The sequence below is a fragment of the Sciurus vulgaris genome (genome assembly GCF_902686455.1).
Source record: "Sciurus vulgaris genome assembly, chromosome: 4".
Taxonomy (NCBI): Eukaryota; Metazoa; Chordata; class Mammalia; order Rodentia; family Sciuridae; genus Sciurus; species Sciurus vulgaris.
The window spans coordinates 181886118-182030296 of record NC_136464.1 but is presented as its reverse complement, the minus strand read 5'-3'; the positions used below and the strand labels follow the sequence as shown (position 1 = coordinate 182030296).

At 43.4% G+C, this 144179-nt stretch overlaps 2 protein-coding genes across 3 annotated transcripts; both read left to right on the top strand.

Moving 5' to 3' along the window:
- Window positions 1-29961: 29961 nt before the first annotated feature.
- Window positions 29962-54139, top strand: ARGLU1 (arginine and glutamate rich 1). Of its 2 annotated transcripts, none has more exons than XR_013763485.1 (4): window positions 29962-30535; window positions 37749-37974; window positions 39772-40339; window positions 53267-53333. XR_013763485.1 is itself a non-coding variant. In XM_079137890.1 (4 exons), the coding sequence occupies exons 1-4, from the start codon at window positions 30189-30191 to the stop codon at window positions 53429-53431; spliced, it is 822 nt and encodes a 273-aa protein (XP_078994016.1). In that variant the 5' UTR covers window positions 29966-30188; the 3' UTR covers window positions 53432-54139. The 2 variants fall into 2 exon arrangements, 1 of the variants encoding a protein (XP_078994016.1); XM_079137890.1 differs by having other exon boundaries at window positions 29966-30535; window positions 40256-40339; window positions 53267-54139.
- Window positions 54140-60707: 6568 nt separating this feature from the next.
- Window positions 60708-104096, top strand: EFNB2 (ephrin B2). The gene is made up of 5 exons (XM_079137889.1): window positions 60708-61530; window positions 82827-83110; window positions 98648-98740; window positions 99454-99567; window positions 101014-104096. Exons 1-5 carry the CDS (start codon window positions 61409-61411, stop codon window positions 101397-101399), a joined length of 999 nt encoding a protein of 332 aa, XP_078994015.1. The 5' UTR covers window positions 60708-61408; the 3' UTR covers window positions 101400-104096.
- Window positions 104097-144179: the final 40083 nt, after the last annotated feature.

Sequence of the window (144179 nt, the reverse complement as noted above, 5' to 3'; positions counted from 1 at the left end):
TTGTTTATCAAAAAATTAATTCATCAAGAAAGTAACTATTTGAGGGAGTGGGGTTGTGACTCCGTGGTAGAGCACTCGCCTAGCCCCTGTGAGGCCCTGGGTTTGGTTCTCAGCACCACGTAAAAATAAAATAAAGGTGTTGTGTCCAATTACAACTAAAAAAATATTTTTAAGAAAGAAAGTAACTATTTGAGACATAAAGTCACTGAAGCTCTTTACAATAAATACATGTGACATCTTTATAAAGAACTGCCATCATTTCATAAGAAAATGCAAGCAACCAAAAAGATGTAAGCTGGAATTTACAAAGGAAGCCCAATGATCAATAAACATATTGATAAAGATATTTAGTCTTATTAGCAGCATAGAAAATGCTAATTTGAACCCCAGTGAACTAGCATTTCCTACACAACAGTTGAAAGATTCAAACATCTGATAATATTAAAGTTGTCAAGTGTATGGAGAATGGAAAATGTGCATAGAATACTTTCAGACAGTACAAATTTGCATCTGCTTTCTAGCAAAAATTGGCAGTATCTATTTAGGTCAAAAATGTACAATCTAATTCCTGCAGGCTCTCTTGCACAAAAAACATGTACAATATTCACAGAAGCATTATTTATATTAAGTAAAAAAATCTAGAAACAACCTGAATATCCTTCATCCATAAAAAGGCATAAATAATCCAGATACATTCAAATACTGCCTTCCTATACGTTGAACATAATTCAGCCACATGATTCAGCCCAGGAAAATTTCAGTCATATACTACTGAGCAAAAGCAAAACTAGTCTTAGAATTAATACAATAGCATGTTTTTATTATGGTGTAGTTTGGGGAGATGGACAAATATGAATCAAGCATTTTAAAAAGTATGGAGATGATTGTGCTAATTTAGGAAAACATCCCTATCTGTGATTTAGAAGTGCTTCATTGAGGACTTTCAAGTTACTAAGAACATTCTTTGTGTGTGTGTGTGTGTGTGTGTGTGTGTGTGTGTGTGTGTGGTTGCTGGGGATTGAACCCAGGGCCTTGTGCTTGCAAGAACATTCTATTTTTGACATTGATTTCTAAATACATCTCTATACATACAGTAATATATGGAACCACATAATATTACACGTTTTATACACTCTTTAAAGGCACGTATTTCACAATGTATCTCACATTTTTAAAAATGAAAATTAAATCGTTTATAAGAGATAGGAACATATGTTGATAACACTCTCCAGACATTGACAGTAACAGAGTGGAGAGATGGCGGTTTGTCTAGAGGGGAGCACAGGTTCCCATTCAAGTCGGACAGCACTGCCTGTGTCAGAGCCCATGGGAATGAGCCACGAAGGAAATTGACAAAGTAAACCAGAGAAACGGACATCCTCAGAAAGCAAGCCCTGGAACTGGTGAGCAGGAAGGTTGGGGCAACTCATAAGGAAAGGAACTGCCTTTCAAAAGATCAGCCTCACCTCCCTCCATACTGAGATGGTGAAGATTGGCATGGAGATTTGGTCAAAAGATGAGGGCTTTTCCCATCTGGTTGTCTGCAAGTCAAGATCAGCCACTCAGAGAGGGAGGTAGAGGAGAAGCATTGTAAGAATTTTGGGAAGAATTGAAAAGTAACAAATGTCTCAGGAAATACTGCAGAACCATGAGGGAGGGCCACCTGGAGGGAGAATCCTTAGAGGATTATGTGTCTGCCAGCCTCAGGGAGGCCAAAGAGGCTCTTCAGAAGAGGTGGGCCTCCGGGACAACAGGTGGATCCACAGGGGAGGTGTTTGAGAATCAGGGGGAGTCAGGACTAAACAGCAGCCCTACAGGGGTGGCCTAAAGGAGTGCCCAGCACTGGGACTGGCAAGAGGAGGTGGAGCCAAAGGCACAGGAGCTCAGTGAACCAGGAATGAAGTACACCTCAAGGACAAGAAATCCAGAACCTTCTTCGTTAAAGCGATCCAATGCCTCTCACTACAGCATTGGCCTGCATGTGGGGCACAGGGTCAGTGTGAGAGCTCATTCCCACGAAGCAGCCCGTACTGATTTCAGAATCCTGACATGGAGCAGTCAGGTTCACCGACAACAGATGATAGAGCTTCCACTCACACCTGTGCACAAGGGAAGCATCCAGTGAGAGGCTCTGTGAAAGGGCACTGAGAACTTGCCACAGAGAGTGAACAAGTCTGCAAAGACCCTGAAACCCCTCTGGAACAGGAGAGTGCTCCCGACAAGTCAGCGATCCAGCACTCAGAAAAAGATTGTACTTCCTTTTGAAGCCTTCAAATAACATAAAACAATTTGCATTGGTAATTTTGAAATCTAAAAGCAATTGAAGGATTGCAGCTGTCTTATATTTCTTAATTCTTTGTCACATCCAGGCAGAGATTTTAGGAGCACAAATCAGCTTCTGTTAAGCAGGGGTCAGGAGCTCTCCAAAGTGCTGGTACATGGGGGCGTAATTGAGCAGCTGTCTCTTCTCCTACAGGGTCAGTACAGGGTTCTGAGAATTAAGTTCAATGTGGGGTCAATGGCACCGGACTTGCGGGCTTCTGTTGATCTTCATTGTGGGCAATGCTTAGATGCCTCCCTGTTACTAGATCACCCAGACTTTTGAAAATTAAAATATGGACTTTTTCATTATAAAAAGAATTCTTGCTTGTTAGAAAAAAAGAGAGAGAGAGAGAGAGAGAGAGAGAGAGAGAGAGAGAGAGAGAGAGGAGAGAGAGAGAGAGAGAATAGAGAAGAAGCTTGAAAATTAAAAAGTTATTTTCTAGAAGGCCATCTTAAAAAATAATCATCGTTAATAGCCTGAAGAACATTTTTCCAGATATCTTTTCCTGTTTAGGTATATACATATATTTTAGCTAAGATGAAATTTCTCTCTGTTATGGTTTGAATGTGAAGTGTCCCCCCCAAAAAAACCTCCTGTCACTACAGGAATATTCAGAGGCAAAATGATTGTCCTGTGAGAGCTGTAACTGGACTGGGTAATGACTAAAGGCAGGTGGGGTATGGCTGGCAGAGGGGGTCCCTGGGGGCATGTCCTGGAGGGTGCATCTCCCCATCTTCTCTATGACCCTTCTGCCCTCTCTCTCTGCTTCCTGACACAGACATGAGCTGACCAGCTTTCCTCTGCTGGACCCCTCCCCCATGATGTGCTGGCTTCCCTTGGACCCAGAACAACAGAGTCAGCCGTCTGTACTGAGAACTCTGAACACATGAGCCCCAAATAAGCTTTTCTTCCTCTAAGTTGTTCTTGGTCAAAGCAATGGAAAAGCTTTAGTTTATTTAAAACACTCTCTGAATAGTATATATTTGTTGTATAATATATATTGTTTTGTCCCCTTCCTTTGTCTCTAACAATACATGTGAGTGTCATACGTGTTGGTAAATATGCACCTCTGTGACCTTCTTAATGACTGCCAAGAAATCACAAATGTAAGGTAAATATATTAAACAAAGCCCTTCTTTAGGGCATTTGATATTTAATTTTTTTTTTTTTTTTTTTTTTTTTTTACTATTTACAAAAATGAAGTGAAGCTAAAGTTTAAATATGTATTTGTCAGCTTATTTCCTTGGGGTGAATTTCTGGAAGTGAGGTTGCTGAGTTAAAGGGAAGGGTTGTTCAAAAGCTTCTAGTGACTTAGCCAGAAGGCCCAACAGCTCTGTATAAAAATGTGCATTTCTTTCGACTTTGAATGGCATAGGGTATTATACTTTTACTATTTTCCAACTTTTTTCTTCTTCTGTTGATCTATATGTTTTTGCTTGCTAGTGAGAATGAATGCATTATTAATGTTTGGTGACTTAAAATCATACATTAAGTCTATAATTTCTAACCCTTGATGAGTGACAGGATGCTGCATGTGGAGAAGCACAGGGTGACTCAGCTTACTGATGGCCATGAGTGGTGACACACCCTTCCATCATGACAGCAACCTCACCTAGGCCCAGAGCAGTGGCACCAGCCAGCCCCTCATGGACCGAATCTCTGAAGCTGTGAGCCCAAAAGAAGTTGTTCCTCCTCTAAGTTGTTCTTGTCAGGTATTTCGGTCAAAGTGACAAAAACTTGACTAATACACCATATGACCTATTTGACCTTGTCTCTTTAAAGGCCGCATCTTGGAACACAGTCACATTCATGGTCACTGGAGACTCCAACATATGAATCTGTGGGAGATACGATTCAGTCCCTTAACAGACACTACGGGTTCCCAGGAGAACTCTCAAAACAGGAGGCTTTCTGAATGCCTCGGGGGGTCAGCTGGAGAGCGTCACTGTACCTCTTTCAGTTGGAGTGGCACTGCAGCGATCAGAGCCCTGGGCAGGAAAGGAGGGCACAAATAAGAGACAAGAGAGTCGGGCGTGGTGGTCCACACCTGTAATCCCAGCAGCTGGGAAAGGCCGAGGCAGGGGGATGGCAAGTTCAAAGCCAGCCTCAGCAACATAGCGAGGCCCAAGCAACTTAGGCAAGAGCCTATCTCAAAATAAAAAATTAAAAATGGGCTGAGGATGTGGCTCAGTGGTCGAACGCCCCTGGGTTCAAGCCCTAGAGCCAAAACACAAGTGAGTGGGGGCCAGCAGCAAGAGCGTCCCGCAGGGAACACGCTGAGGTGAGGTCAGAAACCAGAGTGAGGCGATGGAGAGGCAGGAGCAAAGCCACTGCTGCCCCAGGTGGAAGGGGAGGGAAGAGGGTGTGGACAGGAGCCAGCGATGCTGTGTCTGTGGGCGAGGTGCCGGACACCAGCTGGGGCGTTGGGGAGGGGCGTGGGCAGGCACACCAGGGCTCTCCTCCCTCGGACCTCCCCTTGGCTGAGCCCAGCAGGCGCCTAGCGCACAGACAGCCCTACGATGTGCCCACACTGGTCAGCCTCTGTAGTCAGCAGGACAGGCAGCAGAGAATCCCAGGAGAGGCACAGTGACTGACGCTGGACTCCGGTGGCCAGCTGCCGGGCTGCCTCAGCGCTAGGGAGGAGAATTCCAGCAGGGTTGGGCCACCCGGGGCTCAGTCGACCAGGAGGAGCATCGCTGGAGGCTGGAGGCTGGAGGCTGGAGGCGGGTCAGCACGGAACCAAAGTACATCCTCCCCAGAGAAGTGCCTGGAGGGGCGTTTGGATCTCAACAAAGAATGTACGTGGGAGTGGATCCTAGGAAAGACGGGTGCTGGGCTGATGAGAAAGTTAAGGACTTCCCACAGGATCCTGCGTGAGTCTCCCACAGCTGCTGCAGCAAAGTGACACAAACCTGGTGGCTTCAAATGACAGTAATGTGTTCTTTCAACACTGTGGAGGCCGGGAGTCTGAAATGAAGGCACTGTAAGGGCTCACTGCCTCCACCGGCTCTAGGGGAGGACCCCTCCTGGCCTCTTTCCGCTTCCGGCTTTCCTTGGCTCCTGGCTGCACCCCACCTGTCTCACAATCCTCCCTGAGTCTGACTCTCCCCTGCCTCTATCATCAGCATCACTGTGGGCACAGTGTAGGCAGCCAACATTCAGTCCACTGCAGAGACCCCCAAGACCCTCGAAGGCACACAGGAGAGAAAAGACCTAAGTATAGGCAAAGCCCGGCCAGCGCGAGGCTGCGATTCTAGAGGCAGTGAGAAACGTCAGCACCTGCCCCACCTCCCCGCTCAGCCTGGGCTTCTCAGAGCCTTGGCCAAGCAGGCAAAGGACAGGTGAAGCAGAATTCAGGAAAGGGGCTTTCCAGGGTCAACGCCATGGGCTACAAGGAAAGGTGGGGAAAGTTTCACAGAAGGAAGTGGAAGACGTGTGGGATCCTGGAGGAGGAAAAGGTATTGGTTGAAAACCCAGAGAAACCCAAATAAAGGGTTTGTGTGTTGTAGTTGATAGTGGGGCACCAATGCTAAGCTATTAGCTGCTTGTGCAGGATGTTCAATTTAGGGGCAGGGCTGCCTGAGCCCCACATTCTATCCTGCAGCTGTCCATAAATCTAAAATTATTTCAAAATAAAACCATCAGGGACCCTGTTTGTTGAGAAAAAAAAAAAAAAAAGACCTCTGACTTAACAAAGCTAAATGTTAGATCACACCTATTCAGGAGTAAAGTTTGAGTCCATAAAAAGTGGAGTGAGTATAAAGCTGCAATACCATGACGTGGGGTCAGCCAGCCCTCCTGGAAACCGCTGCTGCATCCGCCCTGGTCCCAGCCCAGATGGTGTAGTTGGAATTGACAAGCCCCGCCCTCTCATACTGAACCAAAGTGAAATAAACAGAACCCAAGAGGATACAAGTCCCACCATGCTCTAGGCCAGAGAAGCCCACGCTCCCAGCCCAGGAGACAGAGTGAGAAGGTGAAAGAGGACCCTTCGCCATGAGGAAAGGAGAAGAAAGAGGGAAGTGCATGTCAATCAAGACACAGGAAGAAATGAAACTGCGGATGGTGGATTTACACACAACTTCTAGCCAGTCGAAAGGAGAGGAGCATTCCTACAGAAGAGCCGTGAGACAGGAAGCGTGGAGGCTACCTAGTAGCTGAGCACAGCACACGCAACACACAAGGCACGAGTAACATATACGGTACACCCACACAACACACACATAACAAGACACAATGCACACACTTGCACCGAACATACAATACACTCGATATGCACACACATCACACACCATATGCAACATATGCACCATACACACATTACACAACACCTTATACACAGCGCAACACACACACAGCACACAGCACAAACATCACACATCACATGCATAAAATGAGAGGAAATAGCCAATGTCTTGATCCAAAGAAAAATCATGTATGGAAAAGATATTTTTGGTTGTAATATGACTTTAGTCATTTTTAATCTCAAAAGTCATCCCATCTTTCATGTTTCTGCCCCACCTCCTCCCACTGTGCTTGGAACCCTGGATCCCAGATTCTCTCCATTGAGAGTAGGGTCTGTCCCCAGTGGGACAGGCCCAGTGGAGGAGGACGTCCCACTGAGGGGCGTCCAGAGGAGGCGGCGATGGGCTGCTCTGGACATGGACTCCCAGCACGTCCTCCTCTGCTCACACCAGGCCCTTTCCCTGCCTCTCCATGTCCTGAGGCTTCAGTCAGCTCACTTCCTGCTTCTCCTTCTAGAAATATTCAGATTCCAGATTCAACTCACCCTCCCAATTCAACTAGTTTCCATTTCGCTTCCAGCTTCCAGCTTCTAAGACTGCTCCAAACTCCTCCAGCATTGTACCTTCTGTTCTTTTGGGTTTTGTGTTTACTGTTTACACCTTTTTGTTAAAATTACTTTTCCATCCTCCTACGAGGTTTGGGGAGGGCATGGAAATTGTTAATTATATGTTCAAATCCTCTGTGTTTAAACGAAAGTCCCTATAATAAGTTTTAATTGTGGAAAAGTGGGAAAGGGCTCTGGATGACATAATGACTAAATCTTATTCCCTCTCATCTTAGAAAAAGCTGTGCTTCCCACCCAGGCCCTCAAAATGGATTCATACAGAGCATGCAGAACCACATGCAAATCCACATCCACACCCCCACATGCACACCACCGAAACTCAGAGACCAACGCAGGAACACAGTATAAAGAAATGGCCCTCAGGTTTGGGGCAGTAGGAGTGTCCAGCCTGACATAAGGCCTCTTTAGGAAAAATAATACTAACTTTCCCCACAGATACAAAGTGACTCTCGAATGCACGACTTCGCATCTCCTTCCGGTCACCACATGTGAGACCACCTTTTATGCAACAAACCTAAGCAATGGAAAAGTCAGTTGTTTAAAGCCAGCTGGCTCTACTCATCTAAACAAAGGGGAAACTCATAGACCTACATTTCCTATGGCGTCAGGCTGTGCTCTAGCTTCAGCTATCACACAGGTACATATTTAAAAGCCACATTCCCTGCCCCGGCCTGGCTCTCAACAGACAAGAGCGTGGTTGGCTCCGAGGCTGCTGGGGCGTGCTCTGTGCATGGAGGCTCTGGCCTTTGCCCCTGACCACCAGTTCCCCAACTTCTCTCCCACTGCAGCGCCGCCACATCCTGCAGTAACAGGAAGGGGGACGAGTCCCTGCCTGCAGTTGGTGGTGTGGTGCTGCATAGAACTACCTTTGGCATGAGGACAATCTTGATTATATGATGACTGAAACAGAATCACATTGTTTTAATGTATCAGTGTTAAATTAGAAGCTGAATTTTTGTTCATATTTGTCTTGAGTTTTTAGTGAAATACCTTCTTAGTGAAATACCTTTTGCTTACTTGGGTATTCACTCTTTAATTGAGTGTAAGTTCTCTTTATTCAAAATCTGATAAGGAAAAAAGGCTCCAAGAAGAAAGGCCACGAAAGGGAAACACAGGAACCCAAGGAAGAAATGGCTAGACATAGCAAAATCATACAAAAATAAAGATAAACTGCAAGGTAAATAAGGGTTAAGCAATGCCACTGAGAAGGAAATGAAAGCAATAAAAGAAATGAGAAGAGCAAATGCTTAAATGGAAAACAAAGGCGTCAGAGGATTAGAGAAGATGTAAAGGAAGCAATGTACCCACAGTCAGACCCCTGCCACCATAACAAAAGTGGAGCAGCACACACAATTGTGCACATAGCACCACTAATTAAAATAACTTTCCTGGAAGCTATGGTCTGACTATCCCTGAAGTTCATGTGCTGGAAACTTAATCCCCAAAGCAACAGTGTTGAGAGGTAGGACCTGCAAGAGGCAATGAGGGCATGGGGGCAAAGGCCTCCAGAATGGACTGCTGCCTTCTCTGAGGAATGTTTGGTTGTTGAAGAAGCAGGTTTCTGATAAAAAAGGGAAGGATTTGATCTCTTTCGGTCTCTCTTTCTCTCTCTCTCTCTCTCTTCCCCTCTCTATCTTGAATTCTTCCAGTCTCCAGAACTGTAAGAAATACTTCTCTACTACTTAATTATCCAGTCTCAGGTATTCTGCACAAACCAGACTAAGACAGTGTTATAGTTTGGATCTGAAACTGCCCCCAAATCTCAGTGCAGCAAGATTCAGAGGTGGGGCTTTTGGGAAAAATTGGACTGTGAGAGCTATAACCTCATCAGTGGATCAGTCCACTGATGGATTAATAATTGAATGAATTTATGAGTGTTAACTATAGGCAGGTGGGTGTGGATGACTGTAGCAGCCACTGTGGACCTAAGTCACTGGGATCTTGTTGTCGGGAACTATATTTTATACCTGTTCTTTCTCTCTCTTTCCATCCCCTACCTTCTCTCTCCCTCTCTTTCTGCTTCCTGGTTTCCATGAGCTGAGCAGCTTTCCTCTGCCACATCTTCCACCCAGATATTCTGCCTCATCTCATTGCTCATCCAGAGCAATGGAGTTGGCCATCAATGGACTGAGACCTCTGAAACTGTGAGCCAAAACAAATCCTTCCTCCTCTAAGCTGTTCTTAGCAGGTATTTTAGTCACAGTGATGAAAACTGACTAACACAGATACTGACATGAACCTAATACCTGATTTAAATGTGGTGGGGAAGCATCCACTAACTGATTGAAATCATCATTACCGACACACATCGTAGTAAAGTTGTTTGACCATGAAGTAAAGAAAGACTCCTCTGAGCAGCAGGTAGGTAAAAAAAATCCATCTGGCTTTTGTTTTCTTCATAGCCATGTTGGAAACATGAAGACAATTGGGGGAGCTCCAAGACTAAAACAAACACAAACAAACAACAACAACAAAAAAAAAACAGCAACAACAAAGTCCCAAGACCCAAGGATTTTATAGCCAACCAAGCTGTCAACACAAAGTTCTGAGTGTGATGTTAAGGAGCTCAGTAACCAGACTTCCAGGACGTGTGCCTGAGGACTCTCAGAGCATGAGGCCCACTCAGTCCTGGATCCAAGGCCAGTGCAGTGACTGGGGTCGGATCTAGTGTTGGACATGCTGAGGTCCAGGGGACACAACTGACTAACCTGGGATGGAGGACGGCAGGGGCGGGCAGAGCTGACCACCACTGTGGGAGGGGGATCATGTGCCCTAGGCAGGCACTCGATGAATCAGGGCATCTGATGGCCCTGCTCAGTTGCAAATGCTGAGAAATAACGCATTATTGATTAGAGTAGGTCAGAGAAGAAAGAGGGAGAGGGAAGATTCTAATGTCATCATTGCCATCTAAAAAGTAATAATGGAGTGAAGCATACAATATTAAATTTACAGAACTGGGGCTGGGCTCAGTGGCAGAGTGCTTGCCTAGCATGTGTGAGGCACTGGGTTCTATCCTTAGCACCACATGCAAAAATAAGCAAATAAAATGAAGGCATGCTGTCCCTCTATAACAATAACAGCATATTTTTTTTAATTTACAAGGGTAGCCAACAAAACAAAAATAAACGCTGTGAATATGATGGCTCTACATGAGAAGCAAAGAAAACAGACCTTACAATGACCTTAAAAAAAAAAAAACCTAACAACTAAAATAAAACGTAAAATAATATGATAGCTTGTATTTTAATCATTAAATAAAAATAGAATTAAGTCATCTAATTGTAAAGGAAAAGCCAAGTCCAGAGTGTGCGCAAGAGACACTCCCCAAAAGAGGGATTCGGAACTAAAAGACAAAGTCCAGAGAAGAAAGAGCAAATGAAAGGAAGCTGTGGTCCTGATGTTAAAATGGGACCGAGTCGGATCTGGCCCCAAACATTAGATGTGGTGAAGGATGCTCTAGGGCAACAAGTCCCAGCAACAATGCTCAGAGACACCAGAGACTCAAGAAGACAGACACAGGAGGAAGAGATCGGGGTTCGCCTGTGAGCACGGAACGAATCCACTGGCAAGCCGGTGAACAGCCAGAACAAGATGCGGTGGCAAACCGGGAAATATGTCCATACACAGCCGTAACAAAGGCTGATCTTGCTGTGAAGGGCTCCCCGGCAGATGAAGGAAACAACCTCAAAGAGAAAACTAAGGATGGAGGTGGTTCAGAGGAACCCAACGGAGGATAACCCTTAAACATGGGGGGGGGGGACAAAGAACAACTCTTCCTTATGCAAATATGAAAACTAGTTACCAACATTGCACAGCCTGCAGGATGTACCACTAACCAGCTGAGCAAGAGCCCTGGTTGGGTGGCGCATGCGCAGGCAGCTGTAGGGAGGTGGCATCCTTCATCCCGAATCTGGTGAAGACCATAGAACGCTCCAAACAGGAGAGACCCAGGGGCACATCCACACGCTCTTCAGGGGTGTCAGTCATTATAATCACCAGGTCTCAGCAGTTCCTAGGCCCAGAGGGACTTGATTTAGCAAATAAAAATACAGGGCACCCAGTTGAATTTCAGATAAACAGCGTAGGTTTTTTTTTTTTTTTTTTTTTTTTTTTTTTTTTTTTTTTTTTATGTAAGTATGTCGCGTGCACTATGCTTATCCTTCAGTTTATCTGGCAACTCTATAAATAAATGTCTAGACTGGCCAAGATGTCGAGAAGCAAAAAGCATTCTCCATAAGCGAAGCCTGATTTTGAGAACCCCACCCTTGAGCAACTGCATTTTTAACAAAAAAAAAGGTCACTGTGCAAAGTACCCAAAGAGTCCAGCAGTTGGCTGAGAACAACTCACAGTGTTTCCTCGAGCTAGTAATGTGTCTATCCACACGCCTGCCTCTTCCCTCAGGAAACACCGTGGCCAGGGTGGTTTCCCGGTCACCGCACCCAGCTCAGTGGAACCTGGAGGAGCACCCGTGTTGCCTTCTGGCCACCCACAGCCACATCACCCAGGGCGTGCAGAGCTGCTGGGCACCATGGACCATGCCTGTGTCAAGAAATGCAATGCTTCCCCCACCGTTTTCACACGCCCGGGCAGAGCACGTTGGGCTTTGTTTTGTTTTGTTTTAAACCCCATGTTGAGGATCTGATAAGTGGTCAGTGGTGGTGGTTTCTAAAAGTTCTCCCCACGTGCCTATTTGGGCATACTGAATGACAAACTCAGCTCTGACTGGCTCGCTCTTGGGAGTTGCGGTGAACAAAAGCTATCTTCTCTGTTCTGTGTTTTCTAAAATATAATACTTTCTTAAGGCAAAAGTTATTTTACCTGTTAAAGCGTGGTAAGGTAGACTTCCTTCAGGACCACTGCAAAGGATGTCAGGACCAAGGCAGTAGGAGATAGAGGTTGGGCCCCACTCACAGTGACGTGGAAATTTATAGCCAAGGATCAGGGTGGAGATCAGTGGGTAGAAAATGACTAAGCAGAGACATGAGGGCAGAGGAGGACTGTGGCTAAAACCACACAGCGAGATTCTTCCTGAAGGTAGCCCGGGTGATCAGACATCAGCTGAGCAATGGGTGAGGATAAGGAACCTGATCAGATATCCCCAGGGCAATGAAGGGTGGGATTTGCTGGCTAAACTGGCTTATCAGGATTCTTGCTAAAGTTGGGCAATGCAGAAAAGAACACAAAAGCCCCAAAGCCAAGGATATTTGAGATATGAGCTCAAGGAACCTCGGGAGAGGTTGTGGGAAGAACAACACAGGTGCATGCATGCACGCCCTTACAAAGGCAGGCTCTTTTTGTCCCCTACTCCAGTGAAATGACTTTCTTTCCTTTCCAGAAACTTCTTTAATGTTCATAGGTGTGTCCTGTTTCTACAAAGACCTCTAATTTCTCCAACACTTACCTGGACATGCGTCTAATTTCCCGTGAAGTTTTGAAGTCTTTAAAATATGGCACAACTTTCAAGAAAGGCTTGGAAATTCTCCTGATACCTGTCCCTACTCCTCTGACATGCCTGGTGCCTCCCTCTGGATCAGCTATAACAGACCTTCTGCCCCAATTCCCGATGCCCACCATCTTAGAACACCATTCGCTCAGTACGGGTGGCCATTGCTCTGGGGACACCGATGGATATTTACAGAAGAACTTGAAGGTGCACCTCTGCAAAACTGGGGGCACACCAAAAGTTACCTGTCCCAGAGAGGGAGGGAGTCTGCCTCTCTAGTATGTTCTGTGGCTTGCGACGATGTTGCATGTTCTTTGGGCCACGCTTCCTCCTTGGGACAGGAGCACTGCCCTTGGCAAACGCAGGAGGAATTATCCAGGCTAACAATATGTAGCATGCCTGCTATTATAAAGCTCCTTCCATGTGTTTCTCCACGACACTTTTCCTCAAAAAGAACCCTGCCCTTTAGCACAGCACTAGACGTCACGAAAACATGTTAATTCTTATCAGATGTGCCATCCAGAAATTTTCTTTTCTTTTCAGTTAAGTGACATTTTGCAAATAGAGTCATTGAGGAGAGTGGCTTGGAAACTGAGAGAAAACCTGAATAAACCCTGAGCCCAGCTGAGTTTTGTTGTTGCTCATGGCTAAATTTAAAAATCAGGACTGCTGGCGAGCACACGGCGGCATAGTACGTTTTCAGAATCCTGCCATCTATGGTGTAGACAACAACTCTGACGTGGGGTCATGATGACAACTGTTCCCTAGGTTGCTCTTTAGGGATTTGAAGGACACTTGTTTAAACCATGGACTCTTCACCTGGTCCTGCATCAGTGTCCTGAGACTGAAAACCTCACCTTCAGACGTGCTAATGCTATTTTCTGACTTGTGACCCACAAGGAGTCATGAAGATTGTCTCTGCATGTGCAAACACTGGTTGTTCACCCTCATTCACCTTCTCTTGTGCCTTAACTCAGCTTCTTCATTCCATAAACACCCCTAAACCCTGTCCTCAGGGAGGCAGATTTGAGACTGCCTTGTGAATAGACGCCTTCTCTATTACAAAACTCTTTTCAGAGATTGTCATACCACACAGTGGGCAAAACAGCCTCAGGAAACAGTTTCAGGAAGAATGATCCCCACATGCCCATTGCTCAGAGGCCGTTATTGCTAACCTTTCACAATAGATGCTGCTCATATTTTTGTCATTTTGCCTATAATTATAGACACCATGAAATTTTACTCTGAGCATTTCAAAAGCCACCACAATAATCTTAAAACATTGTTTTATACGGTCATAATTATCATGGACACAGAAAATCAGCAAACATTCTCAACTTCATTCAACACCCAGTCTATATTCAAGTGTCCCTGTGGTCCTGTGAATGTCCTCTACAGTTGGTTGGTTCACCCTTTGAGTCAACAGAATCGCACCTTGCATTCACCTGGTACGTAGAGGAAAGCCAACTTCTCCATGCACATTTCACTTCTGCTGTCCTTCACATTGATAGTTGAACAGGGCGAGCGCAGAAGATTTTGGCTATAAGTAACCAGAGGACCAAACACAAATAGGTCACATGATACACACATGTGTGGGAATTTGTCATTCTACATAATGAAAGGTCAGGAAATGGGGCGACTCCACAATTAAACATGAAGTAGCGATGTCAGTGTTATTTTTCTGGAGTGAAGCAAACTTTCCTACAAGCCTCCCTCAGAACTTCCCTCACATCTCATTGCCACAACTGTGTCACAGCCTCGCCCCAAGCCAATCACCAGCAAAGAGAGTAAAGCAAAACTATTGTCTTCAATCCATCAAAGTCCACCCCACTGGGACTAAGGTGAGCCAAAAACAGCATGACCTCATGAAACCTGGATGACACAGGTAGCCTGTGGCTGGCAGTGTGGGGGGAGGCTGTTGAAGAGGTCTTGTCCTAACAGACTTCATCCATTCTCAGTCCCACCTAATAGCTCTGGCTTCGGTTTCTCCTGGATTTTTCACCCATGCTGGAGATTCGAGTTCGCGATGAAAAGCTAAAATGGAGTGTGGAATGCCTGTGTTTCAGTGGCGACCATGACCAGGCGTTGCTCACCCATGTGCTAATTGTAAGGTGTGTCTATGTTGAGGCTTGTCCAACTCAGGCCTCTGCGGTGTAGAAGTACATCTGAACTCAGTGACAAAGTGGTCCCAGACTAGATGCCATTGGATAATGTACATATATACAGCAAAATAAATTCCTAAGAGACAAGTCAACTGAAAATTGTTTGGGAGTCATTAGTAGAGGAACAGCGCAGGAAAAAGAGAACATAATGGTAAGTTGTCAAGTCACCACCTCTGTGTCTGGCCATGCCCTCATATTGTAGGGGACACTTAAACAGTAGAACCCCATCTGAGGAGCGAGGAGTTGGGGTGAAGGGAAGTGAGTAAGTTAACCAAGGGCACGGTCTGGGTATGTTTTGTAGAATAGGGCTGTTTGTCCTGAGCAGAGGCTGATGGTGCATGTTAAGGAACACTGGAGAGTTGTTCTGGGCAGGCTGGGTGTATGGTTTAAATATGAGGCATCCTTCATGTGAGAACAATGTTAGAAGGTTTGGGAATGATTGGATTGTGAGAGCTGTGATCTAATCAGTGGATTGGTCCATTTGATGAATTAATAATTTGAATGGCATAATGGTGGCTATTGTAGGCAGGTACAGCATGACTGGAGGAAGTAAGTCACTGAGGACATGGTTTCAGGGTCTATATGCTGTCCCTGCTGGGTGAATTTTTTTCTCTGCTTCCTTTCTCTCCTTAACTGAGCAGTATTTCTCTGCCTTGCCCTTTCACCTTAATGTTCTGCCTCACCTCAGGCCCAGAGCAGTGGAGTTGGCCAACCATGGACTGAACCTCTGAAATAAACTTTCTCCTCTAGGTCATTCTTGTTAGGTTTTTTCTCACAGCAACAAAAAAAATGACTAACAAAAATTGGTATTGAGAAGTGAGATCTTTGCTCACTAACCTGATCATGTGATTTGGAAGCATTTGTTACTGGTTAGTGAAAGGAGTTTTTGTAAGCAGAACTTAGTGGACAATTCTGGTGGGAACTTAGAAGACAGCTAAGACTGGGATCATGAGGTCTCAGAGGGAAACTCTTGAAAACTGGATTGGCAGTCATTCATGTTACATTCTGTCAAAGAGTTGTCTACACTTTGCTATGCCCATGTTCTGTGAGGCTGAATTTAAAGGCGATGTGATGGACTTATTAACCTGGCTAAAGAAATTTCAAGACAACCCAGCATTCATGCAGTGGCACAGATATTGCTGATGGCTTTTAATCAAGTTTACTGTGATAATCAGGAGGAGAAAGATTTGAGACTCTTGCAATTCCACCAGAAAAGTGCCTGTATACTAGAGCCAAGGAAGTTCTGGTTGTTGAAGAGATTACAGTTACTAAAGAGATGCTAAGTACTTTACACAGAGACAATGGGAAAGATGGTTTGAGATCATCTCAGGAAGTGGCAAGATCACCTCCATTACAGGTTCAAGGGTGTAAAAGTGAAACTTCCTTTAAGAAGAGAATATGGGGGCACCTTGCTTGCACAAGGATTCCTAGAAAATTGATTTGCCATGCTCAGCCATGTTCACTGCAACTGGCAAGGACATAGGGGTCAGGTTATATAAGCCCTTTGCAAAGAACATTATGATGCCATGTGTCCCTCAGGCTAGATGCAGGACTTCTTTGCCCAGCTGTACATTGGTCTTGCTTTGGTGCCATCCCTCCTTTCTATGCCTCCATTTCTCCCTTTTGGAATAGAAATGCTTACTCTCTTCCATTATATATTGGATATGTGTAACTTGCTTTTGATTTTTACAGGAGCTTACAGCCAAGACTTTGCCTTGAGTCACAGATGAGAGTTTAGACTTGGATTTTGGGCAATGCTGGAACTGTTAAAGACTACAAGAACTCTTGAATATGAGTTAAATGCAATTTTGCATTGTGAAATGAACATGAGCTTTTGGGGGCCAGTAGCAGAATGTTATGATTTCAATGTAAGGTGTCCTCTGAAAGCTCATGTGTGAGACAATGTGGGAATGTTCAAAGGTGAAATGATTATATTATGAGAATTATAACCTAATCAGTGGATTAATCCATTTGATGGACTAATAATTCAAATGTATTAATGGATGGTAACTGTAGGCCTACATAGGACATGACTGGAGGAGGTAGGTCACTGAGGGTTTGACTTTGGGGTTTATATTTTGTCCCTGATGAGTAAAGTTCTCTCTTTCTGCTTCCTGGCTGCCACAAACTGAGCAACTTTCCTCTGCCACACGCTTCCACCATGATGTTCTGTTTCATTTCAGGACCAGAGCAATGGCTGACCTTGAACTGAACCTCTGATACTGTGAGCCAAAACAATCATTTTATGCTCTAAGTTGTTTTTTGATCACAGCAATGAAAACCTTACTAAGAAAATGTGGACAGTCCAAGGATATGGAGAGTGAGAACTCCTCAGAGTCAGGTGGGGAAACTTGAATTCAAAGTGATGGATGGTTGGCTGCAACTGAGGGTTTCAGAAGTGAAGAAGAATACCAAGCTTTGCTGTATATTTTAGTCAGCTTTTTTGCTGCTATGACCAAAAGACCTGCCAAGAACAATTAGAAGAGAACAAATTTATTTTGGAGCTCATAGTTTCAGAGGTCTCAGTCCATGGATGACCAACTCCATTCCTTGGGGCCTTGAGATAAGGCAGGACATCATGGCAGAGCAAAAGAGCTGGGAACATAGTGCCAGGAAGCAGAGAGAGAACTCTGCTCAACAAGGACAAAATATAAACCCAAAAAGTATGCCCACAGGGACCCACCTCCTCCAGATACACCTGACCTACAGTTACTACCAAGTTAATCCCTATCGGGATTAGCACACTGATTAGGTTAAGGCTCTCCTAAACCAGTCATTTTACTTCTACACTTTCTTGAATTTCTCACACATGAGCTTTTGGGGACTCCACATATCTAAACAATAACAGAGACCAAGGGCATGAAGAGAAAAGTCAATGAGAAGGAACAGTTTGCAGAAAGAATGATGAAGACCAGGGCCACATATAGGGAGAAGTGAGCAGAAAGTCCTAGGAATCCTGGTGCTCACAAATGTTGGGCTTGGCTGAGAGTCCGCTGTTCCTCTCTTGAAGTCTTTAACTTTGAATGTGTCTTGTAAGAGCAGTTTGATGAGATGGGGCAAGTGCTACAGCCCTAGAGGCTTGGAGCCTCAGCTCAGATGTAGTCCCACTTTCACCATTTCCCTTGTCCCTCCTGAGCTGGCGGTGCTCCATCTAAGGGTGGACATAGAATGAGCCCCCTACAGGGACCTGGCTCCACCCACTGTACAGACCATGCATTGGCCATGAGCCTGGTTGTGCCCAGTCCTGGACTGACGGTGGGGGACTGTAGATGCCTCTGTGGGTCTGCACTTGCTTATGAGAATCCTCCTGAAGCATGAAGCAGGACATTTAAAAGGAAATAAATTACCACTGCAGGTCGAGAAAGAAACCTCTGAAGAAATAAAAGTTTTATATTTTAGTGTCTTTAAGAATACTTTTTACCGTGATTGTTTGTACAAGAGACCCACATTTTCATTTTGCACTGGACTCTGCGTGTCATGTGTCTAGTCCTGGACAAAAATGCCATGCAATGGAAAAGAAAAGTAATAAGCCAAGATTGTGCTAAGGTTTCTGGGGTGAACGACGGGTGGGAACATCTGACAAAACCCAACATGTCTGTGGAGAAAAGACGGCCATGGGCTCAGAGGTCAGATGGCCTGAGCTTGAGAATATTTCCACGTAACTTAGCAATTGACCTATTCAGACAAGCCGCCAAAATCCGCCAGCTACATTTTCTTCTTCTGTACAATGGAGGTGAACTAATAGATTGGTGAGGACCCATGGAAAATGGGGAGCTTTGCATTTGCCAGATGGCAAATTGGTATTGTTACTGGTCATTTTAAATGTACCATTTCAACTGGTGATAGGTGCCTCTGCATTCTCGTCATTCTTGTCAGACTTTTCTGGCACTATCCCTCACAGAAGATTCCCAGTTGGCTAGGTCATCTCTGTCCCCTACACCTCACCACTTTCTGTTGAGTAATGACACCAACTTTGCTTCTGATACCAAATAACCTTATATCCAAAGCTATTCTAAAGGATTCTGAGATGAAGGCCATCCCAATGAAGGTGAACTTGAGCAGACCCCTTAAAACACATCTAAAAGCAATACCAGAGCTCGCATTGAGGGTGGAGAGTGAATGAGGCCATGGAATGGCATCCTACGTAGCAGTGAATGGTACCTACGTCTAATATTAAGGACAGTAGGGTGGACTGGAAGTATTGAGATGTATGTGTTTGTATTCCATTCTTTCCTGGACAGGTACATGTGGCACAAAAACTTCCTTTCAAATCAAGTGTGGTCGTAAAATACAGTCTAGAATCTCCAATGTTTCAATTGGTACAATTTCAGGGAGAAACAGAATCACAGCTCTGCAAAGGACCTGTGGAGCCCGCCCAGTCAACCCTTCATCTCGCAGTTGAGGAAATTAAGGGCTACGGTATTGTGACATCTTACTCAAGACCAAACAGAAGCTCATCAGTATCTTCCAACTAAAAGTCAGTGCCATTTTCATCGAGTGCTATGTGAAACATGTTTTTGTGACTGTCCAGATGCCCCTGTGTTAAAAGCATGGTTCCCATTCTGTGGTTCTCTTTGGAGGTGGAACCTTTTGGTGGTGGGGCGTAGAGGGAGAAAGTTAAGTAGTCGGAGATAGAGCATGGAAAGGGATGTTGGGAACCTGGTCCCTTTTCTTCCTCTCTTTTGTATCCCAACGATGAGGTGAGCAGCTTCCTCCGTAGTGTTCATGCCACGATGTGCTGTCTCATCAGAGGCTCAAAAACAATGGGCCAGTCAACCATGGCCTGAGATCTCTAAAACTCTGAGACAAAAAAAACCTTTCCCCCATTTAATAGTTGACTACTATCTCAGGTATGCTGTACAGTGATGGACAGCTGACTTTCCATGTCATGACGATTTTTACATCATCACATCTTTTGAATTCCTTCCATTGTGAGGTGTAGTTTAAGTCACCTCACCTTAAATCTGGGCCACTTTAGCAATAGAATGTAGCGTGGCTTCTGAAGCTGTGAGGAGGACTTTCTGGCTTCCATCTCATTCTCTCTGGTCACTCACTGGAACACTGTGCTGCTGCAAGGCCACCATGTGGTACAGAAGCTGAAGCCTCATGAAGAGGCCACTTGTAGGTGATACCTCTGACAGCTGAGGGTCAGGTGGCAACCAGCATCAACTGCCAGACATGTGAGAAGAGTCCCTGGCTCACAGCATTTCCAAGCATCATAAAGTGGTTGTTTGCTGCCACTAAGTTTTAGGGCAATTTGTTATGCAGCAGTAGGAATAGAAACAGCACTTTTTCCCTTCCAATACAGACTTCTGGATGGAAAGCTAGGAAGAAATACTCATCCCTAGTCTATTTTATCTTCACTTAAGGCCAACTAAAGCCAAAATACTATATTTGATTTGAAAAGAGAAGTGAAATAAAACTTGGTTCTGAATTTTAAATCTCAGCAGCACAGATTCTTTGAGGAGCAAATATAGGGCAATTTTTTAGTAAATGTTGTAAGATTTTCTGAAGATGATAAACACTTATTTAGCAGTGCCTTGCCCAGGCAAATATATAGGTAATTAATCATACATACACAGCATTCTTTTCTGTGGAGAATTTTTTTGGGTGAAAAAATGCAAATATGAAAAATATTTTACATACACAAAAGACAAATACGTTAAGAAGTATGTGAAAATGAAAGTAAACACAGTGATTCACTGCTCTAAAGTACAGTGCAGCTGACTTGCTTTCATAGCATAAATGCTATAGCTTGCATCTTGAGTGTCCCCAGTAGGCCCATGTGTTAAAGGCTTAGTTTCCACTTAGTGCTAGTGGGAGGTAGTGGAATCACTAAGAGGTGGGACCTCATGGGAGGACTTTAGATCATTGGGGCATGCTGTGAATGCGATGGAAGAACCCAATGCCTTCCTTTCCCTTTCCTTGCTTCCTGGCCATGTGGTTAGAAGTTTTTGTTCTGTCATGTGCTCCCCACCATAATGTGTTGTCTCATTCAAAGCAACAGGGCCCACTGACCATGGACTGTAACCTCTAAAACTACAAGTCAAAATATACCTTTTGTCTTTAAGTTGATTATCTCAGGTATTTTGATATAGTAGCAGAAAGCTGACTAACATAGTATGCATTATTATTTTCTGTCAAATCGCTCATAAACCAAATAGATCCCAGCAAAGTGGGATGAAGACTTGTGTTGGTTTGAAACATTCTCAGCTGCCACTGAACTTGCCTGATAACAATGTGGCAGGGACTACGGACACACTCAGAAACAGGAAAACCAGAGCAATGAGTTAAGTGGTTTTATTCACTTCCTAGTGTTTCTGTCACATTTTACCTCAAACATGGAGACTGAAAACAACAGAAATTTATTGTCTCATTAGTGGAGGCTATTAATCCTAAACTGAAGTGTTGGCAGGGTCATGCTGCCTCTGCAGGCTCCAGGAGGCTCCTTCCCTGCCTTTCCCAGCTCCTGGTGGCTCCAGCCAGCTTTGGCACCTTTGGGCTTGCAGCCTCATCGCTTCAGTTTCTGCCTTACTGTCCTCTGTGTGCGCGTCTGTCTCCTTTTCCCTGCTGGTAAGAACGCCTGTCGGGTTGGGAGAGTCCCCCTACTTAGGTACGAACTCATCCTAACTTGGTTACATGTGGAGACACCCTATTTCTGTAGAAGGTCACATTCATGTTTCCATTTAAGTTCAACGTATCTGTTTGACAGACAAAATCCAAACCACAGCAATGTCCTATGAAAGGATCTAAATTAAAGCTTGTGGCTGTGAGGAGGAGACCATAATTATTTGCAGGGCATTCCTTCTGCTACCTCTTGTGTAGTCAGAAAAAAACTTGGGTTTAAATACTGCCTAGTTGTGATACTGTGAAGAAGTCACTTTACTTCTCCAGTCTGAGAGAAGGGAGGACTGAGCCAGACAAGAGGCCCTCAGCAAGCAGCATGAGCATTGCCCGGTGGAAAACACTGAAACCAGACCCTGGATGGACCCATGAGCCAGAATTTGCATTTTACCAGCTCTCTAGATAATTTGGTACACATTAAAGCTTGAGCAGCACTTAGCATGATCCTAAGGGCATAATAATTTTCCAATAAATGCTAATCCCCTCTACTCATAAACACTATGAAAGCACTTGGATAAAATAGCTTAGTTCACATTTAATTTAATAACTAGGGACTAAAACGAACAAGGAGGAAAATAGGCCATTCTTAAACTAACTTCCTCCTCCAAAAAGAAATTGGTTAACAAACAACAGCTGGGGGAAAGAATCAAACTTTCAGTACTCTTTGGGAAATCTCAGGCTTCGTTTTTATTTAAGGAAAAGTCACTCAGATCTAATAGAGAAAATAAATCCAAAGATGAGGGATAGCTTGGATACATTTTTTTTTTAAAGATTTTGTTATCTAAAAATAGCAGGTGAGTTCAGTGTTTACCAGTGTATCATTCTTGTGGAAATGTATATATGCATATACATTTTTTTAATGTGAAAAAGCAAAATAACCTTAGAAATTGTCTCTCCGTCTCTTGAAATTACAACAAAAACAGCTGAACAAACAAAATAACTGACTTGTCCTATGTGGATTTATTCACAGGATTAAGGTCACTGAATAAAATATCACCCTAAAAACTGAAGAGACAGGTGAGTGCAGTAGCCCCTCCATATGCACAAAGGATACATTCCAAGGTCCACATGGGAGACCTGGAACCACAGGAGCAAGGAACCCTATACATATTTTGCTTTTTCATATTCATGCATAGAGTTTAAATTTATAAATTAGGCACAGAAATAGATTAACAGTAGTAAATAATGATGAAATATAGAACAGTTACAGCAATATATTGCAAAAAATTGACAAGTATCACTACCTTTGGGGGGGCATTATTAAGTAAAATTTGGATTACTTGGTCACAGGCATGGCAATACTGTGATATTAGTATATAGTATAGTCAATCTGGGACCCAAATGACTGCTATCACCTAAGAAGCAGATAGCTTATTCATTATGGATATGCTGGACAAGGGGATGATTCACTTCCCAGGTCAGATGGAGCTCAATTGCTGTATGCAATTTAAAACTGAAGAATTTTTATTTTTGGAATTTTCCAATTCATATTTTTTGGATTATGGTTGACTATGTGTAATGGTAACTGCAGAATGTGAAACTAACCGGTAAAAGGGATCCACGGTATTGAGAGTACACAGATCAGCTTACCTGAGGCAGAAGCTGCTGGAGCAAGTAATAGGTAAGAACACCTAAATGGTACTTTTGGTGAATTGCTGGGGGCTGAAGGTAGATTAATTTGAGAGTTAAAACTGCTGGAGGCCCATGGTTTCTCATGGAGTTTTCATGTTTTTACTTCCAGGACCACCCATGATTCTCATGACGAAGATAACAGAAAAATATTCTCATGTTTGGCCAGGGGAAATGAAAAAGTAACCATCTTGAAATATATCTAGAGCCTTTTTTCATTCCTTTACCCAGTAAGACAAAAGACTACCAGCACATTATCCAATTTAAGAAGGAGTTCCTACGGAAACCCACAGTCAACCAGGGAGACAAAACCAAGGATGAAGAAAGCTGAAACTCTGACACCTGTAGCTACAGCAGATAATAAGTACAGCCTAACTTCAATATGAAAGTGCACATCAGAGGCCTTTCTACCTCAGATCCTGTTGCCCACTACATCAAACTCAAAACTGCAAGGCATGTCGTAAGCTAAAAAAAAAAAAAAAAATCAGAAAAGGCAAAGCAAGAATAAGAACCAGAGGTTTTAGAAACACCATATTAGGAACTGTAAATAACTATGAAATAAGTTAATTTCCTAATTATAAATATATAAGTATATAATGAAAAGCTGCATGGAAATGGAGATTCTAAAGAAAATAAAAAATAAAATACAAAGACAAGCCTAGAATTAAAAAAAAAAAAAAAAAAAAACAAAAAAAAACAAAAAAAAAAAACTTCTGTAACAGAAATGAAGAAGATCTTTCATGGGCTCATCCACAGACTGAAGATAGGTCAATAGAAACTTCCCAAACTGAAATGAAAAGAGGAAAAGAATTTAAAAAGCAAGAGAGAATATTCACTGAAGGAATAAGCACTGAAGGACAATTATAAAAATAATAACATATGCTAATGGAGTTTCAGAAGAGGAAAAAGAGAAAGGGCCCCAAAATATTTAAAATAATAATTGCTGAGCATTTTCTAAAATTGTTAATAAAAATCAAACCACAGATTAGACACTAGGGAACACTAAACCAGAAAAATAGCAAAAATACTGCCAAGAAGCAAAGATAAAGAGAAAATCTTGAAGAAGCTGTAAAAGAACAAGGAAAGCATCATATAAAATTTTGAGTAAGTAACCAGCAAGCAGGAGGAGTGGAGGGAAAGTTTTGAAAGGAAATACCCACAAATCTAGAATTTTGTGTCCAGCAAAATTATCCTTCATAAATGGTGAAGAAATAAAGACTTTCTCAAATAAACCAAGACTGAGGTGGTTTGTTGCCAGTAGTACTGGCTTGCAAGAAATGTTGAAAGATGTTCTTCAGAGGGAAGGAAGAGATTGTAGGTCAGATGCTCAGATCTACACAAAGAGAAGAAAAAGCCAGACCAGGAATAAATGAAGACTCTTAGGCTGTCCTCAGAAGCCCTTGCTGTTGACAGAGTGGAATTCTACCTGAGCCAGGTGTCCCTGAAAAACAGAGGTTAAGAAATCTACAATCTCTTCCTCCTATGACTTAAACAAGGTTCACTGGAGCCCCTTTGTTACCTGTGACACAGACCCTCCAAATTCATATTCTCTACTCATAAATTAGCTGACCTAGTTTGTCCCCACAGACTAATGAGAACAACATTTTTGTTTATCAATATTTGGTGAAGTGTCTCTCCCCTTCCCTTCCCCCCAGAATCTGGCCCGCCCTGGGCCCCAGCAAGTATGGCCTTAGGCCCCTCTGCCCACAGACTTCCTCAAGCTTCCCCACACCAGTGCTTCCTAGATTTGTTCACTCCTCTTTGAAAACCCAAGCCCCATTGCCTTAGTCTCCAAACACCTGCGGGTTTGGCAGTCAGAGCTTCTACAGCACTAGTCTCTCTCCTCATGCCTGCCCCAAATAACCCTGTAATGATCCTTTGGAAAGAAGTCCTTTGCTAAGTCCTGCTTTGTTTTTACTTGATACTGTAAATTGGCCTCCTGTTTCTTGGCTCCCTGTCAGAGCTTGCCCGGGTCGCACTTGCATCTGCTGGAGATCAGCCCTGCTCACATCCTGTCCTGTCCGGTCTGAGCACATTTCTGGGAAGGACACCCTTTTGCCTTTCAATACTCAGCACCAAGAGTTTTGCAGCCTTGCTCTTGGGACATTGGAACAGAAGTAACAGATCTCTGCACTCATTGCTGCTGTGACTATCTCTGCGTGCCTCTCCCAGTCGATGTGTTTTCTGCCTCTCTAGTAAAGGGTTCCCTTTTCATTTCTTAGACAAGCATTAGATTTTTCCATAGATTTTTCCATATAGAGGCATACACTTAAAATTAACCTTACATAGTATTGGGCCTCCTGTCATCTGTTTCAGATGGAGAATTAGAAGATCATTTGTCCTCGGGAAAAAGACTGAATGCTTTGTTCAGAGATGAAGATTATGAATTGAATCAAAAGATAGATTTTGGAACCTGGAATTCTCCAGATTTTATTGCCAGGAGCTGTGATCAAAGTGTTTACTCTTGTTGAAATTATGTAATATTCTGTAATTTCGATATCTCTGTAAAGCTGTTTTAAAAAAATCTGTGTTGTGAGGGAAGTCAGAAAACATATTCCATATTTGTTTTCTCACTCAAAATGTTTTGTTGAATACTTGCCCTGTGCCATGGGCCAGGCCTGACATGTGGCCATAGCAGTGAACAGATCAGGAGCTCTCTGTCCCTCCTTCGTGGAACTCAGTTTTTAGCGAGAGAGAGGGTTTTAAAATAAGTAATTAACATTTCTAAATTACAAAAATGAAAACTGCTGCCAAGCACACCACCTGCCAGGGGACTGGAGTCAGGTAAGGCTGGAAGAAATGGGAACAAGTAGGGTCTCCGAGAGCTCAGGAGCAGTTTGGGAGGGGATAAGAAGAGTGATGGGTTAGTAAGTGAGCTGTGCAGAGATGGGGTCCCTTGAGCCCAAGGACCCGGTCCACTCTCTAAGTGGAGATGGAAGTCTGAGAGGCTAGCAGTATTTTCCACAAACAAATCACTTACTATTTATGAATTGAAGAATGCTGCTTCCTGGACATGTTACAGGATATAACTTAAATTCTGAAAAGTGGTCAAAGGGGGCTGAGGATTAATAGTCTAAGAGTTGGTGGGAAAGATACATTCAGGCGGCCCCTTGACGGTTTTCACATTTGAACACTGTTCTTCAGAATGATCTGTTATTTATAGCTGGTTACTGAAACTGTTCAAAGATGAATGGAGGAAACTTTTACTGGGAGAAGGGAGTGGGAGAGAGGGACCAAAAAGAAAACTAAAAGAGAGTTTGTTTTAGTCAGCTTTTTTGCTGCTGTGGCTGAATGATCTGACCAGCACAATCATAGAGGAGGAAGGTTTATTTGAGGGTTCATGGTGTCAGAGGTCTTAGTTCATAGAAGCCCGACTCCATTTCTCAGGGGTCCAGGTGAGGCCGAACATCATGGTGGAAGAGTGTGGCAGAGGGAAGCAGCTCACATCATCAGGAAGCAGAGAGAAAAGAGAGAGAGAGAGAGAGAGAGAGAGAGAGAGAGAGAGAGAGAGAGAGAGAGAGAGAGAGAGAGAGAGAGAGAGACTTCACTCTCCAGATAAAAAACATACCCCAAAGCCGGGCCCCAATTCCCACCTCCCCCAGCCATCTCTTACCACTTCAGGTAACCCCATCAGGGATTCATTCACTGATTGGGTTGACTCTTACAACCCAATCATTTCTCCTCTGAACTTTCCTGCATTGTCTTACATGTGAACTTTGAGGGGACACCTCACATTCAAACCATAACAGAGTCTAAACACAAAATAAAATAAAGCAAAAAACAAATAAATCAAAGCTTGCGTTAGGCATCTTTTTGTTGCTATAACCAAAATACCTGAAAGAAACAACCTTGAAGGAGGGAAAGTTGATTTTGGCTCATGGTTCCAGGACCTACTATACTGGCGCCCTTGCTTTGGCCTGAGGTGAGGCAGAACATCTTGGTGGAAGGTGGAAGCAAGCAGCTCGCTTCAGGATAGTTGGGAAGAAGAAAGAGAGGAAGGGGCCAGGGACAAGAAACGCCCTCCCAGGGCATGCCCCAGTGACCTCTTTCTCCCAACTAGACCCCACCTCCTGCAGTTTCCACTACCTCCCAATAATGCCATCAGCTACAGATCTATCAATGGATGGATCTATTTGTAAGGTCAGAGCCCTCGTGATCCAATCACCATCCAAGAGCCCCGTCTCTGAGCATTGTTGTACCAGGGACCACGCCTTCGACACCTAAGACTCAGGAGATGCTGAACCACAACAAATTATGAATTCATGACAAATTCATGATTCCTCATTGTATTCCCTCAAGGTAAATCCAGTGTACATTCACTGAGGTTAGCGTGCTAACTCATGGGTTTACAGTGAACACAAACCAGTCAAGATGCCTGGAATTCAGATCTGCTGGCAAGAGATATTTAATAAACAAGTAAATAAATAATGAAACAAGGTTCAGTTCAGGGAGTGTGAAATGCCAGAACTTTGACAATTCTACTATAAAATGTAGATCTGAAACATGTGTGCCACTCAGTCCTTTAATGAATTCTCTAGGAATTCTACTAGATGATTCCTAGTAGTTTGGTGTTGGGGGGGAGGCTTTGATGTATATTTTTTCTCAGATTTTCCCCACTGGGCAGCAAAAGACACAGCCTGAGTGGAGTAAATATCATCCTCCTTTAAAAGCTCCATAAATTCTCATAAAGTCAACCCCAGGGTACGTGCAGCCTAAATGAAATGGATAATCTGCTCACAGCAACTTGAGTAGGCTTCCCAGCCTCTGTCTCACTGGTGGAGGCTTCTTGATTGATTTTCATGGTAGACTGGGTAAACAGGCTCCTTTGGGCGCTTTTATTAGGATACCACTGTGGATTTGAATATACATGTTCCTTCACAATTCACCTGTTGAAACCCAATACTCAATACCATGAGCAGTGGAAGCTTTTGAGAAGTGGTTCAGCTACGAGTGCTCTGCCCTTACCAACCAAACAGGTGCTCTCATAAAAGGCATTGAAAGGAGCAGGCTAGTCCTTCCGCTGTGTCTTCTGCTTAGGTTGCATCAACAAGCCACCACCCTGGAAGCAGACAGAGGGCTCTTAACACAGGAGTATCTGCTGCTGACTTGCATTTCCCAGACCCTGGGACTGTGAGAAATAAATTCGTGTTGCTTATAAGTTACTTGGTTTTCTCCTCCATTGTTATAGCAGTCTGTTAGTCAGCTTTGCATTACTGTGACTAAAATATCTGGCAGAAATAACTTAAAACGAGCAAAGGTTTACTTTGGCTCACAGTTTCAAGGGTTTCCGTCCATGGGCACTTACCTCGGTTGTTTCTGGACCTGTGGGTGAGGTAGAACATAACCGAGGGGAGCCAATGGAATAGAAAGCTGCTCACCTCATGGTGGCTGGAGAGCAAAGGGAGAGTGAAAGGAAGGGGTCAGGGACAAACACACCCTGCCAGGGCATAGCCCCAGTGACCGCCTTCCTCCAATGACGCCCTCCTAGTTTCCATCACCTCCCAAGAGTCAATTAAGTTATGACTCGGTAAGTGGGTTAACTCACTGGTGAGTTCACAGCTCTCCTGACTGACTCCTGACCCCAAGCCCCCACCTCTGAACACAGGGGCATTGGAGGTCTAAGCCTTCTGCACATGAGCTTCTGGGGGACACGTAAGTTCAAAACCATAACAGTGGGAATCAACTAAGACATTACTCTTCTTTTTCATGTTTTCTTGAAAATTCTGTTATGTAATCCTTCATACAAAACTTAAAATTATTTAGTTAGTTCTAACATGTGTATTCCCAAGAGAATTTGGGACTCTCACGAAAACTGCAGCAATTTTCTAATTTGACTTAGGAAGAATTGGCAAGTTTTTGATACTGAGTACTCACTTGAGAAAACAGCTTGCGTTTTCCATTTGTTCAGCCTTATTCTGTCTTTTCAGCCAAGGTTCATCCCAAAGATTTTATAACTTGGTAAAGCTTATTCCTAATTATTTTATAGATTTTGTTTCCATTGTGTAGAAAATCTTATTATTTCATTTCTAATAGGCTATGGGTTGCTCAAAGTAGAGTTTTGATTTTTGTTCTGCTTACCCATGTTGAGTGAAGTCTTTTATTGAACTAAGTTGTAACATTAACTCAAAGATGTACAAATAATGATGTTATCTCTTTTGGTGGAGATAAGGGTGGGGTGGCTTGACAGTGACAGTGTGTTATGCCACATAATAACATGGCTTTCCTTGACTAGGGCCCAGTGGGGTTGTTATGTGCAAAGAGTTTGCACCACTTACCTAGGTACACGTCACTGTTCTGCCATCTACTAACTGTGTGACCTTAGGAATTTTTTAATCTTTCTGAACCTCAGGGTCCCCATCTACAAAATAGGGATAACAGCAGTACTTAATTCAGAAATATAACTATTAAGCACTAGTTTAAAAAAGCATTTAGAATGCACATTCTTCTATCACGCATCAGCATACACTAATCAAAACCTAATGCACGATTTATCCCCTGTAAGCTTCAGCACCACGTCAGAAAGTGGGGCAATGTGCATTTTGCAAATAAGCAAACTAAGCTCCAAGAATAGAGTGATGTGCCAAAGGTCACTCGGTGCAATTTAGGGGTGTCTGACAAATCCAGCTCCTAGAAAATAATTCAATCCATCAATTCCTGCCAAGGCATAGCTTGAATCGTATCATAACGTGATTGATTCATTCTACCTTGCGTGGCATTTTACTAGAAAACGAAAGCATACTGACGCAAAGGCGGCAGGCTCCGGCCTCGAGTTCGCAGGCTTCCGCCAGGAGTGACGAAAAGGGCCGAGCGCGCTCGGAAGCGCCCGACCGCCCTCGGCCGCAATCGTCAAGCGGCGGGGCTCACGCTTCGGCACGTTCCGCGCAGGGCATTGTGGGAAGGGCGGCCGGTGCAGCCGCAGCTGCCATCTTAGAGACTCCTTGCGTTGCGGCCTTCTGGTCGGAGGCGGCCTTCGTGGCGGCTGCAGACCTCGAGGAGAGGCAGAAAGTCAGCGGGCGACAGCCGTCGTTCCTCCGGCCTCCACAGGACGGCCAGCCCGCGTCCGAAGGCGGAGGCGAGGGGAGCCGGGCGCGTGCGGGGCCCGAGGCCAGCGGTTAGTCAGAGCGGCGCCCGGAAGGATGGGCCGGTCCCGGAGCCGGAGCTCGTCCCGCTCCAAGCACACCAAGAGCAGCAAGCACAACAAGAAGCGCAGCCGGTCCCGGTCGCGGTCGCGGGACAAGGAGCGCGTGCGCAAGCGTTCCAAGTCCCGGGAAAGTAAACGCAACCGGCGGCGGGAGTCGCGGTCCCGCTCGCGCTCCACCAACACGGCCGTGTCCCGGCGCGAGCGGGACCGGGAGCGCGCCTCGTCCCCGCCCGACCGCATCGACATCTTCGGGCGCACGGTGAGCAAGCGCAGCAGCCTGGACGAGAAGCAGAAGCGGGAGGAGGAGGAGAAGAAAGCGGAGTTCGAGCGGCAGCGAAAGATGTGAGTGCCGCGGGGGGAGGGGCGGGGAGACGGGGAGGGTGGGGGTGCGGGTGGGTGGACGGGGGGAGGGGTGCGGGTGGGTGGACGGGGAGGGTGAGGGATGCGGGGTGGGTAGACGGGGACAGTGGAGGATGAGGGCTGGATAGGCGCGGGAGAATGGGGGTGCAGGGTGGGTACATGGGGAGAGTGGGGGTGCTGTTTGGACAGACAGGGAGAGTGGGGATGCGGGATGGGTAGATGGGGAGAGTGGGGATGCGGGATGGGTAGATGGGGAGAGTGGGGATGCGGGATGGGTAGATGGGGAGAGTGGGGATGCGGGATGGGTAGATGGGGAGAGTGGGGATGCGGGATGCGTGCTGGCAGGTGGGGGCGCGGGGCTAGGAGAAATGCGGGCAGGACACAAGCCCCGCCGGAGGGCAGTGGCGCGGTGGGCACTCGCGGCGTTTGAAAGCCTGAAGTGGGAAGGCCCACGCGGTGGCTGCAGCAGGAAGGGCTTAGAGGGGAGAAGGCGATTTTGGCGCGCGAGGCGGAGAGTCCCGGAAGTAGGGGTGGAGTTCGGAAAGAGGTCTGCGGGCTGCCTCGGCGGTGAGGCGGGGGCTGGGTTCGCCTGAAGGTGTGAATGGCGAGCCTGTGCAGTCCGCTTTCGAAGGGCAGAGAAAGGAATTAACCCGCAGGATATAAATTGCAGTTCGCCAAAAGCATTTTTTTAAATTGAAGCTTAAGTTGAGGACAGGACTTAAAGACACGTTAGGTGGTCCACCAAAATAGACCACATTTTTGACTTAGTGTGTTTAAAGGTGTGGCGGTTGCTTTATATCCCTCTCTGCTGCTGCTACCTTTTTTTTTTTTTTTTTTTTTTTTTTTTGCGGTGCTGGGGATTGAACCCAGGGCCTTGTTTTTTTTTTAAACAAGTAAAAAACAAATCACATACTTTAAGTGTACTGTTTGACGACTTTGACACTTGATTTCACCTGTGTAACCATCATTCTATGTACGATCTATTCCTTTTTTTTACTTTTTCATTATAATACTCTAGTAAGTATATGTAGTTCTGTTTTTCCAAGGTAGTATACTTGTTTAGGAAAAGCTTTAATATTTGTTTTTATTTATGCCTTGCTCAGGTACAGAATTTTTATGTAAGGAAAATCAGTTACACTAAGGGTTCTTATTTGAAATTCTGTTTGGGTAGAATCCTGTGAATCTGAAAAAGAGTCACCTCAGGTATTTTTGGATTATGTGTAGATGTGGATAACCCACACTAAATGAATGTCTGATTTTAAAATGTAGTGTTGTGTAGGACTACTATGTATGCCTGTAATCCCAGCTTCTAGGGAGCCTGGGGCACGAGAATCTCTGGTTACAAGCAACATAGGAAGACCTCTGTTTTCAAACAAAAATATACAGTATCATTGTTTTTTACTTTTAAGATTGTGGTACTTTGATGCTCTGAATTCCCAAAAGCCACAGTAGGGAAGTAGAGTTAAACAGAGGTGCTAACTCCCTATTTAATCAGTACTCATGAGGCAGGAATATTAGTAAATTATGGTCTTCCTGAAAGGATTTTATGTGTACTTTATTGTCTGGGGGTTTTACAGTTTTCTGCAGTCAGGTATGTATTATGTAGACTTTCTAGCATACCTCATTTCTAAATGCAAAGTTATTAATAGGTATGGAGCTCTAGCATAAATATTAGAGAGGAAATTTAGCTATTTTGCTGTCAGCATTCCTTTAAAGCATATGCAGCTCTTTTTCTAATTTTGGAAATGTCAGTGATACATATGAAAACCAAGTTCAGTTAGAATTGTTTCACAGTAAACCTTGATTATATAGAATTGAGGTTTGGGGTCTGAAAAAAAGACCCTTAGCTATAAAGATAAAGCTCTCAAATAACTCAGTAGGACATAGGAGAAATTACCTAAGACATCACTGATAATTTTTCCATGTGAAAATGAAGGAAGCCTCCAAACAGTAACTACTTGCCCTTTACTAGGACTAGGAAGCTAAGACTTATAAGAAAAGTGAAAGGAAATTTGATCCATGTGAAAATGAAGGAGGCCTCCAAACAGTAACTACTTGCCCTTTACTAGGACTAGGAAGCTAAGACTTATAAGAAAAGTGAAAGGAAATTTGATATGCATAGAATAATTAGAAGCATTTAGAAAGCTATATGTGGATAGCAGAAAAGAGATCTAGGGATGACATGATAGGAAATAGAGCAGGTATATGGTTCTAGGTTGCGAGAGAGAAACTGCCATTCATGATTAGGAGGGGAAGGGACGTGGCCAGTAGCCACTTGAACACTAAATTCCTGTGTGCTGTATGAACCTTACTTAATATGGTCTAATGCATTGGAAATAATGCAAAGAAAACACTTAAGTGTTAGAGCTCTGGAAACGGGAGCAAGTGGTTGTATACAAATCCTTGTTTGTTAGTTCATTCAGCTAGTATTTACTGAGCCTTTAATAAATACCAGTCACTGTGCTAGGTAATATTAATGTAAAGGGAATTGGTCTCTTCTAAGATCTTGATCTGACTCAAGGACAGGTAATAAATAGTAATACAGTGGTAATGATACCACTGTATAAGGGACGTATCCTGGGTGGATAAATACCTTAGTTTTCTCAAAGAATGAATGGAGGGTATAGGAATAAAAACTCTGATGCTAAGTATAGAATATATGTGGATTGAAGGAGAAAGCAGCCTTCCCCATCTCTGCCATAAGGAGCATGAAAGGCAATAGTCTGAGGGTAGAGTGACCAGATATTCTTGGCTACCATATGAAATTCTGTAAGTACTGTAGTGATATAGTGACTGAAAAGGTAAACAAGACTGGAAATTAGGGAAGAGTTCGTGTATGCCATATTAAAAATTTTGGTTTCATCCTAAAAACAGGAAAGGTTTTGAGGTAAATGGCATGTCCACCCCCCAAAAAAGAAAACAGATTGTGAATTGTTGTATAGGGTGAAAACAAGTTATGAGGGAGGAGCATACAGTAAACTGAGGCAAGAATAGTAAGGACAGTTACTAGAATGGAAGGACCAATTTAAGAAACATTTAGGGCATATAAAATTGGATCTAGGACCTAAGGGAAAGAAAAGTAATTGTTGGTTTTTGTTTGTAGCGTGTCTGTTGCAGTTCATCTACCAAATGCTGCATGTCTGCTAATGGTTAAAATGTCAGAAACTTGCTGAACAGTGGCTAAGGAAGAGGGAAGATTAGGGAGTTTTGACTTGGCACTCCACTTTGGGCCATAGTTTTAGGTATTCTGAACTTACTTAAATCCATAATGAGGGACTGAAGCCTAAGGAAAGGGGACTTAATTTGTATCAGTGAAGTCATGAGAGTTTATGAAATTACCAAGGCAGAGTATAAGGAGAGAAAAGTAGTTGGTCAAGGAACTGAATGAAAGGCCCAGGTAGGAAGCAGAGCAGATACTAAAAGATGCATAGTGTCTAGTATTTTCATAAGTCTCAGATTAGATGGAAACAATAAAGATCCATTTGTTGAGTTTAACCAATTAGGAACTCTGTGGTGCCAATGGAGATGAGATTGCTGTGCCTCTTAAAATTTTAAGGCCTTAAGTAAATAACCTCTGAGCTTGTTTGTCTGTGAAATGGAGATACCTGTCTTAAGAAGATTGTAAGTGTATTTAAACTACCTAGATAGTGCTTGGCTTGTAATGAATGGGTCTTAGTGTTATTTAATACAGCTTCCATACTGTCAGAACCTGCTGAGTTTAAGAAGTGATCTTGTGAGTTATAATCTCAGTGCAGTGAAAGGTAGACCTTTAAGTTATTTTTTTACTTTGAATAGCTAGTTTACATGATCAAAATTAAATTCAGAAGGTTATCATGTCTGTGTCTCCCAGTCATTCACTGAATGGCTCCTAGTCCTCTAGTAGACCAGTATTACCATTTTCTTCCTCTTTTTTTTTTTTTTTTTTTTTTTTTTTGCAATGCTGTACATGTGTTGCATTAACTGCTAAAATAAATAGTTGAAAATGACTTCTGACAAAATCAGGAAAAGTTAATGGTCTAATGTGCTGCCTAGGCTTGAATATTCTAAGGTTGAACTAGGATCTTTAGAAGAGTACTTGAAGAGCTCATTGTGAAAGCAAAGTAGAGCTTCTATTAGCAAATTTAATATGCGAAACTGAGTATTCTTAGAGGGTGGTGCTTTGAGACAACAGGAGAGCAAAAAGACATAGCTGGTGTTTGTGTTTGGGGTTAGCCCTTTTGGTAGTTACCTCATGCATATCTTTGCTTTTCACATTTGTCCTAGAGAGACATTGTAGGATAGTAAAGTGCTTAAGTTCCTTAGCTTTGATGTCTACTAAAGTTCATATTCACAGCTCAGCAACACACATTAAGCTTGAGTTCAGAAACATAAGCTTCAGCTAATACAAATATCGTAGGAACATATGTGAGATTTAAGTGATGACATGCTATATTGAACTTTTAGAACAGTGATTTGGACTTACTAAGTACTGAATACTTAAATGCTGTTGGCTAGTAATTTTTAATCAGTTCCTAGAAATAAGCGCCTGGGATTGAGTGCACACAATTTAAAGACCAATGAAAGTAATAGTGTCCTATGCTCCATTCCAAGTTGTACTCTCATTTGACAAATCTGAACTGTTGTACCCTTGCTGTTTTGTTTTAGTAATTACCATTTTAAAGTTGATTATGACTAGTGTATTTAAAATACCAGAGAGCTTGGAAAAAGTAGGGTACTGGTAATAATACCATTTCCACTGAAAAACTTGAAGATTTTGATTTAACCTTTCATTAGCATAGATTTTTGGCAAGGAAATGGATTGAGCAGAGAATGAGGAATAGATCAGAGAAAATAATATGAGGGTGACAACTCATATAGCACATGTTTTATGGACTGGATATTAGATATAGTTTAAAGACACCATGACTACTGTTTTGAACTTCAAGAAAGTTCCAGTGCCTCAGGGAGTTAGCTCAGCAGTGGTTTTATCATTGTTTATAATGATAAATTTGCCATCAGTGAAGATGAATTTATACCTAATTCAGTTGTGTGTGTGCCTGTTAAGTTTCCTGGATTAAGTGTGTACGGGAAGGGGATGAAGTGATACTGAACTTTAACTTTTTCAATACTGGTTCAAAAAATTAAATTTTTTTTCTGAATTCCAAAATAGTGTATTTAATCTTACCAAGAATACCAACTAAAGTTGTATTCTTGTAATAAATACTTCAAGGGGAACAGTTCTGCTGTGGTGCCCAGACCTTACTGGTCTTCACTTAGAGACACATTGGCAAGGCTTACTGCATTCATGGTGGGGTGCCCAGCAGTTCCTTCAGGAACAAAGGGAGATAAGCAGCCTTGTGAGAAACTTCAGGAGGATGTTTCACACCCTCCACTGTTTCATTTGAGCTTGGGACTTCCCATTTGCCCTCCCTTTGGGCTGTAAAACCATTGAGCAGTAGTTAGACTTGACTTAGTAATAGAGCAACTCACCTTCTGTACTGCCTGTCCTGTGGCCTCTCTGGTTTGGTGTGATCAAGTGGCAATACAGACACAGGGAGCTGACCTTTGCTGATTTAATTTTTACTGTGAGTAATAACCTGAATATTTTTTGACTCATTTTGTTCTTAATAACCAAATGTATGGAAATGTGGCCTGGTTAGCCATTGTGCTAGTCCTTAGGGAGTGCTAGTCCTCAGGGATGGCTTCAATGCCTGAGAAAAACCCTGACCATGTATCAGGTCTTTTCTAATTTTACCATATTCCTAAATTGTGGACTTTTCTACTGTTGAGCTAATTTAAAGCCTTATACTATTTTCCTGCCTTTCTACTTCATATGGAAAGTTTAAATGAAATTGTTTTACCATATCCTTTTGAGTAGTCAGTACTGAGTTCTATTTAATATTGATAATTAAGAGTTGCATTGTATTGAAATTTTAAATACCAAGTTTCTTTTTTAGCTTCTACATGCAATAATTACATAAGAATCAATTAGCAAGTGTGTATGTGTGTACATTTATAAAACTAATATGAAAAGTTTGCATATGCAAAAGTAGAATATTGTTATCCTTATATACCTGTTACCCAGATTCTGCAGTTGTTAGCCTTACTTTTTCATCGTTATTTCTTTCCTTCCCTTTGGATGAAATAGAGTCAGCATTAACTTCCATTGAATTGAAATCACTAATTCTTTTAGATATTCTTGGCAATTCCTTGGTAGCACTGCAGAGAGTATATGCTGCTGTAGATAAAAGAATTATTGTAATTATTCCAATCCTGTATTTTCTTGGAAGTTAAGAAGGAAAAGGAGAGGAACATAGTAAGTCCTAGGCTTTCATATCCTTTTTTTTTTTTTTTTTTTTTTTTTTTTTAATTTAGAAGATATTTACGAGTAAGTAAATAATAGAGTCCACAGTATGGGTGCTGCAAGAATCAAAGAAACTTTCTGTAGTACCTCCTGTCTTTTTGGTGGAGAAGAAAAATGTGTAAACTGAAGTGAAGCAGAATGTTGACGACACTTTGATATTAGTGTGGTGTCACTAAATAAGTGACAGGAGTAGAGAATAAAAACCCCTTGGGTGGGAATTGAATTATTCCCAAGAATAGAATTGAGTTGAAGTGGATTGAGGTGTTTAAAGGTCAGGTTGAAACTAGAATCTTTACTAAACTTATGAATTGAATGACTGACTGTTTTATACATGGGTATGTCAAATGAATCATCAAAAGATAAAAGTTGCACATTTTATTTAATTTGGGTGGATTGTGGGAAATTCGAAGCATTAATAAATTGTCTTCTTAGTATGTAGATACACTCGTAAGAGCCTCTGAATTCATTATAATTCAGCACAAATATTACTTCATTGTGCTACTCAGTAAGATGTGAGCAAAATAGGCAATTTATAATGTTCCAGTAGCCACATTAAAAAGCTAGAATTAATTGTAATATATTCTCAGTCTGTCAAATTTTTATGAACTTTTATGTTTTTCTTAATATTAATCTTCAGTTTATACTAGATACATGTGACAAGTGACAAGAGGGAAATCAAAAATTTTATATTTGAATTTATTTTACTTAACACCTTAGTATCTATTGTTTCCTCATGTGACTTGAAATGAATTGTAAAATTATTATGTAAAATAAAGCTGATTTAATAAGACTCGAAATTAGTGTTGTTTTAAAAATATCATCAAAGTAATTGTTTTCCATTTTGTTTGCTAGTCGGCAGCAGGAAATAGAAGAAAAACTCATCGAGGAAGAAACAGCACGAAGAGTGGAAGAACTGGTGGCAAAAAGGGTAGAGGAAGAATTGGAGAAAAGGAAGGATGAAATTGAGCGAGAAGTACTCCGAAGGGTGGAGGAAGCCAAGCGCATCATGGAAAAGCAGTTGCTCGAAGAACTCGAGCGACAGAGACAAGCTGAGCTTGCAGCACAAAAAGCTAGAGAGGTAACGCTCGGTCGTTTGGAAAGTAGAGACAGTCCATGGCAAAACTTTCAGTGTCCGGTTGTGCCTCCTGCTCAGTTCAGAAAGAGATGGAATACAGACTATCTAATTCCTTTCTCATCTAAACTTACATTGCTGCGAAAGTTAATTTTTTAGCCTATTCAGAAGTGCTGACTGATACTTAAAAGTTACTTTCATAAAACTTATTCAAGGATACTTTTTGATTTAATGGAACTGGCTTATATATTTGAGAAGTGTTTGAAACTTTTGCCATGGCTGCAGGACTTACATTCTTTTTTGGGTGGGTGGGGGGAGACAGGAAGTGGTAAAGGGAAAAGGTTAAAAAGCCACCTGTGGTTGTATATTCTTTTCTGTTTATCACTCTTATTACCTAGACTGTGAGAGGCTTTTTGCCTTCAGTCAGATTAAAAAGAGCAGGGCCTAACATTGAGTGACAGCACCTGCTTTTGATAAATAGGTTTTCTCACTCTTCTTTTTCCCTTCTTTTATCCCTCCCCCTCCCCCAAATCCTGCTTCAGCACAATGGACTAATTCTAGCATTCTGATCATAAGGCCCTCCATTTTCCTAATGTGTTTCAAGGAATCTTTTTAGGAAAAATGTCCAGAATATTCATCCACTTTTTTAGTATCTACTAACAACTCCTTTTTTTCTCTAGAGAGTTATGAAGGAACAGGTTGTCCTTGTCTGGAGTCAAGCTAAACACATGATTTGTTTTATCAGCAGCTGGAGCAGAAGTTGAAAATGTCTTTCTGTGAGACAGTAATTTGCTACTGAAGCTTTATGGCTTGTTTGCACTGATTACTCCAGGATCCTAAAACTTGGTGAAAGTCACTGGGACACTCAGGGCAAATTAGTTCACAGCATTGAGTGTCACCCATCAAATAGTTTGTGTAATAAACATGAAACCCATTGGTGTGACATAGGAAATCTTGTAGTTGTATTTTCTTGAACTGAAATATTTGACTTGAAATATATGGTTCATTGTCATTTCTCATCTTGGACAAGTTGATGTAGTATTAAATCTCTTTGCTTTCCAGTAAGCTTAGCTTATAACATGGATTTTCTCTTGTCCTGTCTTTAGATATATGTGTCTATATTTATAGTGGATTTCACAGATTATAAAATCGAATGTGTGAAATTTGCATTTTTACCAGTGCTTTTAATAATGAAGTATTTTTGGAGTAATTGTGCTATCTTGTAGCGAGTTATTAATCATAGTAAAGATTTTTTTCTCTTCATTTGCTTTTTGTTTCATATTAACAATTTTTTTTTACACGGACACAACCCTCTGACAGTCTTTCCAAATATTAAAATCATTTGACTATGTATGCTGTGATCTGAACACTGCCCAAACCATCAAGCAGTCTTCATATAGTTTGCATTATAAAATTTCATTAAATTCTCCAAGCAAAAATAAATTGCAGAATTTTATTTCCTAACCATGCATCCCCTGGATTCCTGAATTTCAGTTCAGACTGTAGATGACAATATAAGCTGCCTTTAGAAATTGTCAACATCTGAATGTTAAGTCCATTTTCCCCATGGAAGAAGCCCTTAGTTCCATGAAGTATGGATTACCATTTGTATTTTTCACTAACAGTAAATGTATTTTTCTTATTAATTGTTTGCCTTAGGAATGATGAATTACATTTTTTTGTTCCTTCTTACCATAAACATCTGCATTCCTCAGCTCAGCCTTCCTTGTATGTTGTTTCTTTATAAATGGTTGAGCTGCTGATGCAGGTATTGCCAAGCTAACAGTACAAATCATTTTAAAGAGGAAGCTGGCGCGTATGGCAGCCGAGGAGCACACTCTGCAGGACACTGGACAAGACAGTAAATATTCAACTTTTAATGCTGATTAAAGGAGTATAGGTAAAGAATACGTAGGTATACATAATTGGTGAGACAAATATTCACTTTATTTATATTTTATATATTATTTTTTAATTTGGTAAATACTATCCAGTTTTGTAGTTGTCCTTGTTGATTTGTGTGATATTAAAATATTAGTAATAATTGCCAGGAAACTATCATTAGGGAGGGTTTAGTCGGTTGCTGTTTGGACTGGGAGGGATGATTTAAATTTAGAGCTAGAAACCAATTTTAGTGGCTGCACAGTTTATCATTTGTCAGACAGAAGGTAGCTATAAAGCTACCCTATAAGTCAGATCAAAAAAGTTCAGAGAAAGTTTAGTAAATATTTATCAATAAAAATAAACATTTTATTTTTCTAATATCTTAACATGTCCTCCCCTTTAGGAGGAAGAACGTGCAAAACGTGAGGAGCTAGAGCGAATACTAGAAGAGAATAACCGAAAAATTGCAGAAGCACAAGCCAAACTGGTAAGTATAAAGCATACCTGAGAAGTATTTTCATTTGCCTTTTCTTTTAATAAGTTTTGTGGGATGATTTTGTGCTTTTTAATTTGACTTATTTGGGGGGGATTCTCAGAGCTACTCTAATGATTTGAATTTAAGGCAGGTGTGTGTGAATAGTTGATTAAATTTTTAGTCTGGAAAGAATTCCAAATTTTTAAGTGGTTTATAACAGTTTTCCTGGGGAAGTTCTACTTTTACCTCTCCTCAGTTTTTTCCTACCCTAAGCTCATTTACATTTCTTCTCTGCCTCAAAAAACTAACAATAAAATCTTGGGAGTTATTTGGGGTTGAGGTTGTAGCTCAGTGGCAGAGCTGTTTGCCTAGCATATGTGAGGAACTGAGTTCAATCCTCTCAGCACCACATAAAAATAAATAAAACAAAGGTATTATGTCCATCTACAACTAAAAAAATATTTTAAAAAAATCTTGGAGTTTTCTAAAGCAACTGATACTTAGCATTTTGCTTTGGGCTACTTACCTGGTTATCAGTCACCAGGAAGAATATATATTTAAGCAAGTATACCAGGGTAATAAAATTCTTTTTCCTATTCCTAGTTTATAATGTGCTAACCACAAATATAGAGATTTAAGTAATTATGATAATGAGAGATATAAAGGTGGTAAACTACAATTTTAAAATTTTAATAAGTAAACCAATATAAAAACTCAGAGCAATTATTTTAAAAGAAACTATATCACTTCTGTTTTCCTTTAAGAGTGAATATTTTTTGAAATAGCCTCAGTCTGAGGAAGAAGAAAGCTAGAATTCAAGGATTATGGATATGAGTATTCCAAAACACAAAGGGAGATAGGTACTATGAGGAAAGACTTTTATCCCGTGAAGGTGGTGTGTATATTCAAAGAATATAAATAAGAGACGAAAGGAAATTTACCTAAGTTGGTGGTGGGAGGTGATTAGTGGTACTTAATGCTCAGGAGTAAAGACACAATCCAGGAGGAACTCTTGGTTGTGGGGAGAAATATAGAAGTTTGTCTAGTTAGAAATGTGTTGAGAATAATATGGCCAAAGAAAGATGTTTATTGCTGAGTAATACTGTTGACTGGAGGTGGAAAGGCATGGCTAGTCTGTGAAGTCTGTTCCTTCTTTTTGTGTGTGTGCATTATGAGCCCAGGGCCACTCAACCACTGATTTACATCTCCAGACTTTTTTTTATTTGACTTTTAATTATGAGATAGGTCTTGCTAAGTTGCCCAGGTTGGCCTCAAACTTGCTTTTCTCGCGAGTAGCTGGAATTAACAGGCATGCACCACTGCTACCTGCTTATGTTTATTTAAAAAAAAAAAAAAAAAAAAAATCTGTGACTGTGTTGACAAGTGCACAGTAAAAGATCTCAAGAGAGTCTAACAATGGAGCCTATTTAGAGTACAGTGAAGGAGGACTTTAATGCATTATCCTATAATTCACAAGAGTCCGAAAAGTTAACATGGTACAGTTGATTCTAAAGCATGACTTATAAAGTGTATCCTGGATAAAGACAATACTGGAAATAAGCTAGGTGACATAGCTTGTTACAGAAGATCTTGACAGTTATCACTGTCTTGTTTATTTTGAAGACCAAAATGAAATCTGTATTGAAAGGCCTTAATCCTGCTTTCTCAGTAAAATACCTTAAAATCTGCTTAGGTAAAAGAAAAAGATACAAATGTGCGATGTATGAATCATTATAAAATTTATCCTTACAAATAAATATGTGATAATGCTTTTTTAAAATCTGTACATAAGAGGAAGTCAGAGGGAGTGTGAGTTTTGTTTTGGTTTGGTTTGGTTTTGGTACCAGGAATTGAACTCAGGACCACTTAAGACACATCCTATCCCTTTTTATTTCTTCAAATTTTGAGTTTCTTAAGGCCTTCCTAAGTTGCTGAGGCTGGTTTTGAAATCACAGTCATCCTGCTTTGGCCTCCCAAGTAACTCGGATTACAAGCGGGCAGAGTGGAGCCTAGGAGAGCTTGAGTTTTAAACAGTCAACTTTAAAGGGTAACTACGGTCTGCTTAGGGAGGTGTGGACATTCCCGAAGAGAATAAAAATATGATTGATCTTTAGAAAATTAAAGCACAGTTACCAAGCAATTGAAACTAGAATTCCTCATAGGTTATGCTGAAGAGATGGGATAGCTGTGGTAGGTTTGGTTTGTGGACAGCGTGGAAATTCCTTACCTAGGGTATGACTTGCCAAGGTTTTGGTCCCTCCTGATCATGGGTGTCTTTTGTCCCTTTAGCAGCTTTCCTTGTTTACTCACATGAACCAAAAAAATACCACCTTTTGTGTATTATTACTAGGAACAGATTGGAACTGTACTTTTCAAGTGGTAAGTACTTTCAAGAGGAGTACTTTTCAAGTGATAATAATAGATAATAGTTTTGTGTTTTCAATTCCATTTTGTCTAAGACATCTACTTTTGAAAAATACAGCGAGATGAATTATTAGAAAGATGAGATCAAATTGGCCTCTAATACACTTAGTCTTGGTTTCTACTTGTGGATTGATTGGTTTTCAGACTGTTGTTGGACTGTGGACCACTTAATGCTAATAAGGTTCTAGGGTGCATAAATTTAGGTTTGAGCTGGTTAACTGTAGGGAGCAATATTGTTCTGATGACATTTTGTCAGTAAAATGCTGTGAAAAGATACCATAGGGGAAAGAGATTTGAATTTTAGACAAGTTGGTAAGAATTTAGACATACTTAACACATTTGCTTGTTGTGGCAAGTTAGAAGCATAGGAAACTTGATGTTGCCACAGTTTTTTATTTGATTCTATTGGTAGTCATGTTGGCAGGGAAAGTAGAATGTCCTTTGTATAAAATTATTGCCGTGTAGATGATGGCATGCAACACATTGAGGCTTCTTTCATTTTTATTAGACTTTTCTCTCCCTGAGGAAAACTGAGTTTTTAGCACTGTGCTTTAATCTTTATATATGATTTTTAGGAAATATAGTGTAAAATACATAGAGGATTCCATTGAAATAACCTGGTATTTGTGAAAGGAAGGAGATGTAATAGCATGTTGCAGATTAGAACTTTCCTGGGTATATCAGCAGTGGCAGTTTATCTGATCAAACTAAAATTTGTGCTTGCTTCATGAGTATACAAAAAGTGTGGGCTGTTCATTGTTCTATGCACTGTGTAAAGCAAGAAGATAGGAAGCATCCTGGCTTCTAGAAAATGCAGGGAGAGAGGAATTGTAGACTCAGGAACTGTTCACTAAAATATGTTTTGAGAAGCATTTTGGTTAAAAAGTAGGCAAGGCATTAGTTTCTTTTAAGTAATATATTTAATGTGGAAACAAGACCAACTCCAAGAAAAGTTAACTAAATAATATGGAAATGTTTGGGAAGTGGTGTCAGTGATGTGAGATAATTGATCTGTTGTCATGGTGGGAAGCCTGAGAAACCTTTCTAGAAGAGGTACCCCTTTGCTGGGTTTGGGTGGATTAAATCTGAAGCAGGAGGCAGTGAGAGGAAATGAAGCAGGGCAAAGGCCTTTTGAGCAGAAATAATAGAACAACAATAAGAGCTGGTGAAATGGAATCTTGGGATGTGGGAAAAGGAGTAACAGTGATGTAAGTAGAAGTAAATCATACTGAGGTATGTATGTTAAGCAGTGTTAAGTAAGATTTTGAAAGCAGATTAAAGATAGATAAGAAAATACTCTTGGAGGGAAGGAGATTTTTTAAAACATGAGTGAAAGCATAATAGCAGTGATAGAAATGGGTAAAGGAGACCAACTTCCTAATTAAAGTCACAATAATTGACAAATAAAGATTATATAAATACAATAAAAAGTAGTTACAAAAATTTCTGAAAATAGGGAAGCCAAGGAATGCCCCTCTCTTTTTGTTTTTCTTTAATAGCAAATCTCAAATTGGAAAAGCTTTTGGAAAAGCTGTGGCAGTATCCTGTGTTGGTAAGGATGTAGTGTAAGGAGTGCCCTCTATATGATTATCCTGGGAATTTAAAGGGAAATAACAATTTCCAAAACTACATAACTGTAAATCAGTAAATATCAAATACCTTAATTCTTCTAAGAATGTGAAAATGGATCATAAAAATAAATTGACACATAAAATAAATTATAATTTATAAAATAAATAATGTTACACAAAAATAAATTTCTTCCCAGATTATTTAAAATAGTAAAACATGGTCCAGGTTATTAGAGAAATATAATCAGTGAATTATTCTGATAATACAGGGGAAATAGGAAATAAACAAATAGAAAACTTACATCTATAATGCCCTATTATTTCAAAAAAAAGTATTTTGTATATTTTAAGACAAATATATATGCTAGAGTGCTAAGAATAGTTATCTTTAATGAGTAGTTCTCATTTTAGCTTTATCAGTTTCTTCATGTTTTACAAGTAATCTATCTCTTCTATGAGCACACAAAATTAGAAAGGTTAACTTGAGCCACACTTTTGACCAGCTTTTCAGTAGATCCTTATGACAAAAAGTTAAGTCCAGTGATGACAGTAATGTGTGAAGATTAGCCACTCATGTATGAAAGTCAGTATTAAGTGCTCTAGTCATGGGTAGTTTTTACTCACTTCACTTCCAAATTCTCTCTCAAAATACTTTGTCTTTCCATAAAACAAAAATGTTTTAACTGACACACATACTTGATTTGTAAAATCAAATAATTCATCTAAATGTGACTTGATTTGACTTTGGCAACACACAGATGTCTTCAAATATTGGAAGAGTTATTGTTAATACAAGAAGGAGATTTTTTTAAGTAGCACTAAAATTTAAAATTTTTTGAAATCTCTGCAGTTTTCATTATTATTGTATGCCTGGAAAAAAACCCAGATATTCAGAAATGTGTATCAAACTTTCTTACTTCGAAAGAGAAGCAGCAGACTTTTTAAAAGGTGTTACATGTTGCTGTGGAACAGTGTTCTTGGGGGAGACAGTGTTGGTAGGAAAAACAACCCTCAGCCTGTTCCCCTGGTGGAGGTGGTGGTAAAATAGGAATGAGCGGGACCCGGTTAATTAATCTACATGTACACACCTAAATTAAGTCTCAGACTGGCAGGTTTAGTAAAATTATAAATAACATGCTGATTAGAGGAAGGACAGGTTAATTTTGACTAGATGGGCATTCTTTGCAGTTTTAAAATATGTGAAAATTAAAAGTTCTTGATTTATAGGTGTCTTTAATGTTTAGTTTTCGGCTCACTGCTTCCTTGTTACATCACTTTGAACACCTATTTGAGAGGTGTTTGAAAGTAAACCAGAGTTCACTTTACAATTGAGAGAACTCTGTAGAGAGTTCTTAGAAAAAAATGTGAGTTAAAAACTTTTATTGTGTTTGTGTAGTAGGCTGAAAAAGGCCCTCTTCAAAGAAGACACTGTTTCTAATTCCTGAAATCTGAAATGTTACCTTGTTTGGCCAAGAAAAGTGTATAAAGGAAACTTTGCAGATGTGATAGAGTATCCTATCCTGAATTGTTTGGTGAACCTGAAATGCCATCACATGTGTCCTTTTTAAAAGAGAAGGGGTGTTTTTACCATACAAAACAGCAGAAGCTGAAGTAAAAACAAAGCAGAGAGAGATTTGAAGATTGATGTGATGTGGTTAGAAACCAAGGAGTCCTGGGAGTCACCAGAAGCTGGAAGAGCCGTCAAGGGGCTTGAGCCTACAAAGTGGTTGTGGCCCTGCTGTCTCTTTGATTTCAAACTAGTGATACAAGTTCCATACTTTGTCCTCTAGCATATGTTTCTCTTGTTTGGAGCTAAAAATGTGCATGTGGTTTTGGAATTGAGTAGAAGCTGAACGGATTTTGAGGCATGTGATGGAAAGTGGATACATTGCTTTAAAATGACTGTTGGCTTTAGAACCATGGACTTTAAAGGTGCTCTGGCTAAAAGCTGGTCAGGAACATGTTATTGGAAACTGAAGGAAAAGAGTCCTTTTTGTGATAGAAAACCTAGCTGATTATATCTTGCAGTTTTACAGAAGGCAGAATGTATAAGGAGAATTCTAAGTAAGTGTTTAAAGTGTAGCCTGGCTTCTTCTTGTTCATAGTAAAATAGCAAGAGGAGATAAAAAGAATGAACTAAGTTTGAAAGAATTCAACACTTGACGTTTGGGGAAAATCTCAATCTGTTAGATTATAAAAGATGTTTACTGGTAGAATTTGCTCTGGAAAGAAAGCCATAGGTTTGACTAGACAAATTTTTGCTGTTGCTAAAGAGACCATGCATGTGACTTATTTGGTTCCTCTGCCATCTCAGTAAAAGTTAGGAATGGATGAGATTACCAGGAAAGACCTGTGTAGGTTCCTCACGTCCATGTATGATCTTTGTTGAAGACTGCTGTGGTTTGAACATCTCCAAAATGCATTTTGAGATTTAATTGCCATTATATTGGGAGATGGGAACTTCAAGAGATGTTAATGTCACGAGGACTCCTGGAATGGATTAATGCTGATTTTATAAGACTTAATTGAAGGTTTGATCTCTTGCTCTTTCCCCTCTTTTGGGAATGCTCCCTCATCACATGATAGCCTTTACTGTGTTGTGACGAAGCAAGAAGGCCTTCATCAGATGCTGGATATTGGCTTCCCTGGCTTCTAGAACTGCAAGATATCAATTCCATTTCTTTATAATGTACCCAGTCTGTGGTATTGTGTTATAGTAGCCACAAATGAACTAAGAACCCACAAGGTTTCTGAAAATGTTATTATAGAAACACCACCAACTCTGAACTGAGAAGGTCAGAAAAGATATAATAAAAGAAGGCTGTTGACTCCCAAGAGTCTGCACACATAGGGAAGGTTGATGGGAAGATGAACAAAGAGATTTGAGGATACTGATCTTGAAGATTAGAGTGATGTGTCCTGGTCTTCAGAAGCTGGAAGGGGCAGGGGCAGAGTCTCCACTAGAGCCTTTGGAGGAAAAGTGTCTCTGCCAGCAGGTTGATTTTTGCTTTGGGGATACTGATTCTGGACCTACCCTCTCCACAGTACATTTCTGTTGCAAACCATCCAGTTTGTGATGATTTTTTTTTTTTTTTTTTTAATATAGCAGCCACATGAGATTAACACCGTTTGAAGGAGAACAGGGCATTTTATGGTAGAATGAACATGTGTAAATTGAAATGGCACAGTATGGAGGAGAGCATATATACACATTTTAAAAGATGGAAAAACATGGCACCAAATGTGTCAAATATTTTAATTTAGTTTGAAATGAAGGATTTCAGTCAGGGTAATAGGCTTGTTCCTTGATTATTAAAATTTAAAAATGCTGGTTTAAGATCTTAATGTAGCTGGACGCAGTGGCCCATGCTTGTAATCCCAGCATTTGGGAGGCTGAGGCAGCCTTAGCAGTTTGTTGAGGACTTAAGCAACTTAGTGAGACCCTGTCTCAAAATAAAATATAAAAAAGGACTCAGGGATATGGCTCAGTGGTTAAGCATCACTGTGTTCAATCCCTAGTACCCCCCCCACAAAAAAGGAAATAAATAAATAAGTAATCTTAATGTATCTGGGGACAGCAGTTTAAAATATAATTAGATATTGTGTAGGATGGCTTGAAAGACAAGACTAGAAACAAGAAGCCATTGTAAGCTAGTGAGAAAGCGGAGTCTTGTGTGTCCATAAAGTAGCAGTTCTTAGGAACTGTAAAGAGAGAATTGATAAGCTAGGCAAGCGCTGGGGTGTATGTACACAGAGTAAGAGGGATAAGAAAGTGCCAGTACCATGGAAGACTTTCCTGATACAATCATTCCTAAGAACTAATTCCAGGGATTAGCAGGCATTTAAGGAAAACTTAAGCATGTAAAATAGAACAAATGACCAAGACAAAAATCTAACTCCAAAGAGAAGAGGTACACACGATTCAAAGAGCCATGTCTAGAAAGTATAGCTTTTGTTTGAAACTTTGGAACATGAAGGATAAAAGACATTCTGATAAGACATACAGTGTTTCTGTTGATGGTATCATAGAGCATTGTCTTCGGAGGTCTAAGCAGTGATTTTTTTGTCCCTGGTATTTCATACCTAGCTCAATTATCAGTCTTTTACCTTTCAAAAAGTTGTCTTCACTTTAGTTAATATGGCATCTCAGGAAATATCCAATGTTGATGTTCTAAAAGTGGTTTAAGGTTAGAAAGGTAACAAGAATTAAAATAGATTGAGAAGGGAGGATGTGGTGGTATGAATTCTCTTTGTGTGGGAGCTAATGATATCATGTAAGGATAGATTGGGAATATTGTATACTGTAAGGAGATATCTAGCAGCATTACTAAATTGCTATAAGAATGGAGGGGATATTGTATCACCCTTCTATGATTTTTTTTAACCTTGTAAGTGAATAAGTTTTCAAGAATTTTATTAATGTAGTTTCATGAGGGTCAGAACTAATCACATCTAATTTCTTTTTAAATCTTTTTTTTTAATTCATTGGTTATTTAAAGTGAAATATACATTAATTTATAGAGGAGATGACAAGTCAAGTAATTGAATTTACAAATGGCAGAGTGTATCAGGATTTGTGTTCTGGAAGGTTTAAAATGCCAGAAGTTCGTATTTGTTAGTAGTGGCATGGTTCCCAATTGTACTGGTTTTCATTTTTTTTTTTTTTTTTCTTTTTTCTTTTTGCATCATTTCTGTAATTACTCCTGATAACAAATATCTCTATCTTTGGGTTTTTTTACATTTTATAAGATTTCATGTGTATGCATATATCAAGTAGTGAGTGGTTTTTAATATCCTTACTTAATAAAGGGACTGTTGCTTCGGCAACACCTTGAGTAAATTTACAGGCAGCATAAGTGAAGGCTGAAAGTAATTTTTTATGATACCATTATACTTTCTGAGTAAAGATAGCCTTATCCTTATCCCAGGATACTGGGAGGGTAAGTAGGCCCTCACCTGTAATGGTACCTTTTGCTTCTGTATTCTCCTTCTCACCCATTGCTCTTGGGGTGGGTCACAGAGTCCTGGGTGTAATGGCCAGGAAGACTTGTCCTGATGTAATGGCTCTGGTGTTGTAAGCCTTAATTTTATCCTTGACCTCCAAGATGTCCACCACTGTATCCTTGTGAGTAAGCTTTGTATTGTTCCTACCCCCATGTAGACTAACCCCATGCAGACACTCCTTTCTTCTGTATAAATGTGAAACAAAAGAAGAAGATAGAAGAACAATGAATATTTTCTGCTAGGTAGAGTCAATCAGGATGGAAGAAGTTAATTAGGGGGTGGCTAGGGTTTAGAAAAATACCTTGCAAGTAAGATGCAGGGGTACTAGACTTAGCAATGGGTGGACAGAAAAAAACACTTTTTTGGGGGATTCTGGGGAATCAAATTCAGGGGCACTTAACCACTTAAACCATATCCCTGGCCCTTTTTTATTTTGTTATTTTGAGATGCGGTCTCACTAAGTTGCTGAGGCTGACTTTGAACTTGAGATCCTCCTGAGCCACTGGGATTACAGGCATGCCACCAGCCAGAAAAAAATTCTTATATATTGGAGAACCACTGTATTAGTGTAAGAGATGTCTTTTGCTTTGTGTTTGAAGACTCTGTTGAAGAGTGGAAAGCTGTAATAGAACGAAATACAAAGATTTTTGCCTGCTTGATTTATTTTTTAATTATCGTGTTCCTAAGTACTTCTAATTGGTGCTGTATTCGGTGCACTGGGAATTCTTCTATTGAGACATAGGGTCCCAGATAAATTATAGCTCTTCTTTATATACAATCCTACTTATATCTTATGTTTGTAGACCTAAATGAAAATGAGGCTTGATTCTTTGTGGTATAAGGTAATTTAAGTACAGTATAATTTGTCTAGAAATTGCTTTACTTTATAATTTTTGTTTTAATTTTTGCGTTTTATCACGTGGTTCACATGCCCCCCCCCATTTTTTTTTTTTTTTTTTTGAAAAATATAAAGTCCCTGTACCTTTCTCCTTTCCCTGTCTCCATATTCAATTATGGTTTTATTTTTCTAGAATTCTTAAAATGCATGTTCAGGCAGAGATAAATATATGATATTTTTATTCTCTATTATTTTAGAGATAAATATATAATTTCTATATTCTTTATTTTTATAATATTTTTATTTTATTCTATTTTTATTTTATTTTTATTCTTTTATTCCCTTATTGCATGAAAGTAGTGTATATTGTATGCATGCTATTGGGCATTTTGCTTTTATCCTATATATAATAGCATATTTTAGAAACTTCTGTTTTAGAACATGAAGACCTTTTTTAAGTTTATATTTTTTAAGTACATGTTCTGTTTTGTTGTTGTATAATTTATTTAGTCAGTGCTTAATTGGTCATCTTTTGGATTTTTTGCCACTCTTTTCCTTTTATGAACTATGTTGCAGTATGTAACCTTACCAAACTATTAGTTTTGCATGTGTACAAGCATACTTATAAATTCCAGAAGATTAAATCATTGGGTAAAAGTATTACAAAACGTACTATTTTGATAGGGATCAAAGTGCACTTTATTAAGGTAGCACATGCTTTTGTGCTTTTGAATTTCTCATTGTATAGGGTAAAAGATGGTATCTCTATAGTTCTAATTCTGTTTCTCTCAGGGGTTGAGGTTGTGATGTTCTTTCCACCTTTTTGTCTTTTTACCCTCTCCCTCCCCAGGGTTCTAATATGCTTTTCTAGGGCAGTGTTAAATCTTTAGGAAAAAATGAGCTTGGGTGTTTATATTGGCAGTAGTTTCCTAAACACCTGCAGCAAACTTTTATTCAGTGGTACACATTTAAGCTTTTACCCTAACTTTGTGATGATTTATTAAGACTGAATAAAGGAATTGCCATATGAATTGGCTAAAGAACAGAAACATATTTTTTTGTTGTAATTATGGAAAATCTAAGGAAGATTAGTGATTTGAAATGGATTCTAATGTACAGGTAGAATTTTAATGTAAGTTTAAAGCCTTATAGAAATATGGTGATTTAGAAACAAGCTATATTCTGTAGATGGTGGGAAATAATTGGAAATTTGAGGGCAAGTGAGAAATCATAAAGAAAGACAAGCATTATCTGTAGGATAGATTAAAGGACACACCGAAAATGGCATATCATTTTAGGTGTGCAAGAAATGTGTGACCCTGAACTGGTTTGGTGGCAACAGATATGAGAATGAATTCTAGACCAGAGAGAATATAGAAGAAACATTAGTAGACTTAATGATCAGTTGTTGTCAGAGAAGGAGGCGGCAAAATCAATCTGCAGAATTAGGGCAGCGTTTAGGATAGAAGAGTTTAAATCTTTGAGCATGTTGAATTTTTAAGGAACCATTGGATCTCCCAGGTAGATGTCCATCAGCCCTCTGTAATTGTAGCTTAGCAAAACAATCAGAAAACAGTATGTCAGAGCTGTCTTGGATTTTCCACCTGGCCCAGTTACCAGGGCTCTGCTCATTTCAACCTGATCTTTGCTTCTCTCTGACCTAACCTAACTATAGTAGATTTGCACCACCGTCTGTCTTCTGCCTTTCAGTCTTCCCTGCATTGTCTTATACCTTTTTGTCTTACATATTTAGGTGTTTCTTTTCCTTTTGTGTTGCTACCTACAAGATAAAATTTTAGCATTTTTGCATACCAGAGCTATTATTTTTCCATCTTCTCTGCCAGCAGTCCTTCAGTCTAGTCACATTGTGTTTTACTTAAAAAAAAAAAAAAAAAAAAAAAAAACAGTGAGTGGAGAAAAAAGGAGGGATCTGGTGGAGAACCTGATGTTTTGTATTAGAGAATATATAGGAGGGAATATTTTCAAAATACTTAACTGAAGAATTTATTCAAAATAAAGAAGAAGGTCACTGGATATATTGTTATTGACCATCTTAAAAATAGTTTCAATAGAATAATGGAAGTAGAAGCAAAGACTTAAAATGGCTGAAGTGAAAATTGGAGGGAGTGTAAAGGATGCAGTGAATGTTTTAAAAAGATCAAGATCAGTGAAAAAAGGACAATGTGTTGATAACAGATTGAAAATTCAGGAGTTAGAAACGGGCTGTCACGGTGGCACTGTTAACACTTGGTGTTGAGAAATTCTTTGTGGGGGACCTTTCCTCTGCATTACAGAATATCTAGCATTGTTCATGATCTACCCTCCACATGCCAGTAGCCTTCCCCATTTGTGACATCTACAATATCCTAATCATTGCCTAATGTCTTAGGGGAAGAGGAATAACATTATGCTTGGTTGAGAATTGAGGAATTGGGTGTGGAAGACAGGAAGAAAAGACTTAATAATAAAGTTCATGACAGTGGCCTGAATTTTCTTGGTAAAGAGAGGAAACCTGTAGAAGAATGCAGGAAGTTGCTTGCTTGAGATTGAAGGAGTTGAAGGTGCTATAAAAGTTACTTTAATCAGTGTCCATTTGAAATTAGATAGCATTTTTAGTCCACATGGTCAAAATGTTTCCTGATTTTTCTTTTTTTTTTTTTTTTCTCCAGGAAATTGTGTCTGTAGTATTTCTTGGTTGCATATTAACAATACCATGCAGCCCCAATGGGAATTTTTCATATCATTTATTGTATACCTTTCTAATTATGAATATAGTAATCAGTAGGTAACATTTTAAAAAATAAATCTGCCTTGGTTTATAATTGATAGAAAATAGGTAAAAAAAATCTGTACTAAAGATGATTTATAGAAATTGCATTTTCAGAATGTGTTCTTTCCTAGTTTGTTGTTCATAAAAAGTGAAATACAGAAAATGAAGGAATAATAAAAGAGTTCTATTTCTTCACTTTTTCATTACTTATTGTGTGACATTAGGTATGCTTTGAGAAACATGCTCTTGGATGTTGAAGTTGTCACCTGATGGGCAGGATATTAATAAAAAGCATGGAAATCATAGTTCTGATTTTTCCTTTTAATTTACAGGCTGAAGAACAGTTGAGAATTGTTGAAGAACAAAGAAAGATTCATGAGGAAAGGATGAAACTAGAACAAGAACGACAACGTCAACAAAAAGAAGAACAAAAAATTATCCTGGGCAAGGGAAAGTCCAGGCCAAAACTGTCCTTCTCATTAAAAACCCAGGATTAAATTGCAAACTCTGAACTTTTTACAAAGAAAAATGGAAAAACTTTGTATGGTAGCTTCATGTTGAAGTGGTTTTGTTTTTTGTTTTTTGTTTTTTTTGGTTTTTTTTTTTTTTGTTTTTGTTTTTTTAATTTGGAAAATCTGGAAAGTTAGCTTGTTCTAATAGGGGCTATGCTCTGCAATCCCTTTTATTTTTATTTTTCTCCCTTAACTTCCATTAAGTCAAATCCTTATCAGATCATTGCTGTCTTCTAAAAAGTGATATTTTTTTCACGTGTTTGGATTCTGTATTGTGGTCTGAAGAAGAGCAGATCACTTTGTAACTAGATGGTCTGATAAGGTTTTTACTGACCCACTGACTTCAGGGTTATACTCTGTTTATTACATCATAATGCTGGTTTTGCTGACTTTTTGTTTTTTTATGTCTTTATAAAAAAAGAAAAAGTTGGTAATTGCATTGGAAAATCCCCAGGGTATTACTGGACCTGTGTGGTATATTGTTAAACCAGTATCCTTGTGATACTGTTGCTCTTGATGTTCCTGATACAGGTAAGGAAATAGTTGGTCAACTCTGATACAAAAAAAATATATATATATACAGTTCAGTATTGTCTCTGTTCAATTTGTTTTTATTTCATTGACAAAATCAAACCAGCATTCCCCATTGTGTAAATAAATGATTTTGCTGAATAAAGTAAAGTCTTAAATTCATATGTTTAAGCAATTTTTTTTAAAGTTCTGTTATGTCTTAAAAAGAGGGTGGTTTACTTTTTGATGGTCAATAATATAAAAGTCTTAGAACTATGCTATACTTCCCCTCATTTATATTTTTAGCATAGGGTTTATATGTCCATTAAATATACTTGTGAAATAGTTTAATGGCTATTTTTACAAATACCTACTTTATGCTAATAGAGCATTTATGACATCAGATATTACCTTTAAGAAGACTTAACAACACCTAGGAGATTTAACTCCTTAAACCTGTGCCTCTGTTTTAGGAAACAAGTATTACACCACAAATTGTACTTAACTACTGACTAGAAAAAATGCATCTAAAAATTTTATGGAATATTTAGATCATTTTCAAAAAGGGGCCATCAGAAAGGACTTAGCTTTGAACATTCAAAAAAGGCTAAGGTAGTCAAATCATCCTTGCATGTTTATTTTTTAGACGATCACCTTTAAACTTTTTATAAGGTTTGTGTTTGGTGGGGTTTTTGTGTTTTTTGGTTTTTTTTTTTCCTTTTTTGGCTTTTGGCTTTGTTTTTGCATGTGAAATCTTATGGATGACTTCCATTTTATACACTAGAATCTGCCTCATCCTTATATATGTTTAAGTCTACTGGTGTTAAAATGTTTATTCAGGAAAAGGATATGGATATAAAAATGCTACTTGAGATGCATAAACATGTCACAGTAGAGAAAGTGTTCCCTAATATTTTCAAGACAGCTTGATCATTCTTTAAAATTCGAAAACAAGTTAATGAGATGACTGAATGGTAGATTATTTTATAGTGTGTGCATGCTAAGAAAAATGCTATTGCTTTCATTTTGAGCTCTTCATTGAGTCTAATTGTGGTAAGGAATAATAAAATCAGCTTAAATATCTCTAAAGATAGAATTTTAAGTAGGCATGAACTGTAGTGAGAACTTCTAGTAAACATGATACCTGTTACTCTAAAATCAAACATTCACTTTATTTCCCTAATGAATAGGTTACCTAAAAATCTTTCTTATCTCTAAATATAGGTTAGCTGTAATTATTTCATGATTCTTAAACTTTTTCTTATTGTAACTTTTTTTTGATGCAGATTCATTGTTCCTAAGTTGTGTATTCAAGTTTTTGGAAATGTTTATTTAAAAAATTGTTTTTGCTATCCTAGTGTTTTAAACATTGTATCTGAAGAGAGTAGCCTGAACTTAAAATATTTGAAATCAGCTTATGCGTGCCTTTTAATCCTTTTTTAAGTTTCTGTTTGCCACGTGGTGTGAAATCACAATAAGTCGCTTAATGACATTGCAGTATCTGTTTGCTGTTGGAGACTCATGTGAGATATGAAATTGTCCCTGTGCTGGGTAACTTGACTTCTGTTCTTTGCCAGGCTACAGGAAAGAGGTTGTAATTGTTAATAACACACACCCAATCTTTTCTGTGCTGCAATAATGTAGTAATTTGTTTTCTTCATTTGTTTCCACTGCCTTTGTGTACATACTATAAAAGTTAAATTTTTCTCCCAATCCATTAGTTCAGATATTCCCTAATTTATTAAATATGCCTTTATTCACAATTTGTTTTCTTAGGTTATTAATTCTTAATGCATTACAGAATTAACCAATGATTTTGTTTATTTTTATTACAGTATTTAAAAATGTAGTTATTGCCATTTATATTGTGGAGTTTGCAGAATTATAAATTGTATAAACTAAACCTTTAAATTAGCATGGTGTGAGTACTCTTTAATGCTTCAAATAGGGAACGGGGATTGTAATTTGACTTAAGACCTCAGGTTCTCTAAAAGCAAATTACACTGATTCTGTCCTCTCATTAATTTGTGTTAGTATGTCCATAGCTTGCTTGTTTTTTTTTTTTTTTTTTTTAATTATTTTTTATTACCAAGTTCCTACATTACAGCCTTGCTTTAAGAATTTTGAGTGGTTTTATATTTCTTTGTAACTTTCTGAAAAAAAAATAAACAATCCTGGCTAATTTTGCTTATCATTTTTAATAACCTCATTTCATAGTAAGGATTCTCTTTGTCATTTAACTAAATTTTCTTAAACTATACTATTAACTGTTAGCTTGAATTTGTGTTTCAGGGGTCTCCATTTTCTGCTCCTTTACACCCACTACCATCTGTCTGTTTTGCATTTCTGGCCATGAGAAATGCTGGAGACAGACCATCTAATTTTTGGAAATTCCCATCCTCTCCAAGAGAGCCTTGTCACCTCTCTAAATACTACAACTGTTACTGATTATTGAAAGGGCCTAGGACTACTGAAGGTAGAAGGATCTCAGATTAGAAGTCTAGAGTCAGTTACGACCCAGGCAGTAGGCCTTTATCTTCTAATGCTCGTTGATTGAACTGCCCTCGAACAATGGTCTTGAATTCACTTTTTTTTTTTTTTTAAGGGCTCATTTAGAATTCAGTTGTCCATAATGATGGAGAATCCAGTGGTGCAGTAATATAGATTTGTATTTCTTACAGACTACACTGTACAATTTGCAGTCAGTTTCCATTATTTATGGGATTAGATTCATGGCCTTATTCTCTTCTATTTATAATTATTAGAGTAAATGATTTGGGGAACAACAGAAAGGGAGGGTAATTTCAGAGAACTCTATAGGGTGTGTGTCAACCATCCTGCCACCCTACAAAGTATTTCTTTGGAATTTTTCTGTGATACTATAAACTAATGGAATTCAGAATGTTTGCTTTTACATCTAGTAGCATGCACCACAAATTAGTGATATGTCCTTTCATATCTAAGTGATGGTTGAATTTATAAATTAAGCATTTTATTGGGAGTCATAATTCATTTGCTCTTTTCCTGACCTCCAGTGGTTGATCAGAGGATGTAGGAACACAGCTAAGGGTGAAAAAAGTGTGTGTGTGTGTGTTCATTCACTCTTGGAGCCAGTAAAAGTAATATCGGCAATGTTCCAACAATCTCACTATCACACATCCAAAATTGTGTATCCAAAAATAGTAATAGTTTATTTTCTAAGATTATAAAAACTTGGTTACTGAACTTGAGTTATTAGGTTTTAAATAAAATGAGCTCAATCCCTATACATTTGAATGGTTCTTTCCCTCATTTTCTAGGTTTCACTGAGGACTGATAAATAGGTGTAATAAGGAATATGAATTTCAGTTGGTTCTAAAGCTGAACGAACTGCTTTGTAAAGGGGGATGGGGTTCTTGGACCCAAAATAGAAGATCCATTATCACCTTATCACTATCCTCAGTAATTTCCCTTGTATATAATAGTAGCATTTAAGTAACCAATACAATTGAAACCCTGCATAGCTAGCTGTTACTCCTCCCTCGTCTCCACCACACTGCCTAATGCAATGAGTGGTGAGTGGAACTTGGCTGGTCCTCCAAACCTCTCATTTTGTAAGTGAGAAAATGAGGTTTTATGCTTGGTGCCCAAGCTAGTTGGAGCCATTTCTGTATTCTTCCAAGTATACTGTTTTTCAAGTAAAAATGCTGTAAAAGATAGCTTGTGCTAGATGACCACTTATGGCAAGAGGGTGTTTTGCTTCCATAGGAGAAGCAAAGAGAGACCTCGCTAAACTTCCTAGAGGGAATAACTATTTTCTTGATGAAAATTAATGCAGTGTTTCCTGCCAGATGCAAAGAAGTAGGCTATAATTTTAAGACGCTCTAGTAATCTGAATTTCAGAAGCAGATAAATGGGATAGGGATGTGTGGCAAAGTTGATTTTTAAGAAAGGATGTATATTTTTACTCTTGTTGAGAGTAAAATTGGGCAAAATTTGATTTGCCAGAGTTCTGAAAACTTAAGGGATTTGTATGAAATAAACAAGATACAATGCCAGGAAATGGTGCAATTTCAGGAGAGGTTTACATAAATAGAAAATTCACACTCAAGCCACCACACCTTACATCTCAAATTCAGTGATTTTTCTGCAATATAACTTTTGTTTTTATAAAAGTTATGAGTTCAGAAGTGTGTCACAGAAATGGTGGGATATTGTACAAGGAATATGTAAGAAACCATGTTCTAAAAGGGTTAAATTCCAGGGGTGGGAACATGATTTTTTAGTAAGGAGCATTAACTAGAATTACCAACCTTTATATTTGCTGCTTCATTATACACATTCAAATTTACATTAGCTTAAAATTGAGCATGTCTTTGAAATTCCCAAGTCTTTGTTTGACTTTTGAAACTTCGTAACTCCAGGAAACACAATGACTTATCTGTGAAAATGAAATTTCATTTTTTAACATGGGGTTAAGAACAGTCTAGTAGAATTATGAATTTTCAAAAACAGCCAAGAATCTAATTGTAAAAGGAGGTCAAAACGTGAAGAGATTAAACTGATGTGATTGATTTCTTGGTTTAACATACTTTAGAATTTGTCCTTGGTCTTTCATGCATGGCAAGATGAAATTTTGCCTGGCACAATATATGTAAGAAGTGATTTGAGGTTATGTTTTTAGTTACTGAAGTTACTATGTGATCATAGTGGACTTTTTACATCTCAAAGTTGTTTGCAGTTGCTGATGCTTTACATTTGTTCCCTAAAATCTGTATTTACTGAAAGTTAAAAGTAAGATTTTTTAAAGTTCACATACTTTACAATATGAATCTTTGTATAGGGTTGTTTACTATGCACTGATTTTTTTTAAAGGAAGCAATAATTATATTTTACATTTTTCCTAAGTAAAATTGGATGTGAGAATAGCTGATTTACTCAAGATGGTATTTTTGGAAACTTGGTTATTTTTAGACAATGCAAATTTCCTTTATTTCCTCTAGTTTACTTGGGGAAAGAATATGCAGGAGCTAGGAGGTCACAGCTTAAATTCCACAGTGTAAGTTTGCTATATGAGAAAAGTACTGATTTTTTAAAAAAGATCATTCAGCTAATTACACTAGATTTAAATGAATTCTTTAAATGATTTCTTAAAGCATATTAAAAAACGAGTCCTTTTTTACTTTCATGAAGTTGGAATAATTGTGCCAGCCCTTTCCTGCCTTTTTAGTCTGGTAATGGGCCAGTAAATTCAAATTGTACTATTTTTGAGACATTTAAAAAATGTACTTTTTAAAATGCATTTAAAAAATGCACCCTGAAAGTCCCCAGAGATTGTTATATGGAGTGAATTTTAAAACTAGCAAGCAATTAAATAAGGTGTCCTAACATACATATCTTCTCTTCCTTAATCGTAGCTTAGTGAAATTATGGTTAAACAATTTAAGTGAATACTGTCTGGTTTCTTGTCTGAAAAAATCCTGGCAGGAAGAGCATTTAAAAACAATGTGGGCATACGACGTATTTAATTATTACTTAATATTTTTCAGACTATGAACTGTACATTTGATCTGTGCCTTGTTTTTGGATTGGTCTCCCTGCTGCTGGTCCTTTTAAAAGATTCTATTTTGGGCTTTCTTACTTGATGAGCTACTGGTTGTGGGTAGGTCGAGGTGTGCTCTCGAGTTGGGGAAGTAAAACTGGGCGCTAGTGGGCGCTGTGGATCCGTGGAAGTCATTGATGTGGAGCTTGGCGAAGCCGGTCTGTGGGCTAGCAGTTAACCGATCATCAAAGTAACGTAGCATTCCTTTCACTTTTCCATTTGGCTGTTTCAGTTGCTGAATAAGAGATACTGGCGATGACTTTTACATCACACGCGGAAGTCTGCCCGCGTCACCTGCTGACTTCCTGGCAACCTTGGGCAGCAGCAGGAGCTTCTCCCTGAGGCTAGTTAAGGAGAAAGTCCTGTAGTAGTGACGTTTGCAGGCAGAGCCTAGGAGGTGCTGTTTTCCCGGGAAGTGAGGAGCGGAAGGGAGACGCCCGCGAGGAAAGTGCAGGGGAGAGGGAGTGGGAGGCGCAGACTTCTCGCCCTAATTATCCTCTGCGAATTCCGGCGCCGAATCCCCCGGAATCGTTTTGCATTTCTCGGCCCCTGTTGACTTAGTCGGGCCCGAGTTGATTGTTTAGTACTAAAATCGGCTGAGAAGCAACGAGGGAGCCAGTGACTGGATGCGCGCGTGTGCGGTGGGTTAGCCCTGCACGGAGGGAAACGTTTCGTTTTAAGTAAAACCCAAAAGGAAAGCCAGCGCCTTCAGCCCCGCCTGAGTGAAAGCTTCGCCCTCTGTAGAAGTTAGGACACTTGCCAGGCCGTGAAGGCGAGCGTCTGGGCGCGACGACAAAGGCCAGCGGGGAGCCGGGCGCGGGCACAGGTGACCCGTCACGGTCCCAACCCCCTCGACCGTGCCCATTTCGACCGGTCCACCACGCCTCGGAGGCCTGCCCGCCGCTCGGGGGGCGCCCTGTGCACACACCCGGCCACTTCTCCACGGCCGAGGTCCGCCCCGCCGCGCTCCGCTCGGGGCTGGGGGCGGGGCTCACCTGTCAGCTGGCGCTCCGCCTCGCGGCGCCCAATGTCGGGCGGGGGTGGTGAACAGACGGGAGGACTACCCAATCATCGCACGGCTGGTACATGGCGGGCCAATGCGCTGCGCGCTGCGGGGCGGAGCCCGGTGTTTATAGTGCTCTGACAGCGCGCGGGCCGCGCTGACTCTCCTCGGCGGGGACGGCGGCGCCGGCCGGAGCGAGGATCTGTGCGCGGAGTCGGTCCCGGCGCCCTCCCCGTACACAAAGGCCCGCGCGCGTCCGGCGCCCGCGGCTGAGACCGAGACCACTCCTACTTGCTCCGCGGGCCGGGAGCTGCGAGGACTGAGGAGGTTTCTGCGCGCCGGGAGGCGCCCTTCTCCGCTCCGCGCTCCGGGACATGGAACCGCGCCGACGCGGCGCCCGCGCGCTCGGGCTGCTGCCCGCTCCCCTGGATCTATAGTCAGAGGCGGCCCCGCTCGGGACGCTGCGTCCGCCAGCCCGCACCGGCTGTCTCTCCGCTTCGGGCCTTTGTCCCGGCCCTGCGCCCTCCTTGCCTCCCTCCCTCCACCCGCCTGCCCGCCCGCCGCGGCTGGCCTGGCACCCTGGAGCCGCACGGGAGCCGGCCGTCGGAGCTGCGTCCGGCGCGGCGCCCCGGAGCCCCGAGCCCGCCGCGCCGCCGCGCCCCGGGCGTGCGATCCCACCCTGCGCCCTGAGGGCCTTGGAGGGCAAGCGCACCTGGCTTCGGCGACTGTTGGAGCTGCTCGGTGTGCTCCGGAGCTGCCTCCGGGCGCTTGTGGTCTTCCCTCCTCGTCTGACTCGGAGGATTGGGGATCCCGCCCCGAGTCCAGTCTCTTCGCGTCGGGAGTGCGCGGAGCTGGGAGCGGCTTGGCCATGGCCGTGAGGAGGGACTCCGTGTGGAAGTACTGCTGGGGAGTTTTGATGGTTTTATGCAGAACTGCGATTTCCAGATCGATAGTTTTAGAGCCTATCTATTGGAATTCCTCGAACTCCAAGTAAGTGGCGTCCGCGATCTCCCTCGATTCCCGTCCTGGGGTCCGCTGCGCTGTCCCGGCGGGAGGAGGGCTGGGCCCACGGTGCCTCGGAACCTGTCTCTGGAACCCGGGTCTCCTGTTCCCCACACCCACCCTGCCACATTACACTAGGTGGAGACTGACTAGCTGTGCTTTCCAGTCGAGCGCCGTCTCCAAAAGGCGCATTCGCCTCTTTTCTTCGCCTAAGCGCTTCAGGGTGCTAAAAGCCCCTGGCGGCTCAGGTGGCACGTCCGGGAAGGTGTCGGATGGCGATACCTGATTCCCACTTCTTTTCGAGGACGAAGGAAGTGTCCACAAACAGGGCAGACCAACGCGCAGCGACTGGCGGGCTCCGGAGACCCGCGGAGATGCTACGCTTGCGAGGAGCGCAGGCGGAGCGGGCCCGGGCGCCGCGGGCTGGCGGGCAAAGGGGCCTGTGGGTCCGGGGCAGTGGAGCACAGACTTGGCGAGGGATGCCGGGGTCTTTGAGCTGTCCGCAGCGTCCCGGAGCCCGGGGCTTCGGCACCCCGCTACCAGCGGGAGGATGCGGCGGGGAGTTCTGCTCTGCAGGAGAACTCAGGCAGCGAGCCCTCTTTTTTCCACCTGGGAGAGGGGCCTTAGATTTCTCCCGGAGGGCCCTCTGAACATCATCCTCTCCCTTCGTTTATATTTACCGATGGCCGCGAACTCTGCGAGGTCCCTTAGCCAGCTTAATTTTGCATCTTCTGCAAAAGCTTAGGGCCCTGCCTAGTCGACGCTGCTCCTGAAGCCTTTGCCTGTAGAGGCCCTGGGTAGAAATAGGATTCTTTGAATCAGACTTGCTTTTATCAAACGGCACAGCCTGGAGAAAACCAGGCCTGTGGAGAGTAACTTTCAGTTTGAGCTATCAGGGTATATTCAGAATTTTAAAATGCAGTCCATTCCTTTATATGTATGGCTATTCCCGCAGTCATCTGTGCATTCGGTGCTGCATATTACCTCATTCTCGAGATATATTTCGAATCAAAGCCAAAAAGTGTTTTACAGAATCTTGGAATTTTAGCCCTGGGAAACTTGGAGAAAGTATGGAGACATTGGCTAGTTTCTGGAGGAAATGTTTGAAATCAGAAGCACAATCAATGGCCTAATTGAAGTTAAGCAAGTGGTGCATGCACTTAGAAGTAAAGAGAAAGGGAATTGATTTAGAAATTACATCTTTATTAAATAATTGTATCCTCTCTCTTTAAAAGGGTGAATTTCGAATTGCCAACATGTTAGCCACAAATGCTCCCACGAAAAGGGCAAAACATTACATTTATAAATAGGTTTAAACAAATTTCTTGCATGCTGCTCAATGGCACTTTCATACACTGCTCGTATTTGAAAGTTATTTAATGCAGCCCCCTTTCATGAAGTCTAATCGCGTATAGTTTTGTTTTTAATTTTTTAAGTGTAAGGTATGGCATTTGCTGTACTGGCGGTGGCATCTTTACCAGGAGACCGAGTGGTGAGGCACCAGGTGGTGCCGGAAGGCGCCTGGCTGGGACCTGAGCGCAGTGGCGGCCCCGAGTCCGGGCGCGGCCGGGCCCTGTTCGCTCTGCGCCTACAGAGGTCACTCTTCCATGCCGAATGCTCGCGGGTCGGCCGCGCCCCTCCCCCAGGCCTCCTGCTTCGCTCCACTTTTCACTTTCACTCACGGCTCTCTTTGGGGGCCGATTCTTTTTCTTTCTTTCTTTCTATCCGCATTTAATATGTTTAAATCGAGTTGAAAGAAATTCCCTTTAACCCCTTCGGCGGTCAGCTCTCGGGATCTTAGTGTGTGTGTGTCTGGGAGGAGAGTTAGACATGCCTACCGCGGGGAGAACAACGATTCTTCCCACCCAAGGTTGAAACAGTAATATTTCCTTAATATGCTGGAGGAGGAGGATGACTTATACTCACTCCCCGACCCGAGGGTTAAGTCTCTTTTTCTGAGCTGTGGCCACGGATTGGGAGAGCTGCGAGGGGCCTGCATTTGGAGAGGCCACATCCCTGAGACGCTGCTGCTGCTGCTGCTGCTGCTGCTGCCGCCGCCGCCGCTGCTGCTGTGTGGGTGTGATCGCTCCCCGTCCTCCGAAGTGAGATTTCTTTCTAAATCCCTGGATAATGGCTTGCCTGGAGGACTGTATGAGCTGTCTCTGGAAAAGATCTACTTTCCAAAAGTAGATCTAGAATGCTAGCTCGAAAGATCAGAAAGATATCTTCCTGGGGGACGAGATGAAAGAGCCATTCTTGAGTTTGAGAGTGTGTAAACCTGCCCTGGTGCCAGGGGCTTGCTTCACTTGGGGAAGTTGCATTTTTATTTCCAGGGGAAAGTTTCAGTTAGTAAATATGATGTGGCAGAAGGTAATCAAAGGCATCCAAGTTTCACATCACTGAATGTGAATTGTGAAACAGTTCGTTTGTAATGAAGCAACCATAAGTAACTAGATTAGTTTCATTTGGAGGTCAGTTTTTTAGCAGGTGGTACACCCAGGAAGCATACAACAGCTGTTTGCATACAGGTTCAGAAAAATCCTTTGCAAATTCAGCATCTCCATAACTACTTTAATAACATTGTCTGTGCTTCCATCCTGAGAGTTTCTGAAAAAATCAAAAGAACTTCTGTGTACTGAAACATTAGTGACTGCCTGTTAGATTATTCACATTGCATCAATAGGTTCTGGTAACATCTAGATCATTTCAACTTTTTTTTTTTTTTTAAATGGGGAGAACAGCAAAACCTAGCTTCCATTTCTAATTAATATTTCAGTGGAACTTTTTTTCCAAGCATGATCTTTTTGCTAAAATAAAATAGTTGGTCTTTTTAAAAATCAATTTCACTTTAGGGTGAGCAAATCTATAGTGGTATGGTGTTCTAGAATGAATTGCACTCTTTAAAATTTCAGTCGAGCATTAATTTCTTATGTCTAGAGTTGCTGTTCCCTATGCATCACAAACTAGTTAATAAAGCATTTGCTTTTCTCATTAATTTTTCCCCTACATAATGCTGAATTCCTGATATTGATTGACTTGATACAAAAGAATGGCTGGATAATATCCAGATAACCTATAATACATGGGCCTCACCCCAGCCAGGCTCTGAATAAATACAGAGCTGCCAGATTGATAAAATAAACTACAATGGATTGTGCTGTTTAAACAGCCCATTCAATAACATATATACGCCAGCCTGCCTTCCATTGTGTCTGAAATTCTTATTTTTGTAGGTAAACAAATGCACATTCAGCACTGATTGAATAGCCCCTTGAACTATGCTCCACAGTTTGCGTGTGGGTTAATCTTGTCGGTTTTAATATAGAGAGAAAAAAGCACAGAGCACCAGGGGTGGAACTGTGAGTGCTTTCACATCCACATTCCTCACGTGTTGTCAGGATGATAAACTGTAGGTAATGGACTGTCCTTGTTCCACAGGACAACCGAGCCAGGCGAGCACAAAGACAGAGCTCAAGCGATATCTTACAACATGGTCGGTAGCCTTCTTTTCAGATGAGAATTTATTTGGGAATCATGTGTCTCGGGACTGCACTTCTTAACCTCAACAATTACAGCTTCCAGCCTCAGAAATAGAAGCTGGAGGTTAAGATGATTTGTTAAGCACTTGGTTCTAAATCTTTCACAAAGCATAGCTGTTGACACTTGTCCTACTGATGCAAAGAAATGCAAATGATGCCAACATTCCTTAATGCTCTGACCCCTGAGCTAAATTAGTATGAGGACAGGTGAATTAGCCATCTCCCAGAGACAACCCAACCTAAAACTACATGTTGGAAAGCTGGATTTTCCCGTAGAGTCAGCAGCTGAAGAGCAATTGTAGATTTATATTAATTACCCCAAAACCTCCTGTCTGTGCATTTACTGAGCTAAATCCCCTGGCTGGTGGATCAGCCTTCAGAGGGACGTTGTCAGTGCAGCAACTGAAGCCTTGCCATCTTGTCTTGCACTGAAGTATTTCAGGTCGCTTCCAGAACTTCCATGACACCTAACTGGAGCTCCCGTTCCTTGGTGCGTCCACCTAATGGGGAACAGCATGACTGCAGTAGTGCGTCACAGGAATGGGAGTGGCAGAAGGAAATGCAGGTGGGAGACCCCCCTTAAAACATTTCTGAGGAGAGATTAACACTTTATAGAATTTTTTTCTCTTAAAACATTTAATTGCAAATTAGACAAAAAGAAGTGCTCTTGTATGAAAGATGATTAAAATGGCCCTCATGTCTTGCCTAATCTCTGCCTTCCTTTGCTGCTGACATAAAGAACCTGTTTTTCAGGTCACTTATTATACATCTACATAGATTTGCTTATGAGCTCACCCTTTGTGTGGTAGAGGAGAGCCTTAAAGAGGAGTGTTCAACTGTTTAAAATATTTTGATTAAAATATGCAGGACCCATAGAACTATAAGCTTCTAGTCAGGAATTAGCTCTTTCAGGGAAGAGCTGCCCCCCTTCCCTTGGAGGGGGGAATGAGAATGGAGCTGGGGGAGAAATAAGAACAGCAAAGAAGGACGGATAGCAAATGGGACATGTTCTGAACAGCTTGGAAAAACTCCTGTGGCTTCATTGTCTCTGTAAAGCCAAAGAATACAAAGACATAAGCAATTCAGCCCTTCTCCCATGATGGAAAATGGAAGCCGTTGACATGGCTCCCCTGTTTAACTTGTTTAATTCTCATTTTAAATTCAGCACTATCCCAGCCGTGTGAACTCTGAAGATTTCTTTAGTAATCCATTTTGTAGTTCCGAATCAAAAACAAAGTGAAAGGGTCTGACACAATTTGCTTTTATTTTTAGGCAAATCAACCCTGGTCATAGTTAATAAGGGGATTACAACCCAGACTAGGTCTTTACAGATGTAATGTAAATCAAGGGCAGAGCATAAAGAAACTGATCCCTTTTGATTGAAGTATGGTAAAAAGGCATAGAGAAACTAGCAGCAGTAATCTGATTGTATGGCAATAAAACCACCATTTTCTGTCTTTCAGATAAAAATAATGTGGTAAATCCATGCAGTTCATGAGATGTAAAGGCAGATAAAGGGGAAGCCATGGCAACATATAGATAGATGAGCTTGATGTTAGAAATGACACGTCTCTGAAAGGGTGCAGAGCGTGGGCCTTGCTCGGGGCTGTCGGGTATTATGTGAGAGCCACACAGACTTGGAAACTGGGATTACAAAGTCTGAGAGCTCCGCTTGTGGTCTGGGGTGGCTGGAGCCGCAAAGAAAAGCTGCTCAGTTCTTGCTCATTGGTGGAGGATAATATGGCCAAGGTAGGTTTCATTGACTGCCTTTTTCATAGACTGAGATTGGGGCTGATTAAAACTTCAGATCACTGCGGTCCTTAGGCCTGGAAGCTTTTCCTTCTTAACTCCTGGCCTGGCAGCCCGGCCATTCTGAAGGATTAACCGCACTTGGGGTTGGTTGTCCCCTTCATCTATTGGGGCTTCGGGCAGGACCCTGCTGGGCAGCAACAGAGACCAGAGGCGATAGGTAGAACTGGGGTTATCTGAAAAGAAAACAGAGGCCTTTTGATTGCGGCCATCTCTCAGACAGGCAAATGTAAACAGGGCCCGATGCCCCTCTTCCTCCCAGAAGCACTTCTGTGAGTTTGTCTCTGCACCCTGGTGAAGAAACAGCTGATGCATTTTTTAAAGTGGGGATTTAGTTTTAATTCAAATTAATTCATCTCAGATGTCAAAAACTGTGAGCTCTATCTAGAGAATGGCTATTGTAACCTTTGAGCTGGATGGATATGCTCCTTGGTGTGAATCACAGGATTATCGAAAATGACAGTGTTGCCCAGCTTCTAAGTTAAAAACAAAAGTCTCTGCGCTCTTGACTCTCTTTGCCCTCTGTCCTGAGCAGCCTGGCAAGTGGGCTGGACTTTTTGTCTTTGCCGCCACACTTGCCACTTCAGTCATTAAACAAGACAAACCATGGGTTCCATGGTCGAGTTGCCATGCAGAGTGACATCTGCAAATGGGTCGAGGCAGAAAGGAAACATTTGCCTTATCGCCTCCCATTTGGCATTTCAGAAAAGTGTCAGCATCTCTTCGGGAACTCTAAGACCCTGGAAGTACCTCAGGCTGCCACCCCCAGGGTCTGTCTTGGAGTGGATCTTGGGTATGTTTTTATAAAAGGCTGTTTATTTACAGCAGCGTGAGGCCTTCTAGACTTCTGCTTCTGTGGGTATCTGATGAAGACTGTCTCTAAATCCTAAATGTTCGACTTTAGACCTATCTAGTTAACTTTGTTCCTGATTCTCAGACTGCTGACTTGACTTTTCGTGTGGGGTTATAGATACGTTGCATTTGTCGCCTGTTTCTCTCATCACTATGAGAATTACCGTAGTTATCACTAAGTAGCGTTCACAGACTAAAAACATTTCTGAATGTTGGTGCACAGATCTCCTATACCCAGTACCTACTTTACCTTCCTTTCTAACTTAATTCAGTAATCTATATCAAAAGATCCATCTCATTTGTCTAGATTCATCAAAGAGAAAGGACACCCCCTAATTTACAAGCTGGTCACATCCTAGCACCTTGCATTCTCCATTTGACAATGATTGCTAATGGCCCATTCAACTAAAGTATTTGCTTGTTAGCAGGGAACAGAGCATGATAAATGTCCAGCAAGCTTGCGGCTGCCTTCAGCTTTTCAGATGCAGACTGGTGCATATTTATGGCAGGCAAATGACAAAAGAAGAGGCTGAATTGCCCTGGCCTCCAGCTTTCTATTGCACAGAGGGTTAAAGTGATTAAAGAAATGATGCAGGAAAGCGCTGCCGTTTGTTTACTAACTGCTGTCCACAGTCAGCTCTGCCCGGTGCCTTGTGAACATATTTCTCAAGTATGATGCATGAGGATGCTGGGTCCAGCCCACGGGAGAAAGTGGGAGAGCAGGTGTGCGTGTCTCCCTGCAGGCCGACTGCCAGGGGAGCCCAGATCTGTGGCTCCAGCAGAGTCAGCAGTGGCTCTAAACCATTCAGATATTTTCCTTTCCATATATATATTCAAATATGTAATGTTAGACCAGAGCATTCTGTGGCTGCTGAGTACGTACTTGCTAATTTCTAATGATAATTTTAGGAAATACTAGGAAAAAATCTCTGTTAAAAACAGAAGTCAAGTTGTTTCTGCCTTGAGTAATTCTCTAAACAAAATACCAACAGCGAACTGGCAGCAGCGAAGCGCCGACGGTTTGCACTTTCCCTTCTGTAAGGCCTGTGCACAAGTGTTCAAGCCCTTCCACAGGGACACAAGCAGAATTCTGAAACGAGCCACTGGTGTTCTGCCGCAGCTAGACAGCATCTTTTTCTTTGGGACTATAAATAGATTCTATATAGAACCATTAAACAGTCTAGTTTATTTTTCCTTTTAAATTCAGTTGCATGCAAATTTTAATTATACTATTTGGTTGGCTCTTCCAGTACTGACTGGTGAAGTCCCTGTGGCCACTAAGGCATTAATCTGTGCTTTTCATGCAGACCACTCCAGTATCCCCCCAGAAGAAGTATGCAAAGTACTTAAATTTTTGAGGCCGTAGGGTCAGTTTATTGTATCTGGAGGGAATTGGTGGATCTGAGGCCTCAGCTTGCTCGCCACCTTGCTCCTGTCTGTCCACTGGCTTGCTGTTCCCTGCAGGGCACTCCCGATGAGCATACCATAGGATTTCTGACTTTGAAAGCCAGTGTCTCTCAGATGACCTCTTCCAGCCGCTCTTTGTAGCTGAGGAAGCTGAGCCACAGCGTACTTGTGCATACAAATTTTTAAATTCAGTCTTTGCCCATGTTTGCCACTTCAGCTGGTTCACCATGTCCTGAAAACATCAGCCCGGATCAGAATTGCCTGATGAGTGAATGCAGCTGGGCAGGCCCTCTTGTCCAGTTCGAAGTGTGTCTGACTCCAGAAGACAAGGGAAAATGGCACCTTTTACTTCACTACCAGAACTATATTCTGGGTACATTTTAGACTAAAACAAACTCAGGTTTTGAATCTCCCCGGTCGGAAAACAGATCATCGTTGTAAAGGACTAGCCAGCGAAATTCAAGGCTTCTCCTAGATGTGATCTCTCCCTTCCTTCATGATGTCGATCAAACATGATCTCTTTAAGTCTTTCCTCTGTAATCCCGTGGCACTTTGTAGTTAAGCATCTCAGATGTAAAAAGGACAATATCCGCAGGTCCCCATTCCTAATCCAGGCTTTCTTCCACCCTTCCTGTGTGAAAAGTCAGGGGCAGACATGCTTCATTTCGACAGTCCTCTACTCAGCCAGCATTGGCATCCAGGAAGAACTCCTGGGCTGGACAGACATGGCCTGGATTTGTGTAGACGGCTGCTCACCTTGTCTAGCTGCTACTAGAGATCCTTCTTCCGGACCCATGGATCCTGAGCTTCAGGGCCCCAGAATCACCTGCACAGGTGCTGCCCCCAGAAGTTCTGATTCCTGAGGTCCAGGGTGGGACTGGGAAGTTTACATTTCTAGCCAGCTCCCAGGGATGCACTGCTGCTGTTGCTAGAGGACTTGGAAATCCATTGCCCTGGGTCAGTCTGTTAGGGAAAGAGATTCAACGTCGGGTCACCCTACTCTGAAAGGCTGTTTCAGAACCTCTGAGGGAATCTGTGTTCCCTGACTTGCTGCTCCCTGTCCCCATTCTTGCTTTATGAGGCATGAGGGATCTAGACCATTGATGGAGGATAGTTCGCTGATTTATTCACCTGAGAGAAACCCAGGTGGATGCAGGCACACTCCACTTCAGGGAGTGCATAGGAAGAAGGGAAGGTGGTCACCCTGGAGTAGGGGCCAAGGCAGCAGCCCAGGGGAGGAGAAACTTGAGTCTTGAAAGACAGGGCAACTCCAACCAAAGTCACAGTAGCTTGCTGAAATGGAGGATGGTAAGAAAACCAGAGTAACACTGCTTCAGTGAAAGGCAGTGTGTGTCTGTAAAGCATCTACCTGTAAACACAGGTCTTACCATAGCACAGAAGGCAAATCCCACAGTTAGAACAAATGGTTCCCGTGGGGTAGCTAGCCCACTGATTTCAGCTACCTCTGTAACATGAAGATTATCCGTGAGCACTGCTTTTCAGAACGAGGTGATACTGGACAGGTGAGGCACTTCAGGTGAGCAAGGACAGTGGGGTGTATTAGCCTGGTGAAGGGCATCTGCTTGGGAATTCACCTGTGTGAGCCAGTGCCAGGTGAGCCGCCCATTCGCTGTATAACTTGGCAGCAGGATCCCCCCCGTGTTGCTCAGTTGCCCCATCCCCCAAATTGGAGCAATAATATAATAGCACTGAATAAAGAGTAATAAGATTGTGGTCAAGATGAAATGTGTGTAAAGAGCCTAGCTCTGTGCTTGGAACAATGAATGAAGAGTAAATGTCAGCTATTATTAATAAAAAGTAATTGAAAATCTGTGTGCCTGTCCGTAGTTCACTTTGCCTTTCTCACACCAAAGAAAAACTGGAACTACTTCTTGAATAAAGACTGTAACAAAGCACTTTCACCTTTTAATCTGTTTGATGTTATGTGGGACTTTGTTTATATTGCTCTTCTACTTTAAGGTGTCCTGCTCCCTTTATTTCCTTTCTCCTACCAAGTGGGACGCTCCTGCTTCCCTACCTCTCTGCTTTTGCAGAACATTTGTGACCCTGGACACTTGGTCAGCTGTTCAGCTATGCACTCACAAAGAGGTCTTTGTTCCAATCTATTTTGTATCCTCTAGGAAAGGATGCAGTAGGAGATTGGGTCGGTAAGTCCATGAAGGCCTTGGCAGCCTTTTTTGCATTGATATTACACGATATTTCTCATTTAGAAGCCGTCTTCCCTGATGACGTTGCTGTCCGTAACAGCAGCTGTGCAAAGCCCTCAGTGTGCCAGCTCTGTTCCCACTCCTGGACACACATTTGTTCGGTCTTCAGAGCAGCCACCTGCGGGAAGTATTCTTATCCCACGTAAGCTCACGCAGAAACCGAGGCCACAGTGGTTAACTGACTCCCCCAAACTCATGTGTAGCTGAGCAGTGGCTTCGAACCCAGGCCCTCTGGTGCCGGGATCCCTCTTAATTATCTGCCTCACCTTGTTATGCTGTTGCAGAGAGTGATTAGTTATCGGGGAACTAAATGTGCTTTTGCTCAAAGCAGTATATGTACAGGTGGGCAAAGAGGAATTATTGGATGTGACTCTTCACTGTCCATGTTGACTTAGAGTCCCCTTCTTATGCTGGGTATGTAACTCTGAATGGGTTCTTTGAATCACTACTGGAAGCAGAATAATCTTAGCCCATTTAAAGGATGACTAGGCAGTTTTTACAGAATATAATATCAGTGCATTTATTTAGTATTATTCCTTTGACTATGAACATTTTCCTTTTAAAAATCTAAATAATTGATTAATTCTAGCTGGGAGAAAAAGAGGTCAGATTTTTGAGGAGAGTTGCATTTTGTTAGATGCTGAGTGTGTGTGTCAAGCTAAGGAGATAGTATGACATCTTTTTTAGAGTCTAGTCACAATTAAATGCCATTTTATTTTGGATTTTGGGATCAGTGCCAGCTTCCAGCTTGTCAGAGCTGAGAAGACTCGAATCAAGTCGAGGCCCATTTCTACAGCAAACTGGGAATCTGGCTTCTTGCCTGTGGATTCATTCAGTGCGGCCCATCTGGCTTTTGATGTTCTGCAAGTTTGGAGCAGTTTGTTTAAGGAAGCCAGGCGGTGAATACCGGTGGGCCTGGGGTTCTCTTGACTTCAGAGTGGCGCCTCTGGGTTTGCACTTTTGCCCCCCTCCTCATCTGCCTGCCTGCAAGACCCCGCAGCGACCAGTGGTCGCAGAGACCACAGCGTCACTTCCTTTAGAACCTGGGGCCTGCTGGATCCTCTTTCCTTCTTGTTCAGTTCACTTCTGTTTAGTTCAGTAGCAGCCTCTTTAAATAACTTACAGTATTAAACTCTGAAGTGCATTTTATTTTGATCAAAGTAATTCCAGGCTGTTTGTGGTGACTGAGCAGGAAAATAAACTGTAGTGCCCAGAGTTACAGTGGCTGCAAAGGCACACCCTTCATTTCCTGAGATGCACACATAGTTCTGGTGGCCTTGGGGCCTTGTGGCCCAATCCAGCTTCACTCATTCCTGATGGGAATGGTTTGCACCCACTTTCTCTTTGCTTTCTTTTCCCCTGCTCCACAGGCTGTGACAAAGCATGAGAGATGCAGGAAGGTGTCCCCTGTCTGCACCTGATCCCTCCTGGAGTCCAGGAAGGAGGAAGTGTCTGGGAGGTGGCCTCTCAGTCGCTTGTAAAGCAGTCACACACAGCCTTACAAACTGCTGGGCTTATTGTGTTTGCAAGGAGAGTCCCTTCTCACCACGAGAGACTTGGGAGCTCTGGACCTCCTCTTTTACCTGATTCATTCTTTAATTGCACAGGTACTACTGAGCACCCAGTCTGTCAGGTGAGGGGCTCTGGCCAGCGGGGGGCAGCAGGAACAGGTCTCCCCAAAAAGAGAGGTCTCATCTTAATAAGGCATGGGTGAATTTTTTCTAAATAGGCAACATTTTCTGAAATTAAAGAGAAAAAAAAAAAAAAAATTCAAGGTGGTAGGGACATTGGGACAGGACTGGGAGAAAAGGTGCCGCAGCCCAGGCTGCCTGTGATATGGCTCCCCTTCACCCGGGACCGTGCCACTCCCCGTCTGAGCCACGTGTGGCTGGCTTTCACCTCTGATTTTTCCCACTCAAGTATATGAGCAGATGGACCTGAACACTTGTATCTAAAACAACAGAGAACCAGCTGGAAATGCCCTTTGGATTTCTTTCTCGATGAGAGCCATTTTCCTCTCTGGGGCCTCACCTGTAAATAACACAAGTTCCACCTTCCTTTATGGCCCCTTGCTAAAAGCCTGGCTGGGAACAAGACCATACAGGTGCAAACAAATTAGGGCTGGGGAAGAGCCTGCGGTGTCTCTTGAGTTATGAAATCCTAGTTTCAGTCAGGCAGCCACATGGTGGAGGAGCCAGCAGGACAGGGTTGCCTCAGAGGTCACCCCGCTCCCACTCCACCTCCCAGCGTCTGGCTTTACTCCGAAACCCCCAGTTTGCCTGCTTTAGCTACAGAGCTCACGTGTGATTTTTCTGTTTTTAAATTGGGGTTAGGTGGTTTTTGGTTAAGAACACAAATAAAACCTGTTTTTGTTTTGAGATCAATTGTTGATTTTTATTTTTAATTTCAGGGCAGGGGTTGGTCTAGTCTCTGAACTTGTGAAGAGACATCTACACATCACACACTTGAAATTTAACTTGCAGGTGATTAATTCTGTCACTTGCAATAGGCGTCCCCCTCTGTGAACTGGAGGTTTTTATGACAGTGAAAATCATAGCAAGGATAAGAATGAAATAAATACTCGTGTTATTTTCCTGGAAAACTGTTTAAACTATGAGAATATTATCTTCGAGCATTTTAAAATGAAATTTACTTTAGCCACCAGTGTTTTGAGCATTATGTCACAAATAAAAAACAAGATTAACATCTAAAGGAGTCAGTTTTCATTCAATTGTGCAGCACTGTGGGCTGTGAAATTTAATATTATTTGAAGTTGTTGGTAACTGTAGACCGACGGAGGAAAATGGATAAGTTTAAATAAAAGTACCCACCTAAGCACATGCGGACCCTGTCAAGTGCAAGTTGAGGTCACTGGGCCAAGAAGTGGACCCTCCAGCTCTGTCGCTGCAAATTAGATTCTGATAACTAAAACCTGCCTTTGGACTCCAGTTTAATTCCCTTCTCCCCAGCGTGCAGTGGATGAGGAGGCCGGGTGCGCCTCACCTGGGAGAGTGGCTGCACTGGTTCTGTGCCTGTGGGCTCCCAGGCATTTGAATGTCCCTGCGTCTCATCTTTCTTTCCTTGAAAAGGTTTTGCTTGTGGTTGGTGTGAAGTCTGAAATGTACACCCGGCTCCTGCTCTTGCCTTTATAACACTTTAATGTCCCCAATTGTACAGGCTAACTCTGGGCCCCCTTTCCTTGTCCTTGACTACACCAGGTTCATGTTGCAGATGATATTTGTTTTAGAAAACTGTGAAAGAAGGGGCACCTGTGAAAACAGGCAGTTGTTCCAGCATGTATACATACTCGGATTAAAGCAGGAAATGCTACCTAGATCCTCCATGACTGCCTTACTTCTTGGACAGAGCCACCAGCAAGACAGTGGTGTGCTCGCCTGAAATTTCAAGGCCCTCACCCGTTACCCTGAGCAGTGTGCAGTCACTGGGTTCGTGTCAACCTGACACCCAGTAGCTACTCCCCACTGCTGCTCTGGTTTCGGGAGAAGTCTGTGGAAACCTGTTCTGATGTTAAAGTGCAAAAGGGGGCAGTAAAGTGCTTTCCAAAAAAAGGGGAAGAGTTTCCCCAGCATTTCCTAGGAAGATGCTACCTGTGTCTTCCTGGGGCCCAACTGTCACTTGTTCATTTTGTAGCAGAACTCTGTTTGGGGCATTTCTAGAAAATCTTAATAAGCTGTGGCAGTACTCTAGTATGAAATGGAAGTAATGCAAAATCAAAGAGCCCACCTGTTTAGGATGGGCAGTCAAATTCACGTGCAAAGCCTTTCCTTGGGAGTATGGGTGTTCCCCATGCACAGAACACTCTGGAAAGGAACCCAGGTCTTTTGGGTTAAGCTATTCTAGCTCCTCTAGATGCTGAGGGCCAAAAGTGCTGGGCACAGTTAGCATCAGGGGCTGAGCATCTCTTGAGCGTCGTGGGGCTGACAGGAAGGCCCACCAGCCCCAGCTAGATTGCAGGGTGTGTCCTCATTCAGATTTCAGAGTAACCAATTCACACACTGGTTTTTCTCTTTCTCAATAGTCTTTGACACTTATTTAAAGCAAAAATGATAGTATTTTAAGGAAAAAGTACATTTTTCCAAAACGTGGTAAATTCACAGCATACTTAATGTACAACACTGCCTTGGGAATTAAGCTAGTATATAGTTTCGGATATGCTACCTGCTAGAGTGAGCCTATTTGTAAGGTTAGGAAGGATTCGGGTTCCTTGAAATAGCAGCCAACTTCCAGACTTGTGGCACTCAGTGATTAAGCATAAATTGCTTGTATCCCTTATTCTTCATTTGTTGGAATACACAGTTTGTTATTCCAGCTTTTGTGGACTTGGGAACTGATTAATTACATAGGCCACAGTTTAGACTATGATGACTTCATTTATTTTCTTTCCAAGGAATTGCATCAAAAAATTAAAATGTCTCCAGGACTTCAATATTTTAGACATGTCTCTTTAAAATCAGTTATGAAAGCTAGTCCAAGAACATGGTACTGTTTGGTTTTTGAAGTTGTACCTTAAAAAGCAATGTACCAATCTGCTCACAAAAACTTTGAGTGTTTATTGCAGAGAACTTTGAAAACCACAGAAACCTAACAATCTCTCTAGCTCTCTATCCCACGTCCACAGCAGCCCAGGTAGAGCCCTGTGTGTGACCATCTGTATATATTGGTCCCTTGTGTAGTCAGCAAAATAATCTGGATGGCGTGCCACACATTTTACATATGTGTCTGCTTTCCACTGAGATAATCCAGCAACTTAAAGTGAGCACATGCAGCCATGCATTGCCTCACCACAGGGACATGTTCTGCATGGAATCATAGGTGGATCTGTCACCTGAGCATCGTGGTGTGTATTTACACACACTTAGGATGCTGCAGTGTCACTAGGTGACAGAAATCTGATGGAACCACTGTCATGTATTTGGTCCCATCATTGACTGAAATGTCATTACAAGGTGCTTGACTACACTCTAATGGTGTGATTTTAAAATGAAAAAAACAATTAATTCTCCACAGTACCGAATGTATATTCACGTATGAGTCTTTGGTGATTTGCAGGTAGAGAACCTTCCTGTGGGGTCTCCTCCTGCTTCCCCACGTATGCATTTCCACCTGCAGAAGAAGGTATGGCAGGATTTGCATTGTCCCGTTACATGAGTAGCCTGGCCCTGTCTCTCACGTGCTTGACACCTGCTCTATTTTTGCATAACTATGAAGTATTTTATTTACATGGATTTTTGTGTGTGTGGTATGAGCTGTGGCTCTGCACCTGAGCTGACCCTTTGTGAACAGAAGCCCTCACCCAGCACTTGCGAGAGGCACTGCTGTGTCTACACAGGGTGCCTCTCCTGACCCAGTTCTTTGTTTGGATGCAGAAACTGGTCATTCCTGTCTGTCTTTTCATTTGGATCTCTTCATTGCATGTCGGCTTGAGAGTCATGCCTTGAGTACCAACATGAACTCACCCTGGTCTGCGTGGTGACTCTGGCTCGTTCTTCAGTTATTCACATCCCCCTAACCCCCATTTCCCAAGGAAGACCACCAGGCATCTCCCATCTCACCTTCATGAGTCCTTGCTGAACTACATCAGCCCTGGTGGCCTCTTGTGATGTGGTTTCCTTCCTGGTTAGCCTGGGTGATCAGGCCAGCCTGGAGAAAAACACTAAGTCACGGGCTGTCTCTACCAAGGTGTGTACCGTATGGTCGATGGAAGTGTGGGAGCAGGCAAGGTGAAGGGGAGCCGTGAGAGCAGAGTGTCCTCAGGTGGGAGAAGGAAAGGGGTGTGACCGTAAGGCCCCTGCACAGCTGTCCCTTGGTGTCTCATCTACCTACTGGCTTCCCATGGAGCCTCCTGTTACACTGAGTGGGTTCAGAAAGAGAACTGGCGACTGCTGCCTCCATCTGACCCTGGGCCCCTTCAGACCTGGGAAGGCCATGGTGGTCAACAGAGGGACCCTGATTTGACACCACAATGCAAGACTTAGTCTACCCTGTCCCCCAGACTCACAGGTGGCCACTTCTGAAGCCAGGTGGCTCATTTATAGTGCTTTCAGGACCTGTGCCCTGTGTTAAAACAGCCTGGGCTCAACTGGGTTAAAGCACTCTGCTCTGTGCCTCATTAATTCTGCTATGTTCTCATCTGTAACATTGAAGAATATCATGTCACATAACGGCAGTAAAAGTTTTTACAATTAGTACTCCAAAGTTGAAATGTCTAATAATTATTAGAGATCTAATTTAGATTACTAAATATTAATGTCTAATTTAGATTATTAGATTTATCATCCAAAGTATTCCGTGTGGGAGTATTAGAGTCTAGTTTGACAAATAACTTTTAAAAACTTGAATTAAATTCAATAGGTAATCCAAAGGTAAAAATAAATTCTAAAACCAAGCCATTTTACTTTAGGCATGTTTGCTTTGGAAACCCCACTTCAGAGATTCCATTTTTTCCACATTCTATTGTGTGTATATCTGATTCAAAGTCATGACATCTATTGTCTTGCTTGAAAATGATTCATGGAAGACCATAGGAGTTGTCTATTTGTGCTTGGTGCTCCCTATGTGCTCCCTGGGAGACTCCCTGGGGAGAATGCAGGATGCCCCAGAAGCTGAGCTGAGGTTCCCAGGACTGGGAGAAGGATGTACAGCACAGGTGCCCGTGCTGACCTCAAGTGCAGACTCAGAGAGGGACCCACCTGGCTCTATCCTCTCTCCCGCCTAGGACACAAATCACTGCTGATGTCTTGGTTTTGGATTGAAAACCAGCAGACTTTATTAAATGGCACCTCTCTGTGACCACTGCTTTTGGGCAAAGTTTAACCAGAGCTACATCCCCTTATGGTGTGAACTGTAACTGTGGGGCTTTCACTGAGCTGGCTTGGGTTCAAGAGGAAGCTTATCTCAACTCACCAAAAGAAATCTGCATTTAACATCTGCCATGGAATAGTCATGCAGTGATTTAAAAGTAGCTAGTTGTCATCACCATAATAATTTTTTAACACTTTCAAAGTCAACACATGATAAGTAACAGAATCCAAGTATAAAACCCTTAGCTTTAAAAACAGAACTCCGTTTATTGACTTAATTATAACATAAAGGACTCACTGTGTTCCATTTTTAAAAATGGTATTGTTATTAAGAAACACCCCATTTGGTTTAAATGTCCAGTCTGCTATTTACTTATATTGTCTGGAATCGGTCTGTAACATTACATGTAAAATACAAATTCCATATGGTCAGCCTATTTCTTCTTCACCTTTTGGTTCTTGGCCTCCTGGGGCAAGACAGGATACCAGGTGGCCGCCTGTGTGACCCAGGGCCTCAGATGAGCGTGCATAGTGGGCTGTCACAGCGGTGTGTGCTGTGCATGCCCCCAGGTCCCCTGGAGCTCTCCGGGGGGAGCTGCAGGCCTGTGAGCATCTTGGTTTTCTCTTGATTTTCCTTAGTTCATGGCTTCCTCTGAAAAGCTCGATTTAGAAAAACAAGTGTCTCACAAAACCAGATTTGGACTTCAGCGCGATGCACTGAGAACTCTACTGTGCAGGGTAAGGGGCTGTCCCATCCTGTTTCATCAGCCACCAGTGTTGCCTGCTGCTCTGTGTTGGGGGTGTGGTGTCCCTGCCTTACCACCAGGAAGGACCCGACAGCTGCCGTGTTGTTGTGATGCCTGGCTTTGGAAGTGGCTAATTCCTTGTATTTTAAGTGGGGAGGAATTTTAGAAAAGGCTGCAGATTCGTACAAATCCTTCCAGAGAGAAAGGGTCAGAAGCCAGGCCCTGGGTGACATGGCATGGAAGCCCCATCAGGTCCTGGCGCACCCCTGCCCCAACTCTAAGAGATTCTGTCTTCAGAATTCCTGTCAGGCTGTGATCTGTGAGCAGCCTGTGGCACCATTTTTGTTGTTGTTTATTTGTTTGGGTTTTTGTGGTACTGGAGATTGAACCCAGAGGCAATTAACCTCTGAGTCACATCCCCAGCCCTATTTTATATTTTATTTAGAGACAGGGTCTCACTGAGTTACTTAGGGCCTCACTTTTGCGGAGCTTTGAACTCATGATCCTCCTGCCTCAGCCTCCCAAGCTGCTGGGAGTACAGGAGTTGTGCCACTTGACTTGACTTGATGTGTGTGTGCTGGCTTCCACATCTGCACTTGCATCTATCTTTAACCAGTGCCTCTGTATCCAGCAGCTCCCATGCTCGGCTCCGGGGTGTTTAGTATTGAACCAGATGCCTGCCCTCAGGGAGCTGCCTCGGGAGCCCCTGATGGTCTGACTTCTTTGTGAGCGCACCTGGCACAGAATGGCTTGCTGTGTCCCTCCCTGTAGCAGGGATGGCCTGCGCTGACCACAGCAGTCAATGCCAAGGTGCCATGTGGGCAGCACAGGAGGGCCCTACGCCCTCCTCACTGTTGAGAACGCATGGCCCATCAGTGAAGTGACCGGGCCCCACCCTTCACAGGTGCAGTAGGAGCAGCAGCCTCTGCTGCCCAGTTACTGGGTCTTTTGGATGGACTTAGATAAAGAGTCTCTTTTAAGAAAATGTACCCTTCAAATGACTTTTTAAGGGCATAGGATTAAGTTTTTGCCCCACTTTTTGCCACAGTATACACAAAAGGTAAATTTACTTTTTCTTTTTCTTTTCTTTCTTTTAGGATCTTTAGGGACAGTGGGTTTTAGCAGGGTTTGCAATAAGCATGTCAGGTATGCTTATTTGAACTCAAGGTGTATCTTTGATGATAATTATCCATTCCATGGGTCACGAGCTTCCTCGTCACTGGCCAGGACACAGCCCTTGACAAAGCTGGACTGCACACACTGGACTAAAAGTTTGTGTCAAGGAAGTGTGACTTGTTTGCAGAATGAGTTAAAAGACTCAATAAAATATTTACGTGATTTGCGCCTTCTGAAAAATAAGACCTAAAGTGCTGCACCAGCCCGTGTGCGGGGTGCTGCTGACCTCCCTCCAACTCCGGCAGGAACACCCCTGGGCCCTGGTGAGTGGCAGGAGAGTCCTGAGCAGACAGCAGACCCAGCGGTCATTAGATAAGCAGGAGCACATCCTCAGGAAGGAGCCGAGGTCGGGCAGCATCTTGAGCGAAGGTAGGGCTGTGAGGGAGCTCCGAGAGCTGAGCAGCGCAGCTGGGAGAACAGGGCTGCCTCCGGTCTGCGAAGGAGCCTGCCCTCTGAGGCCTGGGAAGTCTTCTAGAAGGTGGTCAGAGGTTAGAGGATTGAGCTGAGGAGCTGACTGGGCTGAGCGGCGGGGGCAGGCCTCAGCTTCCCCTTGTAACTTAGGCAGCTTGTGCTGACACTAGCGAACACTCGGGTGTCCCTGTGCCCACTGAGACAGGTCTCCAGCAGGTTTCCAACAGGGTGGGAAACCCCAGGCAGGATGTGGGCCCCGGCTGTCGTCAGCAGTGAAGATGTCCTGAGAAGGTCGAGCAGAAGGCACACAGACACAGCGTCAGGAGGTGAGCAGTTTCACCCCACGGTACTTCCCTGTACCTGCTGCCAGGCCTCAGCCCCTGTTGTTCAGCCACAGGACGAGTCCCAATCCCTGTGTGTCTTGCGGGGAGGGCAGGTAAAGAAATTCAGAAGTCTCTTCCACAAACACTAGGATGCAGCCCTTCACAGGAAATGGGGCTGGGTTTTATCCACAAAGGCCATGAAATGACCCAGGGGAATGGGCGAGCGTTAGCACCACAGGGTCGTAGGCACTGGGGACACCCAGGCCCCTGGGTTTGGAGTTGGAAGTGTCTCTCCAGAGAACTGTGCAGTGGCCAAGAAGGCCACGAGAGGCCTCTCTGAGAGATGAGCGCCACTGGTCCAAAGTTCCAGAAAATTCCTCAGCAGTGCACACATGGTGTGTTTGAGTTTGTCATTGTTATCAGATATGCTCATTTTGAGTTCTGCTTTGCAGGAAGATGGAAGATTTTGTCTTAGGTGATTCCTGTTCACCACTTTTTTTTTTTTTAATGAACAAATGAATGTTATGTTTTTGCTAAATTAAGAGGGGAGGGGGACAGCCCTCTCTTTGAGGTTGTACATTCCCCAGATAGTGACAAGCCACCATGTGCAACCTGTACTTTTCTTACCATAGAAGTATTGTTTTTTAAATATCATTTGTTGTTTGATGCTGTTTCATAGCCACCCTGATGCACTCTTTCAGAAAATGCATGTTTTCATCAGCATAAATCATAAACTGTTACTTCAGTGTGGATTTGAAATTTGGGGTGCCCGTCCTCCTTGCTTAATCTCTGTGGGTGCATCCGGCCCACTCCTCAACGTGGCTGGTGGGCTTCTCTGGTTAATAAAGCTTGCATTGGAAGGATTCAGAGGCAATGCTTTGTTCTCAGGTTCTAATATCTTAATGAGCCCAAAGGCCTAGCTGCTTATGAGCGCCTGGGATTTCTGAGTGTGCTGTTAGTGTTAGTACTTGTACAAGGATGTTCATTAGGAAGCTCTTGTTTCAGTTTCTCAGAGAAACTTCCCATTAGGAAAGATCTTTCAGCAGCATGGCTCCCGAGGAAGGGAGGAGGGAAACTTAGTTGTATGCATCCACAGGATATTGTGTCCATGGTCTTAGCTCTGAAGATTTGCGTCTAAGAATTAACTGGAGCAAATCCATCTCAGAGGGCAGGAAGCTGTGTGGAGCAAGGACTGCAGTTGTTGTCCTTTTGCTAGTGGAGGACGCTTCATTTTGCAGCTGAATCAATAGTACTCCTAATTATTTCTGGTTATCTTTTATGGGTGTGTAAGACATTTCTTTTGTTCAGTGTAATAAAAAACCCATTGTTTGATCAGTGACTGACTAATTATGATAAGTAATTTGAAACATTCCTGATGAAACTTGTCTGTTAATTAACATCCACAGCAAATGGAAACTAACAGGACAACAAAGTCTTAGTGCGCCTACTGTTCCCTGGAATGGATGAGATCTCTATGGCATGCCCAATAAACCCAAATTGCCAATGGTTAAAAAATAACAAACAGGTGGGAAGGTCTGACTCACCCTGGAGGAAAAGTTATTGTAAAGCTACACAAAGGAGTACTGAAATATTCTGAGGGAGGAGGTGGCCACGAAATGTCAGCAGACTGCCAGACCCGGTGGCTCAGGAGTCCGTTTTTTTGTTTCGTTTTTTGTTTTTTAAGCTTAGTTCCTAAATACATTTGTCCTGCTGGGATGTAGCTCTGTGATAGAGCACTTGCCTGGTGTGTATGAGGCCCTGGTTCCATCCTCAGCCCTGCAAACAAAACAAAACAAAAAGTCTAAATACATGTGCCCCGTGATGATCTGAGGAACAAAGAGACTTTCAGTGAGTAAAAGTGTGATCCGAGAAGTTGCAGTTGAGGATTATGGGCAGCGTCTGGCTTTATGTTAACACATCATTAACAACTGTTTAAGTTTGTCAACTCAGTGGCTTTTCTTTTATATTTTAGATTTCTACCTGGACAAGGACTGGTACTATACCCACAGATAGGAGACAAATTGGATATTATTTGCCCCAAAGTGGACTCTAAAACTGTTGGCCAGTATGAATATTATAAAGTTTATATGGTTGATAAAGACCAAGCAGACAGATGCACTATTAAGAAGGAAAATACCCCTCTGCTCAACTGTGCCAGACCAGACCAAGACGTGAAGTTTACTATCAAGTTTCAAGAATTCAGCCCTAACCTCTGGGGTCTAGAATTTCAGAAGAACAAAGATTACTACATCATATGTAAGTATAATTGTATTTCCTTATTTTACAGAAATTAGGATAAGCTAAATAGGTTTGTATCGATTTTTATTTCCTTAAAATCATGGTGGTGAATAGTCGGGTGAGAATCTTTGCTGAAGAATTGTCCACTTTTTCAAGGAAATTTTAATTGAATCTGGGACTCCCGTAGTAACAGTATTAATTAAATATAAATACCCAAGGGGGACAAAACATCTTGGGATTCCTACAGTATTGAAATAAACAGATTAAATGAATACACCCAGCATCTCTACTGACAGAACCATTCTTAAGGACCCTGGTGAGATTTTTATGGGTAAATCTGTGCGATGCCTTTTCTCTCCATCCATTCATCCGTCCATCCATCCATCCTTTCCGTGTTTGTTCTGTTCTGGTGACTGTGCTTCAGTGTCAGGGATTCAGCAGTGAACACGGTGGCATAATGATACCCGTCCCACACTCAGTTATCAGCCTGGAGAAGATGGTCTCCTAGGTTGGCAGGACGAAGGTTGCACACTAAGCACCATTTACATAGGCTTCTTGAAACCAGATTTCCAAGCATGAAGTTTTCTCACTGAATTCCTTCCCTTCCCCATAAATGTAACAACTTGACCCATTGTTTCAGGAATAGATGGTACAGAGTGCTTGGATCATGTCTGAAGCAAACTCATGAGTTTGTGAGTTCCAAAGCCACAGGGCCACCCTGAGCATGTGCCTACTGTGTGCACCCTGAGCTAGCGTTAAGCCCAGGGTGCTCCCAGGGCCCTGGATTTTGTCAGAGTGAAGTCTGGGAGGGCTAAGACAGCTGTTTGCATGATTCAAGCAATGAAATATTTTCCCCTAAATCTTTAGTTTAAAATTATACTCTTAACTGAGTGGAGTTCTCCATTTATTTCCATAGACTTTTTAGCTCATTAGGGAACTGCGTCTGCTGGCTGGGCTCCCCTACTGCTTGGTGATCAGATTAAAGGTCTGGCTTTCTCCATCTACAAGCTGCTCTTTAGAGCACAGAACCAATAATTCACTGACTATTTATCCAGTGCTTCATAATATGTATGTTTTTACTACATTAGTAATTAAAAAAAGGTGGTCATAGATGCCTAATTATCTTGTCTGTTGCTACGAAATGCTAGAGACTAAAAACCTGTTTTTGAAGCTAGCTTGATACACAGAGAGCAGCTTTCCAAGAATAAGTAACAAAGAAAAGGAGAAAGTGGTAAATTATGTATTTAATGGAATAATTATCATAAAATGAAAATAAAAGCACTCCAGGATGAAACAAAGCAGATGGGGTGGTAAAGTGTACAAAATAATAGATAAATCTTTGACAATATACCATAGTTACAAGGTAAAATACATGGAAACTAAGCTTTCAGAAGCTGAACAGTGTGTATGTGTGTGTGTGTGTGTGTGTGTGTGTGTGTGTGTGTGTGTGTGTGTTTTGAAAGACCATGTAAAAACTTTTTCAGTGAATCCTAAGGTCCAGCATAACATTGATAGGGAAAATGACCTGCAGCATATTCAGGAAGAGGTTTGTGCCCCTGTCGGGTGGAGGGGGAGGTGGGAGCGTCTGGTCAGTGGCTGCGCTAGATTGATGTTCCATGGTGGTGAAGGCCTGTCCCTGCGCCTGAGGCTGCCTGTCGACTCACCCATGGAGGATAGCCAACAGACCCCAACCAGTTCTCCCTCTTACTTAGTTTATGACTTCATAAAGCTGGCTTTGTAAATTCTAACATCCCACTGAGTGCAAGTGGGATTTCAGTAAACATTAAAGGCTTAACCTTTAGTCTGAAATATTACGCAAGAAATGCAAATAAATAAATGGTTTACCAACATCTCTTTGCTTAATATAGTGCATTCAATAACTACCTTTTATCAATGCATGAGAGATTTGTATTTAGAAGCATAGTTTAATTTATAATTATAATAATCTACACAATAATGGCATCTCCTATTTTCCTTTTTTTGGAAACTCATTATGCCACATTAGCAGGTTCATTGCAGGTAGCTGAGCTACTCTGGCCTCCAAAACTCTGCTTAGAATTGTGATTTGCAGTGGGAAAGCATGGGCTGGGCTGAGCGAAAAGAATCTTAAACAGAGTCAAGGGTTTCAAGTTTGCAAAAAGGAGGGATTTTCTGAATGTTGGCTATTGAGAGACTGTCCCAGGGCTGGTAAGTGCCCACGCTCAGAAGTTGGACTGGAAGTCCAGTGACACCTTCAACAGAGTTAAAAGGCTTCTATTACATCATAGGCAGAGGAGGGCATTTTAGATACCAGGGAAAAAACAGAAGCCAATTTCTCATCCACCCTATAGCAAAGCTCATCGATACACAAATCTCTCTTGAAAGGAAATGAGAAATTAAAAGAACAAATGTTAAAATAGTCTTTAAAATGTAATGTTGACTTTGAATTGTTTTTTCAAGACTCCCAAGGCACCAAAATAATTAAGGAATTTTTCAAAAATTACTAATTTCCATATCAAACAAATGCCCGCCTATGTGTGCACACATACACAGGGTCACGATCAGACTCTTCTGTCTCTCTTCAGAAGAAAAAGGAAAGTAAGTGTTTGAAAGTAGTGATTTTATAATGGTACACTCATGAAATAGTGCCGGTAGCATGATGGAAAATACTAAGATTCACGAGTGTATTTTAAACACCTTAAAGCGTTGGTTCTCTTTGAGACAGTGATATTGGAATTTGAATTGCTAGGAAACATAATACTGTCTGGTTGGTGTCACCTTCACGACTGAGGGTGGGATGGACCCCGTGGGGACATCCTCACGGACTGCCTGGGGTCTGGTAGTTCCACAGGAGAACAGAGCTTTGTAATAATTAGACCAGGAGCTTAGAGTCCTACATCTTAGTCCTGCTACCTGCACTTAATGAGAAAGTCACTTTATTTCTATGAACTTTAATTTCCTTCTCTAGAAAATATGTTTATTATTGGTGTTATTGTACAGACAAACGATAGCAGTCTCCTCGGGGTCCAAGCCATTTTATGGCTGGACATACAAATCAAATACAGGATCACCTGTTAAGGTGGCTCTTCTTAGCTGAAATGGACAGGATCTGCTCTGAATTCTTTAAAGACTCTTCATTTGATTTGTAGGACTACCCAATCTAAAATAGTCATCACACTTTGAGTTTTAAATGTAAATACTAATGTTTAATTAGAACTATTTTTAAACTACTGAATATCCACTAAATTCCCTTAAGAAGCGACATGACAAAATGACATGCATCCTCATTAGTTCTTCTTATAGATGATTATTTGCTTTGACATGTGGCAAAATGATATATATAGATTTTCTTCATGTTTAGAATTGACTTTTTCAAGTGACCTATTTCAGTAATTAGCCTTGGGCTTCATTTGGATAATAAAATCTAATAATTAAATGATGCAAAGATGGGAACGTTATGACCAGTTGATCTGAAAAGCCCCTGGTCTTCACTTCATTCAGATCTTAGTTGCCTTAAAAACAGCATTTTATATAACCTGTAGTTGTTCTTATCATGTCTTGAAAATTGTTTAAATGTTTATGAAATAACTATATGTTCCTGTTGATTCCCATTTTCAAGGGAAGCTCTGTGTTTGACATAAGTTAGCGTTCCAATTAATATTGGGAAAGTTCAGGGCTGGGGACATAGCTCAGTTGATAGAGTTCTTGCCTTGCAAGCACAAAGCCCTGGGTTTGATCCTCAGCACTGCAAAAAAATAAAATAAAATAAAATTAATATGGGGAAAGTTCCTGTGTCCCGGGACTTCATCCTGCAGAGTGTTCTTTGAAGCCTTTTTTGTGCCTGGTTTACAGTCCTTTCTTAAGTGACAATCCTGAGCCACGTAGATCAGCACACTGGGTGTGTAGGCTTTTGCAACATGGTCCTGAAGTAGGTGCTGTGGGCTGCTTATCCAGCCTTAGCATGAAACCTTGCAAGATACCCACAGAGATTTTTGTCATACTACTGGAACTATGTGCATCAGAGATGGATGAAAATGGATGCCATTGTGTTAGTGCTTTTTAAGTGAACAGTGACCATAACAGAGATGTCGATGAAATTATATTCATAGAGCCCCTCCCAGTGTAGTTTAATATGGCTTTTGCATTATTTTACAATAAACCTGTAGCCAGGACATGGTCTTGTGGCATAGCCTGTAGGTCATCATTCCTAAAGATTCTTTGATTAATAGTTGTTCTCTTCTGTGTACACACGCTCAGCCTGTGGGTTCACAGTGTTCCTTCTGGGAGTCCGCCCGCACTTCCCAGCTTTCCTTGATAAATACTGAGTGATCTGGAGGAACTCCAGTTTCTTAGAACCCTCATGGGTTGGTTGTGTGTATTATTTTTTTTTTCTATTATTTTATTTTTTTGTAAGAGCATGCAAAATTGGTAGGCTCCACGGACACCTTTGCGATTTTTTTTAGACATATATTCCGCTTCTGAGCAAAATCACAAAATCAAGTAAAACACTTACACAAACATAATAAAACAACACTTGTCAAGAACACATTTGATTAAGCACATGAATGTGCTTTGATATTTAGATATCTTTTCGATTGTATAAGAATGCATGACTTTTATCAAGTGATTATGCACTTTATTTGGTGAATCATTTACATATAATGTGGCAAAAGCCACACTTCCATTATTACATATATCAAGCTAAGTGATAGCTAAGTGATACAGAGTATCATCTCTGTCCCTTACATCTTGACTTAGTGGTGAAGATTCACGTTTGCTACCGTGTACATAATTACTAAGTATAAGCATCTAAACACATTTTCTTCTTCCCTACAACAGTTCTTTTTTGTAATGTAATCATCAGAATCTTCTCAGAAACTGTAGAGTAGGGTGCTTAGGAGATGAATTCACATACCACTTACACAGATTAGCCTTGGATCTAAAGGTCTGGGGTCTGGCAGCCCTGGCCTCTTGAGTAACCTTCTTCCAGTAGTTTAATATGTCATTCTGCCTTGATCTCTCCACCTGTAAAATGGGATAATGGTAGCACCTGCTCACAGGGTAATGTGGTCTTGTGTCAGGTAAGATGTCAGGAGCTTGCTTCTAAGCTTGGCACAAAAAAGTGCAAGTAAGAAATAACCTTGGAGCAGGGAGGAAGCATGAGGCCCAAGACTGAAGGCAAGCCAGCTTCCCTTCTAGCTGGAGCACCTGAGCAAGATGGCACAGAAGGCCTCACTGAGCTGAAGTTCATCCATAAAGTGAAGCCGAGGAGAGTTTACGAATTTCTGGAATACTGTGTGACTTAATTATGAGATCTTCTCTCTTTGTCTTCTTTGGGTATTATTAAAGTTATTTTGTCCTTGGGCTCCTTTACCAGGAAGCATGCATTCATGTATGGTTTTGTTCCTGGAATTGCCTAAGCTTGTTAACAGGTCCTTTGTCAGACCCAGAAGAGACAGACAGGGGAGGAGTCTGCTGATACTTATAATCATGGTCCCCACTTTCCATTTCACCCTACTCTCAGTAATCTTCTCAGTTCCCTAGAAACACAGAAGAAAACTGTATCTTTATTGATATATTCAGCAGCGTCCCAATGTAGGACAAGTATTCTTTCAGTGAACCAAGCATGTCAAGTCACCTTCTCATGAAGCCAGCTGGGAAAGGACACCATCCACGGGTCTGATAACAGAGAAGCACAGCCTCTGCCATTTGCTAACAACGTGAGCCCCTCTTCTAGCTTAAGGGCAGCCTCCCCGAGAGTCAATCAGGAAGGCTCCTTGCAGAATTCAGAATGAAGGCTGACTCTGATGGAATAGCATCTCAACTTCTGCTTCCCTGGAGAGCCACTGAGAATCTGCTAGCTCCAGTGTCTGATGGGGTCATGACCATGGGGACGTCTCCCAGATGGCTCAGGGGTTGGAAGAGGGTAAGGCTTTGAGCCTGGAGACTTGGTTCACCTTCTGTGGCATCACCCAGGCAATGATGACAGCTTATCTCACCCCAGCACCATTCCTCATCCCCAAGGAACCAGTAAAGAGATGACTGTGCTTCCCAAAGTAACAAGGAATTGTTGAGGAAGGGAGGGAGACTAAAAGCCATGGATACAAAATAGATTTCAGAGCAGATGAAAAATGAAGGACAATCTTAGAAAGAAAGAGTTATTTAGGAATTGCTCAGAATATAACTGCCCTTATTATTTCATAAAACTCATCTTAATATCTCTAGCCTTGTATTTATAGCTTTTCAAAGGTTCACTTAGATTTATAAATAATTGAACAATCCTGGAGACATAGTGCAAACATAAAAGAGGACAAGGTTTTTTCTTAACACACTTAAAATATTCATCATGAAGATAAAAATTTAAAGCAAAATAAAACTTGAAAAAATAGCCAACAGGCATAGACAGACGTTAGCAAAGATTACTTTGAGAAAACTGATTTATATAGTTGCTATGAGTCACACATTTGATCCTAAAATTCTAACTTCAGTCTGGGTGTTGATCACTCAGGGACGTGTTGTGGCCTTCACACTCTCCTGTCTCACTTTCAAGTCTAAGCACAGGTGATGAAGCAGTTTTTACTGCTGTGAGAAAGCCAAAACTTCGATAGTGTGGTCGCTTAGTACGGTTCACATGGCATGGAACGTCAGAGGCGAAACACAGTCCTGGGTTGTTGAATCCTTAGACCAGGGTTGTTAGCGTGTAAGGTGCTCCTGGCTAGGCACAGGGCCATATCAAGACAGCATGCAAACATATGTGGCACATACGGATAGCACAGAGAGTGTGTGTGCACACGGCATTACATCCACAGCAGTGATAAACAGCGCACAAACACACCTACACACATTCACAGAAAGTAAAGGGCACACACACACACACTGCGTACATGGCAGCACTAAAGACAGGGTCCTGATATTGGTAGCATATACATAATGACAGTAAAGAGTGCACATATATTCATATTGCATACATAGCAACAGTAAAGAAGCTCATGCAAAGTCAGTGATGGACTTTGCTGGCATCAGACATGTTGGCACTGGTGCCCTGACATGCACTGTGCCACTTATGACTAACTTTAATCCTATGTCCCCAAAGTCGAACACGCACATCCTACAGGGTAAGTAAGCTGGGTAGAGTGGCTCATGGCTATAGTCAGCTACAAGGGAAACGGAAACAGGAGGCTCACGTGAGCCCAGGGGTTCAAGGTCATCCTGGACACTATACCAAGGCTCTGTCTCAACAACAGATAAACATACAAAAAAAAACCAAATAATTAAAACCTACAGGTTAGTAAGAAAGAAGTAAGAACCATTAGGAAACATGGTTATGACAGCAATTTGTTAGATATCCTGGATTTTCTTTTTCCTTTTAGGTCTATGAATTCCATTTCTTCAATAAGGTCATGCTATTTTGTGCTTTTATTACATTAGAAGTACTTCAAGCCCCTTAGTCCAAAGTTGCTAAATAGTAAGTTTATTAAAAATAAAAATCTGTCCAATATAAAAATAGAGATAGCAGAGATTTCAAATTTCCTTAGTCAAGGTCAGATGCTACAGTTTTACTGAATGAATGGAAGGATGGACAGATGGATGGTCAGACAGATGGACAGATAGATGGATTGGCCCGAACTCAGGCAGGAGTGAAACTGATCCTATTATAGAGGAGCCAGTCTGTGTGTTACCAAAAGACACTTCTGCTTCAAAAGTGGCTTTTTGCATTAGTGAAGTAGCCCAGCTTTGTTGTTCCTGGTGTTAAACCAGGAGATGAAGGTATTCTTTTATTGAAGCAAACATGTGGAAAATTGCCCTGGATTCTTAGAGTATAGAACACGTCCCCCAAATGGAATAAGGTTCATATGCAGGGCAAATTTAGACAGGGGCACTTTATTGGGGTTACTGCTGGTCTCTACATGGTCAAAGCAAATAACATCATGTCCATCTAAAGTCTTATGCCATGAGAGTGACACATTTTCTCATGTGCAGTGTTATATTCTAAACTGTCAGCAGGCATTAATTCAGTCACTGGTGAAGTCCTACCACCTAGAGATGAACCCGGCCTCAGAGGGATGTTTTCCACTTGGGTGCCGCTCGGCTTGCAATTACTGGGTCATTAATATCATTGCATGCGATTAGTGACAGGAGAATGAGTTAGAGGTTTGTGGGATGTGTGCCCTCCCCCCGCCCATGAACTTTTTACTCTGACCCTTTCTTAGCTGGACATTTCCATATCTCTGCAAAGGTATTTTAATGATTAAAATCATTAAAACCTAGGGAGTGGGCAATGGATTATGTGCTGGGTATAATTCACTCAAACACATGCTGCTTCATGGTTCAGAATATTTTCATTAGATATTATCATCCTCTCTTGACCAGGAAGTTTGGTTTTTAAAAATCTTGATGCTTAAGCTAATAGAGACAATAGGGAATTATGTTTTATCTTGAGAACTATTACATCATTCATTTCTTTAAAAAAAAATGTGAGTTGAGTCATTACTATTGAAACGATCATCTGGACACCTATTTTTAAAACACAATTCCTTTCTTAGTAGGTTTTTGCCCATGTTGAGGTTGACTCTTCTGTGTAAAGGTAATTATTATTTTACTGTTGACTAAAATGTCCTCAGTATATTAACTCTGTCTGAATCACTGTGGCAATAGGAAAACGCCTTGAAGTGTATGAGATGAAAAGTCTATTTTTATGAAATCATGTTGATTTTTTTTTAAGTAATGAGAAATTCTACCTGCATAAATCATCATAACTTCAGCAATAAAATGTTAGACCTGGAGAGCAATGTTTCCCCTCAGCAGAATTCATCAAAAACCAAGTCACCAAGTTGTTGCAAGCAATGTTTTGAAGGGGAAATAAAGTGAACCACTTCATAAACGATGTGTGTGTAAGCACTGCTCAGATAAAAAAAGAGAAAAGTGTGTGTCGGGGTGGACATAGTTTATTGCCAGCACTGTTTCGGCTATAAACTACGAGGTACTGGGCAAGAAGGTCCTGGTTGAACCTGGAGATGCAGGTTGAACCTACCTGATGTGAAATCTGATTTTAAACTGCTCTGGATTCTGAAATGTTGGGTGCTGACATGACAAGTCTGTGCAAATGTTGCAAAGTCCCAAATCCCTGTATCCAAAACGGCGCCCAAATCTGACCCTCTGCGCCTGAGCACTTCAGCGGGGACTTCTTTTCCCTCCACTGCACCCTGTGCACCCAGCGCACCTGCCTGCAGTGCAGGTAGCTAGTTACTTTCCGCACCTGCCGTCAAAGACAACTATGGCTCTTGGCATCTGGGATGATTGTCATTTGTTTACTTTTTGTGTAGTTTTTTTTTTTTTTTTTTTTTTTGTGGTGCTGGGGATCGAACCCAGGGCCCTGTGCTTGTAAGGCAAGCACTTTACCAACTGAGCTATCTCCCCAGCCCACCTTTTTGTGTAGTTTTGATGGTTGAAAGGTTTTATGAGTAAGTTGTGGTCAAGTATGTTGTATTTTAGGAGTGAAACTTTTAGCTAGGTATTGTGACTGTCCTCCCAGTTCACGGGCCTATGTGAGTGTCCAGGCCTTGTCTGCTCTGTTAGCCTCTGCACACTCCTTCCACATGTGTCCTTGGGTCCTGTCTCTTCCCAAGTAAAAGTGGCGGGTAGTCGAGGTCATTAAGCTCCTTCAAGTGCACATACAAACAAAAGCAGCTTAGTAAACATTTTTCAAGGCTGTGACCTATTTTAAAACCTCTGTTTCTGATTGTCATTGAACCATCCTATCCTTGTTCACAATGAACATTTGAAATTGAGGAAATAAAATTAAACTATTTTATTCAAGAACTAGCACATGATTCATAGTATTGTCAATCATTCTCTAATGCTAGAAAACGGGGGAAGTTCTAAATTGTGATTCCATTTTAGAATTCACTTTTTCCAAATCATTCTGCTTAAGAGAAACTAATTAATTGTGTTGTATAGAAGTCACTGAAGCTGAGCCAGTTATTACTTCTCTGTGCATAATTTGCTGCTTTAAAATTTCCAAACACAACCATAGCAATGTGGTCTAAATCAAGTGATTCTTCTTATCAAACTAGAACAATGTTCACTTGGGTGAGAAATTCATACCTCCTACATCACTGATAGTTTATACAGTGTTTTAGCTGTGAACAGTTTCCCAGTTGCAAAGTAAGGGTTCTTCCATTCAGTGAGTTATCTCATCAAGGAGAGGGGTTTTTTATTTATTTTATTTTTTTTTAAAGATTTGGTGAATATGTTTCATATTGAAAGTACTTTCTTTTATGCTTTTCTTTCTTCAAATAAAGCCACTGAAGAAATATACCATACACTTTAGCTCTAAGAAAAGTCACATTTGGCTTTGCTGAATGACATGCTCTCTGATTTAAAAGTAACACTGAACTTTTTTGGATATTAAGCCAAACACTAACAATAATGTTTTGACTGCCCTTGGAAAGTCAGAATGATGTATTCTTCATTTCTTTCACTCTAAAACCACATTTTAAGAAAAAAATAAAAAAGAATTCAGAAGTGATTTTATGTACATTATACAGATACTTGTTTCAGATACTTTGTTAATTAACTTTTAAAAGCAGTCATTCATCTTTGGCACATTATTTCCGTGTTTAGGATGTTTTCCCCTTCTGCGTTAGTATCTTAAAGGACAACTGTGCTATTCAAGGTATGACATCACATGAATTGTGTTCTGGAAATGGAATCCCTGTTTCTAGTACAGATTCAGGGTTTGCATCACATATTTTGATTTGAATCGATGCCAAGATAAGTAAATAGATCTTGACTTCCTGGGCTGTGTGTTGGCACTAAATAGTTACATTCTGTCAGCTTCCTTGTATTTCAATGCATGTACCTCCTTCTTTTTACTTTCTCTCTTTCTTTTTTGTTTCTTTTTGTTTTTTCTTGATAGCCATGGTAGAAGAAAACAGTAATGTAGTTTGTGTGGTCTGCCTGTTTTAAAGTCATGGCTTTGCTTCCTGTGTTTCTTACTAGGTTATGCTTCTTCTTTTTTTTTTAGTCTCTCAGTTTGCCAGATAACAGGATTCTGCTTCTTCAGAAGTCTGTGTTGAGCTTTCGGAGAACCGTGTGTGGGAATTCTGGCCTAAGAAACCCTTATTTGCAGGGCATGAAATGGCATGATGGGAACAAATAGTACAGAGAATGATATTGACAGAGGATTTTCATAAAATGCTGTTTGTTTCATGATCAAATGCATGAATTGTGTCCAGTTCAGCTTTAAGGACAAGCTTTTTATAAGGTTTTTTTTATTCTTCTACTCTGTGGTTTTCCTGACTCTGTATGCTTATTATCTATTTCTCTTTGGTGGACTTCTCTGAAGTTGATATAAATATTTGTTTCAAATGTCCATCAATCCTCAGCCCTTTTGTGAACCCCTACCAATAAGCTACATCTTAAAATAGTTTGACATACCTTCTACAGTCTTAACCTATCTTGATGCTTCATTCTTCCCTTAAGAATCTAAAAAAGCATTCTTCATAGAGATGATACTATCCCTAGGAGTTTTTGGTGGCCCTCATTTCTAATCTCCTGGTGAATGAGAGCCACATAGGGACCCAGATGCATCAGTGTGACTCTCCATCTGATTAGCATGGTCTGGCCAACCTGATGGACTCCAGCAGGCAAGACCTGCCCACAGCTGCTGCTAAGCCTACTGGTGACAGAGATGTAACAATCCAGTGAAAATGCAATATTCTTCCTTTCTTTGGGGGTGGTCTAAAACACAGTCAGGAATATTCTGGTCCTCAGAGTCCTTTGCCACTGGATGATTCTCTCTTTCTTTCTTTCTTTCTTTCTTTCTTTCTTTCTTTCTTTTTTTTTTTTTTTTTTTTTTTTTTTAACTCAGATAACCCTTGCCACTCTGCCCAGTGGGTGAGAACTACAGATAAGCAGGTGCAGTTGCTGCCCCCTGCTCTCAGATGTGCCACACAACTCTCAGGCCATGTGAACTGGGGTGCTTCTCTGTGCTGAGCAGTGATCTCTGCCCACTGGAAGTCAGACCCTGGGGGGAGCCATATAATGATTTCTGTATACTCACTACATGCAATTAGACCCCTGGAGCAAAAGCTCTTAAAAGCAGGCTGTAAAATGCCCATGTATCTTTATTAACCCTATTTTCCAACAGGATGGAAAAACTTCTTGTAATTTTTAATTTTATAAAGTCTGTTTTTTTTCCTCTGGGCCAAGGGGGAAAAATGCTTAGGCACTGAAAGTTTAGGTATATATAAAGATGTTATTTTTTCCCATCTCTCAATGATTAAATGTAATTTTATCCATTTAGTAATAATATGAGTGTGGCTACATTAGATAATACTGATGGAGAGAAATAAGGAAAAACTGAGTGTAATGAGATAATGATTTATTTTTACTTTTTGTCTTATGTTGAAAATTCTGAGGACATTCAAATGAACAATAAAAATAACTGCAAAGTTGTCTCCCAAATTGGAAGTAGATCTTATTCCAAAGCATTATCAATTTTTTAATGATCGTTCAGAATCGGCCACTAAGGCTTTTAAAGCTTCTAGGGGCCTGGCTGTTGGAGGAGAAATCAGAAAATTAATCTTATGGCTGTATTTCAGAGTTCACTGCCAGGAAAGAGGTACTCTCAGGATAGGACACCTTGGCCATGTCAATGTTCAGGTGGAAACAGAAACCTTGAGAATTGGAGCTGTGTCCTCTGATGAGGAGGACTCCGTAGGGCAGAGGGAAGTTAGTTTTCACTGTGGAAAATTGTACTTACATCAAATGTAAAAGTGAAGTCATTCCAAATTAGCTTCATTTTAAAGATTACCTTCTGAGGACCAGTTAGTAGTAAATTCCAAAATAGGATTTTCTGTAACAACGTAGATCATCCCTAACTTATGGTCAAAATCTTTTATGGTGGAACATGAAGCAGTAATTTTAGGTTCAGCCCATTTTTTCAGCATCCAGCATCCCAGGTACTATTGTGACATTAGCGATGCAGGTTTTCAGTGCCTTGCCCTGCCTGTCCCCACTGCGGTCCCAGTCCCCCGCCACAGCGGTAGCTGTGTAGAGGCTCCACCGCCCCTGCTTTCTTTTTGGCAGTCTGTCTTTTTCTCACTTGCTTTTTTCCCCTGTTAACTAAGGAGGAAAATGTTTCAATTCTTAAGAGTGCAAACCAACTTAATTCTTGTATTACATAGCTTTCTTCCTAATAACCTAATAGTCCTTGGATGTCAAATTATAGGTCACAATTTAATTTGAATGCCTTTAGGGTTGTTTATGGCTGGGGGATTGTTTGGACATCGTTTTGGGTAAACCTGGGAGCTCAGCACAGAGGCACTGACCTACAAATTAAAAGGAAAAAAGTCACTCAAACAATACACACCTCTCCTGCTCTCCAGCTGGCAAAGCAGGGTCTTTGGTGGCTTCCCCTCTGCAGATGCAGTATTAATTACATTTGGCAGTAGCCCGCTCCACAGTACCTGCCTTCTCCTTTCTGGTGGCCACTGAACTTTTTTTTCCCTTTTCAATCTGAATCTTTCCTTTTTTCCCCTCAAGATTAAAATAAGCAAATCTCTGTTTCTCTTTACTTTTTCCTGTGCTCTACTTCTTAGACATCATTTTGGCACTTACGCGCTGACACTTAGCCAAAAAAGAAAAAAAAAATCATTTAACTTTGAAGTTTGTGAACTTTTGCAGGGAGATGTATTTACATGTATGTGAATTCAAAAAAACACTGTGATTCAACTTGAATTAAGTCCACTGAACATGCAAAAACATCAGCCAAATAGATCAGTTTCCCACTATTTCTATGTGAAGACATATCTTAATTTTCTAAAAATAAAAAGGAGAAAACTAAACAATTAATCAGAAATTATACTGCTGCTCCAAAACCGTCCAGAACTAGTGTCTGCTCCTAGGAATTCACACTGAGGCGGACCGTGGGAGGAGTAGATACTCTGAAATTTAGCCACTTACTTGGAGAAGGAGAAGCTGGGAAAGAAGGATGTAAACTGGGAAGGGGGGTTCAGACTCACAGAGGCATACAAAGGTTTTAGGTGTTTATTTTTACTTATCTGCTAAACATTCTCTCCATGATCTAAAAAGGGAGTTTGTCTACTTCTTACCCTCCCTACCATTATTATGGCAACTATCGCCTATTTTCCCAGGAAAAACTTGGTGTCAGCAATAGCAAAAGAATGAGATGCAATTGTGAGACTTAAGTTAGAGCGGGCTCTCCGATAAGCAGAGATATTTACATGCAGAAGAGGCTGCCTTTGTTTTTAAGGAAAACAGTGATAGTAGAAGTTGGTAATTCAAGAACACGAAGATAAATAAATAAGTGCCTTATTTTTTCAGTTGTCTAATTATGCATGGAGTGCATATTTCTACTGTGAATGAACTTGTTTGCTGACCTACTATTTGGTAAACAAAACAACCTGATTAAAAGACTGTCTGGGGGGTTATTTTTACCAGAACACCTGTCCCTTTTTCAGTCCCTTTCAGAGTGCAGTGTTAGTAGACCAGACTTTGACAATCAAAGTGGAAGATGATGTAAGTTGCAGAAGTGTATATGAAACACTTCTGTTCCTTGGCCCCTGAACTTTAGGGGTGTGCAGTGTCCAGCACTCTCCACCTTGGCCCGACTGGAACTTGAGCTGTAATTGAAAGCCTGCTTCTCATTAGAGTGCTGGCAGCCCAGCTCTGCAGCTTTAGTTACAAAGCTGTTCAGAGAACTCCCCGACCGAAAGAGACAGACAGTGATGTGTTTAAATAGAGCATCGTCTGCTTAGGAAAAAAGAAAAGGGAAAAAACCCATGAAAATGGCAGAAGGGTTCTGTCCCTCCTTCTGCCCTAGTGCTGATGGGTGAAGGGAATCCCGTTGGTGAACTTGAGGCAGGTGGTTGTCCTGTGGAAGTCCTCACCTTATATCCAGGGCTGCCACAGGACCCGGAGAGAGAGGGAGCTCGTCAGGGAGGTTGACTGAGGTGATCTTGGCCATAATAACATGCGTTCTTTCTGATTTCTACCGAAATGGGAGAAAACAGACTTTGAAGATTTGAATTCTGGCGTACTTGTAAAGTACCTTTAAGGCTGGAGAAAGAAGAAAAAGGGTGTGGGAAAGCTCCCCCTCTAGTGTTTATAGAACTTGGATGTTTGACAAACGGAGCATCAAGCTAATTGTTCTAGAAGCAGGAAATCTGTAGTGGAGGAAGCAGGTGTCCTGCGATGATTACCATGTTTCAAAATTAGTGCATTAAAACTCTTTTGCTCTTTGGAGTTTGGCCCCAAAGAATGGAAGATGCTGCCCCTCTCCCCATAAGCCAACACTGTCAGCCACGTGTGCAGGAAGGAGGAGGAGCCAGGTAGTTCACCTGCAGCCGTGTTTCCAACGTCCATTTTCCTTTGTTTCTTTTTCTTTTTCTTTTCGGCTTTCAGCATCCCATACTTTTAGAAAACTTGTGACTAAGAGTAAATTCTTATTTTTCAAATTGTTTTCAGACATTTCATGTTCATGTAAACTTGGCTTATTGATTTCCTGATTTTTCTTTATTTTTTTGTTTTGTCCATTTTATTTTTAATCAGCTACATCAAATGGGTCTTTGGAGGGCCTGGATAACCAGGAGGGAGGGGTGTGCCAGACAAGAGCCATGAAGATCCTCATGAAAGTTGGACAAGGTAAAGACCACCTGCTACTTCCCGAAGCCACTGTGACTGGTTAGGCCCCGCTAGTGTGGCACCAGCATTGACACTCGCCTTCATCCCTCTTCTCCTTAGTTTGCAAAGCAGACGCTTCTCTGCACCTCCAGCCACTGGCACATTTCCTCAAGCCAATGTAATAAGCTTCTCTTATTAGAGTTCTCTCTAAAAGTTAAGGTCAGCCAGGCAGAATGTCTATTGCCATATACGTTTATTCTCTTTAAAAAGCAAAACACCTCTTTGATTCAAAATCAAAATCTCCAGAATGTAAACTATGTTTCTGCAGTTTTGCTCGTTTCCGAATGTTGACTACTGAAGATTTGTGTTCGTTGTGCCTTTTCACATAGAGATAACCTATTGTGCAGAAAGAAAGAATTATTCTTCTAATTAGAAATTGGTATAGTAGTCAATCAACTTGCTCAGTTAAATTGAAATGTCATCTGCAGTGCTTTGCCTGCCAAATGCAAGAATCCCTATAGTTTCCACAGATGGCCTCACAATCTTAAACCTCCGAAATAACTAGTATAACCGTTGTGTTTTAAAAGGAAAATTATATTCTTGTATTTCACAGTGCTTTGCATAAAGAATCTTATGTTCATTGCTATTCATGCCTCTTGAGATGTATGTGCATCTCTTAAAGCTAGATGCTATCAGATGTTGGTGCTGTAATTAATCATTTGTTTTTCATGTAGATGCAAGTTCTGCTGGATCAACCAGGAATAATGATCCAACAAGACGTCCAGAACTGGAAGCTGGTACAAATGGAAGAAGTTCGACAACAAGCCCCTTTGTAAAACCAAACCCAGGTACAGCAGTGTGGTCTGTGTTTGTGGATTTGTGTGTGCCGCGATCTTAGTATTCTAAGGGATAGAAGAGAGTCAAAGTGCTTCTGTGCCAGTTGGATTAACTAGTTATTACAGGCGTCAGTAATCTTTGCTCTCAGTGTGTTGTTGTTAAACTCAATAAAACAAAATAATTCATTGCCATGAAAGTCTTACGTTCAGAAGAGTAGAATTCATCAGATGTGTCAGTTATTAGTACTACTCCTTCAAATCACAGTTTTCATTGGCTGACACTTTATCAAGCTCATTGTCAACACCAGCTTACAGCTGATGTTAATGTATATGTAATTAATGTTCTAATCCTCCATCTAATTATATCTAATCCACAAAGAGTCTCACTGATCCTCCTCTGAATTTTAGATGGTAACATTTTTAATGCTGCTTAATGCCATGCTTTTCCAGTGGTCATTGTTAATTTTTTCACATCTTCTAACTAAAATAAAATATTAAATGGATTCCTGACTAAGGTTCGGAATACCAGATAAAATTGGCTACCCTTGAACTTGATTTTCTTAATAGCTTTGGAACTGTGTATTGGTTACTATGCTAACGGAGGTTTCACCCATAGCTGGGAGCAGACATCAGCGTTTTGTATTAGGGATCTGTGTGCTTGGTTGGTAGTTGTGCAAATTTAGCATCTGCAGCAATATTCTGTCTCTTTCCAAGAGTCAAGGAGGGAAGTTGTTATTTCTGATTTTCAATGACAAGATGTGTCAAATTCTTGTGACAAACTGATAAATGGATAATATAATGATGCCAGGCAATTTTTTAGTGCTTAACATTTGGGTTGGCAGTCTGTTCGGTGCGAGAGTGTCTGCTGCCTTCCAAATATATTTTAAGTGTAAATCAAATAATACAAACGAGTTTCGAGTTGAACCTTTTCCCAGGCCCCATCACTCGGCTCAGGCTCCGGTGCTGTTCTGCCGTAGGCAGGGCTCTGCCACGGAAGAAAGGCTGTTTGAAGATCCACATGAAACGGGTTTCTGAAGGGAAGGGGACGAGCCGGCCACAGAAAGGCTAAACACTGCCCGCAGTGGTGGCCGCTCTTTCTTCCTCCCTGCGGTTGCCCCGGGCCGCGGTCGGGTTAAAGAGGCAGAGAGATCAAGGGCGAGCTGTCACGCCAGTTCGCGCTCTTGAGGGATGGGGGCACATGAAAAGGAAGCCGTGGGGCGGGGGATGGCTTGGAAGTCCGACCTGGGGATCCGTCTCCTTTGCGACTGATTGCTGATGTCTGCCGTTAGCATTTAGCTGCTAAACGGGGTAACTGGCTCGTGGAAGTCCCGCTGCCCTTTAAGTCACCGGTCTTGCTTGCTTTTTCGTATTTTTAATGGTTCCCAGAGGCAGCCAGCTGATCAGCCCTGGCGACAGCATAACTGTTCCTGTCCTTCTCTCCCCGCTCCGTGTCCCTAGGTTCCAGCACAGACGGCAACAGCGCCGGACATTCGGGGAACAATATCCTCGGTTCCGAAGTGGCCTTATTCGCAGGGATTGCTTCAGGATGCATCATCTTCATCGTCATCATCATCACACTCGTGGTCCTCCTGCTCAAGTACCGCAGGAGGCACCGCAAGCACTCGCCGCAGCACACCAACACGCTGTCGCTGAGCACGCTGGCCACGCCCAAGCGCAGCAACAACAACGGCTCGGAGCCCAGTGACATTATCATCCCGCTAAGGACTGCGGACAGCGTCTTCTGCCCGCACTACGAGAAGGTGAGCGGGGATTACGGGCACCCGGTGTACATAGTCCAGGAGATGCCCCCGCAGAGCCCCGCCAACATTTACTACAAGGTCTGAGCTCCGGCTTCCTACGCCCCAGAGGGACCTCAGCGCCCCTCCCGCTGAGGGCGGCCGCCGCCTTGTCGCCGCCCGGTCAGCACCGGCCACTGACTGAGCCCAGCCGCGGGAGCGGGATCACGCCTCCGGGAAGAGCCCCGAGCTGGACAGCTTTCTAGTCTGTAGCATTTCGGCCTTGGTGACCACAAACCCTCCCTGCGCGCTGGAAGACTGTGGCGGAGACGCCCGAGCGTTCGTTCTGCGCGCCCCGCGTCCTCGAAGCCATGTGCGGCAGTCACTCAGGCCTCTGCCGAAGCCCAGGGAGGGCACGAGGTGCGGACGAGAGGGCGCTGCGGCGAGTCCCGCCCGGCGGGCCGCCCGCGGTGCACACTGGACTTGTCCCTGGGACCTCGGCTAAGTAAGGTTTCCAGCGGTCCCTAGCTGTAGTCCTCACTGTCTCACTGTCGTCCGGGCTCTGCGGCACTTCACCTGAGCCCCTCACCTCCACATTCTGCATCACTAACGGGACACTCGCGGCTGGAGCCCCGCTCCGGCCCTTTGCAACCACAGCTGGGGTCACGTGGGCGATCCCCCAGGCGCCAGGCTGCCGGCCGGGAGGACTGGGAGTTGGTGGACGGGCCACGGGGAAAGGGCTGCTGCAACTGCAGGTCCACGCTGCTGCCCTCAAGCGGAAAGTGGGGACGGAGAGCAGAGCGGTTAGGTCGGCGCGCTGCGGCTTTGCTGAGACTGACGAGCAAGTAGACACCACTCACGCAGGGGCTGGCGGTCGTGGGAGGCGATCACTGTCACCAAACAGCAATGTGCAGGGAAACCGGGGCCCTCTTCCTTCACGGAGCAGAGCGGGGCACTGTGGCAGCGGCCGCCGGCCTTGCGCTCGGGCAGGACTGTCGTGGTACTGGCAATAACGTACAGCGCTGGAGCTGTAGGAGTCGGTCTGCTTTGGGTGATGTTTTAAGCAGACTCAGCTGCTATACTTATCACATTTTATTAAACACAGGGAAAGCATTTAGGAGAATAGCAGAGAGCCAAATCTGACCTAAAAGTTGAAAGCCAAAGGTCGAACAGGCTGTAATTCCATCACCATTGACGTTACTGAAGAAGTCTCATATGTAAAAGGTAGGTCAGATTCCCCAGCCCCCCTAAATGCCCCCGTCCCCACCCCCGCCCCAAGTGAGCCTTACGACACTTTGGTTTATGGCGGTGCTGTCCGGGCTGCGAGGCCGCAGGGAGGTACTGCCGAGCCCAGCGCCCGGTGCCCGGTGTCAAAGTGAAGCACACAAGGCAAACCTCTTAGAGTCCTTAAGACGGAAGTGAATTATGATGTCAGGGGGAGAAGGAAGATAGGACGTATTTATAATAGGTGTATAGAACACAAGGGATATAAAATGAAAGATTTTTACTAATATATATTTTAAGATTGCACACAGTACACGCCAGAAGATGTGAAATTCATTCGTGGCAATTAAGTGATCCCGATGCTCAGTGCTTTAAGAAATAAAATTTAACAATTGGACAGCGACTTCTGGGAAAAACAACACCACTCCAAAAATAACAATAATGAGAGCAAATACAAAAATAACAGAGTCCTCTGAAGGCATCTCGCTCGGAACCGTAGACTAGGAAATACAAGCCCCAAACACCAGGAAATCGATGTGACTGCGTCATCTATTTAACAATGACAAGACGTTCCGGCATTTATTTTCTGTGTTGGGTTTTCCCTTGCCTTATGGGCTGAAGTGTTCTCTAGAATCCAGCAGTCACACTGAGGGAGTTTCGGTTGAAAGTCTGCCTGGGGCTCCCTCCTCCTCTCCTTCCCCCCACCCCGCCCTTCCAGAAACAAGAAGAGTAAACAGGAAACCTACTTTTTATGTGCTATGCAAAATAGACATCTTTAGCAGAGTCCTGTTACTATGGTAACACTTTGCTTTCTGAATTGGGAGGGAAAAAAAATGTAGCGACAGCATTTGAAGGTTCTCAAACCTCCAGTGAGTACCTGCAAAAACGAGTTGTCACAGAAATTATTATTCCCTTTTTCCTGAACCTGAAAATGATGTTGGTCCAAAGTGCGTGCGTGTGTGTATGAGTGGGTGTGTGGTATACATGTGTACATATATGTATAATATATATCTCCAATATATATTATATATATCTATATCATATTTCTGTGGAGGGTTGCCATGGTGACCAGTCACAGTACATATGTAATTCTTTCCATCACCCCAACCTCTCCTTTCTGTGCATTCATACAAGATTTTCTTGTAAGCCATCAGAAGTGACTTGTAGGATGGGGGAGAGGGTCGAGGAGGGGAAAAATGGGAAACAGTCTGATTTTAATGAAATCAAATGTATGTGTCATCCGTTGGCTACGTTTTGGTCATGTGCTAAACTGTGAAAAATCAGATGAGTTGCTTAAGAGTTACCTGCAACCAATTGAAAAGTGTTCTGCGAGTCTGTTTTGTGTCTGGTGCAGAAGATGACAATCTACCAACTGTCCCCTTATTTGGAGTTGGTTCAGCTTTGGAAAGTTACTGTAAATGCCTTGCTTGTATTATCGTCCCTAGTCGCCTGACTTCGGAATTTGCACCACCGTGTTTAAGTGAAGATGCTGTAAATAGGTTCAGATTTTACTGTCTATGGATTCGGGGTGTTACAGTAGCCTTATTCACCTTTTTAATAAAAATACATGTGAAAACAAGACAGACATGGTTTTTCTTACCCAGATTGTGTACATAGAGCAATGTTGGTTTTTTATAAAGTCTAAGCAAGATGTTTTGTATAAAATCTGAATTTTGCAATGTATTTAGCTACAGCTTGTTTAACAGCAGTGTCATTCCCCCTTTGTGCTGTAATGAGGAAAACAATGGTATAAAAGGTTGCCAAATTGCTGCATATTTGTGCCGTAATTATGTACCATGAATATTTATTTAAAATTTCGTTGTCCAATTTGTAAGTAACACAGTATTATGCTTGAGTTATAAATATTTTTTCTTTCTTTGTTTTATTTTTAATAGCCTGTCATAGGTTTTAAATCTGCTTTAGTTCCACATTGCAGTTACCCCCAGAAAATGAGACCCGTGAAGTCACATTCCACGTCTGTTTCAAACTGAATTTGTTCTTAAAAAAATAAAATATTTTTTTCCTATGGAAAAAAGCGCCTTCCAAGTATTTTCCTTTTCTTTCTTATTTTTTTTCTTTTAATTTTTTTCTTTCTTTTTTGTTGCTTATTTTGATTTGCCTCCTTCAACTCTGTTACTCCAAAATTACAATCATCTCGACCCTGTGCCCGTGAGTATCTTTGGGCTCTCTCCTCAAATCGACACTCAGGCATGATTTGAATAAAGACTCACGACGTCCTGATTGTCCTGAACAGGACGTGTCTCTTGCTACACCTGCTACACCTGCACTGCACGATGGGAACAGGTGTCTGCACAGGTAGCCATGGGGGAAAGAAAGGAACGTACTCCTACTTTCCACTCTCTTGCAGATTTAGTTTGTTCCCATTTAAGCAAAGCAGTTCACGATGGATGGCTTCATTTTCCTTCACAGAGTAATCCCAGGGGAAAGAAAAAAAAAGTCAAGTGTCCTTTGTAAAGTGTGACATTGATGAAAACGCATTTTGTGCTAATGGATCATGACAAACCAGAGGCCCAGTGAGACTGACCACATTTCCAGTGATCTCCTCTCTAGGGAAGGCAACCGCACCTTGAGGGCTAGTAGTACTTTCCAGGCCTCTTGTGGTCTTACATCATCAACTCCCTGAGGAGCTTTGAGCAGAGAGTCCTCCCCCAGGGAGAGCCTTCCTGTCTGGGACCTGAGTTAAAATCTCTGCACATTATCTCAGTTAATCGTTCCCAGAAGGAGTGAGGTATTTCAGGTAGGAAGGATCACAAAGACCCTGAAGTCAGAAAGCCAGTCCAATGGCCTTGCCCAAGATCCCAGCCTGGGAAGTAGAAGCAGCCGTGCTGTATGTAGAAGGTATTTCGTACGAGACACCCATGAAGGCTACTTTGAGAACCAGGCTTTACGCAGCACCAGCCTAGCACAGTATTTGTATTAAAGAAATGTTATTTGAGTAAATGCTCTCCTTTAAAAATAAATAAATTCCTGGAGGCCCACTGCCTTGGTTGACACTAGAATGGTAGTTTCATCTGACAGCATGCATTTCGCTACGCCTAACAGCCTGTCATGGCAGATCCAAGTTTAGGGGCATGATTTACAGCCAAGTCACTAAGCTGGATGCTCAGTGCTATGTACCGTGGTGCCTAATGTTTAATCTGAGGAGAAGAAAAGAAAAACAGAGAAGGACTGCACCTCTCCTACTCTGTCGCTTGCATTACAAACCCAGTAAGTTTCAGATCATCATGTCATTTGCTCCTGCCTTGCGTTTGAGGCATATATCATCAGCTGACCGCAACGAAGAGAGAAAAGAGCTGTCTGGGTGTTACCTTTTCGGCTGGGAGAAGGAACGGCACCTCGAAGCTTCTTGCAGTGGTGGCATGGCCAGCTGCTCTTCGTTCTTTCTGAAAAGTGCAGCCTCTGTGGGAACATCACCACAGGCCAGCAACGCAGCTCGCCGAATTGCCAATCACGCGCCAGTGAAGGCTGTCAGTGAAAAGGAGGAAAATTGCCAGCAGACTAACCCTCACTCAGTAACTGCTCTCTTGCTTGCTGTCAGTCTCTGGACCCAGCCCAGAGAAGAGCTGACACATAAAAAAAACATAAAATCCAGAGTAGCAAAAGTTACTTTTCTAATTTATTTATGTAAAAAAAAAAAGAGAAGAAAAAGTAAAAAAAAAAAAAAAAAAAAAAAAAAGACAATTTTCCTACTGGATAGCAAATGGGTCTTGGGAGCATAATTTCAGGGACACAGTTGCTACTGTACTACCAAAGACATTCAGCTGGATGGTTTGCTGCTTTGGTTTGTTTTTAGTGGATTTGGAATTATGTTTGTGATATGTACACTGTAGACTCAAAGGCAAATTTTTAGTGTTGTAATAAAAAACATTTCTTACTATTCTGTTCTAGCTGGACAAGCATTCTTTGGGGGGGGTATTAAAATACTATATTTGTAATTAAATGTAGCAAGCTAGGTAAATGAATCAATTTTTTAGTGATTAACCTGTGCTCCAGTGGTAAAGATACATTAAGCATAAGATTTTTATACTTTGATAAATTGATTGATGGAATCTCTTAACGATTCTTTACATGAAATAAATTTTAAGAAAGCAACCACCCCTCTCATAAAAAGAAATCCCCAGGTATGTAAATATAAGGCATAAGAGAAATACTATTAAAAACACCCATACATTTTACATAGTTAAATCAATATATTTAATAAAAACAGGAGAGCTGACTTCTGGGTCACGCTGAGGCCGCTCAGCACAGCCGTCTGTGTTCTGGGCCTCAGTCGTCCCACCTGCAAAGTGAGAGGATGGAATCAAAGATACTGAAGTTTGCCTTTAGTTTTCTAAGAATTTGAGGCAAAGCCCCCAGCAATTTCCTCTCTTCGAAAGTACCTGATACAAGCACCTGTGTGTCCAGGTGACTGCGGACCACCAGGGTGGCTCCCAGTTGGCCCCCCACGTGCTCTGCTGCTCCTGACCATCCATTTGCCTCCTTCATCTGGGGCTCAAGTTCTGCTGCTTTCTACCTTTCCCAGAATCAGAATCCAAAAAGAGCTAACAAGGATGCAGTCCAAATGGGGAGCCAAAGTCGGTACTTCCTGCCCTTCAGCCCCAATTGTCAAGGAGAATCTTTTTTCTTTACTTACAACCATTTTCAGATCCCTGCAAGCGTTTCCAACACATTCTTGTACTCACATAACCTCGTCAGGGCCCCTGTGGGTCAGGCAGAGTGGCCAGTGGCAATGGGTCCTGGTCTACCAGCCAGCTTGACCTACTTTACTTCCTCTTCCTTGTAGCCTGGAGAGGAATGTGCTTAGTGTGTAGCTCTTGTCTCACTCACATCTGGAACGGGTTCTTATGCCTCCTATATTATTTATACCTCTGATTCTGTAGTGTGCCATGGAAAACTCTAACTGATAAACATCTTTGAGTTGATAAGAGAGCCATTATTTTCTAACTAAGTGCTATTCATGCTTAATAAAGAGTAGTGTGTGTGTGTGTGTGTGTGTGTGTGTGTTAAAGGCATAGGAATGCATTAAGTCCAAGAACCATAGGGGAGATAAATGCATCAAAGAATATGTCTTAAAAAATCAACTGGAATCTTCAACTAAATTCTACAAAATTCTTCTTCAGGTATAACCTTTTTGTGCAGAGATTCCATTAATGCAGCATTAAAGAAAAAAAAAAAGTAGTAGAAACGAATGTGTGACTCTAGGACTTATCAAGTGGGGAAAGAGAAAAGCATGGAAGGAAGAATTCCCAGCTTGATCCTCCTGCATCCGGGTCCTTCATTCTTCATCAGCAAAGAATTCTGCGTAGATTCAAGATGCGGGCAAAGGTGTGAGGGGGGTTTCCAGGAGCCTCACTCCAACATTTTTGCACAAATCTCAGTGTAGCTGAGATTCCTTCCGGGAAGTCTGAGTGGACGCTGAGGGGATGCACAGACCCACCGTTTGCCCCACCTGACTGCAGACACTGGCTCCCTGTGTGACCCCAAGTCAACCAACACTCCTCAGTGTACACGAATCATCTGTTTTTATTAACTTATTTATTTATTTTGAGGGTACTGGGGATCAAACTCAAGGACTCTTTGCCACTGAGGTGCATCTCCCACTTTTATTGTTTCTTTGGAGCAGGATCTAGCTCAGTGGCCTGGACTGGCCTGAACTTGAGATCCTCCTGGATGACAGGTGTGTGCCACTATGCCCAGCTCACCTTTTTAATGTGGATCCTTGTGGGTGCTTTCTGGAGCTTCCTAAGGTTTAACTCAATTCCATGTAGCTAATTTTGAAGTGTAGTTTATAACATACAACAAATCTAAAGCATCGTTTCTGGGTTACCCGTGGAGAGCACTCCCAGGTTAGTAGAGAGAAATGACAGAGGGGCAGAAACAGCACTGTGTCAACCTCCCTCTGCTGAACCTTTTACTAGACTGGCCCAAGACACAGAAGTGAGCCCACTCAATCAGCTTCTTGCTCATGGAAAAGTCTAGAAGCTTCTGTGCAGTGAACACACACACATATACATACATACCCATTTGTTCAGTTATATGACATGCATCCATTTAGCCTTTATTGTGTGCCAGGCAGTGGGCACTATATTGGCAATCACAGTAAAGACAGGATTCCTCCTAATGGGGGATTCACAGTTCACTCAGCAACTCCAAACTTTCATGATAGCAATTGGGCATCTCAGATGCTTGTGTGAAAGGAAGTGACAAGGCTGATAACACCCCATGTTGTATTCCTTGAGCGTCTCTTTAAAAAATGTCTTTGTCTATTAGTAGCTTTCTTTTCATCCATCTATGTCTTCTGTTTTTATGGTTGAATTTCTTTCCTTTTAAATCTTTCATTGCATATATGCCAACTGGCTGGAGAGATGCTAAATTTAGTATAACTGCTCCGTTCTTCAAAACATCTTAGGAGCTTGCCTTACGTGCCTGCCTCTGGCCTTAAAGGGCGAATCAAAAGGTTTCCAATTGGTTTCCAGCCCACATTACAATGTGTGTGTGTACTTGAAAGACTGTTTCTTGGCTATAATTGGTAGTTTTCTTGTAGCTAGTGCTGAGGAAAGAACTGCAGAGAGCTTTATGTCTGCTAACAGTAGTTAGCACTGAGCTCGAAAACAGCAGGGAAAAAAATGAAGTCTGAGCATCTGGGATGTTTGCCAAAGTGACCTCCCAGCTCCGCGTAGCACCAGTGTTCCAGACTGGCAGACATGGGGCTCCTCCCGCAGAAGCCCAGGCCCTGCCATGAGCTGCCCTCCTCTTAGAAGGAGCAGGAAAAGATAAGCTTCTCCTACCAGCTCCTTAAATATTTCAGATAAAAGTAATGACCGCGTTAATCACATATTACCTTCCCTGGGCTTATCCTCCACATGGCTGGCTGAGCGTCAGGGAAAGACAAGGCCACGCCATTTTCCAGGAGCACTTGGGTCAGGAGCTGGTGGAGTGCGTAGCAGGCACACTTGGGTCTGAAAACATCTGCTGGACGTGGCAGAAGCACTGTTTGCCATGTCCAAAGGGGCAGCTGCGGGCCACTTTGCTGAGCAACAAGAAGTCTACTTGACGGTGCTCTGGCTGAAGCTCCCAGCCCCGCTGCGGAGACAGGGCTTTGGCTGCAGGGAACTGCTGATGCAATGGGGGACACCACAAGCCTGTGTACGGCACAGCAGCGGGCCTCTCCAGCCTGGTGTGCTGTGGTCCCTGACCACACTGCTAGTGGCAGCAGTCTGCTGGAAGGGACATGCCCACCTTGCCTCTGAGAAGGGCCAGCAGTCACCACCTCAAGGACATGAGAGAGATGGAGGAAGCCATGTGGCTTTTCATCCCCACGTGCAGTGTTTTATGTCAGAGCCTCATTCATGCCAACTTTCAGAACAGATTCCAGAAAGACCTTTGAAATATGGCAACAGAATTTTTTAAGCAGTACTGCCAGCCAAACAGGTAGGGATGGGGACAGGGATGACGTGCCAGGAGTCTGCTGTGCTTCGTGAGGTCGCCCCCCTGTCAGGACAGGGCCCAGCAGTGCTCCTGCTGGACTCTCTCCACAGACCTGTCGCTGTGGTTCTTGATTACGGCGGTCAAGGTCTGAGTTCTGCCATTAGAACGTGGCTAGTTCTAAACTCTCCATCAACACCAAGATGCGGGGCCTGGGGATCTGAGAAGCTCACTGTTCTGGGCTTTGTGCTGCTTTTCCTGTTGCTGTGTTTTATTTTCTTAGCATTTTACTCAGAGCACTTTCAGATAAATGGAATCGCTGAAAGATCAGTGACCCCCAAAACATCTCCCCTCCACAGCGGGGCTGTGTGTGTGTGCACGCTTTCTGCGTTTCTATGGACGTGAGCAGGTGTCTGTATATGTGTGGGGACGGATGCATATTTCATGCCTCTCAGCCTTTGCAGGGTTCATGATGCGTCCCTCTCACATCTCAGCACCCAAGAGAAAGAAATCATGCTCCCCTAACCAGCACGATCACTGTCAATCTTGAGAGCACTGATGAGCATTTATCTAGCCTATTAAATTTATCCTTTTAGTTTAATTTTTTTTGGATAAAAATAGTAATGTACTTGTATCTGGCAAAAAATAAAAAAGTTCCCTTTCCCATCCCATCTGTCGCCATCATCAGCTGCCTCATCTACCCATTCAGAAAAATATAGCACGCATACACTTGCTGAAAACACATGGAGTTTAAAACAACGATGCTGCAGAGATCCTGGTATGCACACTATTTTACACCTTTTCTTTGTAAATGATACATTTGGAGATCTAAAACTCATTATGTGAGTTTTAAAAACTCACATAATATGCCATGATTTCTTTACATCGTCACCTACTAGCAAAATTTGGTTTTCAAGCTCCCACACCCCAGATCTCACGCGCCTTGTGGTTTGTAGTTGAGGAGGTGGCCTCACCAGGTAAGAGAGTCCCCACTTTTCATTCACTGACAGTGAGGTTAGAGCAAGGCCCTCTAACTGGAGAGGTTCGGGAAGCTTCGGAGAGCAGATGTGGTTTCTCATGTTCCCTGCCTCTGCGGCCATGGTGAATGAGGCTGTCACGAGTTCCAGATGGTGCCGCTGAAGGGTGGTGGAGGCTTGGTTCAGCCCGGGTCCCTGAGTCACTGAGTGGAACAGAGCCACCTGCCCATTTCTCTTTGCATGAGAAATAAAATGAATGAGCCACACCTGAAGTCGTGGGGGTCTATTCCACAGCTCAGGCCTACCCACCCTGTGCACATGGCACATCTCCAGGTGCTTTCCCAAGGGACTCCTTGTGAGTTCCTAGGGTTGCTGTGTGACAGGGGATGCCTTTTTGAACTTTTCATGGACTGCGCTGGATTGCCTGCCAATTTCCTTCCTCTTCTTTTCAGGTTTGAATATGCACTTTCTCTTCTACTTCATTGCTTCCCTTCTCCAATTCATTGACATCTTTTTTCCTCTGTGATGTGCTCGGAAACCTACAAGGAGCAAACAGCGTGAACAGGATCAACACTTAGAGGAGCGTTTTGCTTTTGCTGCTGTACTGAAGTACCACCTCTGTTGAAGCATCAATAGCTGGGACACTAGACACCGCTTTGGTGCCAGTCCTCAGAATCAGAATAAGTCACATACTTAAAAACATCAAAAGTCCTGACCCCAGCTTGTCACGGTTTTGCCCTCTGTTTTGTAGCTCTGGATGCATGACAGCTCAGTCACCGTGTATTTGCTGCTAACACAGGAATTGATTATCTGCTGGTGAGTTCAGAGCCTGTGATCCTGAGCTGTGGGTCCGAGATCCTAGTGCAGAGTTGTATGTTTTCCTTCTAATAGAGAAGATGCCTAAGCACATGTCACAGTTGCCATCGGTAATCTTGCTAATGAAAACAAAACTAAATTTCCCTAAACTCTGGTGGTTTCACACACTCCACGACTTCTTTGTGTGGGCTCCAGGCACATGGACTGGGACCAGGGGCCTGTGGGAGGACGAGCTGATGGTCCTGTGGAAAGCAGGAGACGTGCACTTCGTTCATTCACCACGCGTTCGCTGACGCTCTGCCCACACCTCTCCATGTGCCTAAGAGGATGCGGGAAGCTTGGCAGGAGCTGCAGAAAGCACCAGCGACAGAACTGCCGGGAAGCAGCAATCACAGTGCACTATAGTAACATTAGTGTCCTAAGAAGAACACTCATTTTAGGGAAAAAAAAAAAGAAATTCCTACTAAGAAAAATAAAATTTTAAGGAATCAGTCATTGTTTTGAGGATTATGGAGATCTACTAAAGTAGTTCTGTAAACTTCCATACCCCATTTGAAAGGAGAGTTCCCTGTGCCTGAAGCCAGAGACCCACTAGAACTGGTGTGACCCAAGCATCTTTTCTCCCAGCAGTCACACAAGACTGCCAGCATGTAAATACCCCTTGATAGCACGTCGTGTTTCTCTCATGGGAACGTTTTCTTTTTTTGGATAGGGCTCACGATCTCTTCAATTAAGAATCTAAGCTCTCTAACATAATTCCAGTTACCAGATATGATGGAAGAATGGGGATAAGAACGCATTGCTTGTAATGCCGTTTTCTCTTTTACGGTCATTCAGGCATAGGACTGAAACTCAGATCTCAAAGTCCTTAGCTCCTACGACACCTGTGGTTAAACCTGACTAACCCTCTAGGACTCCCTTAGAGACAAACACCCGCTCTGCTGGCCTCTTCCCTGCTCCTCTCATGCTCACTGGTCCACGCACAGCACAGGTGGCCTGAAAATAAACACCAAGCCAGCAGCTCAGACCCTTGAAACGGAGGCTGGCAAAGGGTTGGGTCTTAGAAAAACGGCAAGATGATTCAATACCTCTACCTCCTTTCTCTGAGCCTCCAGTCAGTTGTTTTGGGGTCTGAGCTCTGGGGTCAGCCTCCCTCCTAGCTGGACACTGCATCCCACCATGCTGCCAGCTCTACTTTGCCATGAACCACACCCCCTGAAGTCCCTGTTTAGTGTCTCGGTTCCTCTGCCCGCATTTTAAGTGTCCTATCTGATGAAGAGTTTCTTAAGCTCAGAAGGCCTGGCTCAGGAAACACATGGTTTATTTAACTAGGGCCTTTTGAAGACGGTGTCCCTGTTTCTCTTGTTTTTCCAAATAAAATATCAGCTCATAGAAAGTCAATACAGAAATATTTTTTGGCAAGAAAGCTCCTCTGTAGCATCCACAGACCGAATGCCCCCTCCGCATGACAGACCAGCTTCGCCTGCGTGTCCCAAGAACAGGAAATAAGCACAATTTGCTTTGTTTGCTTCATCCTCTTTTTTCACACCACGAACAGTCTCAATTTTTTCTTATAAAAATCGAGAAACTGGGTGAGGCTTTTCATTGTCAGCAAATACATGCCGTCAATAGCCAGTGGTGACAACCAAGAGGAGAGACAATGGAGCCGGGATTTTTGTTGTTGTTTTTAGGCTCTCTCCCTTTCTTTCTTGCCAATTTCCACACACAGGGAAATAGCTCATGGGCCTGTGCTCTGCGGATCGAGCGGCAGGAGGCCTCCGCAGAGCATTAGGAAAACACATTAGGTAGAGATCCCGCTGCAAGGAAGAGCAGTCTTGGCCAGCCGGCGGTGTCCCCCTGCGTTTGGAATTCGGTGGTGTGCAGCTGGCCGCCACGTCCGCAGCAGCGACCTTCCGTTCCATCCCAGTCCTGTACTGGATATGGGAAGGGGCTATTGTCAAGAATGCAGTCTCAGGCTGGGGTCGTGGCCCAGGGGCAGAGCGCTCGCCTAGCCTGCGTGAGGCACTGGGTTCCATCCTCAGCACTGAACATAAATTAAAAAAAAAAAAGGTCCATTGGCAACTAAAAAAATTATTAAAAAAAAGAATGCAGTGTCGCCCTAGCACAGCCTTTGTGAAGCGTGCCCGCAGTTCTCCTCCACTGACTCTGTGGGCGCCCTGTGCTGCCACTCGCTAGCTGTGAGTTCTTGAGAAAGCTATTTAACCTCTTGGAACCTCAGTTTCTCCCCCAAGGAACCGAGGTCTATTAACACCCACCTTGAAGAGCTGCTGTGAAGACTAGGACCACATGCATAAAGGGCCCTAGGCGATAACAGACTCTCAGTGATCATCTTTGACCAGCGTGTCCCTATTCCAAGTAGCCGAACTCAGGCCCTGACTCGATGAAGATCTTACTCTTGATCACAAATAACCACGTTGCTGATTTATTTTTTATATCTCTGAGTCTCTTCTAATGGAGTTGCAAACATTAATGTTAACAACATTACATTTTCTACTAGCATCTCATGATGACATCTCTAAATAAAGGGGTAAGGAAAGAACAATCTTTGCACCCCTCTGCTCTGCCCATATTAGCGCCAACACATACTTCATACCAAAGGGCAATTGACTCGGACTCAAGTAAGATCTTGTTTTTTTTCCTGGTTTCTGCAATAAACTAAAAGTGCAGTAGCTATCATAATATAAAAGTACACACTGAATCTATCACAATATAAAAGTACACACTCAATGTGTCATCACAGAACGCTGTACCTGTCTTAGTATTCTGCATTTGCTAGCTGCAGTCAGATAACAGGACTTTCCCGAACACAGGTAGTGGAGGAGGAGAGGTGTCCACAAACGGTGAAACATTAGCTATATTGTCACATAAAACCATGAGGGTGTGAGACAGGAAACAGTCAGCTCTCGGTTGTTGGGTCCCCTACAACTTTGGCAGTGAGAGTAGCACAGAGGTTCAGAGGGAAGCTTGGGACTATGTATTGCTTCCAGATCTCAGGGTCCTGACCCTCATTTCCAGTCACAAAACAGCTCTTGCTTTTGCACTGTGTGCGACCTTGGCCGTACCCCCTAAATCTGGCAGTCCTAAACTTTTTCTGTGTAAACTGGGGATGGTTGCTGTGTCTCCTCACGAGGTGTGTCCAGTCAAAGGAGACAACGGACATCAAGATGAGTCACTGGGGGCCCATCCTAAGAGCATATACAACATGCCGCCAAATGAATGCAAGGCATTTTTGTTGTGAAGGCAAGAGCGGCGATTCGGAGAGGGTGTGTGGTGGAGCAAAGGGAAAAACGCTGCCCAGCCTCGATTCTGTGTGGGTGGCAGCACTGCGCTTTCAGAGAGCGTGGCAGTGGGTGGTACCGCGGCTGAGCATGACTCTTTCACATCTCCCAGCCTGACAAGAGCAGGCGATTTCCCTGGACGTTTTCTGCCAATGAGTCATACTTCCAAATTTTGTGATAAATGGGTAACTAAAGTGCACAGCGGTAGAGATATTTGCCCCGAGTGCTGCGGTTGGAGACCAGCTGCACCTGCTGAGTCCAGCACAGCCTGCGAAGTTCCTGAGTCCAGAAGAGCTATCAGGGTCAGACGGCAACTTTAGGCTGAAACAAAAAGGTCAGAGGCCAGCTGTCCTGTTCTCTGGAGCATTGCCTTCCATTTCTTAACGTGGGTCTTGCTGACCACCAGCGTGCAAGTCCTCAGGTCTGTGTTGCTCGGGGCTCTGACAGGCACCTGACGTGAACCCTGAAAGGAGGAAGGCTGTGTTGTGGCTCACAGTTCAGAGCTTTCCATCTGTGTTTATCTGGTCCCAAGGCAGGAACCTCACGGAGGCCTGGTGTGTTGAGGAAAGCTGAAGCTCATGGTAGCCAGGCGGGAAGCAGGGGCCTGGCGGGCGCTGTGGGCAGGAAGGAAGGGGCTGGGGCCTCCAGTGGCCCACTTCCTCCCCCCAGGTCCCCGCCTACAGTTCCATCCCCTCCCAGAAGACCCTCAACTCGGATTGATCCTCTGAGGGTCAGAGCCCCCACCATCCAATCGCGTCCCAAGAGCCCCGTTTCTGAACCAAAACTTGGGGACCAAGCCTTCACACATGAGCCTTTGGGGGACACTTCCTGTTCAAACCTTGACACGTTACATATTTCTTTGAAGAAATTACTAAATAATTTTAGTTTTTACCTTCATGTTTGAATTATGTTTCAAAATCTGTGTGTTTGATGTTTATCTTTTTTTTTTTTTTTTGAGACAAAAAAGGCGGAGGCTGGTCTGAAGCTCCTGATCTTCCTGACTCAGCCCCCTGAGTGACTGGGGTGAAAGGCGTGCGCCCCCACACCTGACCATTGAAGGCTGATATTACACAGTGTATACTGTATCTGAACATCATACCGTATCCATAAATATGCACAATTTTTAATGGACCAGTTAAAAATCAAAATAAGGCTTTAACTAACCTGCCTTTGAAACTGCACACACAGGAGGAAAGACCCTGGGTCGGAGCAGCTGCTAAGCCATCTAGGGCCACGTCTGCCACGGAGCCAGGCGCATGGAAACACGCAGGTGAGGTAATGGCTTCCTCAGGCACCCAGAGGCTTGTGCTTCTGGGAGAGCGTGGGCAGGACGCTCTAATGGTTAACCCCAGGGGACTGCAGCCAGCCGCCTTCCTTCGGGCAGCTGGGAGGGAGAGTGGCCAGTCCCGGAGAAGTGCCCTCACCTCCAAGGCAGGACTCCTAGTTGCCAAGGCTCCTTGACCATCATGTCCCAAGCACATCCTGCCGCGGGTGGGGCTCCATTTCTTGGGGTCTGTATTTAACTCTTGCCATGAGGATAATAGGCTTTCATTGCTCTCACCGAAAGGACAGGCAGAGGCTATCATTGCGCTCCAGAGGTGCCATGATAGGATATCTTTGCTCAGATAAGGATAAGGGCCAGGTACAAATTTGCAGGCAGGGTCCAGTTAACACAGCAGGAGTCCAAATAGGCCCAGTGTCGCCCTTGGACCAAGCACAGGCTGGGAACAGTGTTTGCAGAATTTTTTTTTTTTTTTTTTTTTTGGTTCTGTGAGCGAGTTAGCCAGTGACAGAAGCACACACCCCCTGCGACGGGAAGAAAATCTGCGAGACATTTACCAGTCATCACGAACTACAGTCTGATATTTTGTGTGCTGTTTTGTTCTCTTCAAGTTATATAAGAAGCAGTCAGACTCATTACATTTATTCACAGTGTCCCCAACTTCCTAGGGGCCAAAACCCACCCCTTGAAATGCTGGATGAGGAGCTGCAATTCTCAGACCAGATCAGGGGCACACTGGGCGTCGCGGACGAAGCGCCCAACAGTGAGAAAGCATTCCTGCAGCCCCTGATTACGGTTCTTAACATCTCGCCTCCACAACTGTCATGGTGTTAGGCGGGTTAATGAAAGCACTGGACTGTGAAGTGACGCTGTGAGCTTGCGTGGCTAGCATTATTGTCGCCTTTACATGCAGATTTAGTGAATAGATAAATGTGCAGTTTTTTGGTGAGATTTGTTTTTAAAACCATAAGTGCAGATGGACAGAGTTACTTCCTCTCACTTCCCCTTTCAAGGAAGCCATTGAAAGCTGAGATGGCAGCCCCTCAGTAATCTTTACCACGTTTCAGTGACAACCTTTCCAAATAACTTTTCATCTGTACAATCTGCAAACGCAGAGTATTGGCAACGCCCCGAGCAGGGCCTGGCTGCAGCCTCAGTGGCCATTGGCAAGTGTCTTGGGTGGGAACATGATGGACATTAGCTCCTTTGGCAGAGGAGGAACCAGGAATTCCCGCCTTCTGGTCAAGAGGGGTTTGGAGGGTACGCAGGGCCCTCCTGGGGAGCTCCTGTGGGCTTGGGAGGAAGGTGATCTGCTGGAGACAGACTGAGTCCTGTGTAACCCGGAGCCCACTTTACATTGACAAGTTGATCCAGTTAAAAGGACTTGGCTTTACCCTCCTCTGCTGCTAGGATTTGTTACCTGGGACACACAGATGGTTTTGTGATTATTTTTCTGGGACCTATAAATGCAGGCAGGAAAAACAAAACAAAAGCAAAAACAAAAACTGTGTCTTGGTTTTCACCAACCTCTGAGATAGAGCGACTTTCTTTGGATAGAAGCATATTCGTGTCCAGCTGCTCCGTCATGAGCCTACCTCTCATTTTCCTTGGTAGGGATGACTTTATGTCCCACCCCTTCTGCCACACCAGGACACTGGAAGGCAGACTGGAGGGCCTGGTCAGGAAGGTTGTTTCTGGAGAGCTCAGCCTGGCCCAGAAGCAGGACGGCAGGAGCCTGGGGTCAGCAGAGAGGCCGGGAGGCCGAGTCGAGGCAGGAGTGAGCGAGTCAGACAGAGGCCGGGACCCAGCAGTCAGCACTAGCTAAGCAGAAATGGAGCCTGGGATTTGTAGAAGGGAGTCTGCATTCCTGCCCTCCTAGACTTCTGATGCCCGCCTGGGGCGCAGCTGACTCAGCATGGGAGGGCTGTCCTCCAGGAGAGAGGCAGCCTCAGCCAGGTCCCGCTAGGCCCACCCTCCTGGCCCCAAGTTGCATCTCACCTCCTGGAAAACTACTCTGAAGAATTAGTCAATTGCTCCTTTTTAAGAGGATTGCTTCCTAGTGGAGAAGGAAGGACTTCAGTATGCAGTTGGGAGTCAAGAGGAGCTGCTAGCCAGCGTGGGCACCAAGGACCCCCTGCAGCCTGGTGAAGCTGCAAGCCCTTCCAAGATTAGTGTTTTAAAATCCACAGCATAAGATACACGGGACACCACGAGACCAATGGATTGAAGTAGGTATCAAAGGAAACCAAGCATCTCGAGATGCCGTTGCTAGTGAAGTCATTGTGATAGAGCTGTGTGCCTGCTTGCTCACTCAGAGAGGAATGGATAGGTTTTCATTATTTTAGTAGTCCTGAGTGCAGTGGCTGGGTTTTGTGGGTTTTTGTTTTTTTTTTTTTTTTTTTTTTTTGGTTCTTGGTAAGCACGTGCTCTACCATTGAACTACACAATGATTCTTTAAGGTGGTGCCCAGACTGCAGTGTGTTGTCAAAACATCTGCACTTGCTGTTGGTGACTAAGTGACATGTTATACATATATACATATATATTTTTTCCTCTCTCTTTTCTATGCTGGGGATTGAACCCAGGGCTTCATGCATACTACACAAGTACTTCACCACTGAGTCACATCCCTAGCTCATGTCTATTTAGCTCACATTACAAGTCCTTTAAGAGAGAGATCGGTGCACATCTCAAGGAATAGTATGGGACTTACAGGGCAATATCACAAAAAAGAAGAATCATGAATGTTGCTAATGCACTTTCTAGGGTGGAACATTTTATTGCTCAGATTGAAAACATAGAGGAGGAATGATACTGTGTAGCAATATTAAGAATGGCTTGATTTCATTCTTCTTTAAGGCTGAGTAATATTCCATGGAGTATATATACCACAGTTTCTTTATCCATTCATCTGTTGAAGGACACCTAGGTTAGTTCCATAGTTTAGATAATGTGAACTGAACTTTTATAAACATTGATGTGGCTGTGTCACTGTAGTATGTTGCTTTTAAGTTCTTTGGGTATAAACTGTGGAGTGGGATAGCTGGGTCAAATGGTGGTTCCATTCCAAGTTTTCTGAGCAATCTCCACACTGCTTTCCATTATGGTTACACCAATTTGCAGTCCCACCAGCAATGTATGTGTGTACCTTTTTCCCCACATCCTAGCCAACATTTATTGTTGCTTGTATTCTTTTTTTAAATTTTTTGATTCATTGTACACAAATGGGGTATAACTATCATTTCTCTAGTTATACACAAAGTAGAGTCACACATTTGTGTAATCATAAATGTATATAGGGTAATAATGTTTGACTCATTCTATTATCTTTCCTTCCCCTGTCCCCTCCCCACCCCTCATTTCCCTCTACACATTCCATTTTTCCTCCTTTCTTCCCTTCCCCCTTCCCCCCTCTTATGTATCATTATCCACTTATCAGAGAAATAATTTGGTCTTTGGTTTTTGGGGATTGGCGTATTTCACTTAGTATGATATTCTTCAACTCCATCCATTTACCTGCAAATGCCATAATTTTATTCTTGTATTCTTGATAATTGCCATTCAGACTGGAGCGAGGTGAAGTCTTAGGGTAGTTTTGATTTGCATTTCTCCAATTGCTAGAGATATTGAACACTTTTTCATACATTTGTTGATTGATGTATTTCTTCTTCTCTGAAGTGTCTCTTCAGTTCCTTAACCCATTTATTGATTGGGTTATTTGTTTTTTTGGTGTTAAGTTTTTTGAGTTCTTTATATATCCTGGAGACTAATGCTTTATCTGAGAAAGATTTTCTCCCAATCTGTAGGCTCTCTCTACCAATTATTGACTGTTCCCTTTGCTGAGAAGAAACTTTTTAGTTTGAATCATAGGTAAATGGGTGGAGCTGGAGAATATCATGCTAAGCAAAATAAGCTGATCCCCAAAACCCAAAGACCAAATGTTTTCTTCAATGCGGAGCTAAGTCACAATAGGGGGAACTAGGGAAGAATACAGTTACTTTGGATTAGGCAGAGGAGGGTGAAGGGAGGGGAGGAGATACGGGGTAGGAAGCATAGTAGAGCGAGTCAGGTATTATCACCCTACGTGCACATATGACTACGTGACCAGTGTGACCCCACATCATGCACAACCAGAAGAATGAGAAGTCAAACTCCATTTATGTATGAGAGGTCAAAGTGCATTCCACGGTTGTGTACAACTAATCAGAAAAGGAAAGAATGGCTTGAACACCGTCTCCTCCCTGCGTGACCAGAGCTAAGTCCTCCCCTCCGCCAGCCTCAACTTCCTCTTCTGTGACACCGCAGCCTTGGAGCACACAAGGCCACACTCCGAGGCACAGGGTAGGCGAGCGAGAAGAAGGTAAGCAGGTGATGGTCTGCTTCTCAACTCTCGAGTGGTCTTACGCCTTAGTGGACGTGGCCCCCTCTCCGCAGTGACATACACAAGGGCAGGAATGGCGGGACAGACATGTCAAGAGGAGGAACAGGGAGGGCGGGAGGACCCCCAGGAAACGTGCGGACAGGAGTCCGGGGAGAGTGGTGTCTTGCTGGGTCACAGCGCAGGACAGCGAAGCGGAGAAGAAGGGGTCCAGCATTTCCATTCCTGGAAGCCAGAGAAACTGACTTTTCCAGTGAAAATACTTTCCTGGGAAACAGGAGAGGGGATGCTTCCAGCATCAGGCACAGCCTCTTCTTTTCTTCCTCACCAGCATATCCAGAGCAGAGAGAGCGCTCAAGTTCCTTCAGCATGACTCCCACCAGAAATGGCTGGGGATGAACCGTGGGGACAGGCTGGCAGGCCCTGGGCCTTGCCTGTCACAGCTTTCCTTTCCAGGCTGTGAAGCATCTAAAAACATAGGCGGCAGCCACTCGGGGTAAGCCTGGGGCATGTGTATGACTGTTCCTGTTTTAATTTTGGTGATGGAGAAGACTATTTGGTCATGAATTGGAGTAACTCTGAAGGTATGACTTAAAACACACTTTCCAAATTAGAACTTACCTTTTTCTTCCAGAACATTCCTCCCTGGTTTTCCCAAGAACTGGGTGTGATCCTGTCATTTTCCCCTTTGTAGGAGTAAAAACAAAGTCTATCAACCCATTTAGCAAATGGAGACTTTTGTTGTTGTTTTCGTTATCAGGGATTGAACCCAAGGGCACTCAACCATGAAGCCACATCCCCAGCCCCCTGCCCCGCTTTTTAAAAAGTTTTTATTTTGAAACAGGGTCTCACTAAGTTGCTTAGGGCCTTACTAGTTGCTGAGTCTGGCCTCAAACTTGCGATCCTCCTGAGTCAGCCTCCCCAGATGCTAGGATTACAGGTGCGCACCACCACATCCAACCAGAAATTTATTTTCTTTGTGTTCAGAGTTTCAAAAGCGAAAGGAAATCTGTATTTGTGCATAGAATCTGGGACTCTCATCTTCACTGAGGGAAGTAAGCTTGACAGCTCACTTAAGCCTTAAAACAGGATATTGTTCTTAGAGTTGTTGTCTTTCAACTTTAAATCCTTCAGTCTGTTGGCAAAACGAGGAGCTGAGCAGTCAGGCCACCACTGTGATCGACATCAGAGTCCCTCAGGTCAACTCCTCCCCTATCTAGAACCAGCTCCTTATTACTCCCAGGTGCAAATCCAGGTACCACCTGTGGCCTGCCCCTGCCATTGGCATGGTATGTCCCTGGGGGAGCAGTCAGGAGAGATGATGGAGGGTTTTGAGAGCTCTATTCATGCCACCGAGGAAGCACATGTCTGCAACTTTTCCCCCGGGACGGATGCACTTCTGCAGTGAAGATCAGAATCCATCATCGAGGTGACTTCTGGGCAGAGGAAGAATCTGTGCTCTGGTCTGCTCGGCCCCCGACCACTGGCCTGCCTGGGCTTCACTCTGTCTTTCAGGTGGACTCCAGTGAAGGAGTCAACACCCTTCCTGCGCTGGCAAGGAGAGCTCTGTGCAGGACGAGGTTTCCCCAGGCACCTGTGAATCCCGCCCTCTGATGAAACCTTAAGGATGACCTGCATTCTCCACTGCAGGCTGATGGGGAGTGGCAAGGGGCCTCCTGCTTGACTGTGGGCCTTCTGGGAAGTCTCAGGTGGTGTCTCCAGGCAATGAAGAAAAGGGAAATCTAGAAGAATCGGGTGAGTGTTGTTATGATAACTTCTTTTTAAATAATTCACCCGCACATTTTAGTCAAAAGTCTATCTCAAACAGCGAAGGTATCAAGGCGACGTTTTCAGACACAATCAGGAAAGGTGCAGGCAGCCGTAGCTGTGCCTGCAACACAGCAGGACGAGCCTCCAGCTTCTGTGGAAGTCAGGTCTAAACCTCTCCTGGGACGTTCCTGCCACATTCCACCTGTCCCCCGAGGCGGGAATTGCAGGGACGCTGGCCCGGCTGTGTGCCCTGCACCTGTCTCCCAGCCGCTTCTCTGATTCGTTTTGTTCCTCTCCTGTGTTAACTGCTGTCTCTCTCTCACATATGTGGCTGTGTTCCCCGGTCTCAGACAGCTGATGGCGGCTCCCGGGCCAACTGGCAGGCTGGCCAGCTGGGCAGAGCAACGTGGTAATTGAAAGGCGCCCCGCCACCCTCGGCCCTTCGCTGCCTCCTCGGAACGGTTGGTGCTTCTGACAATGTTATCAGCCAAGGCTGGAGGCCCAGATTGGCAAACCGGGGACATGCACACTCCCGTCTTCGCTTTGGCAAGGGAGGCCTGGCATTTGTGGCAGTGCCAGCAGGTTGGCATGTGCCCGAGGCTACTGAAAACCTGGCATTTTCACGAACAATCCAACTCCGAGAGCATCCAGGGTCAAGGAGAGCACTCGGTTGTCCTGCCTCCTCCACTGGACCGCGCACTGGGGCTGAGAGTTTGTCTGTGAGATAACCTACGGGAAAGTTCAAAGAAGTTCCCCTGCACGTTCGGTCAGCTTCAGCTCCTCTTTGGCTTCTGAAAGAGCAACTTTCAGGGGCCCCTAAAAGGCCAGGGTTTAGGCTGCAGCCTCCCCCACTGAGGGGAGATGTCAGCCCAGCAAAGGGCAGGTCAGAGGGGGACTGCAGATAATGGAATTTCAAAGCACGATGGAGGAGCTGCCAGGCCTGGACATGCTGAGAGGGGAAGAGAGGGGAATGAGCCGCGCTCCCAACAATTTGATGGCCCGGAGTAATGCAATGATGAGTGTGTCTCACACAACGGGCCTGTCAAGTAAAATAGTGTCGCTGCTGTAGAGGGACCTTGGAAAGCTCTCCTTAGTGGCCTCCAAGGTATCAATTTTCAGGTGCTAAGTGGTAATTAAGGTGAGGGAGTTATAGTAGCATTCATGAAATTAGATGGTGTCAAAGACAACGGAAAGGGTCAGGATCAGCGCTCGTTCCCACGGAGGGAGCATTGCGACCCGGCGGGCTCACAGCAGGAACAGTTCAGCTGAGAGGGGGTGCATTCCTTATTTCATCAAAATTCCCCGTTGGGAGAAGGTCTGGTTCACTTGTCTTTAATACTTAGAGAAATAGCTCATTGCAATAACAAATTTTCCTCATCAATCTTTTTGTTAGTGTTTAATAGAAGTTTTTTTTTTTTTTTTTTTTCCCCTCCAAATGGACCAGTGTGCTTCTTTTATTTAAGAGCCAGGTCATATAACTTGACGGTAAGGCCACCTTCTTCCTGTGGATTTCTTTGCCATAGTTGCTATGAAGGGCAGAACTCGCAGAAGCCCTATTGAAATGACTGGGCCCCAACTGACTTTTTTTTCTTTGTTTTTGGTACAATCATTCCTGTTTCCTACGGTAGTTGATTCCTTTTGTTTCAATCACCTTATCATTACTGCATCTCTTCTGAAGATTTGTTTCAGAACATAATTAATTGGAAATAGGCAAACGAAGCCAATAAATACAGTAACTAAATGGGAATCCACTGCTGGAAAGACACTTGGGCGTCAGGGTGAGCGGGCCAGGTCTTGCCTGCGAAGCCCTGGCCAGGCGGCTGTTTCCACAAGGACAGGTCCCAGGGCCAATGACAAGGACAGCTGCGGACGGGACGGTTGTTTATCAAAGAGCTGGAGAAGAACGACGAGAGCCAGAGGCCGGGGAGCTGAGGCCGCTGGCTGAGAGAGGGTGGCCGCCGCGTCGGACTGCCAGGATCAGGAGAGGTAGACTCAGGTGAGAGCAGGAGCCCCGATGGCCCCGGCCATGTCCCTCGGTCCAGTCGTGCTGACCTGCCCTCTCTCGGTTCCTACCTGGACACTAGTGCTTTCCACACGCCTGTATCGGTTTCCACACGTGTGTTTTAAGGTTTGGGAAGACGGGTGCCGTGGGTTGTGTTTTTTTGAGTCTCCCTTTCCTACAGCACCATAACCAGTAATTATGAAGGCTTCCCAAGTATTTATTGCTTAATGGATACCTGATTAAATTTCCAGAGTGCTGAGCTATTCATTCACATATTCTTTGTAGTTTATCTTCTCCCACTTACAGTACCAGACTCATAATTCTGAACAAATGGTCTATGTAATTTTTCCCCGTTTCCAATTTCTCATGTTCTAATTAGGTTATTTTCTTAAATAACTCTAAGATGTACCTCCTGATCCTTTTTATTTATCTATTTATTTTATTTTTAAAGGAGTCCCAGTTCTTTATTTTGCCAAGTACAGCACTAAAGGAAGTAACTAAAAACACCTTTACTGTTACTACTTGCTATTTCTGTTATTTTATAAATGAAAGATATTTTAAAACTAAAAATTAGAAATAAGAACGACATAGTGTTAGGAAAAGAATTTTTTTCAAAAGCATGCAATTGAAGATATTATACCTACAGACACCAACCTTCAGGGGCACCTGTCCACACATCAAAACACATATATTTGGAGTTTCTAGAATTAATACCTAGAGGGATATTGACCCAAGACTGGGGACCCATGTGTTTAAGAAGTACCTCAGGTGTTTTGATCCTTTCTTAAGAGATAACAAATGAAATGCTAAGTTATAAAATTCTGTCCTATTTTTTATTAAAATATTGGACACAACAGTGACATATAGAGATGAAAGAATTCTGAGATGTCTCTCCAGACCTGAAATCTTAGGTTTTAACACCAAAAATTTTAAGAAGGAAAGTATGGCATGCAGTTTATCTCTTAACTTTTTCCTAACTTGGGAGTTTGGATTTTTCCTGCTTTAAACGGTTATATATGGTGATCATAAGGAATCATAGACCTTCTGAATTTTTATAAAAGGAGTAAAGCCTTGATAAAACATGACATCTCAGTATTGCCCTCAAACAGCAACTGGCATAGCCCTAGAAATGTTTCCCCCTAGTTCTCAAGCTGTTTATTTGCCCATTCATAGCACTCCGTCAGTTTCACTATGGTCACTGCTAATACTGCATGTCCTTTTCCTGAAGGTGTCTGTATCAGTCAGCATGAGCAGAGTCATGCTGCAACAACAAATGGCACACTATCGAGGTGCATTCCAGTGCCAGACTCTATTAGCACTTTTTATTCCTTCTCTTTTGACTGAGTCTCTGCTCTTTGCTGTCTTCACTGAGATCTGAAATGTCCTTTTTCTGGAAAATTGCTGCACAGAGGTAATCAACACACATAATGAGCCACAGAATGGTTCTTAAAACATTTGTTTAGAAGTGACACACCATTCCAGATGTGTGGTCCATGCCTGTAATCCCAGCAACTCAGGAGGCTGAGGCAGGAGGATCACAAGTTTGAAGTCAGTCTCTGCAACTTAACAAATCCTGTCTCAAAATTAAAAAAAAAAATTAAAAGGTAGGGGATGTAACTCAGTGGTAAAGCAACCCTAGTTCAATCTCCAGTACTCCCCACACCAAAATTAAAAAAGAAATATGCCCAAGCCAGGTGTGATGGCACAGGCTTGTAATCCCAGCCTTTTGGGAGGTTGAGGCAGGAAGATCACAAGTTCAAGGTCAGCCTGGGTAACTTTGCAAGAGTCCATCTCAAGATAAATAAAATGATAACATTAAAACATAAAAAGGGCTGGGGATGTGGTCCAATGGTAGAGCACTACTGGGTTCAATCTCCAGTCACACTAAAGAAAAAGAAAAGAACAAAATGACACACATTCTATTCATATCTCATTGGCAAAAGTGCACAGGACAGAGGACACAATTCTTCCCCTGTGACCGTTACTGCAAGAGAGAGTCATCAGAATATTTGGCCAATGGGAACAGAAAAAATGACAATTCCTGTGCTTTTTGAGGCTCTTCCTCATTCTAATCTGTTATACATAAAATTGCTGACCTAAATTGTCAGGCAACCAAAAGGTTTGATCAACTGCATGGCCAATTCCTTTTGTTAGGAATCTCCAAAAAATGTGTTTTGCTGGAATTATAGATTGGTTCCATATATTCAGGGAGCAAATTGCCTTCTGCTGTTACATTCTGGATCTATAGTGCTACTAAGAGGCATAGATCCTGGTCAAATGCATGCTGGTCTGCAACAGGAAGAAGCAAAGACTCTCATGTCAGCAGGATGACATACAGATAGCATGGACTAAAATGAATGTACAGCAATCTAAGTGAGGGAACTAGAGGCAGAGTCACAGTATGAAGCTGAAATAAGATCAATATGTGTCAACAGGAACAGATATCAAACCAGTATTGAACCCCAAATAGCAAGATGCACAACTATAGAGTGTAATACAACACAGTATATAGGAACAGCTTAAAAAAGGAGCAATGTGTGCAGGTGCATGTGCACGTGTGTGTATGGAACATGGTCCAGCCATATTATACTGAATTCCCTTAATGATTGTCTCTGAGCAGTAGGAAATGTTACTGGACACAGAAAAAGAAAGGGCAGCTCATTTTATCAAAAATGCTTCATGTGTTGTTTTCTTAAAAAAGAAGATACTGGCGTATGTTGATTTTAAGTTGTAACTTTACAGGTGTTACATTGTTACCTTCTGGACTTCTCCATAGTCTTTTCTAGCACAAAGCATTTTATTTGCAGATATTCCACGTTATTGTAAGAGTGTTTCTCCTATGTGTTTCTCCTATGCGTTTTCTCAAAGTAGACTCCGTGTTGTTCTCACGATTCCTGCCGTTCATCTGAGAGTCATCAGCGAGTTCACTGCTAGTCACTGTTCAGGCGGTGCCTCCTGCTTCCTTTCCGCTGCCTGAAACTTCAGCTTCCACCTGATCAGGACTGCTGCACGTTCAGCGACCTCATCTGCTTGCTACCTGTCTCGGGTACTTCCATCTCCAGTGGCATGCAGTTTACCCTGGAATCCAAGGCTACCTCTAGGGACAGGGGTGACATACACCAAGAGCTGTCAGATCTATTTATCTGTGGCCTGAGTGAAGAAATGATTTCATTCCCTTCTAACCCATCACACTTCCAAACATGTAAAGTATACCACTTTTCCAAGCTTCCTGCCAAGCTCATTGTCCAGGAGGATTCTGGGACTCATGCCCAGATAGCACTCCTTCCCTGTACAAATGAGGCTTCCTCAGTGCTTTTGAAGGTAGGTTAAGGCATGCAGGAGGATAAAAATGGAGACTTACATGGCACTCACTACTTCAATAGAAATCAGCATTTCTCCCGTGTTGAGTTGGTCAATAACACTCTGTTTTTGGTAAATCTCCCTCCCCATGTGTTGGCTGCTCTTAGTTCTGCAACACCAGATGAACAAGTCACCTGATGCTCCACTTTCCTTAGCCTAATAAATGCCTCTTAGCAGCACATCAACCCATTAAAGTCAGCTTCTCAAACTTTTGGCTTTGTCATTACTATTGAAACTCCGCAGGTAGTAACTTAAGCCTCCCAGCAAGAATCCAGAGGGGGAAAAATACCATAAAGACACTTCCTCCACATGTTGGCTAGCTACGGGGAGAAACAGGGTTAGAAATATGAGCTCTTAGCAAATTCCAAATCATTTTTCCCTGTCTTCCCCTTTCCAATCAACCACCAAACCTGTCTGCATCAGCCAAACTCATTCATTGCAGGCTGCATCTTAGGCCATCAGAAAATGCCCCATGGGTTTTGAAACCCCAGAAGTCACCAGTACTGTGCCCCCACTGAATGACACTTTAGGATCATGCCATCCACCCCCTGGTGCCAAGCACCACAGAAAGCTCATGACTCCAGCTAGGTCTCTCTAGAACTTGAGCTTTCTCTAACTCCCCAAGGCATGTCCCGTGGTCCACCTCTAATTCAAGAAGGCAAAACGTCACCCTAACAATTTCACACCCCCAGCAACCGAAAGGCGGGTGGAACAAAGCGTGGCTTGATTTTGCGTTCTCCCTCTTTCTGGTCAGTCTGCCACACTGGTGGCTCTCTCCCGCACTTCTACAGCCCAGCAGATGTGTGACAAGTCTACTTCTTGAAGACGAGGCCAGCCCTCACCTCAGCGCCCTCACCTCTTATGAAATCGACTCTTGAACAGCCCACCCCACACCCCGCTGGTGTCGGGCAATTCAACTAACTCAGTCTGCCCGCAGCAACGTCCTTCTCGGGTCCCCACTGACTAGAGGCGGGAGTTTGCACTTGTTGAAATGTCATGAAAACCCTACAGGTTCCCACTTTTTTAAGGCACCACCTTTTCTAGAGTCTCCACACACCTGTGTTGGGCACTTCTGCCCTGGGTATGGTTACCTGGTTTTTTTTAAATTGTTGTTGTTGTTGTTTTCTTTTTCTTTTGACTTCCTGAAAGAAGTTCCAGTTCTTTATTCTTCTTCAGACGAAATCTCCCACTTTCTCTCCTCCATGTGACCGAGTCTGGTGGTTGGTGCCACTTCTCCCTGGCTTCAGTCTCAGCACTTCCTCGCAGAGATGCTGCTCTCTCCTTGAAGCAGCTGCTGCCCTTGGTTTCGGGAAATCCTGCTTGCCTTCTTTTTTTCCTCTCTCTCTGTTTTGGTTTTTCCTTTTCTTTTCCGGGGCTGGGCATAGAACCCAGGGCCTCACTCGGGCACGTGAAGCAAGGGCTCTGTGCTGGCCCCACCGGCCAGCACTTCCACCTTCCTTCGCTCCCAGTCTCGTCTGCTGGCTCATGAGTCTTGGCTCAGACACTGAATGAGGGGAGCACCCCATGATTTGATCATGACTCTCTTTTCTTCTCTTTTTATACTCCTCTAGAAGGTTCCATTTCCTCCCTTGATTTAGAGAGCAAGAGCGAGAGACCATGTGTCTTCCGCCAAGACGTCCCTGAGCTCCCAGCCCCTCAGGGGTGCCTCCCAGCTGGGCTAGTCGGCTTTGCATCACTGTGACCAAAGTGCCTGATAAGAACAACTTGGAGGAGGAAAAATTTATTTGGGTTTGTGGTTTCAGAGATTCAGCCCCTGGTCAGCCAACTTCCGTTGCTCTGGGCCTGAGGTGAGGAGAGCATCGTGGTGGAAAGGCCTGGAGGAAGAAAGTCGCTCAGCTCATGGCGGGCAGCTTAACCGGGAAGCAGAGAGAGCTAGGGACGTGTCAGGGACAAAGCGTAAACCTCAAAGGCATGACCTCAGCAACCTACTTCCTTCAGTCACATTCTACCTGCCTACAGTTTTCACCCAGTACAGTAATTACTTCAAATTATTAATCCATCAAATGTATTAATCCACGGATGGGGTTATACCTCTTAAAATCTAATCATCGTGCTTCTCAACGTTCCTGCACTGTCTCAGCCATGAGTTTCAGTGGACACTCATATCCAAACCCTAAGGCCACCTGTCTGGCTTCTCAGTGGGCGTGAGGGTTCCTCTTCTGTGTCTATGTGGCTAGGTTATGTGCCTAGTTATCTAAGAAAATGAACTGCATTCTCTATTTTACCAACAAGTTCTAAAATCTCCACCCATAAATTAAACCCAAGCTCATCCACTTCTCTTCTACTCTGCTATTGCCCTGGTCCACGTTTCCACCTCCTGTCAGGCTCCTGAGTGGACTATCTTACAGTCCTGCACCCCCACAACTCCTTCCTGACTGTCTGGCTCAACGGAACAGAGAAGATACTCTGACTCCTTCATTGAGATCTTCTCATAGCTTCCCATTTATTTAGAAAGTATTACCCCCAAATTCTCATCTCTAAAGCCTTTGTCTGTCTGACCAGCTTGAGGTCTTCACCTCCTCTCTCTCTTCCCTCCTTCTGCCATGGCCGTGCCACTTGACTGGACCCAGCCTATTCCCAATGCAGGGATGTGTCCTGCTTTGGCCTCTGCCTAGAACACTCTTCCTCGAAATCTTGAACTGGCCGCTTCCCTCTTGTCATTCGGGCCCATTCCAGGTACCACCTGTATGGTTTGGATCATAATCCAAATGTTCCTGTGGTCAATGAAGGCAGGGTCCCCGGCTGGTGGTGCTGTTGGGAAGGGGCCTACCTGGAGGACGTAGGTCACTGGGGCTTGTCCTCGAAGGGTTACATCACCCCATGCCACCCTGTCTCTGCTTTCCGGCTGCCGTGAACTGACAGCTTTCTTCAACTCACCCTTCCACCGTGATGCTCTGCCTCACCTCAGGCCCACAGTGATGGAGCCAGACAACATGGCTAAGCCTCCGAAACCGTGAGCCAAAACAAATCTTTCTTCCTTTGGGTTGTTTTTCTCAGGCATTTTTTCAGAGTGATGAAAAGCTAGCAGGAACCCCAAGGAAAGGCCTCTGTCCCCGGCCCTGCTGGCAGGCCCCTCCAACATCCAGCCCCTGCCTGTGTCCTGACATGACCGTGAGATGTGCCTGTGCCACGGGATGCGCGGAGGCCTGGGGGAACCCTGGGGGTGGACGCATGGTGCTCCCCACCCTCCTCTCTGCCTCAAGCTGTAGCAGGGGGTCCTCTAGCCCTCAAGCCCCTCTGACCAATGAACAAGTCAAATTGGGGAGGACCATTGTACCCTTGTTCTTTCACATGCGGTTCAGCCTGTTCTCTCCTGAAGCGGTGAAAACATAAAAACAAAAAAAATTTTAAAAAATCTAATGTTATGTACAGTGAGCTCCTTCAGAGGCAATAAGCAATTTCACTCTTGGGAGAGCTATCTGCAGTGGACCCCTGCCCCGCCTAGCCTGTCCACACTGCACGCACAGGTCCTCTGTGCATGGATCTGAGACACGCCTTCAGCCACAAGAGTTCTCGGTTCTGCTTTTCACCCAAGCCCCCCATAGCAGCGCAGAATTGCAGAACTCGGGATCTGGCCTGGGTCAGCATTCCTCGCCATGCTAACCAGTCAGAGCATATAGCCAGGGAGAGTCCTCCCCTGGCCCTAACCAAGCTCCCAAGTCTGAGGACCTTCAGAGACGGGGGCCTGAGTGTCCTCCTTAGAGATCACTATGAGGTACTAGTCTTTTATTTTCTCAAACCTCTTAAAATCCTGCAAAGTTTTGTTTGTACCTTTTTAATTTTACTGTAAATTAGGGCTGAAGAGCCAACTGATATCAAAGAACTCTCCCTTCAGGATACGGCTAGAGAGCCAGACAGGGCTCGAGAAGGCAGCCCCGAGGAGCACAGAGGAACGGGTGAGTCTTAGATGTCCTGGGCTCCTTCTGCTACCTGTGTCTGCCTGAGAGTAACTATGCCCTAGCCACGAGTGACGGAAGTGTTTAGAAGGGAAGGCTGTGTAGTGGCAGGGACCCTTGCCTGTAGGACCCTGAAGCCACACCTACACAAACGAACTGGCCCCTGAACTTTGGGCTGTAATCCAGCTGGAAAGAAACTGGCCCACTGAGCTGCATGGATGCCAGGAGGTGAGAGGGCGGTGAGGGCGTTGAGTGACCTCAGCTGCAAGAGCTGGATGGCCGACCGAGGCCGTTGTTTTCAGAAGGTCAGGTTCTACCCTGAAGGCCTCCCCTGCTTCCTGCCGCAAAACCTGTCATCTGCCCTAAGATCTCACACCATGGGCTAAAATCCTAGTTTTTCAAAATTTGAATATGCATGAATTTTAGAGTATTTCCTCTGTCACGTGTAGCCAAACTTAGGGAATTGAAAACGTACCAGAAAATGCAACTGGCTGACTGTGGTAAAGTCAGGGTGTGGAGACTTGTTTCCTTTCTCACTACTGGTCGTGAACTTGTTCAGAACTAGCGCTGCTGGAATAAACCCTCGACAGGGAGTTTACCTGGGGGGCCTCCTGTGTCTGTTGCCACTGCTGTTCAGGAATCACTTTGAAACAGGACAGGTTTTGAAGGGCAGGCACCTCCAACGAGGAAAGCCAGTGTCAGGGGTGAGCTGTGTCCTCCTGTAAGGTGGGCATGGCCTGACCCCTTCCTGGCGCAGGGCCAGCAGCTGCGTGTGAAAGGAGAGTCCTTGTAGATGTCACCAGGTCAAGGTGGGGTTTTTAAGGACAGTGTGAATGTAAACCATTGGAGTCCCTGGTACAAAGAACAAAGTGCCAGGTGAAGGCAGGGACACAGAGGATGGTGACACCATGTGACAGCAAAGGCAGCATTGGAGTGACCCCTCCAGAAGCCAAGGGACACCTTGGAGGGTTGGGGAGAAGGATGAGCATGTTTGCTTTTTTCATAGACATGAAGTGATAACAGGGCAGCTGAGGCTGAATGTGAATGATTAAGTAAGTCTCTTCGCTTTTCCACTCATTCATCCAACAAACTCACTGTCAGAGGCCAAACTCATGCCAGGCCCTCTGCACATCATCCTCGCCTCTGCTCAACTCTCTTCTTGGAGCGCCGGCGGCTGGGGAGAGAAGGAGTGGGAAAGGCAGAGGAAGGACACAGGCTAAGACAGAACTTGGGCATGTGCTGTGTGGCCGGCTGAAATTCTTCCCCCGTGGGAGACGGCAAGACAGGCCCACCACCAAGGGCAGTGTGGTCAGCAGGAGCCGCAGGACTCAGAAAATCCAACATTTCAAGAAAGAACTTTCTGGAAACAGTGAATAAAGACAAGAGAAAAAACAAATTTCCAGCTGTTCCAAGTCAGACTGTTATTTGTATCCATGTCTTTAAAAAAGAGAAAGACAGATTAAAATGTTTTCACACACAGGTTTTAATTTATATAATGAACATAACATGTTAAAAAGGTTTGGTAATGTTTATTTTTTAGAGTAGTTTCATGCTCATGGTACAGCTGGTGGAAAGGCACAGAGATTGACCATACTTTCTTACATACACAATCAACTTACCCTGCCGAGGGGCCTGGACATTACAGTGCCCCACCTGTAGGACATAGCATGGTGACAGGGGCATAGCGCACATTCAGCTTCCCTCCCAGTGTTGTGTGGTCTCTGGGTTTTGACTCAGATATAAAGATGTGTGTGCATAATTATAGTAACACAGAGTGGTTTCCCTACCCAAAGAACCTTCTGAGAGGAGGATCCCCCAGCTCTGGAAACCTCTGGTCTTTTCACGGCATCCATGGTTTTGGCTTCTGCAATGTATTTTCAGACTTTATACAAGGTAGCACGGGAAACAGCGCCAATCCACAAAGAAAGTAGGAATTATTACAGCACTTGGTGTATACAAATAATGATATTTCTTTGCTCTGCTCATAATAAGTTTTTTTGCAAGAAAGGACAGCAACTTCATAATACCGCATGAGAAACAGAGGGTGACTAAGTTGTAAAAATGCATGTGTGTATATGTGGCCAATAAGTTTGTTTTCTTTTCTAATTATTTAGCACAAACTAGTTTAGAAATATCACATCTGGGACAAAGAAATGTTAAGCTTTCTAAAACATTTGAACTTCTAGCTTCAAGCTTTTGGGATTTGATTCAAGACATTTATACATGTGGTTCCTTTAGACTCATCTTGTAAATATTACTTAACCTTATTGTTTCCTGGGTTTCTGCTCAGTATTTATTTTCAGATACCAACACAAATGTTCTTGCTTCCACAAATGCATTCTAAAAATTAAATTTAAAATTTGCATACCATGGTAGTTTTATCTACTAAAGAATGTGAAGGAAATGTAAATTCATGAAATAAATACTGACATTAATGAAGTCAAAATAAAATCTTGTTAATGGTGGCTAAGTATGACCATCTTTTATAGTAATATTTTTAAAATGGGTAAATATCACTAGCAAATAATTATTTCGAATTTCTTTTCTCTTCTTATTTCAGTGTTTAAAAAATGGTACCCTAAGTTCTAACATTTGCATTCACTTTCTTGGGAGAAAGTTTATTGTATCATATATATTTAATAAGATCCAGTTGTATTACTAGCTATATCCTGAAAATTAGTTATGAAGTGGCATGCAAATGAGTGTTACTTATAAATGAAATGTGTTTGAAACCCAGGCTGTAACTAAGCACTTGTTTTTGCAGATTTATGGGACACATTTTGCAGTTCTGAGCATTTCATGACCCTGATCTCTAATCTATGGACATTAATTCTCTGATGCCTTTCATGGAGAAGTGAATTGGGTTAAGGGATTTGCTCATGGTACAAGTGTTGTGATCAGACTACGCGTCTTTATTTTCCTATTGCTGCTTCAAAACATCTACATGGCGTTTCTTCTGGTTTTTGCTGCTCAAAATGTGTGCATGGCTATACCTATGACTTCTGAATATGACCCATTTGTCACAGACATACTGGAGCTCCAAAAAGCTAAAGATCGTGTTTTTATGCTAGAGGATGCATTTTACTAAAAACTGCTCCAACATTCCTTAATTGTTATATTTTCCCATCTCCTATTAATGTGTTTAATGGAACATTATCAAATTAGAATGTTATCATAGGGTTTGGCTAAAAAAATAAGTAAAATAATAAACATCCACGCATTTAGTCATAAGGATATTTTCCAGCTTTTCAGCTGATAAAACAAGTAAACCTGGAAAGTAGATTAAGAAAATAATCAAAAGTGTAAAACTAACAATACGCATATGAGAAGGATTAAACATTCCTGGGCCATTACAGACTTTGATTTTAACAACTACCCAGCTTGAAAGAAAAATTGTGAGTTGATGAAGGATGTGAATTGCTCTTTCATCATGGCCAAGTTCTGCTCTGTAGTCTGTTGCAACAAAATTATTACACCTTGGAAAACAAGCCTGTCATTTTCCAGAGTGAACCAGCACTTCAGTGTAGCTTCATTCGGTGTGTCTAACGCTCATGCCCAGGTGCCTGGGGCCAGACGTCTAATTATTCTTTAATTATCCCGAGTTCAGAACTTTGGTAAACCACCACTTCCTAAGCGATTCTGAAAAAATACTAATGACCATTGAAATTATTATACTCTACAAAATGCTTTTGCACTTGGAGGGAATTTTATAGCCTTCTGTTATTTCCTCAGCAGCCCTACGGTGTTGAGAGAAACTTCACTTCTTTGGCAAATTTGAAAACTTCGAGGGCAAAGAATTCAGTCCTGTGCTCTGATCCTGAGTTGGGAGCTTCAAGGAGCTTAGGACCTGGGGCCTGCGTCCCAGGAAGAGGCACAGGGTGGACCTGGAGGTGGATCCTGGGAAGGATCTCTTGCATCCCAGTGGGTTCGGAGGCCTAGAGAGTCCCCGGGCCCCCACCCCACAGGACATTTGGATTTCCCCCCTGATGGCAGCAGAGGTGCAGTGGCTGGCAGTCTGGAAGGAGGTGACCGGGACACACAGCGATCGCACACCCACAGGAACAGGGCGGAGTGCACCAGTGTTGTTGGACAAGACCCTTCCTGTCCGTTCCGAGTTTTATGCTGACTTGTTCCTCTGAATTCATCACTCTACGTAGCTTTCAGAGTCTCTCGTACTGACATCCAGGAATGCAGATGAGCCACGGTTTCCGTTCTGGCTTTGGCAAACAGAACCTCAGACCCTGGAGGATTCGGGAGGAGAAATTTGCTTTTCTTTAAGCCTTCCAGTTGAGCAAAGGACATAGCTGTTACATACAGCCTGCATGTTTGTGTCCCCCCAAATCCATACACAATCCCCACTTCCCAGTGTGATGGTTTTCCAGAGGCAATTTCCATGGGTGGAGTCCTTAAGACTGGGAGGGCTGCTTCTGTGAAAGTGGCCAGGCAGAGCCCCCGGCCTCCCGCCACGAGGTGAGAGTGACAAAATAGCTGCCCGTGAGCAGAACCTGTCCCTGCCTTATCTTGGTCTTCCAGCCTCCAGAACAGTGAGAAATAAACGTCTGCTCTTTGTAATCCACCCAGGCTGCGTATTCTGTTATATCGGACAGAACACTAACACAGTGGTTTATGTCTGGGTTGGAGACAGATTCACCAGGCCATGCCAGCGCCCCTGAGAGAGGGGCCACAGTGACCCCCAGCTGGCCACTCCCAGGAGAGAGCATCTTTGCTTCCCTTTGGTGTCCTGCCTACGTGGGTGTGATGCACAGTAACCCAGTGCTTGAATGCTTCCCTCTACAGAATCACAGACCAACTAGAAAAACTGCCTAATGTCTCCTCCAGGATGTTTGGCCAACTTCCCTGACCCTCCTCCTGACTGCTGAGCCCATTCACTGAGAGCTGATCACATAAAGTGCTTTTCTAGCCCTTGTGGGGACTCAGTGGATTAAAAGGAAGGATCCTACCCTTAAGAAATTTCTATTTCAATCAGGAAAAGTGAGCATCCATAAAATCCATGAAAGCAAGATAGGTAAACATGATGTGATGATGAGAGGTCGTGGCCCACACACACAGGAACAAGTGACCGGAGGAGTGGTGTGTAGCCAGGCCTTTCACCACCCCCAGGGTCGTTCCGCGTATCTTCACCGCTGCTGGCTCCGGAAGCTGATGACCCTCTGGTTGGCAGAAACCTCACGGAGGAGAACTTTACAAAGACAAAGAAGGCTAACGTGGGCTTTAGTTCAAGCGAGAGGTGTGAAGAAAATGCCATCTCCCTTCCCGACCCTTCCTGGCCTGCTCTTCCAACTCGGGAGGAAAGTTGTGCTCATCAGCATCCCGGATGGTGGTAGGAAGGCACTCACATTCTCCTTGGCCGTCCTAGGACCCTTCACACTCGGTGTGTCCAAAGCGACCCGCGATCACGGTGCGCGAGACAAGCAAACAGTGGCTTGTTCATGCTGCAACCCAGGAATCAGCCACTGTGCCAGGCTCCCTGGGCTTTCCTGGACCACGCAGCTTGTCTCCAGATCTGGTATTTCCCCGTCTCCCCCACTGCCCCTGCTAGGGTCCACGCTGTCATCCTCTAGCCTGGGCCACTGCGACCCAAGTCCCGCTGGCCTCCCTGCAGACGGCGGGCACAGAGCTGTCCACTCACTCTCCTGCGCACGCCCCTTGTGCACTCATGGCTTCTCGGGTGCCCCGCCAGGCTCTTTCCTCCCATCTGCTTCCTTGCGGGCTTCTCACTGGGCACTTGGTGACATGGTGCTTCTCCTGCAAACCCTGTCCCTCAGCCCAGACCACCTGCCTAACTCCCTTTCATCCTTCCTTGCTAGGTGGATTGACGTGTTCCCAGGAAAGCATCTCTAATCTTCCTAGACCAGCGAAGACTTTCTTTGGAGTGTATTTTTTTTTTTTTAAGTATTGTTGGTGGGCGTGGTGGCGCCCAGCTGTAATCCCAGTGGCTTGTGGGAGAAGGGGAACTGAGGCAGCCCCCCAGGCTGAGTTGAAAGGCAGCCTCAGCAACAACAAGGCTCTAAGCAATTCAGTGAGACCCTGTCTCTAAATAAAATACAAAATAGGACTGGGGATGTGGCTGAGTGTCCCTGAGTTCAATCCCTGGTACCAATATATATATATCATGGCAATTCTCATGCTTACAGAGGGAAAAGTTGATGAAAGTGAAAGTGAGTAAGGAAAGGTGCTACAGGAGCAAAGAGGAGAAAGCGACTAATATTTTGGGTAAAGAAAAGGGGAAAGGTAGCAAAGAAGGTTGATCTGAGCCTTGGATGAGGGCAAAGTGACTTGGAGGGATGCAGGGGGAAGGGAAGGAATCTAGGCAGCCAGAGTACCAGGACTATAGAAGCCAAAACTAAGGGCCAGGCATCCTCAGATATTCCTCACAATGGGAGCAGACAGCAGGGAGGGCAGTCGGAACACCTTGCCAGGAACTTTGGGCTGGATCCTGGAAGTCCTGCTATGTTTTGTGAAACTATGTAAAATATCCCCATATTAAGCTCCAAACAAATACATAATTTAGTGTTAAAGCAGAGGCCATTTATATTTTTAAAATCCCACGAAAGATAAGTGTTAGCAAGTCCTCAAGGCTGAAGCACTGTCTATCCTAGAAACGCTTACACGGGAGTTCTGCTCCCTGGCGGGGGAAGACAGGGACACAGTGTGAGCAGGCAGCCTGCAACCTGGCTGGGCCCCCAGGTGAGCTGGGCCGAGAGGCCAGCCTCTGCAGGAGGGAGAGGTCCTCATCAGACGAGGCTCAGAGCCTCCCTGTGACTCAGGTCCATGCTTTCCTGGCATCCTGGGAACTGGGAAGGCGGCCTCCTCTCCCTGCCTCCCTCCCTCCCTCCCTCCCTCCCTCCGGCAGCTGCACTGCCTACTGGGGGGCGTTGGTCTCTCACTGGGAGGGAGGGGGCCCAGGGAGGACAGTTTTCAGAGTGTTCTTACCAGAGTGGAAATAACCTGAAAGAAAGTAACCTCAGCTATTCTCGAAAGACCAGAGACTCCACATTGCTTAGGAGTGGGAGAAGACAAATTGTGTTTCTTCTTTACTTTTTTTTTTTTTTTTCTGATTATAAAAGAAGCACAGGCCCATTACAAAAAATTAATACAATTCAGAAATCTGTAATATAAAAAAGTGAAATTTTCTCATAACTTTCTCCAGAAAAAATCACTATTAACAGGAATATTTTCCTCAGATTAAAAAAAAAAAAATCACTAGCCCATGAATATAATAATCTTTTAACTAAAGCAGAATCCTTCAACTCTCTTTTTCCCCCTCCTTCTTGACGAATTCTTTGGACAATTTTACACATTCCCAGGCAAGACTTGTTAAGCTCTTTTAGTTTCTAAAAGACAAGTCTAACTTCTTTGAATTTTATTTGATTTTTTTTTAAATGCAGTAAATCAGTAATGAGGGAAAAAAATGCACAGTTGCACATTTTATCTCTCAAAATTTTTTTTTTTTGCATTAACTCAATGTTAAGGATTGTTTTAAAAAGGAAAAATCATTTAATGTTCTATGTAACAAGATGACCCCAAATAGAAGAGGTGATAAACAAGTTTGTTTACTTTCCAAGGAAAAGCCATCATTATCATTTGGATGATAATGATCCTTATACCTTATAGATTTGTTCTTTTTCCTCCAATTACCTCCTAAAATCAAAACACATAGGTAAAAGAGTCCCTGGCACTGGGGGGTACCTTAGCAGGCCTCGCTTGTGCTGGCATCCCTGCAGGCTCCCTGGGGGCAGGACTCGGGGTACAGGCCCTGCTGGGGAAGGCTGTGGGGTGCTGCCGACACCAGGAAGCAAAGCAAAGAACAGAGGACCGTCCTGGAAGATGTCACTTCTGAGGAAGAGTGAGCCTTTCTTGATGGCACACAGCCTGCATAAGGCGTCCCGTTATGGGGACTTTAATACGTATGTCTAATAGGGCCGAGTTTTAGTGAAAAAAAAAAACTAAACCAAAAGACAGCAATCACGATCAGACAGCCAGCCCATTTGGGCTGCTGTCACCAAAAGAAACAACCTGGGAATCTCACGAACAACAGAAGCTCCTCATGGCTCTAGAAGTCAGAAGCCCTAGATAAAGGTACTGGCGGATTTGCTGTCTAGCAAGGACTTCGTGTTCATTCACGGCACCTTCTCACTGTGTCTTCTTGTGGTGGAAGGGATAAGAAGGTTCAGGGGGCCTTTTAATAAAGTCACTGTCTCACACATAGCCCAGTTGCTCCAGGGCAGGGGAGTAGATTGCAGACAGGACAAAGAAAGGGCCTGGGGACAGCATGGGAGACATACAGTTTGTTGGGAGAGCTTCTGAGAGATCAGTGGCTGCTCCAAGAAGCACTCAGGGCGTGGGCTGATAATAGCACTGGTCCCTCACCGAGCTTTGCTAGTTTGCTTGAGTGGCCAGTATCCCAGGGAGCAACCGTCCTGGTGTACACAGAGAAAGTAGCTGTCTACAGATGGTACTCACCTGACCCAGGTCCTGGTGTGCGCAAGAGCCAGCCATCATCCCTGAAGACACCGTGTACAGGACTTTCTCAACCTGGCTTGCTCTCCGTGTTCCCTTAACTTCTAGGTTTTGAGGAACAGAAGGGGGACATTCAGGGACATGGTGTTTTACCGTTCCCCTTTGTTTTAGGGTTGGTAGAGCACTAACTACATTCCTGAGGGCTGCTCCCTCTTTACCTGTCACTCCCAAAGACCCCGCATCCAAATGCCATCATGGTGGGGATTAGGATTCAGTATGTATCTGGGGGTGGGGGCATGAACATTGAGTGTACAGTACTGGCAAAAGGCAGAATCAGAAGTTCCTTGTATGTTGTGCTGAAGCAAAGAGAGAGGGCCGGAGGGAGCACAGGGGCGGATGTGTGGACTGAGGTCTGCCACCCCGCTTTAATAGGGCCCGATGCCCCCGAGGTCCCCCACCCTCACACCTACGCACACACTCCTCCCTCTTCCTCTGTCCCTTGCTGCCCACTCATCCTTCAGAGTCCACCTGAGAGTTCCACTTTGTGGGTCTTTTCTGACAGCCCTGGGGAGAGTTCTTCCCGCTCAGGTCTGGGTTTCTGTCCCTTCACAGTAAGATTTGGCTCCTCCCGCGGGTGACAGACTTCTCAGGGAGCACAGCATCTGCCTTACTAGCTGGCTGCACCGGTCTTCCCTGGCCTTGCAGCCAGGCCTGGGGACAGAGGGCTGCACCGAGCAAGCTCGTTCAGGGCTTGGACGACCACGGGGACAGTGTTGGGAAGTGTTTCCCTCCTCATCCAAGATGAGGGTGAAGATACCCATCTTTACTGCATCTTGGACTTCACAAAGTCCATTCGGTTCTTTGGAATAAATTAAAACAGAATATGCTTCATAACACAGAATATGCTTCATCTTGACCATGCAATCACATCGGGCCTGCATCTCCCTGTTTCCTTATCAGATGCTTTATAGCTTCTCAACCGTTCTAAGATCTTCTTTCACGACTCATCAACAACCACTTTTTAGGAACTCTGCATATTTTGAGGTTTATTTGGTGTGGTATCAAATTTATACTCTTGTACTGAATGAAGCGCATTTTGAATGCAAATTCTGTGTATTGTCCTCTGTTCAGAGAGTCGGCCAGCGTGGACAATGAGCTTTGTCGGGAACTACATGTTCTGAGGGTCTTCGATGCTGCTTAGAACACAGCAAGCCAACGGGATGGTGGTTCGCATGGGGATGAGGTCGGGCGCAGCAGGGTCCAGCCACACATCTGCAATTCAGCATGCGAAGAGGCAATTTTTTTGTACTTCTGGCGATAAAAACAGCTAGTGCTGCGAGTGCTAATGCGAGGCCCAGAGCCTCTCTGGTGAGGGCGTGCTGGCCGTCCTTCTCTGTCATGCTTCTGTTTCATGCCATTGTGGATGTTACGCCTTGTCCTGAGGTGCCTGTTGAACCAGAGTTGAAGGTCGCAGAAGCAGAGAGAACACAAGAGACGGCCTGCGCGGTGGTTAAGCGAGCGGTGTTGGAGAAACCCCGCGGGAGTGTGGCGCGGATCCCGGTTCCAGTGATGGTAACAGTGGCTGGCGGGTTTTCCTTGAGCAAACTCACTACGCCTCTTGAAGTGAGAAATGGACACAATCCTTCCCATCTCACACGACTGGTGTGTTAGTAGCTTTATGTTGCTGTGAACAAAACACACGACAGGAACAACTGAAGGGAGGAAATTTTACTTTGGCTCACAGTTGCTGAGGTTCACTCCATGTTGAGTCGACGCCATTGCTCTGAGCCTGAGATGAGGCAGAACATCATGGAGGAAGGGCAGGGTGGAGGGGATCTGCTCAACTGATGGGAGGCAGGAAGCAGAGAGAGAGAGAGAGAGAGAGAGAGGACACAAGAGAGGTGCAAGGGACAAGGTACAGATCCTGAAGGCCTACTCCAGTTATCTACTTCCTCCAGCCAAACCATCTGCCTAAAGTTACCACCCATTAATCCATTCAAATTATTAATCCATCAAAGGGATTAATCCACTGATTAGGTCACAACTCTCTTAATCTAATCATCACTCCGAACATTCCTGCACTAACACAGGAGCTTTTGGGGAACACCTCGTATCTATAACCTTAACAGGTGTGTAATGATGGAAGTGAACAGTTACCTGGTGCTAGGGACTGGGGTTGCTGATGTAATTAAAGGTGGCTTGCCCTCCTCTGCTCTTGTGGACACTATTATGGCACTGACCACGTACGCAAGAGTGTCAGGTGTTCCATGTGGAGCAACCTGGGGGTTCCCCAAGGAGCCTGGCCCACGGGACTTTCGCTCCTTGGTAGTTCTCTCCCCTTGACTGTGGGTTGGACCTAGTACCTCACTTTTAACAAAGAAAATGGCAAACGTTATGGGATGTCACCTCTGAGATGAGGTTACAAAAATGTATGGCTCTGTCTTGGGTGTCTTCTGTCTTGGATGGCTCGCCCAGGAAGCCGGCTCCACCCCCGTGGAGAGGCCTGCACAGTGAGCGTGGAGGCGGCTCTCCCACATCTCCAGATGCCCCTTCAGCTCTAACTCCTCTGCAGCCATGGGACAGAGGCAGCCGCTGGACCACACCTGGATTCCTGACCCCCAGAAACTGTGAGATCAGAGTGTCTGCCGTTTAGCCTGGCAGGTCTCTGGGTGCTTGTTCTGCAGCAGCACATCACTAATCCAGTGCCACAGTCAGAGCTATCCTGGGACTTTCTATTGCTGCCTGGCCAGCCTTCAGGGACAAAGCTAAAAAAGGGTATTAGGAAAGGTTCGCTGTGGCTTCAAGGGGGACTCTGGCCAACTCCCAGGTGTAGCCCTGGCTGCCGATCACACAGCCGGTCTTGCTCCCTGTGCTGTGTGCATGTGCTGCTCTCTCTGCATGGAGCTGTCCCCCATTTCTCTGCGGGGAACAGCAAGCCTCATCTGAGCTTCCCTCTTGTTCCCATGGCAGGCTGCGCATCTCTGATTGATGGCTCTGATAACCATTGCTTGTTTAGCACGTCTGGCATTTGCTTCCCTCCGTGAGCTGAGCGCTTGTTCAAGGACTGTTTCTTCAAGTCACCTAAGCCCTTGAATAAATCATCGCTGGCCAATAGGTGCTCACGATGTGTTTTCTCAGCGAAGGAGGGAACGACTCCAACTTTCAGATGGCAGCGTTGTTCTCTGAAGGCGACCTCTTATGGAGTGCAAATATGCTTTCCTTTGTGTTCTCTTAATATGTGACATGGGGGTTGTATTGCAATATAAATAGACCTGAAAGGAAAGGAAAGAGCCACTCACAGTTACCTGACTTGCAAACAGGCTGGAACAGACAAGTTTGGTCTGTATAGATCCGTCAGAGTGCTTGGATGGGGAAGGACGTTGTAATCGTGCCAGCAGGCGGGTTCAGGGGCTGGGAATGTGATGGTTAGAATTACCTGCATTTATTCTTGAATAAGAAGGAGAAAAGGTCTTTTGTGTGCACTCATTTTCCTCTCTCATTACCCCAGGGTCTTGATATATCCCTTTGTTGAATTTGGAAATTTAATGAATGACTATGACAATTGTCCCTGGGTGGACTGTGGATCTTAATCTCGAGATGTCGGAGCAGAGCCTGTGGCAGGGGTAGGGCCAAGACGCACTCGTAACACTTGCCTCAGCTCTACTGAGGTACGTGGAAAGACAGTGCGACCCTCAGTTCTAGGTTCTGAGTCTCATCCTAAGCGCAGCAGGCAAAGGAACTTCTTAGAGCTTCTAGAGTTCTGATAAACTAAGGTTGCACCAATTCTCTTCCCATTTCCTTGTTCAAATGCGTGATAATCATGAAATACCAGTGGCATGTGCATGGAAGTGACTGGAAATACTCCAACAGCATTAATTAGGAGTCTTATTTTCTAGCATAAGACCTGGAAAAAATATTGGAGTCAATTTTCTGAGA

Coding starts and splice junctions, on each gene's coding strand:
- EFNB2 (XM_079137889.1), top strand. CDS start 61,409: ATGGCCGTGAGGAGGGACTCCGTGTGGAAGTACTGCTGGGGAGTTTTG. Junction 98,741..99,453: donor CCTCATGAAAGTTGGACAAG/GTAAAGACCACC, acceptor TTTTTCATGTAG/ATGCAAGTTCTGCTGGATCA. Junction 99,568..101,013: donor CTTTGTAAAACCAAACCCAG/GTACAGCAGTGT, acceptor CCGTGTCCCTAG/GTTCCAGCACAGACGGCAAC.
- ARGLU1 (XM_079137890.1), top strand. CDS start 30,189: ATGGGCCGGTCCCGGAGCCGGAGCTCGTCCCGCTCCAAGCACACCAAG. Junction 37,975..40,255: donor CAGCACAAAAAGCTAGAGAG/GTAACGCTCGGT, acceptor CCTCCCCTTTAG/GAGGAAGAACGTGCAAAACG. Junction 40,340..53,266: donor CAGAAGCACAAGCCAAACTG/GTAAGTATAAAG, acceptor TTTAATTTACAG/GCTGAAGAACAGTTGAGAAT.